Source organism: Anoplopoma fimbria, chromosome 8, assembly GCF_027596085.1.
Source record: "Anoplopoma fimbria isolate UVic2021 breed Golden Eagle Sablefish chromosome 8, Afim_UVic_2022, whole genome shotgun sequence".
NCBI classification, from domain to species: Eukaryota; Metazoa; Chordata; class Actinopteri; order Perciformes; family Anoplopomatidae; genus Anoplopoma; species Anoplopoma fimbria.
The window spans coordinates 10,024,439-10,134,436 of NC_072456.1; the positions used below are offsets into that span (position 1 = coordinate 10,024,439).

General features: G+C 39.9%; 3 protein-coding genes and 1 non-coding gene across 4 annotated transcripts; 2 read left to right on the forward strand and 2 right to left on the reverse strand.

Annotated features, from left to right (window-relative positions):
• The first annotated feature begins 37,160 nt into the window (after nt 1-37,160).
• Nucleotides 37,161-45,072, forward strand: ccdc17 (coiled-coil domain containing 17). Its single transcript, XM_054602943.1, has 15 exons — nt 37,161-37,358; nt 37,826-37,930; nt 38,209-38,277; nt 40,572-40,695; nt 40,943-41,081; nt 41,563-41,679; nt 41,831-41,964; nt 42,227-42,349; nt 42,722-42,882; nt 43,021-43,106; nt 43,299-43,514; nt 43,889-44,024; nt 44,424-44,510; nt 44,659-44,774; nt 44,928-45,072. Exons 1-15 carry the CDS (start codon nt 37,161-37,163, stop codon nt 45,070-45,072), a joined length of 1,956 nt encoding a protein of 651 aa, XP_054458918.1.
• A 704-nt stretch (nt 45,073-45,776) lies between these two features.
• On the reverse strand, nt 45,777-52,690 carry nasp (nuclear autoantigenic sperm protein (histone-binding)). Its single transcript, XM_054602499.1, is given in 16 exon segments — nt 45,777-45,951; nt 46,634-46,762; nt 47,335-47,409; nt 47,523-47,603; nt 47,744-47,895; nt 48,160-48,348; nt 48,693-48,766; nt 48,953-49,023; nt 49,110-49,177; nt 49,437-49,513; nt 49,515-49,845; nt 50,553-50,659; nt 51,153-51,233; nt 51,782-51,895; nt 51,990-52,058; nt 52,483-52,690. Coding segments are annotated over 16 exon segments (1,698 nt in total). The 5' UTR covers nt 52,524-52,690; the 3' UTR covers nt 45,777-45,912.
• Nucleotides 52,691-53,598: 908 nt separating this feature from the next.
• Nucleotides 53,599-53,671, reverse strand: trnam-cau (transfer RNA methionine (anticodon CAU)). Its single transcript has one exon. It is a non-coding gene; the product is annotated as a tRNA-Met (tRNA).
• Nucleotides 53,672-57,441: 3,770 nt separating this feature from the next.
• Nucleotides 57,442-102,037, forward strand: LOC129095093 (glypican-5-like). The gene is made up of 11 exons (XM_054603469.1): nt 57,442-57,493; nt 61,072-61,233; nt 65,609-66,156; nt 67,706-67,888; nt 69,688-69,866; nt 70,061-70,120; nt 70,797-70,919; nt 80,443-80,563; nt 86,106-86,247; nt 101,748-101,845; nt 101,942-102,037. Exons 1-11 carry the CDS (start codon nt 57,442-57,444, stop codon nt 102,035-102,037), a joined length of 1,764 nt encoding a protein of 587 aa, XP_054459444.1.
• The last annotated feature ends 7,961 nt before the right edge of the window (nt 102,038-109,998 follow it).

Genomic DNA, 109,998 nt, shown 5'->3' on the forward strand with positions numbered 1-109,998 from the left:
AAGGTGCCATGAAATAACCATGTTACTCACTGACAAGCACCAGGTCATTCACGACCATATGACTGTTCCCTCATTAAAGACTGCTTCAACCAGAGTTTAAAGTGATTCTAGTCATGATCCTTTTTAAATTCTTAAATTTAAATCTCGAGATGTGGAATCATCCAGTACGGACACAAATCCCAGAGATACTGAGCTGAGATTAGAGAAGCAGGCTTGTGGCAACAGCAGTAGGCTTATAATGGGGGCAGTCCATCAACATCGTGTTACCTCCATCAGTGATGTGTCTAAACAGACATTCATTGTAATGAAAATCTTTAGGATTGCCACTTTAGAGGAGCACGATAAGAGAGAGCCTTTCAATTGCCTCTCAGCGGCTCTCAACATGGTGATGGTGAGCCGGTGCTAACGGTGCAAACAACGGCACAAATAATGACAGAGCTTACAGTGTTTACCTGAGGAGGAACCGGACGGTGCGTGCTACGCTTCCACGTCGGTCGGCAGAGCAGCTGTAACCGCCGTGTGAGCGCAGTGCAGAGCGGCGGTGGTGAGTTAACCAATGATGCACGCTCACATGCACGATCATCCACTAAAAGCATGCGCAGCCAGCCCGACTATGTCAACAAAGCAAGAAGAGGCAAGGACAACAACACACACTGAGGGAAAGCGACTTCATTCTCTGCTCAGGAAGACATTACTCAACTATATCTCCACATAGCTCTTTGTTGTTTTGCTGCTATATTAATGCTCGGGGTCATAAATACAGCCCCTTTAAAATTGACTTCAGACACTTGACAACTAAACACACTAAACATGACTGAGGACCTTCAGCTCTACATCATTCCACTGCACTCAACTCTACTCAAACAAATGACATAGTATCCTTATGCCATCTGTGCCAGTTGGCAGAGCCATGATGAAGCTCCAGTTAAACCCAGATGGCAGCGCCGGGACTATCCAAGATTGACTGAGTTTAACAACAGTCTGGGAGAAAACAGGAAGCTGGCCAGCCACTCACTCACTCTCCCAGTCAACAAGTCGTCTCCCCCTCTCTCTCTCTCCCTCACTGTTACCTGGGTCACCTTGAGGATCGTCCAAATCCGTAGGAGTTGGTAAGACATCAACTTTAACATTAGAGTTTTTACTTCCAGGGATGCAACTTCCTGAAAATGAATTTGAAAAAAGTCCTGCAGATAAAGTTAAATCCTGTTCAATAGCTGGGACTGTGTTTGTTGCCTGGCAACAGTTTAAAGGGGCCTTGGGGCTTTTTAGTCAGAAGTGTTTAGAAGAAGTTTGACTTTGAAACAATTAAACATTTTGTTTTCATACAATAAAGGGATCTCTTTTAGAAAACGGATGACAGCACAAACAGAAAAAAGTATACAATTTTAGTATTGGTTGAAAGGATGGTAAGTGGCATATTTTAAAGGTTTGTGTCCAAATGGATACACTTGTGTTTATCTTGGAAAGATGTTAGTCTCATCTGTTATTGAATGCTTTTTTTACCTTTTATTGTGTAAAATAGGATCCTTGAACAATTTTTTTTTTTTTTTTTTTTTTATTCCTCTTGGTTTTTCGACATGCAGCTGTGGACTCTGGCACTCGCCCTTTGTTTTATTACAGTGATGGTTTCACAGTTTTAATAAAAGCATTGAGCCACAAGAGGCCAAACATTGATTTAAAATCAATATGAGGAGCATTATGTTGTCCCTCTTTCTAAATTACTGTTTTGCTCAAAGTCCAACCTACAATGTTATATTAAAAAGCTAAATTTGCTCCTATAACTTTATAGGAATACAAATATTTTTCAGCATTTTTTATTTATCGACCAATCTTTAATCACTGTCAAAACATATGGTGCCAAAGACCAACATTCAAGAATTACACACTGTGGAAACTTGCTGGCATTATTAGTTGCATATTCCTAAATTTTTAGATGGTGAAGAAAAAGTTAAATACTGTACAATAAATGTACAAAATCATATTCCTATTGTTCTTTAAGAAGCAGAAACTCATGCAAATCAGGGGGAAATTCAGAATTTGTTTTGGCACACAAGGACAACTTAAAAAAAGAAGCAAGCCACAACAAAAGCATTTGCACTGTAACATTTACAAACATTTTCAGATTTTACTCAAAATGTAAATACTGCAAGATTAAAAAAGGCTCATAAGAGCCCTGTTGTCAAGTTACTCAGGTGAGGAGTTATCAAATTTAAACACAATGCATGGAAAACAGCACATTTTACACTCTGTGTAACACTTTGGGTGGCCAAACTCATTTTATGAGAGCCAGGTTTTGCCTACAGGTCCTATTTCCAGCAGCTCAGATTCAGCTGATTTTGCCCACAGATCCTATTTTGGGCAGCTCTGGTTTAGAGAGCCAAGCACGGCTCTGCTATAAAACACAGGTTGCACTGCTGTACATTTAAGGAGCTTGCCTATTTTTGGTACCAAATCGCTGCTCCTTCCCAACACCTCATATCTATTCTGTAAGTGTTAGATGGAAATACAACAATGATGCTCATGATCTCACAGTGGCAGGATTTCCCAGCTATGCAGATATCATACAGTGAGAGCAAGTAAAAACTGCAAACCTAGTACAGTTCGTACAATTCTCACTATACTCCAAAGGGCTGTTGATGTGTTAGACGTGGTTTTAGTGTCATGTTTGACTTAAATCAGGGTTGGGGTTAAGGTATGTAGTTGTGATACTTAAGCTAAGGGTGAGAGGCAGTGAATGTTCTGAAAAGCATATAGATACAAACATGCCTGTCTCAGGGGCCGAAAGCTGCTGGGAGAATTTTGTATTCGCAAGCAGCTTGAGAGACTAGTGTCTTCAACACACACGCGCACACGCGCACACACACACACACACACACACACACACACACACACACACACACACACACACACACACACACACACACACACACGCACACACGCACACACGCACACACACACACGAGACTATATGAGTATGGGATGGTGCCCTGCAGGTAGCAGGATGTCATGCAGCGAAATGACAGCTTGGTGCAGAGCCAACAAAAAGAGTTCAGTCGTTAAATCACTGAAGCCTCAATAGTTGCTTCCTGTTAAGATGCTCACTAAGTTAATGTTGCCAAGCAAGAAATACAATTCTAGCAGTAAGAGGACTTTTAGCCAAAATCATATGGCAACACAAATTTGCAGGAAGACGTAAAAAATAAAAATTCAAAAAGGTATAGGCCTGCCAAAGAATCAATAGCTTTGCAATGTCACATTATGAGGTTTGGATTTCAGAGAAGTTGCAGCTGTAATCAAAGCCACCTGGGTCAAGTTCCAGTCAGTTTAATAAGCTTTCTGTGCATAGGTCTATGTCTTCTAAAACATGAATATAACAATGACAGACTATGTATAGGGTGAAGTAAAGCATGTAGAACCAGGAAGAAAATTACAAAGTACTGAATGCACATTATTCTGCCACCAGCAGTTTTTTAGTTGAACATTCTGTTGCTAGTAGCAACCGCCGTTTAACTGACAGTGTTACATCCAACATTCTGTCAGATGTGAGACCAAACAAATATTTACAATCATGTTTCTCTGCTCCCCACATGCCCTTGTTGGATCATTATTTGATATGGTGCTGATTTATTAGAGCTGTTTTGCAGATTTTGTTATCTGTATTAATTAAGCTCTCCTGCAATCATTTAGAGGCTAACGTCTTGCTAGAAAAACATTTTGATTAATGAAAATGTATTTTACTTTTTTTCTAATATTTTTGTGGACTGTGTGTTAGTTCGCCACATCTTCGAGAAAAGCCCTGTGGTTGCCAATCAAATACATGCAAATGTGCATTCTGTATTTCTACTTTTTTACCTCGCCTTTATTGTGGTAAAATTATTTGTATTGTTTGGCATCTGAAAACCCTTCAAACTTTAGGATCTGCTCTTTAAACAGATTATTTCATTTTCTTCCCCCCCAATACCTGAAGCAACACGTCCCTACCTAAGGTATAATTGGCCCTACCCCTTACATTTATTTCAAAAGGGGGCTGTTTTTCGGTCGAACGCCCAAGTGTGTCCAAATTTTAGAGCAACATAGTTCAATAAGAAGATCGCGGGTAAATAATCCGTTGTATCTCTCAAAAGTCAACAGTTATCAACACAAACTCCTACCTATTTCTTTGGGGTTTTGGTTTAGTTACACTGACTCATCAACAGTACACATTGGTTCCAGGATCTTTACTTTTATAGATTTCACTTCTGGAGGGGAGAAAGCACAGCAAAACTAATGTGAAAGTGGTAGTGATGGATCCAGTCCATACAGAACCATATTGTATGATCCCAAACCCCATAATACTGCAGTGTTCAGAACCCGAAACATAAAGTCCACACAAACGCACACATGAAACTGCAAGATGTTGCATATAGGTGAACGATTCATTGAGGTTTCTATAATTCATAGGTCTATGAATAAGTGATATGAGATCATGATGTGAATCATGGGGACACTTACTCAACTCCAATCACCAACTCCAATCACACACACACATATAGAGCATAGGCTTTCCCAGAACTATTTCTGAGCACCTAAAGAAAAGGAGAATTGTATCTTTTTCCTTGCATGAGGTACCTAAATAATAAATCAATGACAGCCTCTCCCTTATATTTGTGTTATTGAATTTCTTCAGTCTCCACTTCAACTCCACTCACTTTACTTAAAGCTGTGAAGGAGAATGCCACTTACATGACAACACCAGTAATAAGTGTTTATGTCATAAATTTAACACAATGGCGTTGTAAATTGGGTTTAGTAAGGTACCACAACAAACTTGTATAACAGCATTAAGGCTGTAGCTTAAAATAAAATTTCTGTTGAAGTTATTTTTGCGGTGTGCAGATGTGCAAGGAGGAAATAAACAAGTCTGAAGCCATGATGATCTACTGTACGTATGAAATTACAGTTGATTAAAACAGAAGAGAGAAGACAAGGGCAGAGCAGCACGATAGGCTGTCTTGTCCTAAAGTCTTCTTCCTGCCAATATAAAATATCCACGGTTGCCATGGAAACACAGTTTCATGAATCACTGTGTTTTATTTTATTTTACTGGGGCCAAAATCTGCAGTTAATGCAGCTTTCTTGTGCACGGCCCTTATTACTGTCTGCATCGTAAGCCTTAAGCTCTGTGATGTATTGGGTGGGTGGGAGAGACCAAGTTTTAGTCTGCTCCCACTGAGATGACTTAATGTCTTGCTCGTTGGTTGGCCGGCTGACCTGCAGGCTGAACGACTGACTGACAATGGAGAGATGTGCTGAGGAAAGACTTGAGGTACAGGGGATCACATGGCCGGTAGGAGCTGCTATTTTGATGACGTGGTAAGCTGCAATAGTACAGAGATACTGTACACAGGGTGGATGCAAAAGCAGCTCCATCTTATGTTGGACTCTAATTGACTGTGTATTTTTGTAAGGATGCAGGTCGACTTGACTGTTGTCAAGAAACACAATAATGGTGGTATTGAGATATCTTGACTTTTTTACGGTCATGAGACATAAAAGCTACAACCTGCTCAGCTACCAGGGCCCTCTAATGTTTCTTTAGAGGCCTCTACCACACAGAGCAGATATTCACTGGGTTGTGATTTATTCTGAAAAAACTAAGTCTCTTTAATGTCCTCTCAGTCTGCCTTTCACTGAATCTGAGAGTACATTCAGCCTCTATACTGCATTATGCCTTATATGGCATTTTGTGAATGGGTGTTGCTAGGTAACTGGAGTGCAGTAAACCATAGCGACTTGGTTCTGGTATTTAGGATGATTAAGGATTAAGACAACAGCTTTAAGCACTGGAGCTGCTGAACGAACTACAGGAATTGCGTGCAAAGAGAAGCTGTGGGATTTTTAAAGTTACTGCTTTTATTTTGGCATTAAACAGACACTTTAGATTTGATTTCCTCAATGGCGAAGCATTTCTAGAATGTGAAACAGTGTTTGGTAACGCATCAGAGAAGGTTTTTTCAATTAATGTTTGTCCTTCCAACATTTTAGTCCTCAGCAAGATAACTCAACAACTACTACTTACTGGCAAGATTTACTGAATCCCAGCTCTGGGGCTTTATCCTCCAAAGTAGCACCTAAAGATCAGGATTAACCCTTACCCTTATGTAGTGTTCAATCTCCAGTGAGACAAAAACTAATGGGAGTTAAACAACAAATACTGTCCAGTTTAAAGTCCTTTATTCCGATATAGTATAATCTTCAAAACAACGTCCATCTCAATCCACCCATCCTGCTCATTGGGAAGTGCTGCAGCTACAAACACATACAATGAAGAGTATATTACAAAAACCAACAGGGGCACTGAGAAACTGTATTAAGAATGCATTACATTCTCCTTGTATTATTAGTCAATCTCTAAATAATTAAGACTTAATCAAAATATGGTACGTACATTAAATTACAAACGTCAAGTAATAATATATGCGGGGTGCCTCCGCCCTTCTGTGACTTCATCTGTTCCTTACTTGTCATGGAAGACTTTGAAACATTTACTATGAAGTGGGATTGAGCTCTGCACTTGTGCATGTCAGCCTAATTACTTCTCTATGGAAAGTTAGTTGATCCAGTTGTTGTCCTTGGCTCTTATTCGAATGACCATGAAAGAGCCATGCATTTTGCACTGCAGCGTCAAGCATGAACACAAAGAATGGTGCACACCACTTCTCGAATCTGATTGGTCCATTCTGTAGCAGACGTTTTCTCTCGTTGATCCCATGTGTCACAACTATAGTATCCATTCATCTGTATCCTCTGCACTGACTTTTTTAGAAATAAATAGTTTTATTTGTTATCTGCTGTACATCCCATTTTTTCTTGTCATTCATTTTCTCTCCATCTGCCCTGACCTGAGTCCTTAGACTCCATCAGAACAGAAGTTTAAAAGTTCAAGACCTACTTGGAGAGTCTATAATAGTAAAAACAGTTTCTCAGTGCCTCTTTTGGTTTGTGCAGAGAGAGAGAGGGGTTCCTATAAACACGTTTGGAAGTTTAATAGAAGCAAACTCTCTGAAACTAATGGAACAAGCCTTCTCAAGTGAATGTCTTCACCGGTTGTATGACTTACAGTTCTGTGCAACTTTTGTTCATATGGAATATATAGATAGAAGCCCCTTGCATGTATGTACTGAAAATAAAAATAAATCCCTCCATGTTTACGGCTTAGGCTAAGACATTTAAGTGTGCCCAATGTGCCAAATGACTTGATATGGTATGATCACAAAAAGGATTGGAGTTAGACCAATCAGAACAAATGTTGTGTTATTTTTACTTATCATACTAAATATAGTCCAAACACACATGTATAAACTAGTCAAGCCTGTATACACACCCATTAACACACCACACAGAACATTTCCTGTGAGCATCTCCATGTCATGTTTACTATATACCCAGCATGTAATCATCTTGTTATTACTGTACAACGGCCCTTTACAGATATGAAAAGACAATGGATGTCACACCTTGTTAGCTGTGAGATTCTGCTAGCTGTCCCAAGTATGAACAGGCTCCAGATGAATTATGGGTAATGACTGATGTGGCCATAGGTCAATAATCTATCCTGTCATCCTTTTTATCCATCTTCCATGGTTTCTGTCTCATATCCTCCTCTCTTCCTCATCTCTAGTTTCCATCATGTCTCCATTTCTCTGCTGTTTGCCTGATTTTCTGTCTCATCAGATTTCTGTACACTTTCCTTTGTTTCATTCCTCCCTTTAAGTTGTCAGCATAAAAGCAAACAGAGATAGACCTTCAGAGAGCTGGGTACACTGTGATGTAAGCTTTCAAGCTGAAATGCATTTGTGGACAGTTCGGGTCTGTATTAATGTTATTTTGGTCCGCATTTGAGGATTTATTTGCCCGTTGATCCAAAATAAATCTTATAGAAATGAAACTCAGAGGAGAGAAGAAAGGGGATTGATTTTTCCCTGACCTCTTTTCTGAACGTCTACATTCCCCCATTCACTATTCATCTGTGTGCTGTATGTTTAATGTCTACATCAAACATCACTATTAGCACTCTGGCTGGATGGATGGATTCTTTCTCCTCCTCACACTTTCTGCCTCTCACTTCCATGCCTCCTCTCCCTCTCACTTGCGTCAGCACTTCTGCCTGCTGATGAATATATGAATGAGATTAAATCAGAGACTCACACACACGCACACACATACAGTACATATACGCACTACTGTTCTTTCTCCAGCACAAAGCCTTAAACACACAAACATTTATCATTTCCATTTCAGTGGTGAGAATGTCCACTGACTTTAAAATGAAACCTTAATCGCTGTTACTTATTTAAAAATATAGTTTTCCGTTGTTTTTTTGCATATAATAAAGCTTTAAATCAACCCACAACATCCCAGTCAATAAATAATGCAGCTAACAAGCACTATTTACCTCAAGCAAGAATCACATCCTCCCCTGTTTACAATGGAGGAGGAGTCTTGTTGCTTATACACACTCACACACACATACACACAGGGGGGGAAATGTAGTTGTGTGTATCATAAACAATGTTTCTCAGACCAAGAAGGTATAATTGGCCCTTAAACTCCTGGACACAGGGGGATAGATGAAGGATTAGGGATAAAAGGTGGAGGGATAGATGGAAGGAATAGATAAAAGCTCCAGGAGAAGCTCTTGGAAACCAATCTATGTGAAGACAAAAAGAGAAGAAAACACAAATGTAGAGAGAAAGACAGACGCTGCGGGGCAAAGATGGATGAAGTGCAGATTTAAACTTAAAGTTCCCCCCTTCTCCTTCTCTCCTTTCTTTTACAATCTCTCTCTTTTCCCTCTCACTCACTCTTTTCTTTCACTTCACTGTAGGCTCTCTGTTGCTATGGTGACTGTTCCTGCCATCGCTGAGGAAGAAAGGACACCTGGGGAGAGGAAGAGGAGACAGCAGAGGATCAAACTGAAAGATGAAGATGGATAGAGATGACGTGGATGAACACACTTCTGTGTAGACTCTAGATTATGTTAGTATGTGCACAATTATTCAACTGTTGGAGAGGACTGTTTCCCAATATGTTGTCAAATAATTTAAAATTTTGGGGGGGGAATATGCTCTTTCACGTTCAGGCAGAGGACTGAAGTTGCTCTGGTGAATATGAACAAGCATAACTAGTATAAAATGTGAGAGAGGACTTATGGAGAGAAGGAAGGAAGTGAATGAGTCAAACAAAGACAGGATTTACAACCAGGATACCACTGTTTAAGTTAAGCTTGTGACATAAGCGAGTGCTCTTTAACTCATATTTCCTCCCACATACAGTACCTGCCAGAGCTGTTCAGGTGGCCCCTAATGGTCGCACAAGGTCAGCAGCAAAGACAAAATGTGCACACCTAACCAACAGACTGTTTCAAAAGTTTAAATTTTCTTATTATCTAACTGTTTGCTATATACCTCAGACAGACTCGTGGAAAGCAGTATTGAAACTGAGAGGATTATCCTGGTAGAATACAGTTCGGGGCAAGTATCTACGGTTTAAAATTTGGTTGAGAGACTCTACTTCATCGCTGCTGCTCATTAAACCTTTAAAAATAATTTGAGCAAACTCCAAAATCCATGCGGGCCAATAGTTTTTTTTTTATTTTATCGGGGAACTTTCCTGGCACAAGTTGCCTGTAATCTGGCAAAACAGGGAATTCCCTTAATGATCGCAGTTAAGCCAATAATAGCAGGCAGCTCTGTGTCCCAGCCCTTTACTATCACACCCTCTGTATCACAGTAAAGGACTTCTCTGCACCTCTTTTCTATTTATTTCCATGCTGGAGCTCTGCTATACGCTTCTGCAGTCCAAATAGGCTTTCAGGTTTTTCTTTATCCTGTCCCAGCGAGTGTCTTCTCATGCAACTGTCAGTGAGCAACAACAGTAAATTACTTGATTATGCTTTTACTTCAACTAAGTACATAATCACATTACCCCATTATCACAGTATGATAACAATAGCTACGCCTTACCCACGTTGTTGCTTTAATCAAATTACGACTATAATGTGTGAGCCACATCAAACCACATTTACACCTTACATAGGAACATGATTTGCATTGATCGTACAGCCCTGAGTTCTTGGCAGTGTTTCTGTCGGTGGCTTGATGTTACAATATGCAATAGGATTGCATCACTATCAATAAACAATGATGCTTATTTTACCTGTGGAAATTCACAGTGTCATAGAAAAGTTCTGCTTATCTTTGTTTTGTTGCAGGTGTAAATGGACTAAGACTTGGCATTTATGTGTATAATCTACATCCCTGCAGTTTCCACTGGAAGTCAGACTGAAGTCAACGTCCAGGAATAATGCTGTCATAAGGGACTATTCACACAGCTCAGTAAACATTCCAGTTTTTGAAAAATGTTTTTGTTGCATTTTGAAGATGTTTGCAATTATAAGGCAAGTCATGACTTTGAAGATTCTGACAACGCTGTTAAAGGTGCTCAAATTGGGGTAGTCAATCAGGGGGTCGTCAATCTTCATGCTATCAGATGAAATGATCTGTCGCCTCTGCAGCAGGTTTAGGGTGATTTACAGATTAGTGACAACAGACATTGCATTCAGCAACACCCTCTCTGTCTTGGAAAGAAAACTCTAAATTGCCTTCTTAAGTGGGATTAAGATAGGATTTTCTCATTCAGATGTTACTGTAATGTGGCCCCAGGAAGGACTCAAACAGGAGTTGTTCACAAAAGCCATTAACTCTGTTCAGCTCAGCTGAGACTGAAGATACAGTCCCATGGGATTCATTTGCAATTGCTTCAATTACTACGGAACCAACTGTTCTCTGTTCTACTGTCCTCCTCCATGGAGAAGAAACTGCAATGACAAAAGAGTCATTATAGCAAATGCCACTCACAAAAAAGTTAATTTATAATCAGCACTCTGATTATATTGCAATTGTACTGCTGCACACAACATATGCTGCCTTCCCCATCGACTCTTTGAGAAAAACATAGTTCCTACTAGATGAAGTAGTTGTATACTTGTTTACATTTTTGTGGCAAGATAAACACAAGATAAGTGCTTGCAATTAGGTGAATAAGTGTTTTCCACAATGTTGAAGTATTCCTTTCATGTGATGTTATTTCACATCACATTGTCTGGACACTTAATGGGAATGAATTCATAAGTGTAAACCAGCGGGATATAAATTATGGAGGTAGAAAAGGAGAATGATATATGATGCAAAAGAAAGCGCGGGCTGTTAAAATATGTATGATGACTCATTTTTGACCTTATGTGCAGTGTGAGGACTCTGCTGATGAGGCCCTTTTTTTTTTTAACCAGAAAATAGCAGTTTTTCCTGGAAGTTTAAGTGTATATTTCATCTTCCATCTAGAGATCGTTAGAAAAGAAATGTCCATGCATAACCTTCATTAAAGTATATAACCATATAGGAGCTACAAGGCCAAATGAGAGTGATGACAGTGAAATGCTGCTTGGAGGTCTTTCCCCCAAAAAACAAAAAGCCAACTACCATTTCATATCTCCAAACCACTACGTTCAGCTAGATGCTGGTTGGTAGATGGGTCTGAGATGCCACCTAGTGATTCTGATAGCACCAACCCAGTCAAACTATACCCTCCTTTTCCTGACTCAGCGAACAGCGATGAGTAGGACTTGGTTTCCATGGCAACAGTAGACAGAGTGAGAGAGAGAGAGAGAAACACAATGAAGCTGCTACTCTCAATTTGGCCATGAACATGTACTCCCACAAAAAACATCCACAAAAAAATTTAAACATACACACAAAGGTTGTGTTTCAGCAGTACATATTGAAGATCACAGTTACATAATTATTCTGTTTCTTGTGGGGAGCCCAAAAACTCATAGCATACTAATTCAGAAAAGGTCACAGAGGAAGAATCCATAGTTCTAAAGTACACAAAAGGAGATTCTTGCCCTCCGTTTATCTTAGCTTAAAGCAAATTGCTCTTAACCATGTGGATAGAGAAAGATGGGAAATAATCTATCATCTGTCAGAGATCTAACTGGAGACAGACTCATCTCTATAAATGTTGAGGGCAATGAATTTAATCCCGCAACGGACATTTGATATTTAATGAGAAGAAAAGTAAAATAACCTAGCTCCGGTGTCTGGTTTAGTATCATTTGTCATTTCAAAGATCGTCCACTGAAAATGTGACTAAATCTTGAGCAATATTTACATATTACAATAAAATAAGCCCACCATGGTTAGTTTGATGGCTAATTTTGATAATTATGACCAGTGTTTGGTCTAATATTTACTTTACTTGGATCTTGAGGAGCTGCAGTGTTCATTCATGATCTGAAACCTTCATTTACTACCACTAGACAGCGCCACTGTTCATTTCTCCTGCTCCAAGTGCAGAAACCTGTCTGATATGAAAAAAAAAAAAACAGTGGCACCAAAAATTTCAATATTTCAGAGTTCTCCTAAATTGTTAAAATGAAGCTTTCTGGGGAAGTCATGTCTCTTTCCTTGTAGCTCCAAGGTATTTAAAACCCCAAACCCTTTTACATTTTGAGAACTACATGTGCTTTATTGCCAAGCACATTAATGCTTCCAATTATAAACCATGTAAGCATTTTCCTCAAGTGCCTCCATAGAAGATTTGTCCTTGTTTAACAGATTTGAATCTGAAATCGTTCCAAACAACAGATAATACACATAACTCATTGCTTTTACGGCTTGTCTCATTTTAACCGTTATCATCATCCTGGTTTGTGTTTAAAATGTTATCCTGGCTCATGTGGTAAAACAAAACTTATCTGCCAGCTGCTTCTGCTGCCACAGCTGCAGTTTTACTGTCACCAGAGTACCTGCATGCTTGTGCTGCTCTTCATCACATGGTGTGACGTCGGTCACAGGAATCAGGGGGAACAATAGCAGATTAGTGATTCATCCAAATTACATAGGAACATGAATTGCATTGATCGTACAGCCCTGAGTTCTTTGCAGTGTTTCTGTCGGTGGCTTGAAACCCTGTTTTGCAATGTTTTGATTTCTCAGAAAATCTAAACTGCTAAGGCGATTAATAGATGTTTTCGGATGTCAATGTCATAATTCTGTTCATACCGTCACACAAAAATAATATGATGATGATTGATCAACGTCCAATGTCCGATAAAACAAACAGAAGCACAAGGGCCAATATGATGACTGGCCTCTGATTGGCTCACCCTGATTTTCTTACCCTTACCATAACCAATCTCACTCCTCATTCCTAAACCTAACTAACCCAACCAATGAAGGCAAAGTGAACTAGCAAACATCTCTTTCTGCTATTTGATAGTTAACATGATATTTAAAAAAGTTATAGACAGATTTTAACATGGGCCAATGATAACGCGTAGAGAACAAAGGGCCTAATTTGGATGGAAAATAATCATGGAAGCTGAGGGAACCAGCAATGGAGCCTCAGTATGCTTTAAATGAAGCCTTAACCTTCTCCCCCCACACCTTTCCAACACCCAAATTGGAAGGTCTGTGTCTGACAGTTTTTGTAACTTTCAAAAACCGAAAAATCACACCTCGCACATCAAAGATAATTGTGCAGGTGCAGAGGAGAGAAAGTATGCAGGGTTATAACTTCTCTCTAAAGCTTGATTCACACTTCACACAATTACTTTCAATCCCTTTTTGTGTGTTCAACCGAGTGCAACACCATGAATACTTTCAAGGACGCTGTCTGAAAGTGTGTGCCATTATCCACAGTTTTATCAATGCCTTTAGACGAGAAAAGACAGAATTTGTGGATTTAGATCAGGGAGGCAGTGGAATGCAGCAATGGTTAGGCAAAATGTAGAAACACTTTTGCTTCTAGATTTGATCGACACCTCCTCTCACCCTTCTTTCCTCAATAACTCTTATATTAATGTCCCATTTACCTTGCTTACACCTCTTTAGCCACTTCACCCTATTCTCTACCTCCCAGGCCTCATCTTCCTCACCCTTCAGCCCCTCCTTTTCATCACCCCTCCTCCAGCTCCATAGTCAGGGTGATGATTAGGAAAGCTGCTGATGCAGAAAAACATAACTTTGAGCTCTCCCGCTCCTCCCCCCTCGTTTCCTACCTGTACTGTGGGCCAATGAAGGTTGAGATGCCGGCGTATGAGGCCTTGGTCCGGTTGTCAGTCAACCTGAAGATCACTGGTGGGTGGAGCTTATATCCCCAGGTGACGGCCTGTGGTTGGTCAGGTTCATCTCTGCCTCCTTGTAACCCCACCCACTGGGCCCCTGCAAGGCCTTATGGGTACCAAGCACTGCTGAACATGTTTGTGTCTGTTTGTCGTTCTGTTAAGCAGTCAGTAGCAGTCTTCTCGATGAATCTTCTTGTGTCGTCTTCATGTAGGTTTCCTGTGCAACCAGACAATAAAGGGAAAAAAATCACGTTTCTGTTAATCAGTTAACCCTTTGCTTAGCCCCATCTCCCTTAATGACAGCTGTTACAAACTTTGCGATCTACATAACCACATGAAAATCATAGTCTTGAAAGTTTCTTCCCTAAACCATAAAATAGCTGAAAAGCGAAGCTAATGTTGCTTAAAGCCTAATACAATCTGTAATCCCATTAAAAAAAAACGTATACATGGCATCTAATATGTTAACTTTTTACTTGCTCTCTGGCTTCGAAAGTAACGAAGCATTGGTAATGTAAGCGGTAAGCTGCTTATCTGGACATGCTAACATTTGCAGCTTATGTTAGAGCAGATAAACACATTACAACAATGCCTTTATAACCAATATAGACATACCGAAAATAACCACTTTCCAGTTATGCAACTTGATGCTTTCTTTATTGGCTGCCTCCATTTATAATTTACTTAACCCCTTATTTTGGCATTTTTGCTGGGAGGCAGGATTTTCTTGTTGTACATATAACAACCTGATGACTGATGAACATTTTCAGCCAGGCGACAACCTCCGGTTCTTAAAAGTGAAGCTAATGCGGAAAGGTGCTTTAAAATTGCATTCTCTCCACTGGCCATCAGGGGGAGACTCATCTGGTTGTAAAAAGAAAGTCAGATTGTATAGTCTGAGAAACCTTCTACTTCTGACTTGATTTAAACATGAATTTATGGTCTCAATCACTAGTTTAAAAGTATTCTTCAATACAGCATGATGTTCATTTAGTAAATTATGGTCGCATTTAGAGTAAAATAGACCATAAAGCAGGGTATGCTTTAGGGCGTTGCTATCTTGTGATTTACAGTTCACTATTACAGCTTTGTCTGGGAGTTGATATTGTTTTTTTTGTCTCACAACCTTAACCCTTTCCCAGTGTGTTCTCAGTTTGTCAAAGTTGTTGTAACATTTTGGTTGTCTAAAAATGTAGCTTTCAGAGTCTGGTCACCTCTGGTTGCAGAAAACCAAGATGGCGATGGCAAAAAAACGAAATGGAGACGGTTAATATGGCGAACTTTATGCTTCAAAACCGTAGTCCACAAAACAATGGTGGATGTCACAGTGACTACGTCCACTTCTTCAAGTACAGTTTTTGTTTTTAACAAGAATATAAAAACTGTGTAGACTATTGATCACAGCAAAAACAAAGACGATGGAACTGTCAAAATATTAGCAGTATCAATCTGGATATATTAAAATGTAATAATCCCCAAACTATAATGAAAGCTTTTTTGCTTTGTGCTGACTCCAACCCCCTTTCCTTTGTCACTTAAAAAAGAAAATACTTGTCTCTCATCTCCTTTTACACAATCAGTTAGGATAACACATGCATAAAATCTCAGTGTGACAATGTTCGGTTGATGCTTTGTCACATCTGGCACTGATGAAATACAATAGCAGTCTTCAGTCAAGAGTAAAATGAGGGGTTACATTAATGATGTTCTACTCCTGCATCTAGTGATTTCTTTTATCAGCCTTCTGCCTGCATGCTCCTTAGACTATGATAAGAGTTTTCCAACACTGATTACTCCAAATAACAGCTTTGCCTGGTTTTTTTTTACACTGAAAGTAAATTAGACTCAGTAATAATACCAATATATCACTGTCCAAGTCATTGATTTCACGATTTTTCACGAGAAATTAATTATTTAACAAAGAAATTAAATACAAAACCGTTTTTTTAAATTAGGCGTAACATCCTATTCCGAGCTTCCTGCTCCCTGTACTTCATATTGGATCCATTGCAGTTCTATAATATATAGGTTGCATGCAAAGTATAATAATTTACACTTTGAGTTCAACATAGCTTAATAGATCTAAAGCTAGATAGTGTCTTAAATATATTTACAACGGTGTTACTTGCATTATTTGCTTTTTTGTGGGGGTTTAACTGAATATAGCTTAATTGTTCATGAGCCCTAACAACTAGCGTCTCTGGTTATACCACATGATGGAGTTATTTGACAGATTGAAAATAATATTGAAACTGGACTCTTTACATTACATTAACGTGGACTACAACACAAACTACACACCACTTGTTTCCTTTCAAACGCGTGAGGAGCTCCATGACAACTTGTGCTTTCCGCACAGAACTCCCACAGCATTCTTCGTTGTTTACAGTCAATCCATTAACACCAAACTGAATCTCTACAGACCACAAATTAAATTGAATTATTGCCCAGTAATGTAAATTTTTCAGTTGTGGCTAGATAAACAGAAAGTTGCACCAATAATGAGATAACAACCACAGCTGCCAGCATGTGTGTCAGTTTGTCTGTCCAAGAAAATCCAAATGACAGCCAATAATGTGGGGATGCTCGTCACCATGGCGATGCAGCATGAGTCATAGTGAGGTTCTTTATGGAGACAAAGGCCTGTGTTGAATGTATGATTATGACTAGAGAGAGAGGATAAGCCTGGATACCAGTACACACACTATATTGTATATTAATAATCTGTATCAAATTGAGGCAGCCTATTCTCAGCTTCTCATTTCCAACATACAATTCTACCATGCAAATTATTCTAGCTCTTTCAAAACAAAAGCCCCTTTGCAGCCTAAAAACTCGTAGCCTGAGGTCAAATTTTTTAAGTCATGCTGGTGACTCTTCTCATTTTAAGCATTATTTTTACAGCCCTTGGAATATCTCACATGCATGCAACGTCTCGCTATCATTTATTGAAGATGACTGTATTTAAACACAGCTTTTTATGTTAGTCAGTGTGTCTGACTGGAGCAACATAGAGGGATCTGGTTCTTCTAGGAGCAACATTTGTGAAAAATAAAAATGTGAAGATGGGCTCAGGCCCATAATGCTTCAGTGGTGGGAAGTGACTGTAAAATTTGATCGATCAGCCTATAAATCACATGTTGAGCCGAATGAGACACACTTGTTATCAATGTTGTTACCGTATGATGGTATAACTTTGCTACCTGCATTAGGACCAGTCAGTCCAGTTTCAGTGCTGGTTCTAATCCCCATGTTTTCAGTTTTAATACTGAGAGTAACTTTTCCTAGACATCTGTGTACAGATTGTAAAGCCCTCTGAGGCAAATTTGTAATTTGTGATTTTGGGCTATACAAAATAAATGGAATTGAATTGAATTGAATCTGGATTATGCTTTAAAGATATATTATGCTGCTTTTATGCTACAACAGACAGCTTGTTGAGATAAAATACAAACAAATTCAAGAAGAGCTTAAAAACTGATGGCAATAATGATCTATTATGTTCTAAATCCCATGGTGAAATCTTCACAGTATGTTGAAAGCTGAAAAAAGAAGCGCTGAAAGAGCACTAAAAATTATGATTTAAATATAAATATAAATATGATATGAGATTTCAAATTGTGCAGATTTCCTTAAATGTATGAACACTTAATAACATATTACCCCATACCAATACATAATGCATTTGTTAATTTGTGATTCAGTTATTTGTACCGGCCGAACAATGGATGTACGGGGCCTCGATTTTTGTGCTACGCTACTGTTCCTTGGAAACAAATTACACAGACTTTGGGTCCAAGCCTTTAATGGCATAAGTTAAAAATGCACAAGGTAAAAATAATTATGGAGGTCCCCACGGTCTTTGCAGCAGTAAAGCAAGCATCATTCCTGAACGTATCCCCAAAATGTCCTCTATGCCCCTGAGATTTTACACCAAATAAATGGAGGAACAGATAAATGAATGGAAGAAAATTGCTCTTTGGTCCTCCCAACAGTTTTAAAAAGCTCCCACAGACCAGGTATTTTTCACTCTGAATACTCTGAATGCTGACTCCCCTGCCCACCCACAGTCTGTTGGCTGCTCCACCCTGTTCTTATATGTGGAAAAAAAAGAAATTAAGCCAGTGCCTCATGTTGAGGCATAATAAAAGCTTCAGTCTCTCAAGGATGTGAGGAGTGATTGGTAATGAAAATGGGTAGCTTTAAAAATAACCACAATATTCAGTGTCTTTAAAAGCCTTATGTCTAAGTTTGACCTATTATACTGTCATTTCTGAATGCAAGAGCATCTGAAACAACAAAACAGATTTTACTATCTATCTCGACTCTCCTTTGAACTCATTCACTTGTCCTTTTTCTCCCCTTCCATCCCGTCCATCCTGGCCAACAGAGGGGGAGCGAAGGGTGAATTAATAAAGGAGGGAAAGTGGAGCACAACTCCCTTAGGTCCGCCTTTTCTGGGACGCTGACACAGAGAAACACACAGGCGCAGACACACACACACACACACACACACACACACACACACACACACACACACACACACACACACACACACAAAGTGACAACACAATCTACATAAATACCCTGACACATACACACACACACAGACACATACACAAATGTAAGGCAAAGAGCCACATGCATTTTTCTCGTGCATTACTTGGGTGATGAGATGGGAAGAGGAGACACGGAGAGAAAACAATCCATACATCACATCATCTGCATGCATGAAGAGTGGAAGAGATTGACGAATGAGGAGGAGGAGGAGGAGGAAGAGGAGATGGGAGGGCAAAAGCCACGTGAGGAGGGATGCATGTAGAGTGTCGCCTGAGGCAGTGAAACTTACAATGGTCCCATACTCCCTGTGATTCCTCCTCTCATCTCATCTTTCCTTTTTTTTCCCTCTCCAGTCTTGTTTCCTTTCATCTCCCCTTTCCTTTCTACTCTTCTCTATCTTTTGCGTTTAATTTCTTTTTAATTCAACAATGGCCGCATACTCCCTTGTTCCTTCCTCTACTCCTTTTCTCCTCCCCTCTTCTCCTTTACTTTAATTTCTCCTCTCTTCTCCTTTCATCTCTCCTCGTCTGTCTTTCCACCTCTCCTCGGGGTGAATAGATTCACACTGTATTGCATGTTGAATACAAAAAAAACAACCTTGTAATGATAAATTGGAGCATGTTACTTTTTGGTCCTCACTCATTTACGCAGCAAAAGAGAAGTCATGCGTTGATGCTTCAGTTACACTACAGTTACAGTCAAGTCTGACAAAGCCATCAGCAAAAAACTGACAGCCTGAAGTGTTAAAAAAAAGAAAACCATAAAACAAGGGATATGAAAGTGGTGTAGAAAATTTGAACCTGTTCTCTGCTTTAAGGACACCTTAAATGCAACAAAAAAAAGATGTGTATTGTCAATCAGGAAAGGAGGTATTGTTTATTAATGGCTTACAATAATAAAACCTGTTACTAATTGAGCCTCCTTTAGCCAGGAATGAAAAGCCTCCCTCAGGAGTTTCATTGTGATTCAGAGTGTTGTAGTGGGCATGGTCAGGCACCGGGGATAAAGCCAGCAACTCACTAGATTTCCTAACTGATTTGCCAACCAGTGGGCTCTTCCCTCTACTCCATCCATCTTTCTTTTCTCTCTGTCCATCTCTTTGTTTTCATCTATAATTTACTACTGACCGAAACAAAGACGGAAGTGAGGAAGAAAGGATTTATGAAATTAACTGAATGAACCTGTGAGTGAAACGAAACCAATGTGTGAATGAATAAATGAGTAGACGTTCATGACAGGGTTACAAAAGCTTCAATTAGTTAATTAAATGTTGTATTGTCAAAAGGAAGTGAAAGATGGATTTTTGTCTTTAGTAAACTGCTGTGAACTGTTAATACGTGTGGACACATGCTAATGATGGCGGGGGAATAAGGATTTTAGTAAGTAATAACAGACGCCACTAATTAGATATAGCAGCCCTGGGGTTTCATTTGTTCTGGTCGAATGATTATTTGACTTTACAGGAAACCAAATTAATGAAAAATTAAAAGGGCCATCTACCTTTGGGATATTTTGGAACATTTTTTTGATCATGGCATTAACTCATCCAGCAGTTGTTGACACTGACACTGATGTGTAAATGCCACCCTTAAACGCCAGGTAAGACTCGAACTGACTCACTATTCCGCTAATCAGAAACAAATTGACACTTAAGATGTCAATTGGCTAATGGACACATACTGACATACTGCCACCTTGACATCCCTTAGCCCTTCAACTGTCTTTGCATCTACTTACAGGTGTGAATGGCTCATTTGCCTCCAAAAATAGATTTGCAATTTGCATTGTCCTCCACTTCTTTATCTCCCGAGCTACATAAACACATTAGCTCGTCAGCATTGTGAGCATTTATGGATCCCCCTCCACAAACCAGGAGGTTTGTTAAATGTGATCTTTTGAGCTTCTAAATTGTACTGTGGGTGTAATATAGCAAATATTTATACTAGGTTAGAGTCAGATATGGTTGGCTCTAAATGAGTCTTTGGTGACCAACTATATACTTTATAGTGACGGACTCCCAATCATACAGTGCAAGTATGTACGAATGTTACAGATTTCACACAAGCACACATACCCCCAGTGGTGGAAGAAGTACTCAGATCATTTACTTAAGTAAAATTGTCAATACCACGGTGTAAAAACTACTTTTTAAAAGTAAAAGTCCTGAATTCATTTTAGTAAACAAACAAAGTATTAGCATCAAAATAAAAGTACAAAAAGGTAAAAAGTACTAATTTTTCATAATGAGTTTGTATTAATAAATGGAATCTGTAAAATAACTAGGCTAACTAGTCAGCAAAAGAAAATATAGGGGAGTAAAAGTGCAAATATTTCCACAAGAAAAAAGGTTCCAAAATGTAGTTGAGTACAAGTATAAAGTAGCATTAAAAGGAAATACTCAATTACCTCAAAGTTGCACTTAAGTATAGTACTTGAGTAAATGTACATACACCATTGGTGCCCTCTGAAATGTTAAACACGAAGTAACAAGCTCCTTTTCCAGTGAGAAAGGATAATAACAAGTTGATTTGTAATGATGAAATCATGTGATCATTAAAATTCAAGAATACATGATAAAAGATCAAGGCATGTCTTTGAGTATTTAATCCCAGAGAAGAGAAATAATGTCTGACTTGACTCCTCATAGTGGCGGAAACTGGAACAAGAATTTAACAATACAGCCACATGAATGTGATACAGCAGGGAAAGTAAGATATCTCACCAAGCTAAAGATAACAAAGGCTAAACAGAGATAAACATTTACAATAGACTTAGAAATAAAACTTCTGAGTCTTTGCGTCTGTTTAAAAAAAAGAAAAACCTGACTCCAACATCTTCATGTGGTTTCTGTGAGGGATTACCTCTTTTTCTCACTTTCTGTCCCATGCACATGAATTAAAGCAGCGATTAACTCTTAAAAAAAAAAAAAGAAATGCCAAAAACAGAGAGGGAGAGAGCATACAGCGATTAAATCAGGGAGGAGAAAGAATGCCAAAGAGAGGAATAGAGAAAGAAAGGAAAACACACAATAAAAGTAAAAGAAAGAGTCTAGTATCAGCAAGAGGGAGAAAGAAAGAGAGCCTCTTACAGAAGCCCAGGGGGTATCCTGCTATCCCAGAATGCTTTGCTCTAACCTACTTTGGTATTTCTGTTTCTGTCTTTGTCTCTGCAGTGCTCCGAGTGGGCTAGCTACCACATACACATCATATTTGAGTTTTGTGCATGTGTGTGCTCCTTGGATTTCTATCCTTCCGAGAACCAACTTGATGGGAATATACATGTATTGCTGCCTGTATATATCTGCGTTGGGGACCACATGGCTGCAAGAATCTCACCACTGACCTAACTATTCCTAAAGTGCCGGGGTTAAAGGAGGCCTTTGGTCTCTGATTCGGGGAAATATATAGAAAGAAACACACAAAACTTAACACCCATGAACAAGCACAAACACACACAATAAGAGTGCTAATGATTGCCTTCTCATGGTATAAAAGTCTAAAAACAACAAAGAACTTATATGAGTTCAGCGTGTGTTTGTGTATGTATATATGTGTGTATTCGTCCCTACGTAACTGTGTCATCGTTGTGCGTTGTGTGGCTTGTCCTTGAGTCAATACAACTGTAACACACACTTGTAGGTTTCTTTGTGTGAGTGTATATATGGGTGAATGAGTGTGTGTGTGTGTGTGTGTGTGTGTGTGTGTGTGTGTGTGTGTGTGTGTGTGTGTGTGTGTGTGTGTGTGTGTGTGTGTGTGTGTGTGTGTGTGTGTGTGTGTGTGTGTGTGTGTGTGTTGAGAGCTGTGCGGGCTGAGTGGGCAGCCTGACGACCAGCTCAGCAACACTCTGTTACCATGGAAACTAATGAGCAGAGCATTGAAAAAAAAGAGGAGTGTGATGAAGACAGGAATGAAAGTTTTATTTACCTATGTCATAAAGCAAATCCCATAACCTGGTGTATTTATTTAATACATCGTCTGATTTCACAAATAAGATATGCTCAAATTATCAAAAACCACACTTTCAGTACATGTTATCATAATGTCAAAATGCCACAGAGACAGTGATCAAGTTAGCAGATTGTTCATAACATCATACTAGCAATTAATCGGAAATGTGTGGAAACAGGTTACATATGTCACTTTTATCTATTATTTAAATGTTGGTTAAAACCCTGCTTTTACTCTAACGACTATAATTAATGTGATATTGAGCTCTGGAACCAGGGCTCCACCTGCTGCACGCATGGAAACACACACACAATTTAAAGCCTTCAATCTGTCATAATAATCAAACCTTTTTCCTAATGACTCATTAACACACAACAGCGTTAAATTTGAATAAACTTCTCATAACCATAACATTTAGATGACTCACAACCGCTCACGCAAATCACTCATGGTTCCTTTCAGCTGCATGTTAAAAAAGCTTATTTGGTAACCTGCTGTAACCTGTGAACATTAACGCCTAACTCCTGCCTCACACGCTCCATACATGCACATAACTTTAAAACACGTCAGCAAGAAGGAGGCAGCTGTGTTTTTTATTGTAGCTGCTGAATTTGATTATGAATATATTATCTCTACCTACCCACAACTGTTGCGTTGTTTGTGCTGAACAACTGAGCAAAACTCCATAAACATTCTTAACAAGGACAGCCCACGACACCTCTCAACGCTTTTTATATTTGCTGTTAAAACAACAGCATAAACCTTTGCTGCAGGCCCTTAACTGAATCTATCCAGGATTTGTCACTGCGTTTAATAACCAGGCTCAAAAATGACAGTGACCATGAAAAAGAAATACGTGTCAAAAAAAAGAATTAAATGATGTAATATAGAAAGGTATATTTATAGTGTTTCTCACTTAATGTGATGTTTCCTTAAGGTCTAACCTGCCTCATAAAAGTAAAGCCGAATTTTAGAAGATTTGATACCTGCATTGTACATGTGCATCCTCATACACAGGCTAGAACAAGGCATGAATCAAAACAGTGATCTGATCAACACATCACTTCATTGAGCCACCAGTGGTCATAAAAAAGGTTAGAGACACCTTTGATGAAGGTCGTGTTCCTTAAATAGACTTGGAATTAAATGAACTTGAACATTTTTGTCGACTGGTAACATTATGGAGATTTTCAATGAATGGGTTTCTGCTTTGTTTGTAACGTGAATGAGCAACTACGGAAATGCCTTCAATCATTTTATTAGGCCTCAATGATACGCACTTTATAATCTGTGGTACCAGCATTGACCAAATTTTCATAATTCAACATTTAACCAAGGATCATCAGCAGTGAAGCATCCGGCTGATCGCTAGGCCACATAGATTATTTAACACAGTGAATACTGAATGGAGCAGACAGCAGATGGTATTGTGAAAGATCACTGGGAGTACCATTGGAAGGACTGCCAGAGCAGGCTGCTTTTACCTCATGTCTTTCCTCCAATTCTTTGTCCTCCCCCTGTTTTCATCTCGTTTCCCTCACTTCAATTAATGTTTAACAGAACTCCATTCACTGACTTGAGTATCTCCCTCTGAAGCTACATCAGGCTTTTCACAACTGACGCGGTAATACCCGTTAACGGATTTTGATGTGAAAAAAGGGGGAGTTCCCCCTTAAAAATAAAGGCTGGTGTATGTTGCAGACGTTGTAAAGCCCTCTGGCGCACGACATGTGTCATGTTGGGCTGTGGCAATTCACCTGACTATCACTCATGCACATAAAAGCATGTTGTCCACGTAAAACTGGCCTTAACACAATAACCGCAGGCTGTTGTTCAATTGCAACCCCAAACCGCCTCATCTAATTGGCTAATGGTTGGCTTTAAGCTGTCTCTCTCTCCCGCTCAAGTACACACAAACACCAACCTTAAAAACAGTGACGCACACAAATTTGCAATGAATGCTGTGTCCGTAATTAACAGACGCAGTTATCAACACTTCACTTTTCAGAAAGCACTAGATAGAAACAACAATCAGACACAGAAAGCAGAAGATGTCACACACATTAGTGGCTTCTTCTAGCTATCAACTGTCAACAACTTTGGAGAGTTTTGAGGGGCCCAGTCAGAGCCCTCTCTCTCCTGTGGATCTGTGTGTGTGCGTGTGGCTGTCGGTGTGTTTGTGTTTGTGTGTGTGTGTGTGTGTGTGTGTGTGTGTGTGTGTGTGTGTGTGTGTGTGTGTGTGTGTGTGTGTGTGTGTGTGTGTGTGCACTTATGTCCATGGGCATCCTGTGTGTGTGGGCGGAGAGTGAGGCTGAGTTGTCATGTTGGTCAGAACATATCTGCATATTCATAAACAAGCATCTATGCATAAAAGCCGGCACACACACATTTACTCAGGTGAACACAGATTAAAAACAATTCCTCGTGAGATGTGAACAATATAAAGAAAAAGAAACAATAATGCTGTCGTGCTGAGGAGAACAGCAGGAGACAGGACGGACAGCGAGAGAGAGGTGAGGTAGATGGAGAGAGGGAGAGAGAGCAAGAGGAAAGACACAATGGCAGACTAGAACGAGAGAGAGGAAGAGAATGAGTGGTAGGCAGGAGACTCTGTGTGGGTTGACTTTTTCTCTCTTGGGTGCTATGGTAACCTACAGAGCTGCAGCTCATCATAGGAGGAGAGAGGAGGAAAAAGAGGAGAGGAGGAGAGGAGGGGATAGCAAGGAGGGGATAAAAGGAGAGGAGAGTGGATCAGCAGAGAGGAGTGAGGAGGCCAGGAGGCCAGGAAATGAGAAGTAAGGAAAGGAAAGGGAAAGGAAAGAAAAGGAAAGGAAAGGAGAGGGGAGGAGCAGAGAGGAGGGGAAACAGGGAAAGAAAAGAGGAGAGGGAAAGGAAGGAGAGCAAAGAGGAGAAGAACAGAAAGGAAATGAGATGAGAGGGGAGGAAGGAAGGAAGGAAGGAAGGAAGGAAGGAAGGAAGGAAGGAAGGAAGGAAGGAAGGAAGGAAGGAAGGAAGGAAGGAAAGAAATTTGAGGAAAAGAAAGGAAAAGAAAAGGAAGGAAAGAGAAGATGGCACGAAAGGGAACAGAAAAATGAAGAGAGGGTAGGAGAGGAGGGTTTTTTTTTTTTATGAAACTTAAATAAAGATGATGGATAGATAAGACCTCCTTGGATTTAAAAGCCTTTAACTTGAAGACATTAATTTTATGACTTGTATAAAGCTCTGAAGACCAATACTTCCTGATTTATTTCCAAGACTGCTTCAAGTAAAACAGAAACGGCAACCGACTATCACTGAAGGAGAAACTACGCTATGTTATGCTATGTTGTGCTATGCTATGCTATGTAGTGCTACGCTAGCAGCGTGGTTATACAGATGGTAAAGCCAGTCAGTTGGTCCAGACTGAAATATCTCAGCAACCATTACATGGACTGTCACAAATTTTGGTGCAGAGTGTCTGTCTCTCTAAACGAGTCGTTATTTGTCAGGTGGGTTTTTGTTGGCAGATAAGAGATGCAGAGGCGCACACACTCATCAGGTGGATTTCCACCTCTGCAGCTTTATTTTTAGATCTTCAGTGAAGTGTTTTGATGGCTTGTCCTGATTTAAAATATATTGATTCTTAACAGAGTTTGACTGTCTCCACTGTCAACAGGAGGAACAAGCTTTTAACGGGTCATCAATCACAGTAAAGGAATTTATATTTAACCAGGCTTCATGTGTGTCCTTGTTTTTTTTTTTTTTACTGTATATCAAATCAAATACAAAAAAAATGTTTGTGGGAGGACTTGTGTTTAATTAGTTTTTGTAACAGTCGATGATGAAAACAAAGACACTGCAAGGCTGTAAAATGAAAGCCCTTTGTTTCATAGCCTTTTGTATCATGTACTTCCTGGAGCACAATTAGTGCAATATTAATCACCACATGATTCAGCCTCATGAAATAATGAGGTGAACTCTGTCAGCCCTGATGGAGAATCGTCATGAGCTCACCTTCATATGGCAGAAACAGGAGCAGATATAATAAGTGGTGGAAAGTAACTTAGTACATTCACTGAAGTACTGTACTTAAGTACAGTTTCAGGTACTTCACTTGATAATTGAGCTGTTTGATACTTTTACTACACTACATTCAGAGAGAAATATTGTACTTTTAACTCCACTACATTTATGTAACTGACAAAATGAGTTACTGGAAATATATTCATCTCACATTGTTGGAGATTCAGTGGTTTCAGTGACACCTTAACATTTTAATAACAGTTGGAGGCAAAAAGAGGTAAAAGTATCGACAAAAAAACATTGATTCGAGCAGAACTTTGTATTTTATCTTTAGTACCGAATGAATCACCTCACGACTGCCTCAGATTTATCTTGTAATCCTCCTTAAGCTACAGCTACAAATGTATGTATTAACAATTTAATTATGTCATATATTACAAAAATGTATCAGTCGCACGGGACATTTTTCCATAAATGCAGCTGATTAATGTTTTTGCACTTTTACTTGAGATTTTGAATGCATACGACTTGTACGTGTAATGGAGTATTTTTTACAATTGAATATTAATTTTTATAATGGCGACAACAGTGTTGCTAATGTGGTCCTGTTGTGGAATTTTGCGTGAAATAATACAATTTGTGAGTCAGGGATGACTGAAGGCCAAAACATTTTTCACATATGTGAGATTAATGTGTTTGAGTCTTGTGTCTCTGAAATGTCAGAGCCAAACACATTATAAAATGAAAAATACATGGATTCACAGTCCATTGGATGTACTGATTCCTTATTGTGGACAGCAGTATCTGACAGAGTCTGGTTATCTGAAGCTGCAGGACAATCACAAACATCGATTATGGATGGCATATTAAAATGCCTTCATGTTGTTTGATAATGGAAAAAAGGACAAAACTTGTCCTCTGTGTGAGTCACTCTCTGCAGACTCTCTTTACTGTAGTTGTGTCATCATTTCTTCATACTGTTTTCTTGATTTAGGTTTAAATATCTGTCAGTGTTTCCATCAACATGTCACAAAATCAGTGGAAACATGGCGAGCTTTGTTTTTCTCATCCGTCTCTCTCCTCTTATCTCTCTCTCCCCTCTCTGTTCATTCCTCACCGTTTCAAAATCCTACTGAGAATGATGCAACCATACAGTAACTATACAGAGAGGAAAACACACACGCAGACACACACACACACACACACACACACACACACACACACACACACACACACACACACACACACACACACACACACACACACACACACACACACACACACACACACACACACACACGCAGACACACACACACACTGTTTCTGAGACCAGACTACGTAGGAAATATTTCATCTACACTTAGTCTGAGTTCATTCACAAATAAAAATCTTTCAAACTGTTTTCTCTCCGTCTGTTTGTGTCGTACGTTTTTTAACACTTGTAAGTGGACCTACTTTAATTTGATGGGTTTACAGATGTTTCCTGTTATTCTGCCTAATTTGACCTCTCTTCAGTGTATACCTATACTGGCAGTTCATTGTTTCATACCAGTCTCCAACAACCATAAACAGGCTCATTCGACATGAAAAATATGCCTCGCATGGAAAGAGGCCGAAATCAGGCGGCTGCAGCAGGGAGCATTGAAAAATAAAAGGGGTCAAGTCGAACAGTTTTCACCAGCTATATATATATATTTATATATATATATATATATATATATATATATATATATATATATATTTATATGTGTGTAAAATATGTATCTTCATTGCATTCTATCCTTTATTCTTGAGCCTTGTTTGTTAAAATATTAACCTTCATTGCACGACATGAGACTAATGGCCAACAATATAGAGTTAAATATATCAAATACACAGAAAATTTGAATTTTTCTACAAAACGGCTTGCTGTTAAAACTAAGAGTCAATCATCTCTGTGATCAGTCTACAAACAGGCGTTTCCCATCATGCCCTGGGTCTTGCTGTCGATGGTGAACAACCTGTGCCTCAATGCCGCGAGGTTATCCTTGCCCAAGTGTGGATGACATCAGAGCAAGTACGGATCAAGTCGGACACAAATCTAACCGGCATGCACTGTGCGGCAGTCCCTCAAAATCGTAAGTGGAGAAGGTTGTCTATCAACCCTGAAAGAAAGTATGTCAAGAATCAAAATAATCTAACCTGATTCTCAAGTTGCAACTCCGTCTCACTATCCCCAAAAAAGATGGGTAGCTGCAAGTGACATCTCCTTCCCCAAACAGGCCTTTTCCACCGCAAACATTTTTGACTTGTCATAGCAGGAAAAGCACAGGTGTTACTGACAACAGCAGCGATGTACGCTGCCTATTAAGCCATGACAGAGTGAAAGTGACGCAGAACCCAAAGCAGCTACAGTCACAATATCTATTTTATGCCCAGATTTACATTAATCTATATCAATGTTACTGTCCATCACTTTATATTTGCATATGTCATGATACATTATTTTTACGTTTTACTGGGGCTAGTTTGATCTGTAAACAGACACGCGGCCCTGAGAGCAGGTCTAATGAGCCACAAGTGAAAACACCTGTGTACCATGGGTGTCTAGACACTTTAATCAAGTTTTCCTCAGCACCAGAGTCATATCACTCCACCTCAGGAGGAGTTAGTCCCTGACCTCTTCTGTTAGAGTAAAATCCTCTGGTTATAATCATTACATTACATTACATTACATTACAGTCATTTAGCAGACGCTTTTATCCAAAGCGACTTACAGGAAGTGTATTCAACATAGGTATTCAAGAGAACTACTAGTCACCAGAAGTCATAAGTGCATCTCCTTTCTTAAACAAGCATCTCAAAGCATAAGCCAGAGCAAAAGTATAGTGCAGAGGCAGATTACTACGAAAACAGTAATTGCAACAGACTAATCCGAATATAGTAAGTGCTACAAACTACTACGAATAGGATAAGTGCAGTAAACAAATACAAATTCAATAAGTGCAGCGAACTGATACGAATACAGTAAGTGCAGCAACTAATACGAGTGCAATAAGTGCTACGAGGAAGGCTCCGGGTAGTACTTCTTGAAGAGGTGAGTTTTCAGCCTGCGCCTAAAGATGGGCAGCGACTCTGCTGTCCTGACGTCAGTGGGGAGTTCATTCCACCACTGAGGGGCCAGGACAGAAAAAAGCTGTGACCGGGTGGATCGGCCGCAGGGACCTCTGAGCGACGGGGCAACCAATCGCCCGAGGCAGCAGAGCGAAGTGGTCGGGCGGGGGTGTAGGGCTTGACCAAGGCCTGGAGATAGGAAGGAGCTGTTCCTTTCACTGCCCTGTAGGCTAGCACCAGAGTCTTAAACTGGATGCGAGCTCTTACAGGGAGCCAGTGTAGAGAACGGAGAAGGGAAGTTGTGTGAGAGAACTTGGGGCGATTGAACACCAGACGTGCTGCAGCTTTCTGGACAAGCTCCAGAGGTCTGATGGCCGACGCCGGGGCTCCAGCAAGTAGTGAGTTGCAGTAGTCCAGGCGGGAGATGACCAGAGCCTGGATGAGCACCTGCGCCGTCTCCTCAGTGAGGAAGGGGCGAATCCTCCTGATGTTGTAGAGGAGGAATCTGCAGGAGCGTGTGACCGATGCAATGTTTGCTGAGAACGACAGTTGGTCGTCCAGGGTCACACCCAGATTCCTCACAGTCCGAGTTGGCGTCACCACGGCATCATCAATGGTGATGGACAGGTCTCGGTGCGGGCAACCCTTCCCCGGGAGGAAGAGTAGCTCGGTTTTGTCCAGGTTCAGCTTCAGGTGGTGTGTCGCCATCATAAACTATACATTTTCAAACTGACAGTTCTCCAAGAAAGAAGGGAAATTTACCCCTTGCATTTACTGTTGCACAATATGATAAATGATGTTACTCTGTAGCTGGAGTAATGATTGTTATTTGCAGATCTATGGGATGATATCAGCTGTCGGTTGTGTTCAGAAACATCATCGCACTTCTTCCTCGGGCAGATAGATTAAATCAAACTCTCCTCAACTAAGTAGTTTAAATACTACAAACTGCTTCAGACTCTATTGACACAGGCCAGTGTGACATGAGTATTTCCCATTAGCAATTAAACTGCTGGAGCTCAATAAGGACGTTCAATAAGCAAACGTTGCCAGGAAACAAATACAGTTGCAGCCTCCATGCTGACTCTTGGGTGATATTGCTTAGCAACTACATTTGTCTGTAGGATGTTAAAACTGAACCTCAAAATGCGCCTTTAGAAAGACTGTGTAACCTTGAAACAAGATGGGATATTCATGTGGAAATGCTACACATATATATACACAAAGAACAGGTACATACACATACTGGACATCAGTTGAAAACACTTTATTACAGAGACTATTTCTCTATCTGCTTTTAGAAGCTTTTTTTTTTTTTTTTTTATTGGCTTCACAAGGCCATCATTTCTAACTATTCTAGATGTCTTCTGCAAAATGTTCTACACCTACAAGCAACTCCCCATGATGCACCTCTCCTGAGCATGGACCAAATTCTGTATCAGCGTCATCAAACACCATGCAGTAACACTCAGTTCTGAAGTGTCATTGGTCTAAAGCCACATTATCACAAACCCAACTCCTTGACAGACAAACGTATTTTATTTTTAAATATATTTAAATATATTGGCTGCTGTTTTAATGTGATTGTTCATTTTTTTTAACTTTTCTATTTGTAAGTGTATTGTGTATTTTATTGATGCTCCTGGTTAAGATCAGATTTGACAGATTTTCACATAAATGTGCTTTTTTCCCCCAATGATTAAGATATAGCTATTAGAAAAAATGTATGTGTGGGTGTATTGATGTAAGTTCTATTTTATCATTATTGGACATTTCAGACATATTAAATTGTGCCTGTATGACTGCACTATTAATGCCATTTTGGTTGAACTTTAAGATTTTTTATCCTAGTTTAAAAACAAGTCATTTCAGCGTCATTTTGCAGTTGAATTTGACATTAATTACAGTTTAGCACATCTTGTTGACACATTGCAAATGACAAACTGTCAGTGATACACTGTCATCCCGTGATCTAACAGGCTGTGCTAAAACATGATTGTTTTTCAACGAATCCTTTACCAGTCGGCTGCAGTCAGGAGAGATTTGAGGCTTATCGGGACTCTGGGATTTAATCAATGCATTACAGTACAGTTGGCTAAAAGAGACTCTCATCTGTGGGGTATCCCAGCGAATCCGTGGGCTAAGGTGAATACCGTGTACTTGTGATGTTGTGGGCTCAAATCTGACTTCTGATCTGTCACCCCCCTTTTCTCTATTTGTCATCTTCCCTGCCACCAATCTGTATTCAATCCAATGAAGCAGAAACAAATCCCACAGCTTTATATCTGCAGTAGACAGAGCTGTGAAGATGAGATGTTTCCTCCTACGCAGGCAGGCAGACAGGCAGTAGCTCGAGAGACCCGAACACCTCCAACTGTAGCTACTGTAATGCTATGGAATATCTGATTAATTCTCACTGGTAGCAAGCCGGCAGCCTCCATCTGAGCTGTTAGCTAAGCTGATGGATTCAGATCTGCTGCGAGGATCTGAAATCATTGTGTGGACTGATATCAGACCCATAGTCACTGTACAGCTTCATACGAAAATCAACTGTTTACAGAGTCTCTTTAGTTTACCTATGACAGATTCTAAAACCTGTTAGGCTGCCGTGTCAGTCAGTCCTCCGCTAGTTAACAAGATGGAGCAGAGTTTAATGAGCAGAGTGATTCAGTTACATCAAGATTGTTGGAAGGAAAATGTCTCCATTCAGGCCGAGTGCGCAATCAAAGGGAGGGGAAGCACGACATCCTCTTTAAAAACACATTTCAAACTGGTCATTTCCCTCTGTGACTAGGTTTATATTTATTATTTAGATGCGTTATAAAATATGAGATGTTTGATGTTTTATCTTTTTAGGGCTGTACCCAAGATTTTCAAATTCCCCATAGATGTTTTGGACTAGCCACCAACCAAAATGGTAAAAAAAAAAAAATAAAAAAAAACTTGTTTCATAGTCTCTGTAAATTGTTCCTCCCTACATTATGGTGTATATATTGTTTCAATGCCGTCTTGACACTTTGGTCATTCTGGTGGATGTATACTTAATCCTTTATTTTGTCTATGGCTACTTTTTTGCAATAAAAACATAACAAATCAGAATGAGCATGAAAAAGCTACAACAAAATTCTGTTGTAGCCCGTTGACACATGACAAACAAAACAAAACAAAAACAGTAGTACATTCCTGTAGTGCATCTTTAGTATTTGCCTCATAAGGAATGTAAGTTTACAGCAGTAACTAAAAATATAAGAAGATAGAAGTAAATATTTAGCATTTTGACTAGAAAAGTGCCTTAAACGATGGTTTGATTATCAAAGTATGCCTTTTGATTTTCTGTTGATAAAATAATCTACATGTATGTGTTACATGTATCAATATACTGGTAATTAAAAGGTAGAAGAATAATCTAAAACCAATTATATTTTGGAATAAATGTCAATGCCTTCCCAATCTCTTATACTATTTAGGAGAGAGAAAATGATGCTATTTTGCTGCATTTATGCAGCAAAAGTAGCACAAAAACACATCTGTAAGTGTGCATCTGTAATTTTCTACGGGGTCTCAAACTTGTTCCTTACAGTGTACCTCAGCTGACGAAATCTATTCTTCACTGAATCTCATTTTCCAATATTGGGTCTTGGAAAAATAACAGGTCAGCTTTTCTCTTTGTAGTCCAACCCCAATCTCACAAAAACCCAACAGGAGAACATAAAAAAAATAGCATTGCCTGCAGATGAAACTTTTCACACCTGATATATAACAGCCTAAAAGTGTTTGATGGTCCTCAGGTGGTCGGAGAGAAAACTCTCTACAGGAGAGCAGCCGAGCAGAAAGCCAAGTCCCCTGATGGTGTACAGCTGAGTCCTGAAGGCAAGAAAGGAGCCTGCTGTCGCCTGACCCGGGGTGACTAATGGAGGTTTTAGGGAGTCCTGGTGGCACAGAGGGCTGGCACCAACGTCATTTCACTTACAGCCATTTGAACCCAACACGTGACCTGAGCCTCTCTGTCTCTTTTAATGCTCTTTCCAAATTGCAACACAGACATGGGGGGGGGATGTTTCACCTGCCCACTTGTTAACTCACACATCTGTCCACACCAATACAACACTGCAAATCTTCCAGACTACTCCACTAAAAAGCTTACAGGCTCAATGTATTTCAGGGTTTCTGGACTAGTGGGACAGCGTGATGCTGCACAGCCCTGATACAGGAGTAGAGATGGAGCGTTATGTAATTAATACTCCTCCTCCTATGCAGATACAGTAGGCAAGCCTAGAAATCCTGGCCTCAGCTGTAACTGTAGCCCCCAAAACCAGTGACACAGCTCATACGGACTGTATCATTTTAATGACTCTGGCTCCTATATCACTGTGCAGACAATCAGCTCTTGACTCAGCTAAAGTCTTTGCGTACTGTAAAACTGGCATCCAATGTAATATACAGTATCACCAAAACCTCCTCTACAGCCACGCAGCATGCAGAAAATCTTTCTCCCTCTGTCTCACCCACGCACAAATATATATAACATACAGCCCAAAGAAAACCCCCTGTTTACCTGCTATCCCATAATTCACAGTGCTGGCAAGGACAGGTGACCGGCGAAGCCAAAGACAGACAGAGAAAAAGTGACGAGGGGCTTCTCTTACCAACAAATCCCCCTTCTTCAGGAGTCCTCTTCGCTCTCCCTTCAGCTGGCTTCTCCCAGCGCTCCAGCTTTCATCTTTCCAGTAAAGAGAGCGCGGAGGACTTTAAACTATTAGCATTCCTCTTGCGCTTGTGTTTTTCTCTCTCTGTCTCTTCCTCTCTCCCAGATTTCTCCACAGTCTCCGGGGGGGAAGCAGGAGCATCAGTGATACACTGCTGCGCGCTCCGCTGCAGGAGGCTGAACGTCAATCACGCAGGTAACCTAGGGAACCGCTGGGCCCGCCTCCCCCCTCCCCTCCTGGCCAACACCAATTGGTCGGCTGACGGGGAACCAGAAGTCCTCGCAGATCCACAGATGGTAGCCTATACCGAGAGCTGTGGTGGGATCATGTAGAGCCAAACAAACAGTAGTGGATTGCGGTACTTGTGAACTCTCTTTTTCTCTCCTCTCGGTCTCTCTCTTTCTCTCTCTCTCTCTCTCTCTCTGACTTCAGAGCCTACAGCTTTATTTAACAGTTGCTTAGCAACGGACTTGCATGTGTGAGTGTGTGTTGCGGAGCAGGAGGAGAGATGTGGGAGAGAGAAAGGAGTTCAAGCCCTCAGCTCTCTCTGTCTCTCTCCCTCTCTATATCAGAGGTGTGGATGGATGTGGAATATTTAAGCTCTCAGTGGCAGCAGCAGCCTGTCTCAGTGTTATGGAGGCTGATGTTACTTCAGACCAGCCTGATGGCTAAACGCAGCACTGAGAGTTAGTTAACAGGGGAAGCCTTGGAATGAAGGATGTGGTTGAGAGAAAAGTAAGTATCAGTGTTATTTGAGATAAAAGGGAAATGACTCAATTTAGTGTTTAATTATGGTGCATAAAATGCTTCCATCCTAAATGGAGCAGTTGTGTTGCACAACTTTGATAGATTGAATACTCCTTTAAGTCCACATTTAAATTAATATTCCAACCAAAATCTTATCAAAATCAATATTGTTAGAGTATGAAACATAGTTTTCACAGCAGTTACAGATTTAAAATAGGATTGCAAAAGTTCTCAGCTGCAGAAAAACATTGATATCTCAATAAAAAACGCTCAAACCACTTCAACAAGAACCTACACTTCTCTGCTGCTCATACATAAGCTCAATCCAAAAGACAAAAACAAATACCCCTGAATGCACTACTTCCCTCTCAAACATCACCCACAATCCTCCAGCCAAGACAAACGGATTGGTTGGCACAGGTTAGAGTGCCTTCTGCAATGTCATTGGTCAGACCGCCCCTACCCAAACTCAAATAACTACATTAAAAGTTTTAAATATGAAGTACATGGATACAGTTTCAGTTCTATAGTTTCATCTGGAATGCATGTAAGAAGTTACCCTCAAGTATTAAATAAAGACAAATGGGGACAAATACTTGTTGTTACTGCGGTGAAGAAGTTGGCACTACCTTCTGTTTAACAGTAAAGTAGGGCTTGTAAACACTGCTGTCTGCAAGGGGCAGCTTTTTAACTGACGTGAGTAAGGGAGAGATTTTAAAATGTACAAGAAAGTTAAGTTTTGAAGGTACAAATAGATGTTTGTTTTTTCCTCAGTCAAATTCACCACAAGACTTTCTCAGATATAGTCAGGGAAACTGTAACGTGTGTGTGAAGTCCATTTATGTCTGAATGAAGGCCATACAACATTAAAAATTGAGCCGTATTTGCCGGGGGTGGAAACAGACCAATACTTTATCTGCTAAGTATTGTTAAATACCACTTCAGTTTCTTTTGAGTTCTAAGTGTCACATTAACATGTTGCAATGTCAATGAGCTAATTGAGTCATACTTCTGTGATGCGAGTAGCTTTAGGGAGACGTCCGTTTGCCCTCTAGATCGTGACACATTTAAAAAGAGTCTGCAGCTAGATGTGAGAAAATCCTCTCAAAGGAACTGACCCACTAGTCCTTCTAGAGTCCTGTACTAAAAAGCTGTACAGCCAGACTTTCCATTACACAGTCCTGTCATTGAACGCAGCATACGACATGGTATGGAATACATGGTGAGAGGTGAGATTTATCACGCAGGTTTTGTCCGATTATTGTGTGTGTGTGTGTGTGTGTGTGTGTGTGTGTGTGTGTGTGTGTGTGTGTGTGTGTGTGTGTGTGTGTGTGTGTGTGTGTGTGTGTGTGTGTGTTTCTTTTAACGGGTTGTGACCGTGAACATACTCACTGAGACTTCCTCTGCACAACTGCAGTCAGCCTCTCAGAGAGCTCACTGGAGGGTGAGAAAAACATCAGGCAGTCTGAGAATGTTATGAATTTTCAAATGGGTGGAAGAAAACGTATGGGCAGTGTTAATGTGTCTGAGTGCAAAGTGTAGACAAAGGAGAGTTTTTTTCTGTTCGTTTCAGACAGAAAATCCATATTTTAACTGATGAAACACATTCATTACCTCTGCCTATCCTGATATTATAGGATAGGCAGAGGTAATGGGTGGTATGTTTAGAGTAACCTTATCACACCCTGACAACAGGCATGGTGACAGTTACCATTACCAACAAACATACAAGCCAGTAACTCCGTAGTTAAATAACAAACCAAACACGTTTAACAACCTGTGAGAGTACTCTTCTATTAATGTAGAATAATATGATTTTTGGTTGTTTTGTTTATTTTTCCCACAGTATTTTCAGCTTATTAAATTTTCAACCGAAACTTTATTTCAGATCCTGCAAACTTTTTTTTAAATCTTGATAAACACCAGCTCTGATACCAGATGGAGCTGGAATTGATCTGCACAGACTGTAACATGGTGTTTCGCTCCACTGAGCTGCTTGGGAAACATAAAGCGCTGCTCTGCATTGGGAACGAGGTAGGACACCTTCGGGTGCAAAGACGCAGCTCTGAACTTCTCATGAGGGACAAACCTGAATTTCGGGACTCTAAACAGACGAGAATCCCTGATCTCAGTCAGGTAAGTAAGTCCTACTGATGTAGTGAGGGAGAGCAAGGTGTGAGCAGGTTGATAAAGTGAAAGAAGGAAACAAAAGAGGCAAATCATGTGATCAACGTGAGTTAATGTAGCTAAAAAAAATAGCTACATACATTTCTCATGATTTTAGTAGGAGAAGCACATGAAACTTAATAGGATATTGGTTAAAACATGGACTTGCAAACTTCCCACAAAATTGAGAATTGTTGTTGTAGGGAAGTCCCCTTTGCATGTCCATATAAAAAAAATACAGTAAAAATTTGGGGTACGAAATGAGGAGAAAACTGAAAATGAGTGCAAAGTCGATGAATTATAAAGACTAGGATTTATTATTTCAGACAGATTTTTGCACATTCCTGCAGGTGTAAATGATTTAAGGGCCATCTCTGTCATTGATAATTAAGTAACGTAAACAGTAGTAAAAATTGCATGTGTCTTTATGTGTGCAGCTGAGAGCTCACCGAAGGAAAATCCCCAAACCAAAGTTAGCGAGAGCAGAGGGCACGCAAACCAGTCAGACAGAGAATGCTGCTCTGCAAGATCTCAGACATGAGGTAAAACTGAACCCCAACACTACAGCACTATCAAAGGCACTATTGTTTTACCTGAGATAATGAGAACCAACCTGCACTTGCTTTTATGGTCTTTGATTAAAAATGTATGTTTGAATAACATTATGTCAGTCAAGAGACACTGGAAGAGCAACTTCAAAAAGGGATTAAGTAAAGTATTACATTATATAGACATAGAAATATACACTTGTGCATTAAAAAATGATATCAAGGGAAAACTTTAAGATTAAATGTTAAAAATCTGACTTTTGACTTTTCAGTTTCACAAATTGAGGATGTCCATTGAAGAAAATCTGCAAAAATGGTCACAAAGGACCACAGATACTGAGGTGGGGGTTTATGTTTCTATGTGTCTTTTATCAGACTTATCTAAGCCCTTCATACCTGCTGAGCACTTCAAACGATGTCAAGGTGTTTAAGTGTGCATGTTTCTTCTGACGTACTATATTGTAAAATCAGTTAATCTTGAGCCCCAGGGTCCACCTAAACCGGGGGTCAGTTGCGCACATGGCAACCCAAACCCGACAAGTAAACGCAGCATGTAACATATGTGCATATCCACATAATGGGGAGAAGCTCCGCTAAAAAGTCATGATAACCACTCTTACTTAAATGAACACAATTCCAACACAAAGCTACTTAATGAGCATGTATCCAAACCACGCTTGCATAGTGGTATTAGCGATGTTGCTACACTATGTCTTACCTTTGCTATCATGTGATCAAAGGTTGCGTTCACGGGCATGTTAACGCTGCTAATATCCCAATATCTCCGGATCATTTTGTGTTGGTTCCATCCGTTTGTATCATAGACTGTATATACAGATGGAGGACATGACAGCTCCCCAAAAGTGAAGCCCAATCATCAAACACATGTGGAAGTGTTTTTGTTTTTTTCTGATAGGTTTGGTTTTTATTAGCTGCTCTGAAGTAACTAGTTGTGGGAAACTGTAACTTTCCATAACTGTCACGAGTCTGTAAACTCGTTTATGTTTCAATTTGGCCATAAATATAGTGACATTATGGTCAGTTGTTGTGGTCTTTCCAGCCAAACAGTTAGTGTGGCGCTAATACTGCAGCGAGGTGGATCACGCAAATGAGCAGTGTTTGGCTCAGGTGTGTGGGCGTGACCCCGTACGCTACTGCGCAGACTCCGGCTCAAAATGACGTCAAAGTCTCAAGATGGCAGCTCCCTTCTCCGGGATATTTTGGCTTCACTATTTGACTGGAGCATAGGTGTATAAAGAGGGCCAAAGCCATATAAGTAGCTATCCTACTACTACTACTACTACTACAATCCGGCTCTGCCCCATTGACTCCCGCATGCTGCTTTTGCTTTTTAATGATTATAACAGTGAATAAAGACCTACACGCTTTTACAGGAATACTTCTCTTACTTAAATTGTCTTTTGTCTTGACACCAGACAATGTGGTGGTTCACTTTTACACTGTGAACTCTTTATTGTTTTAACCCTTTCATGCATAGAGGTCACTACAGTGGACAGCTATTCAAAGGTTGTTTTCTTGTATATGCATGGGGTTTGATGGCATAGTTGCACATCAGCCACTACAATAGTGCTCACTGTAGTGGCTGATGTGCAACTATGCCATCAAAACTCATGCATATATAAGAAAACAACATTTGAATAGCTGTCCACTGTAGTGACCTCTATGCATGAGAGGGTTTACTTGTTTTCACTGCTGAATTGTCCTTGAAATGCAAAGTGTTTATTTTGTTGACAGTTAGTGACAGTATGGGCTCCATGGTAGCACGGACAGCTTGAAGGAGTAGCAGCAAAGGCTGGGGCTTAGAGAAGTTTCGTTGCGCGTCCGACAGCCTATCCTCAGCATGTAACAAATATGGTCTATGTCTCCATCTGGTGGATGAATCATCTAGCGTGAGCGGTCCAAATAGACCAATGGGTTATGGGTTTATTTTAATGGAAACATGCATGAAGTCTGATTGATTATTTTTCAAAACAAAGCCAAAAGCAGTTTTATCTAGATGGATATAATGCCTATGTTAAATGTAAATTAAAAAAAATGGGTTTTACAGTTACCGGAGAAAATAGCACAGATGGTATCCAAATGGCCAATTTGAAGATTCTGCCTTAACCTGCATCTCCTGAAACCTCACAAATTGGCTCTGCGTCACTTAATTAGCAACAGTCTGCACACAGGTACTGCTCAGATGTTGTGACATGGTTTGCAGGTTTTGGGATGCAACTGCATCATTCCAAAGGGATATTCACTCTAAAAGTGTAGTTTTGTTAGGTGAAAATTTAATCTTGGATTTTGCCTGTGTTCCATCTTCATTTACTCTGACCCAGTAACATGCATACTGATGCTTATACCCCCTTCTGCAGAAATCTCACAAGTGTTACCTTTAATTTGATGCCAAATAAATGTTGTAGTTGCAGATATTAATAAATACAGTATACTCTATTTACACCATTACATACACTATTTATACACTATTTATTTTGGGCTTGCATTTTAGAGCAGGGCCCGTGCCAGAGGTCTGTGGTTCAAGAAAAAAATGTTTTCATTTTGTTCCAGGTTGTAACATCGTTAAGAACCAATTCTATGCATGAGTCTATTAATTTACTAACATCTTCTATAGACGAGTGGGCGTCAGTTTGGTCACAGTGAGAGACTGGAAGAGATGAGGGAAATGACGAAGCTCCACCAGCACCAACTGGCCCTGATACATACTCACAACCAGGAGCTGGAGCAGCAGAGGGACGGTGAGGGAAAAACACAATACATCTCTTGAGACCTTGTAGACCAACTATCCTCTTCAGCCTTTGTGTAAAATGTCATCCTCTCAGATTAACACGCAATGTTGATGTCAAAGATCTCTAAGGCATTGTGAATGTGTGTGTGTGTGTGTGTGTGTGTGTGTGTGTGTGTGTGTGTGTGTGTGTGTGTGTGTGTGTGTGTGTGTGTGTGTGTGTGTGTGTGTGTGTGTGTGTGTGTGTGTGTGTGTGTCAGAGCTGGCCCATCAGATGAGTGTCCTATCCGAGCAGAGCAACACCACTCATCTGGAGAGTGTGCTGATGGAGCTCAGAGAGCAGGAGGAGAGAAACGAGGAGATACTGCAACAAATCTCTGAACACCTCAGTGCATCACAGTAAGTGTGTTCTATCTGTGTAATGATGTGAGTGTTTTATATGTCAGGCTTTTAGAGGTTCTTATCCATACATGACTGTTGAGAGTTCAGCACTGACTGTTGAATTTTGTTAAAACTTGCAACATTTCAGTGTGTCACCACTAACTGTGCTGCCGGAGCAGGAATGGATTAAATGAAGAGTTTATTTAATGTGTTATTGTTGTGGTAAATTATGTCAGATGGAGCATTCAAAAATAAATTACTGCCTCTGTGGTGCTCTGCCTCTAGGATGAATATTTAGTGAAATATGTTGTTTTGTTTCTAGCTGCTGGATGACTCCAAGCATAAATTATGTATTTCGTTATGCCTGGTGGTTCCTCATTGCAACATTTGTGGTAGAATTATTTCCTATTGTAAGGTGGATTACGGATGGGAAACTTTTAATAGAGGCAAAAATATTATCAAATTTAGATTATCTACTGTGTTTATGTTTTCTTTTTAGCGTGCGAGAGGACTCGGTACATGCTAATCAGCCAGATCCATGCAAGAATAAAAAAATGGATCATGACAGCTACAAGCTCATTTCTTCTTCGGATGGCCCTCTCTCTACCCAGATAAAGTACGTACCTACGAAAAACAAGACAGACAGTTTATTTTTATTTTTATGGTTCACACTGAGAAAATCAGGTTATTTAAGCTACATGTGATTATGAATTAGTTCTACTGCGCTGCCTGGTTATATGAGGGTAAATCTGGTCTCTTTGTTGCAGAGCCCTGTGGCAAGCATACATGCAGTCCAGTGGGTCTGATCCAGCCATTGTGGCACAAATGATTGACCTCCAGGTGGAAGCCCGAAGTCTGGAGAATAAACAACCAGCGACATCAAGCGAGTCCGAAAAGAAGAGTGAGACTGAGAGTGATGACGAAAAGAAAAACATAGTACTGTGCTCAGTGGAGCCTTTCCCTACACAAAGTCCATGACTATAAGATGCTGGTCAAACATTTATTTTCGCATGATCCATTAAAGCATGCCAAATGCAAAGCACACACCCCGAATTGAAACAAGATGATTTTAATTCTTGGTACACACTCCAGGCATATGACTTAAAACTGACGGTAAATACAATTTTGGCCCTGAGCCCCATCTCTGTTGTCCTCTTATCCAGAGGTGAAGCCTCCTCGGTGGAGTCCGAGAAGGGAGCTGCTGGCTGTGGAGCAGGAGAACCAGAGACTTGAGGAGGAGATCCTGAGGATCCAGCTGGTCAGGGATCAACACCAAACATATGACGGTTAGAGAGCTCTCACAAATAAAACCTATTTTTTCTTACTGTGTAAAGCAAATGGCAGTTAGCTATGTGTAAGTACAAATTAAGTAGTACATTCAAAACAAATTCTATTCTATTCTATGCTATGTTACATTCAAGAAAAATATGATATTACATAATATAATAAAAAGTAAAACTTAGAAGTGAAACAGAATCCTCCTACAGCTTTATACAGCCTTTAATATAAAAATCCTTCCACCTTGTGTTGTGATACATGCAGCTCTAGGAATTGAATTCATTGTCTGGGAATTTTGTGATCATTATTAATGGTGTAATATGCTTATTTGTTGTGCTGTGTACCAAAAACACAATTAGGGTGGTGGTCTCCTGCCGCAGCGAGTACTGAGCTTGAGCTGATTCAGAGGGAGAACCTCCTGCAGATCGGCAGTTTACAGGCAGAGATGGAGAGAAGCAAAGAGGGTCCCAGGACCATGAAACAGCCTCCGATGCCTCCCCAACTCCGACCCCAGACCCACATTCATGCACCTCTCTCACTGGTAGATCATTTACAGCTGTAGTCACTCACATTTACATGATTTAATTGGCAACTCTTCTGTTTTTTTAGCTCCAGGTATTTTGACATTGTTTGTCTGTGACATAGATTCAGATACTGTACCTCTACGTGTGTCCCTCAGCTCCAGACGAGATCTCTCTCCTCTCCAACGGGAAGATGGATGTCGGGTTCCTTGGACTCTCTGGGTCCGGCCCCCTACGACCCTGCGTCAGTTACATTTTCCACAGCATATCTAATTTGAGTTAGCTGATGGGCTCACATCATGCAGTTATTTGTATAATCAAATCTCTCAAATAGCCCATTGTCAGATCTAAGTAATAATAAAGTGACTGTTTATCATGGTAAATCATCTACTGGTCCATCAATGTTTTAACCCACATTCCTTTCTTGGCGTTTCAGGGCCGGTTTTGTGGTTTTTTACGACCTGATGCTGGGAGTGGATGTCTCTCAGAGGGCGCTGTGCCTGGTGGCAGCTCTTTACTCAGAAGGTCAGGAGGTGGGACCGCCGACTCCCCTTCCACCTGTCCAGTGCCTGTCAGGAGGAACCCTGCCTTACACCCACAGCGCCACCCCTACAAACTACGCCCTCCTGTCGGTCAAACAGCCTGTGCCCAGGTAGAAACAATACCTAGAGAAGAATAGCCACGATTATCAATATATAGAGAGCAGGGCTTTTACTTAAAACATCTGAGGACAAGACTCCAGAACAGGGATTGGCAAATAATAGGATAAGTGTTTTAATTTACCCATGTAAGTAACTAAACATGAGAAAAGTACTATAACTGAGAAGGGGTGGCTATGTGGCCTGAGCTCTACCCCATAAAAACTATCCAGACAACCCTGGCTCATAGTAACACATTAAGTACACTATTATTCCAAAGGGTAGAAACATTCAATTAAGGTTTATTTTCTTGATTAGAATGAATCCGTCAACCCTGATTTTCACAAACAGAAATCTAAAAGTGTCCGTAAACCCTTTCCCCCTGCAGGATCCAGCCATCAGCCTCCCTCTCTCTGGTGGTGGAGGTGCAGACAGCAGGAGATGTGGATGCTCACAGTCAGGAGGTCTTCAAACTGGCATCCTGTGGCTGGACACGGATGGATCTCTTTGACAAATACAACCAGGTAGAAATGTGAACAGGTGATCCAGTAAAGGGAGATCACACAGAGGCACGCCTGTCCTCTCCGAATCTGAAGGAGGAGGAAGCTCAGATGATATCATGCTGTTGATGTTTAGCAATCAAAAACCAGTGGTGTATAAAGGCTCTGGGTCTGAATAGTAACCTCACTGAACTTTCACTCATTTCAAGAACTTTTTTTAAAACCACTCCTACCTGCAGAGGTAATTAATAAATGACTGGCACCAACTGTTACAGTTTATCATTAATCTGTCACAGATTATCATGCAAGCCTAAAATTGCCAGCTGTTATGTTCGCACAGTTTAAACCTCTGGTCCAATTGCACCATTACAGAGTTCTCTGGTTGATAGTAAACGTTATATTTTATCTTCTCTCCACAAACAGCTCCGTAGTGGCCACTGGAGGTTGCCAGTGCGCAATCTGCCTGTTAGATCCTCCTCAAGCCCTGCCCAGCTCAACTCAGTGCCCCAGGTATAAAGACACCAAGGGAATTTTGGTACATAAAAAAAAAAGTTAAACTTCATATGTTTTATTTCTTGCTGATGTACAGTTTTAGTACAGGATGAAGAAAGGAAGCTAATTAGATAACTGACTGTATGTTTGTTTCTGTAAACTTAAGGTGGGCAAAATGGAGCTGTGTGTACGTTTGGTCAACGGACGAGACGCAGATGTTCAGACTCTGGCTAAGCCTGACCCGACTAGCACCGGTCACTATAAATATCCAGCTGTGGTAGGGTGCTGAACCTTGAGGGGAAAAAAAACAATCAAATTACAGAAAAGAAATTGAGTGATCTTTCCAAGGCTTGAAGCATAATATTTCTTGATCTTTTATTTGAAATTAACAAGCTTGAATGTGGTGCCGTTTGTACACCTCGTGTCTCATTACAGGTGTCCTCACGTCCTGCGACTGTCCATGGAAATGCAGCTCTGGCGGTTTCAGCGCCTCAGCTCACAGGATTGGATTAACTCTCCTCCCTTTTTGTCCTACACTGATCACCAAAGGCCTCCACTCACCGAGAGCGGTCAGAGGTGAACAGGACAAGAATGCCATGCAGAGGATCTCTCTACAATCAGGATGTAACATATGAACTGTTGTGGAAGTTTGAATGAGGGCTCCTCACTACGCATTTACCTTTTTGCGGCATTCAAAATGTGCAGGGGTCTACAGTAAAAGCAAAGTTATTAAAGACAATGTGTAGAAGCACATTGTTGGAAAATAGTCCAACGACTTTGACAGTGTTGAGTGTTAAAAGTACATTTTTACAAGTGCTTTAAGTTTGTTAAAATGGCACATTTAGCTGCAACGTAGCAACATGAATTTGTCAATGAATTGCTTGGTCTATAAAAATGTGGGAATAGTGAGCTACAAAAAAACTTTTCAAACCTTCTAAGATACTGAGAGAACCAAATAAGGATTCCCCCCCCTATTCAATATGGAGCCACTAATCATTGCAGGTCTGTAGCACCTGTTCCTAGGTTAGAGTAATTATATGAATTTAATATTTTAAGTCATTTAACAATCTCAAGATTAAATATTTAAAGAAATACTTGTGGCAGCACCATGTCCTAACTCAAGATATTCAGAGGGTCATTTTTCAGTGTGGGAGTCCAACGATCGGTGAGCGAGTCATTTCTTCTAAAATCGGAATAAACCGACATGAAGTGAAGTCTAAAGAATTCAGTGATACAAACTTAAATCTGCAATTATTTTTATTAATTTTTTTTTTTTTTTTTTTTTACTACAAGTATACAAAACTGGACAGACAAAAATCTATGAAAATGATCTTATTTACAAAAACAAAAGTGTTGAAGGTGGCGGGGCTGGAGAGGCATGCTGTGCTGGTTTCGAAGATCAGGAAAGAGACGAGGACGGTCACGCTGACGACCCGACAGAGGCTGACTGGGTGGCAGACTACAGGAAACAAGCAAGAAAACAAAAACACTTAACAATCACAGAATAGAAGATTTAGTGCTACGACCATCATCTCACCATTGCAGTTTTTTTTTTTTTTTTTTTTTAAACAAGTAGAAATTGAAAACGCTTACATACTGCAAAAAGACAACATTTCACAGGAATGAGAATTCAACAGCAGTAAAACAATGCTGCATATCTAGTTACAAGTACTCTGAACAGTATTTGCTTCTATACAGATAAAAGCCACCACAAATTAATTTGAGGAAGTAATTTTGGAGAAAAAAGAAAAAAGCCTGGTCACTTTTAGGTCTTGTGAAAAGACCTGCAACGGGCCAAAGATGCATTTTATATCCAGTGTTTAGCACCAAGTTACACAGGACTCCTCCCAACTGCATTGTAGACATGCATGTTGTTTCGAGTAGGCTTTATGGAGGTACATTCCCTCCAGAAGTGCAGACTGCAACACGGTCAGCTTTTTCAGATGACTTGCATGTACTGAAAAACAACCAGAACCCAACTGGGTCTGGACCTCCAACAAAAGCCATATGCAAGTAGCAACTACTGCACATTGGGGGCATCTTTTCCATCCAAGCAGAGCAACATCGTCACAGCACAATCTCTTCTTGGGAGTGCCGTCCTAGAAACGCATCAGTTCATAAGACATGAGCCCATCACTCGCCTCCTGTGATTTTCCCTCCTGGACTCCATTGCCGTTGCTGGCACTAGAGTCAGCGCCATTAACTGTGGCTTCTTGTTTCACTTGTTTAGCCTCAGTGTCCTTTACTGGGCTCTCCTCCTCTGGTTTCCTCTGTGTAGAAACATAAAACCGGTCAAAAAAGGGAGAGGGAACAGAAGACTGAACGCTTCTGTGCAGGACTGTATCCAATGCAAACATTTAACAAAAAAAAAAAAAAAAAAAGTCACGGTCACAACATTCGAGTGCAGCATGCACACAATCTGATGATCTCAAAGCTGAATTAAAAGCATTAAGCTGATACGCCAACGCAACCACCTACACACATGCCACAACTACAATAAAAAAAATTTAATAAAAAAGTTAACCAACAGAAGTCACACTTCACACAAAAGCTAAAGATTTGCATTAGCAGAAAGACACAACATCCCTATCACCAAAGCAGGCAAGCACATGGACTTTCCAATTTAAATGACATTGCCAGTCTCAACATACAGATTATTAAACAGACAGTACTGAGTCAGCTCTCAGGGATTTTATTCCTAGATTATTAAATTGTTGTGTTTCAGTAGGTGGCATAGACGGCAAAATCATGACATGTTGGGCCTCTGAGCCATCAATAGTGCGAAATTGGCAGAAATCGAGATGAGAAAACAAACTGGGGAGAGGAGATTAGTGGGCCTCACCTTTTTCCTGACGAGGTGGGAGATGTTCGAGACTGCTTTGGAAGACGAGCCGCTGTCAGACGGTTTGACTGGGATCTGAAATAGAAACGTCATGTTTGCTTGGATATACCCTGTAAGGCATTCAGTCGTGGATAACTGTAAGCACGGTATAAAAAGAGTTTTAAGATGCACTCCTACAATGTCCTTACCTGGCTGGCTGTGGCAAATGCTGAAGATGAGGAAGGGCCGCCATTTTCACATTGGAATGCTGATGAGGTTGAGGCTCCGCCCTGCAAGAGGTTAGTCGGTTAAACGGGAGCTGATGTTTTGTTGGGTTTGGTTTTCAAAAATATTCCCTAGTGTTAAGAGAATGGTTCCAACTTGAATGATTTCCACCATTGAGTTACATGTTGTTGTCCTGTGTACTCACTAGTGTCTGCTGGATGGCCTGGGAGGCAGCGCTAGCGGTTCTCTGGCTTTCCTTGGCATCCTCCACCTTTTCCCTGATGTCTGGCAGAAGCTGCTTCAGCTCCTCCATCTCGTTCTTCTCTTCTGCAGCCCCAATCGCCTCCTGCAACATGGCTGTACAAAGACAATGACTGTTAAGTTCAACAAACGCATGAAAAAACAGGTTCAATGCAGACATTCTGCTGACACAATGGACGAAGTACTTAGTTTAAAAAAAAAAAAAAAAAAAAAAAAAAAAAAGATAAAAACTCCCAGCAATCTGTCAGTCACCTCATTTATGACAATTAAAAAAAAAAAAATGGAATGGCACTTAACACAAAAGGGTAAGTGCACAACAAAGCGGCAGCTATGACAACGTTAGAGAAAGAAAACTCTTACCCAGTCGGGTCTCGATGACTTTTATGGAGCTGTTGTAGTGCTGGATGGCTTGGCTGTACTGATCCATGTAGCACAGTGTCGTGGCGACATGGTAGTGGGTCTCAGCCAGCAGACGACTGTGGGGCGGCAGGTGCTTGAGCTGCAGAGCGAGACACTCCTGGAAGTCTTCTAGCGCCTGAGGATAGTTGCCTGTGGAGGGGACATGTCTGACTCAGAATTTGGACAATAACGTCATATTTATTTTTGCTCTGAAGTGGTACTAGGAGACACTCGGGGATAGATGTTCAATGATTAGCAACGATTTACAACACTAGTGTGTGGGAGTCATTCGTCTGTCGCAGTTTTAAACTGAATGTAATCGTTTAGCGAGAAACTCAATAATCTGCAAAACACAGACTGACTCAGGATTAAGCAGCAACTATTAGAGGGGTGAATAACAGAAAACTCTCGTGATGGGAGCTACCACACGAAGTTATGGTAGAATAATGTAGTTTAATTCAGAATATAGTCTTTGAGAGAACAAAAGAAAATACCTGACTCAGCACTGACTTCTCCAAGTTTCAGATATGCCTGGGCTGCCATCAGCTGGTCGTCTTTGCCTTCATTTCTTTGGGGGATCAATAAGAAATCTACTGTTAGACCATTTTACTGCACATCATCTCACGTTCTCAAGCAAGGTCCTCATTCACATTATAAAATAAACATGTCTCCCCACTGCTTGAACTCAGTAAGAGTCATCTATATGCAGATTGACTGGTTTCTTAATCCACCATTAGCTTCATCATGCCCTTACCTTTTGTAGATGACTTTAGCGACCTCCAGCATCTCCCACGCCAACTGCAAATTCCCAACTTCATCTTCCTCCTGAAAAGATGATTAAGGCATACATCAAAATAAAAAAAAAAACATTCCTAATCATGTCAAGGGGACTTTCACGTATGGGCCCTCACCTTATCCTGTCCATTTTTCTCTCCATCCTCATCATCATCGTCATCATCATCATCGTCGTCATCATCACCTGTTGACATACCAGAAGGATAATTACAGAGAGCCAAGTAATCATTTTTTCTATGATGTGACTAAAGTGGTAAATTAAGGCAAATGTGCAGAAGGAAAATTAAAGCTAAGAGATTTCCCTTGAAGTGCAGTGAAGGCGTGCGCCAGTAAGCTTCCCCTTTCGTAATACCCGTTAATGTGGCCCGTTTGATATCAAGAAACACCAAAATTGTGCACCACCGCTCCACACAAACAGTGCTCTGTATGCAAAGATCTACTGCCCTCTGGTTCCTCATTGTCCTGTTCAGCCTCTGGCTTGGAGTCCGTGTCTTTACCGCCGGTCTTCTGCCCCTTTTGAATCCTCTACCTTCTCTAGCGCATCTTCTTTTACAGGAGACGCAGTCGGACTTTCCTCCAGACCGTTCACCGGAGCAACTGGGCTCTTCTCAACTCCATTCACCTTAGCTTTTTGAACTGAACCGTTTTCTTTGTTGCTCACAGGGGTATTTGAGGGTTCCTCTGATCCATTCAGATCATGTTTGCCTGGGAACTTGACAACACCGTTTTCTTTTTTCACCTGAGTGTCGCCCTCTCCATCCTCAGACTCCAGCTTGGAGTCAACCGCCTCAGTTATCTCCTTCTCTGCCATTGCATCATACACCTGCATGCGTAGCTCATCTCTAGTTTTTTCTGCACCAGAGTGGCATTAGGAAAATGGGTTCGCATTAGATAGTTGAACTGACCATGGCATTAGTCTTCTTCTTAATGCTGCATTTGTAAATTGTTGTTTGGCGTCCTACCTGCAAACACTGGCATGTTTACTAATGTAACTGTATTTACAGGTCAGCTGATGCCATGCTGGGATTTAAGATAAAACACTTTAGACAAACTAGCAATAAACACAAAATGGCCATGAACTAGAACCATTAATTACACATGCCATATTACTGAAGTAGAGGGCTGTTTTTGTTTATACTTGTTTATCATAACTTAAAGCCTTTTTTCTGCAGCTGTCACATCTCTGCTCGGTTGTGAAATGGACTGGGTTGCAGAAATTGTTAAATGTGTGTGACATGTAGAAATTTGTTAGATTATCCATTACATTTGAGGTTTGATTTGAGTGAAAAAAAAAAAAAAAAATCGAAAATGTTTCTTTAAATACTTGATCACCTGTTTTGTACCATTTCAATGTAATACTGTAACAACTTAAAAACATATAGGCTCACATTGCCTGACTTCCAGAATGAACACTTAGACTCTTGTTGAACACCAACAAGAGTCTAAACATCTGAAGATAACCATTTAAAATGAATTCTGAACCCATCCTCTGAATCAGTCAACCTTTTTTTTTTTTTTTTTTTTTTTTTTCTCCATCCTGACACACACGATTTACTGACCATCAAGATTGTTGGCACTCTCAACATTTGAGCTGTTAGGCTGCTCCTCTTCCTCAGATTCTTCTGGGACTCCCTCCAGGGCATTACCAAGGACACTGTTCTCCATCCTGAACAAAACAGAGTGGAAAACAGGTTAAGCCCAAAAATAGTCACAATATCTGATTTTCATGACACAATTAGCGTGGCTAAAATAAATGATGATAATTTTTTTGTTTATTAGGCCATCAGTCAAATTAATCTTAAACGTTATTGTGCGTTTCGAATTTTTTGGCAGTCTGTAACCACAACTGTATGTACATTTCTATGTATACAAGTATAAAAATAATTAAAGGAGGTGGATTATCATGCTAAATATTTCCTTTTTAAATATCGTTATCATTAATGGCAGTTTATCGCAACACCCCTACTCTGAACCCTATTGTCTAGTCAGCACTATGCTTTTGTGCAGTCAATGCTAGAACAAGCAGGCAAAAAAACATTAAAACAGACTATTACAAAAGGGATAAAACACTGAATCAACTTTGTTTCAATTGTATAGTAAAACCATCTAATCAGAGTAGGATTACGTTTTTAAAAAGGTGAGCAATGATGTAAACCAACCTGGCCAGCTCCAGAAGGGACTTCCCACACAGGAAGAAGGCCTCACCACACTCTTCTGCAGTGTCCCCGTATTTTGCAGCCCTGGCAGAAAGACAACACACAAGAGTTGAGGAGCAAGTTTTGCACCAGGTGATGATCAAGGTACAGTTTACATCACATAATGAAAATCACACTACTGGAACACAGTGAAGAACTAATTCACAAATTTGAACAAAAGTTATTATGCATATCAGACTAAATACAAATTAAAGGATAAAGAAGTCATCAGAAAGCATACACAGTAAGTGAAAACCACAGATTAATAACACAATCCAGTGAACTAAATAATCAATATAAACAGGATCAATATCGTTCCCGTGTTGAGACAGTCACCCAGCCCTTTAACATACAGTACCAGTCAAAAGTGTGGACACACCTTCTCATTCAATGTTTTTTCTTTATTTTTAATCTACATTGTAGATTAATATTGAAGACATCCAAACTATGAAGGAACACATGTGGAATTATGTGGTAAACAAACAAATGCTCAACAAACCAGAATATGTTTTATATTTTAGATTCTTCAAAGTAGTTGAATGAGAAGGTGTGTCCAAACTTTTTACTGGTACTGTATATTGAGTTGTACTCACAGCATGCTGCAGGCGTCCTGGAAGACACTGACAGCAGAAACTACATCTCCCATCACTAGATGTCTGTTCCCTGTGCCGATCAGCTTCTTTGCCTCCTCTGCGACGTCAACTGAGCTGCAGGGGGGAATAAAATAGACACGTAAATAAAATATAAAAAGCCAATGTTGAATACAAAAGATGAAGCGCAGATTCTTAACTGGACACTCACCTGTCTCCAGCAGCAGCAGCAGCTGATGAAGAGGAGGAGGAAGAGGAGGAGCACGGCTTCTCCTCCACACTGCGAGAGTAAAGAGAGACTTTAGTTAAAAAAGCAAACCCGACCCTAGTCTGAAGAACAACGAGGCAACACACCTTACTGTCACTGTTGAACTATAGCATTGTGTTGGACACGTTTCTGTCGCTGCGCCTTGTTGTTGTTAGCATTGTATCCTAATGACTGTTAGCCAGCTAGCTAGCACCGACAGAGGAGGAGGGTAGCTGTGTTTGTTAGCAGCCGCCACCAAGTACTGGTCACCAGATCTTTAGCTTCACAAGCAAAGGCATTGATTTAGCTAACCTAAAACGTAACTGTCACGCACACTGTAATAACGTGCTAACCACGCCAGGTCGCCGACGTTGTCCGCGCTGTGTAGCTTAAGCTAGCTGGCCGTGCCGTGCCGCTCCGTGCCGCTCCGTGCAGAGGAAACACAAGCGTCTCTTACCTCCCGGAGCTCGACGCGGCGGCGGACGTTTCCTCCGGCATTTCTTCTTTCAGGACGCTGACAGAGACAATGGAGGGAGACAACACAAACGGCGTGGTGTCCAGTGAACAAAGTGCAGATGTACCTCCTCTGACAGGCTTTGTTGGCGCGCTTAAATAGAGAAAAGAAGGGCTCCCTATTTCCGCTTAACTTGGGACGCGGGAGATTGGAGTTAAAGGGGCCGCAGCAGGAGGCGTTCAGGGCCCGTAGGAAAAGAGGAAGAAGGCCTACGGAAACATTACGCTGTTACAGCTTAGACACACAAAAACACATTATACGCGTACTGATAGGCACACAAAAATGTGATTATTTCGATTTATGTTTGATTCATTTTTCAATAAATCAGTCCTTTAAGACGGTAAATGGTTATTTATAAAATCTGCTCCAGATACCAGTCAAAAGTTTGGACACCTTCTCATTCATTTTTCTTTATTTTTATTTTTCTCTACATTGTAGATTAATATTGAAGACATCCAAACTATGAAGGAACACATATGGAATTATGTGGTAAACAAACAAATGCTCAACAAACCAGAATATGTTTTATATTTTAGATTCTTCAAAGTAGTTGAAGGTGTGTCCAAACTTTTGACTGGTACTGTATATCTATTCTTAAAACAGATTTCACTTGTTGATGTTCATCAGAAATTAGTAAGTAAATTAAATCTAAAGCTCTGTCAAACCCCTGTTAAATGACTACCACCTTTACGCTCATGCAATCTGTTTTATTTAGGAATTTCATGTTTGCAAGGGGGTAAATATGCTTCATCAAGTGTGAGACACCTCTTGAGAGTTAAGGGTGATATTGCATTAGACTGAAGGACATTAACCTTGTTGTCCTATAACTCCACAACAATTATATGACGTTAAACTAGAATAATTAACACTCAGTAATTAAGTAATACAAATATTGTTCACAAATATATATATACATTTAAATTGGTGCAACTTTGAACTGGAAAATCAGTGTAACGTCCATCAGTAACGTAAGAACCCCCTTTCTTATGTCAACATTTTGACGAAAACAGGCTATGTTCTTCCTACTTTCCAAAACGGTATCGTGATAAAGAAAAGACATGCCCCGTGTGAGGCTCGAACTCACGACCTTCAGATTATGAGACTGACGCGCTGCCTACTGCGCCAACGAGGCCACGGAGTCAAGTAGAAGGCCTGGAAGTTTTTGTATACAAACTATGAAATATAAAAATATAAAATGAGCATACTAATTATAAGACGTGTTTAAAAGTCCATACCCTGGTTCGACATGACAAAGAATGAGTTACTCGCGGAGTAAAAGCTGTGGTTCACTGACTGTTCTGACGAATCGTAAAGTTTCACTCCTTTTTGTTTCTGTTTCCAAGAATTGACCAATCAGACGCCACACAAGTGAAAACCAATCACAGTTTCATGTCATGACCAATTATAATCGGTTGAACTACCAAGAATGGTGCCAGGAGAAATGAAATGAAAATAAAGTCCTTTGTGCGCCGTTGATCATCAGACTGCCATCTACTGCTTTATTTCTGTCTCGACGTTAAAATATTATAATATGAAGTTAAATTATGGAAAACATGTTATTCATTGTGGTCGAGAGCCAGGAAGCTAGCAGGCTTATTACTGAAAATGTCAAAAGCTTGTAACCCAACTTTAGTTAGCTGAAGCAAGCTGAAGTTGCAAACAATTCTACATTTATAACCAACTAGTTTTGCAAACCACACGCGATTTTTGATTAGAATCATCTGTTAACAAGAAGTTTGTAAAAAAAAATCAAGAAGTTTTGGGTGACACGGGATTCGAAACGATGATCGACAGTCACACTTTGCATGTTAGTCCCTCTCTATTTATAGCAATGATAGCCCGATGCCTCTCCGTCAGCACCTAAGTTACCTGTTAACATAGCTCCCAAACTAACCTGTCTGTTGATGACACTAGCGAGCTTAAGGGGTCACTCTGGATGAGGGGACCTCAACTGAAACAGTCTGCCACCTACTTTTACAGAGTTACTTTAATCTACTAACTTATTCATTCATTTGCAATAAAGTTATGCACGATGAACTAAAATAAAATTAAATCCTGGTAACTTCACTGTCATGTAACATTACTGGACACATGTTTGTAACCTAACATTCACTTAATGACTGAGCATTAACATTACTTATTTCAAAAAGCCTCTTTGCATCACTCCCTTGATAATTCTTAACTTTTGACTCATAGTGATTCTGGGATGGTACCTGCTGGGTTTCTTCGAAATCCAGTTTTTGTGTGCTTTATTGTGGTTGAAAATGCCCTGAGATATGCAGCAAAGACTCTCATAACCATGCTCACAACAAGATATGTCTCAACATTGAATGTTTCCGTATATTGAACTCTTTCATTCTGGTAGAATTGCCATTGCCATGAAGGCAGAGCAATATGCTGGGAAAACTCCCCAGCAGTCTACCACCATCCAGCACACTTCTACTTCCTTTCACCGCTCCCTCTTGTTTAGGAATGTGCCCAACTAGTAAAGCCTGACCAATGCTGTAAAAAGGCTGGTTTCCTCCCTCAAAGCCAAACCTTGTAAACAAACAGTTATTTGTATTACACAGTATTTTTTTATATTTAGTATTTATTGCTGTTCAACCCTTTGTCCTGCTTGTTGTTGTTTTTTTTTAACTTTGAATCAGGCTTGTGCAAGGCCATCACCCAGCCTCACCCATCTGACTGTTTCCATTGATGCAGCCACCCACCCACCCACGCCCAGCCCTATGGGTCCACTGAGCTGGATGACAGCACACTGCCGGCAGAGGCAGCTAGGTTGGAGGAGGAACATTTGGTAGTACGTACACAATATATTTATTGCTGTCAAATTTGCTGGTCTGTGTGAGTGGTACTGGTGATGTTCATTTCTGTTTTTGTTTCCTTTCCAGGGGCAATAAAGTAAAGCGAAGTAAAGATAATTTACATATCTTTATTTATTTGTTCGCATCTGAACTGGTTCATCCCAGGTAATTATTTGAATAATTTTTGTATCCCATACTTAGATTTATTTATACAATAATGAATAAATCATTATGAGATTGAATTCATTTTAAGAAAAGCCTCTGAAGACTTTTCTCTATATATTTTTTTCTATTTCTAAATTTACTTTACTGATACACTGGCAAGTGACATCTTCTCTCAGACTATTCTTTTGGGTGGACGGTGTAGGTTTGTCATAGAGCATGTGAACACACACACACACACACACACACACACACACACACACACACACACACACACACACACACACACACACACACACACACACACACTTTAATTGAAAACCTGCTCCTTGTGAAATGCCCTAAAGCCCTATGGAAAACTCTCCTCAATGCTCTTATCTCTCTCTCTCTCTCTCTCTCTCTCTCTCTCTCTCTCTCTCTCTCACACACACACACACACACACACACACACACACACACACACACACACACACACACACACAGCAGAACGAGAGAGAAATGGTTTAACATTATTACAGTTCAGCCGCAAGGTCAGTGAAGAGGCATCTGTCTTCCTCACTCCTCACCTCACTCTGTCTTTAGCTGCCACAGCATAAAACCAAAAATGTTCTTTCACCCATGAAGTTGACTTTGTAGAAGAAAGAAAGACTAACAGGCAGGTGACAAAAAGGTCACAACCGATAGTCTTTGCAGCACCCAGCCTCCAGTTCCCCCTCAGCTAAACACTGTTAGCATGTTCACCCTTGTTAGGACTGTTGGTGCTGTTAGCATTGTTAGCTACAACCCACTGGACAAATCAAAATAGTTCCCTAGACTTAACCAGTTAGGCTTGTTTCCTAAACCAAATCATTTAATGACAGAAAGCCCTGGAGGCACATCTTCAACAGGAAAGGTGCACATTCAGAATGTTTATGTTAATAAGGACTACAGTACCAGTCAAAAGTTTGGACACACCTTCTCATTCAATGGTTTTTCTTTATTTTTATTTTTATTTTTTTCTACATTGTAGATTAATATTGAAGACATCCAAACTATGAAGGAACACATATGGAATTATGTGGTAAACAAACAAATGCTCAACAAACCAGAATATGTTTTATATTTTACATTCTTCAAAGTAGTTGAACGAGAAGGTGTGTCCAAACTTTTGACTGGTACTGTACATGACAATTGTGGTTGTTTTTTTGAAAAAATGACTGTGCTATGACCCAAAGTGACCAGCGGGTGGCGCCCGTGTTCCACCACCAAACAGCATTTCCCGTCTTATTCCGCTTCACTCACAGCTATCAGTCAAGTTTAATGGACTTTATCCAGAGAGAGGCAGCTGCTGTAAACTATATGTGAGAGCTATAACGTGGGTAAAAAAACAACAACAACAACAACAACACAATCAATAAACACATGGCTCATGACCACATCATTTAGTGAACTGGGAGTAAATTGCCTTTATTCCTCATGATTTCTATGGCAAAGTATGCTCTTATTGTATTCTTTTTTTCTTCCCCCCCCCACACTGAAATAAGTTATTGTTAACATGACGATACTGGCTGTATAGCAGACACGTTTACAACCGACATAGTATTTATAGGTATGTTTGAGTGGCCATGTCAATTAAGTGATTGAGCTGGAGTGAGAGAGAGAGTGAGAGAGAGAGGAGGGCTCTGAGTGTGACAGTGGTTCTCCACACACACTTTAACTCTCTGCAGATGAAGTTTTCAGTCAAACTGCATCGCGGGACTTCTTTTTTTTTTGTACCATTTCATATTTAACCATCCAGACTCTTTATCTCCTGACCTGACATGTGGCGATGTTTCGTGCAGCCCTACACAACGTGGACTTGCTTTGGGTGATTTTGTTTTATTTTGTTTTTCTACCGAACACCGGCTGTAGATCAGCCGACGCGGACAGCAGCTGTCATGAGGTGAAGACAGCCTACATGATGCGCCAAATAGGCCCGGTGGAGCTGGTGCCAGACAGGCCGGGAACAGGTCAGTCAGTCCCTTTGGAGGTATCATGTTAGAAATACTCCAGGATCAACACGAAATACACAGAGGAGGGGGGTGTATATGAGTATTTACAGTATCATTTTGAGCTAGTCGAACTTTACTTGAGTGTTTCAATGTTGTGCTGTGCTTTATTTTTTTACTCCACAACATTTACAAGGCAATATTGTACATTTTACTCCATTACAGTTATTTGATAGCTATTTGCACATTACTCTGCAGAGCTAGATTTTGAACCATTTAAATTACAATGCAGTGTTTTGAATTGAACTGTACGGAGCAGTATATAAAGTAGTAAAAAAAAATTAGATCAACCTAGACCAGCTTCACAACATCAAAATGTTAATGATCAAACAATGTAATGTATCATAATATAAGAGACAGATTGGGCGATTTTGCGGCTTAATGACTGCTTTTACGTACATTTTGTTGATAATAGGCTTAATAGTGCGTTATTTTCATTGAAGGACTTGTAATGAAGTATTTTTTTTTTTACAATTACTGGACATATATAAGATCCATACTGCTGTCCACAGTACTATACAGTATTATAAAGATCTCTATGGATAAAATACATAAATGAGTGTGAACTTTCTGTTGACTCTCACACACTTGCATTTTCATTTAATATAGTCAGGCTAAACTTAGCAACTTTCCTGAGCTCAAAATAATTTAGAAACTGCTATGTTCTCCTTTTATATGACCAAAATTAAAAGTGAACAAACTATGAGATGTTTCATACTTGCTGTGTCCTGTAGCCCACGCAGGTTTTAAACCCTTTAGAAATAAGGTATCTTCACTGTACAGCATGCAGAGAGAGAAGCTATTTCTGTTGCAAACTTACATTAACTGTCCGCAGCACTGGTATAGAGCTCTTGAAAGCCTACTTGGCTATAAGTGGTGGTGTTAAAAATGTTGTTTTTTAAATGTTAATGCTCATGTGGGATGTCTCTTTGCATAATATTTCAGTCCTGCACTGAGGGAGCAGACAGTTATTGAATGATGGTGGATGATACAGAAATTGAGTTTACAATCTTTATTTTCTTGTTATGTTGACATGTCGTCACCTTCCTAAAATAATGGCCTAAGTAATTTTTTGACAAAAATGATTTTGTTGCCTAAATCATCTCCTCATGATGCTGGCCACCTCTGGTAAAATTGCCTACATCCTCAGTTAAACAGATCATGCGATTCTACCCCTGTAGTATAATGGCCTATGTCAAGAGTGTGAGCCGTTTTTCTTTGTGTTTTCTGAAAAACCTGAAAAGATTACTTGGGCCATTATTTTAGGAAGTTGACGATATGTGATTTGTCTCCTTGTCATAATTAGGTAGTTCATGAAAATGCACATTAATCATATGTTAACAGTCTTGTCATAATCAGCCGACATAAGGAAATCTGTGCCAAACGTCAGCTGCAAAAGAAAAAACAATCTCTGCTTAATCTGTAAAACACTCTTTTGGGGATCAGCAGTTTGCCTGTGGCTGATCACACACTTAGTTTTTATCTGCCAAATTAGATGTAAGACACTGTAGTTACTGTTCCTACAATATCACTGTTGCTGAGGAACCGATGTGGGCTTGTGATTGTTAACAGCGAATTAGTGATAGTGGTGACCTTTGCATTTTCAGGCAGAGATGTCTGCTCATTGTAGACGGTTACACCAGTAGAATCTTAACACAACATCGCTGTACAACACAGTCTTCTGATCATGTGTGGCCAATGAATGAATTACCTTGAGATAGATGTCATTGGGCTTTGTAACAGTTGAATAGCAGCACTTTCGTTGACTCACATATTCACAAGAACACATCCTTGTCTTCATTGCATGAATTCACTGGTCACTCTGTGGCCTTTTCATTGGTCTTTGCTTCTAATATTCAGGATGAAAAAAAAAGTTGGCATGGAAATGTTGTGAAACATTCTCCTAAACTACCTAAAGAAATTCATTTTATGAATGGTTGAGTTTTATGTTACGTTAACTTACTGACCTTTCATAAAAACAATTATTAACAAAAAGTCCCCTCGCCGGAAATATCTGAGACAGGGTTTACAATATGACCCCCATATGTACTCTACGTGCATCTATTCTATACATATATCATGTGATAACAATGGACCCATCTCTATGACAACTGAGCAAACTCCATTGGCGGATAAAAGCCATGTGAGCTAAAAGCTCTGGAAAATCTCCACTGAGTGGACCATGTGCTGAGATTTTTAGGGTTTTTTAATGAATCATTTTGAGAACAGACGAAGGGGCTCCACGTGATGGGACAAAATGTACATCCTCATAACGTAAATCATTAAAATTTAGGGGGAAGACTTGCTTTGAGGTAAGGGTAAATTTAGGTTTAGGTTAGGGTAAGAGTTAGGATTAAGCTAGTAGCAGTATTGGTTAGGGCAAGAGTCCAGGAAATAAATGCAAGTCAATGCAATGTCCCCAAAAGTCATGAAAACATTTGTGTGTGTGTGTACGTAAGGTCAGATATATACGAACAGTCCAAACCTCTCATCTCTCTTCCCCCTTTGATCTCAGTCAGCTACTTTACAGCTTGGCTTACAGCAGTCTACCAAAGTTAGACTGCCTCACGCCACTGACACGCCACACACACACACACACACACACACACACACACCCCAACACACACACACTCTTTGGTGTGAGTGGTGAAATGTCACTGACTGTGCCTGTCATCACGTCAGGTCCCAGCAGTCTCGTTGTAGAATTATTTTTGTGAAGTCATAAAGGTCTTGTGCACTGAATACGTTCAGATTTCTGGTCCCTAAATGGATTAACTAATTTAACAAGATGTATACTTGTTGGTTTCTGGTTATTTAGTGACAAAGGAGGGAATACTCCAACAGGGATTGGACCCAAATGCAGAGAGTTGGTGAGGCAGTAGGATTAGTGATTTACGATAGATTCAGTTTTCAGGTGGCATACATTCAAATAGTGAGAAGGTCCAGCTGGCAGGGGACAGGAAAACAGACACCCACATAATAACAATGACAAAGTGACAATGAACAGAACTGGGCTGGTAAATGTAAATGGGGAAGTGGGGACAGGTGAGCAGGAGGTCTGGCGCCTGCAGGACTAACAATGGACAGGTGAAACTAATCAGGTCAGGACAGACGATCAAGACTGGCTGGAAACAACACAAAGGCAGCTTGTGAAGTGATCTGAAATGAGAGGAGATTTGAGTTACAAAATAAAACAGGAAACACTCAACATAAATAAATGAATTTATGGATTAATGAAACAAGGAAAAACATGGAGGAGGACAGATTTTGTCACATTAGTGTATTGGTGGAGTTAATTCTGTGCTTTTAGTCTAGAAAGAAATATAAAACATTTATCAGATATGTCATTTTGTCATTAATCATGAGAAACTTGGTGAGAACATTAACTACAGACTGAAGGTTGATAAAGATGTATGAAGACTTCATTAAAAAATAATTCCTTCCACCTCCCGTGCTGGATGAGATTTTAATTCTCTATGAATAAAAATATCAATGGATCACCGGTGAATGTGACCATTCCTTCTGCCTCCATCTTTCAGATGAGTCTCTACGAGTGTGCGTCCACCCTGGGCCCAGCTGCTGTACCGGTAAGATGGAGGACAGCTACATGGCGGCGGTCCGCAGTGAGACGCAGCAGAAGATGAGATCCTACAGCTTTGAACTTAAGTACCTGATCGCTGGACACACCAAGGCGTACCGAGGTGAGGGGGAGAATAGGATATATATTCATTTAATAAATGCATTATTGAAGAGAAAAATTGGGGAATAAAAAAAACCGTCTGTTTTGGGATGAAGGTGTGACCAGAGAGAAATATGCATATACAATGTAAATTTATTTTTCCTCAATCAAATTTTTTTTTTTTCTGTGTTTGAACAATTTCTGAAAGTCAATTATGCAGAAATTATTTGTCGTTTCAGTTTCCCAAACAAAGCGATTTGCTGTTTTTAAAAAAATGTATATTGTAATCAAATATTTATTGTGTACTTTTGGACTGCTTGTTGAATTAAACTAGAATACTTGATACTACTATTAAAGTAGTATCAAGACCCCACATTGGACCTGGGAAATTGAAATGAGAATCTTTCACTATTTTTCAACATTTTTGGTGACTAGATGATCAGACTTAACCCTAATTGCAACAAGAAAAAATATATTCCAAGATTTACTGATAATGAAAATGATCATTAGTTGTATTTAAAAAATAAAGCCTTGTTTCTGTTTTACATATGCTAAATTCATAACTTCTCTTGTGGATTTATTATGATTAACAAGCGCTGATAATGTCTGTGGGTGATTCAAGAATGTAAATCAAAGTGACTTTAATAGCAGTGGTGATTTTGGTGTTTTAACAGTTCTGTCAAGTGCCTGTAGCCCCCCTGCCACTCTCACTTTGTGTGTTCATCATGAAATGGCCAGTTTGTGTCAGGCTGGTGGTGCGAGGCCAGTGTATTTTGTGAGGCGCCACAGTGGCTAGCCAAACAAACAACTGATGTTCGATTGAGTCTTTGAGAAAGCAAACTCTCAGAAGGAGTAGCGGAAAACTTTGTTACAACTCCCCGCTCTCTTTCTCTGTCTGTCTGTCTCTGCGATAATCAGGTTTTGTTCTTGACCAATGAAAAAGCGAGGGACCGAGAATGTTTACATTCAGTACGTATCCGCAGCAAAGTGTTGTTGCCGTGGGCAACAGCCGGTCCCTAACGGCCTGCTCTGAATAGGAGGAAGAATACTCTGCTTGTCCGCTTGTCTCTCAACGCTATTCACCAGTCTGTGAGCATGTGTGTGTGTGATTGAACGATCCTGTGTGTGTGTGTGCGTGTGTGTGTGTGCGTGTGTGTGTGTGTGTGTGTGTGTGCGTGTGTGTGTGTGTGTGTGTGTGTGTGTGTGTGTGTGTGTGTATGTGTGTGTGTGTTTGCGTGCACGAATATGTGTTTGTGTGCATGTCCAGCAGAGATTATGAGACGGGTATAGTTGATGAAACCCAGCAGACAGACATGGCAAACATGCACCTCTCGGTTTTCTTTTTTTCTGTCCCTCTATCTGTCCCTCTCTCCTCTCCCGCTACATCTGAATGCATTCAGGCTCCGTTTCAGCTGCTATTTATTCCCAGCGGATGGCTAAACCATCCATGGGTAAAATTAATGCAAAACACCCATACACAAAGAGGGGCTCAACAAGGCCAAAGCTGCAGCAAGTGAGAGGAGACAAGTTTAGCATTTGCTGCATTTACTTGAAATTTAAACAATAGGATTCAAACATTCATAGAGTCAGTTCCCCTAAATTACAAAAAAACCAAACATAATAAGCCCAAGATATATCTACCCATGCAGATCATTCTATTTGCTTGTGATTGATACCATTCTCTGAAAATACGGCAGCCCCCACAGTACAAAGGAGGCAAATGAAATATGTATTTTGTTGCTCCAAACATTGAAACAATTGCAATAAAGTAAACATTCTTCAGGTGGAGCAAGTTGATAAGTAATGTTTTAAAGCATTTATTCAGTCGGGTATAATGGTTTAGACATCACAGGATGACAGAATATACTTCAGGTGCTCATAGGTCTTTAGCCTGTCCTTTTCTATGTCGAAGATCACATTTATCATATAAACAGTGGGCGGGATTCTCAGGAGACCTCACTGCCAATACTTTACACAACAGTTATTATCTTGCAAGAAAGTAGTGCCTTATATCACAAAACCTGGACAAATAAAACTACCAACTGAGCTAAATAATTGTAGCAGCAAGTGAGATTTTTTTTTGTGTTTTGGGCAAACCAACCCTATAACAAAGGAAATTTATTTTACACAACAGCAGCGTTCTTCAACAGCTGTGCTGAATCTCAAAGGTTCCCGTCTCCTAAGCCCAGTGATTAAAACCCACTAGAGAAACTGAGACATGCCCAGAGCGGTTGTAGGCAGGCTCTATTTACACCCCGAGGATTACTTTACTGTGTGTGTGTGTGTGTGTGTGTGTGTGTGTGTGTGTGTGTGTGTGTGTGTGTGTGTGTGTGTGTGTGTGTGTGTGTGTGTGTGTGTGTGTGTGTGTGTGTGTGTGTGTGTGTGTCCGCATGCCTTTGTGTGTTTCTCCTGGCACTGTAAGACCCTCGTGCCCTCTTCACCACGTCGCAGCTGTCATCCAATCACAGAGGGTAAAGAGCTAATCACATGACCCCAGAATAGTCTTTGCTGTGTCACTCGATGCCGTCTGTATTTGTGTTGCTATTGCCAGGACATGGGTATGCAAACACATAAAAAGTGAGACATTCTCACTCAGTAGTGCTCTACCGACTCATCCCCCAACCACTCAGTGTCACGTCTTTTCATTTAATCTGTGTGGGTGAAAATTTGTTTGAATGTACAACATTCAAACAAATACCATGCTGCCCCTTGAGAGTGTTATTTCCTTTTTTGTAATTTTGTGATTTACAGTATTTGATGATCTCTTATATATTGCCGTCACTTGGAGGGCCAGGTGGCTGCAGCTGTGATGGTGAAATATGCAGTTGTAAAGAGACAAACACACACACAAACATGCACATGGCTGACTGAATGACTTAGTGAAAGTCACAGATACCTTACTCTCACTCTCTCTTACTGTTTGTGTGTGTGTGTGTGTGTGTGTGTGTGTGTGTGTGTGTGTGTGTGTGTGTGTGTGTGTGTGTGTGTGTGTGTGTGTGTGTGTGTGTGTGTGTGTGTGTGTGTGTGTGTGTGTGTCAGGATGCCATCAGATTGACATCACCCTTTTTACTTGGGGAGTTTCAAACATAGACACACACACACACACACACACACACACACACACACACACACACACTGTCACACACCACTGGCATGCAGCCTCTGTTAAAGGCACTGCCCTCTTTATTAGACCTTGCCGGACAGAGGAAACACAGTAGATCCTGAGATTGGGCCTCACATTATCACCTGACTATAGATAACAGGGTAGTGAAAACGAGCTCAGGGATGAATTAAGTTGTGTGCTATTTTGGCTCTGCAGCAGTATAAAGTCAGTCCAAGGTTAGTGAGACATATATATATATATATATATATATATATATATATATATATATATATATATATATAAAAAAAAAAAAGGGGGCAAGAGAGTAGGAGGGAGGAGAAGAAAAAATGAATGAATAGATAAATAAAATAAAATAAAAATGATATATATATATATAAAAGAGTGGGAGGTACTCCCACTCTTTTATCCCTGCAACCATCAGGTTACTAAATGATGACAAAAGTCAGGAGTAGGTGGAGAGCACACCAGTGTTGCTGGGTGTTTCCGGGGGCAGGGTGGTTGTTACTGACGGGTTGAAATGAATTGTGAGTTAAATGTGTGTGTTGGACTGCCTTTGATATATGTTTTTGTCTATCTCCTATTGCTATTTATTGTATTTATTTTATTAAGTAATTTATTATGTGAGACGGGAAACTGTGAAAAATTGCCCATTTTGGGATAAATAAAGTTTTTCTAATCTAATCTAATCTAATATATATATATATATATATATATATATAAAAAAAATAAACTAAATCTGGTATAGAAGCATAGTTTTGTATAAATGACATATTAAAAAGTGTTCGCTCAAAGATATATGTGATCAACTCTAAACAAGATATTATTGAACATTAGCTATTAAATGGAGACAGCTGTTGCTCATAATGTTTCGTTAGCCACACAAGTGGCCTATTTCTCAGGATGGCAATGACGGTCAGTTGGAGTTGGTTGGTGCAGCCACCGCTGTGATCCAGACTGAAATTTTGCAATCCAGCTTGTGGATGCATTGTCATTACATGTGAAAAAGAAATGAATTGATGAATCCCAAGGCATTTGGTCACTTTTTATCTAAGGTTTTTATCATATGGTCAAAATTTCAATTTGTCAACTTCCACTTCAGTTGTTTAATTTGCACATCACCCAAAAAGGGTCATTAGACTGACAATAAATTAGCTCACTTTGCTAACAGTTAATAATTGGGCTAATATTCCTTTCAGTTACATTCATGACATATGGTATAATAAAATTGATCTTTGTCTCACTCCATTTCTGTCTGTGTTCTCTCTTGTTCCAGAGACCTTTGAGTCGCTCGTGTCCTTCACATCTAACCTGACCAGCACTCTGTTTGACAGCGCCTACTCTGCTCTTGCGTCAGACTGTCGCCCCCTTGTGTTTCAGCTGTTCAGCGACATCAAACGCCACGTTTCTGGAAACTCTAATTTTACATTGGAAAACACTGTGCGTCAGTTCTACAATGATCTTTTCCCGTTGGTCTACCGGCGCCTGCTCAACCCTGGCATCGGCCACATGTCACCCAAGTCCTATTCCTCCCCCTCCAACAATCACGACGACTGTCTGCGGATGACACGGCAGGATGTCAGCCCCTTCGGACCCCATCCTCGCCTCCTGGTCAGCAGCTTGTCCCGTGCACTCGGGGCGGGCCGAGCACTGAGCCGACTGCTCAGACTGGCTGGAGAAGTTGTGAATGCGACCGAGAAGGCAACGTTATCCAGAGAGTGTGGGCGAGGCTTAGTGAGGATGCAGTACTGCTCCCACTGTAGAGGGATGACCCTGATACGGCCCTGTACCGGACTGTGTGTCAATGTTATGAGAGGATGTCTGGTAAGTGTTTGAATGTTTGTGCTTTTACGGTTTTTATGTATATGTCTAGGTGAGAAAGTTGACAGAAAGATCATGTCTGTGCATTTAGTATGGGGCTAGTGGCAAGAGGCAATTAGCTTAGCTTAGCATAAAGACTTGAGGTAGGAGGAAACCGTTACCCCGGCTTTGTCCAATGTTCAAAAATACACCTATACCAGCACTCCTCAATAGTGCAAATTACCACATATCTTGTTTATTTAATCCATAAACAAACAGAAAAAGGAAATTTTTGGTTTTGCTAGGAGTTATGTGCTGTAAGAAAGCAAATAAGACTTTTTCCCAAAATGTTGAACTATTCCTTTTAATTAACTTTCCTTTAAATGTCCTGCAACTTAAAAAACATAAAAACATTTTTCACATATAAGATTCGTAATGTTCTGCTTCTTTAGATTTGTTGTTATTCAAATGTGGCGACTGATGTTACTTAAAGCCACTGAGTGATTGCAGACATTTTATGTTAATATTTGTTTAGCTCGTGTGACTGTTGATCCGAATGATATAACCATGCAAAAAAACAATAGGCGCTTTTCATAGCAGCCATTTTGACATGTCATTGCGGGGTAAACAGAGGTTTTATTGACGAAATTAATTATGGTCCTGTTCAATTTAATGCATCAGTCTTTCTAGTGAGCCATCACGCACAATACCAGGCAGCACGCATTCCACCTTTAGAATAAAGAGCTTAGCAAAAGTTCATCAATGTGATTCTTTTCAGGTCATGTGTTTGTGTATTGTAGCTGATACTATTTTAGATGCACGGGAGGCCTCAGAGTATTTGTCTCCTTTTGCCTCTGGAGAGGCAAGTGAAAAAAAAATCTTAATAATCCTATCTTTCACATTCCTTAATTACTCATTCACAGCATTTTATCACCAATAAATCATTCCCACATTAAGTTTTAGACAAACAACAAGAGCACTGCCAAGAGAACTGGCAGTGTCTTCTGTGCATCTTATTGGGCTGCTTCGAAATGTGCTGGACAGCTTTAACATCGCCCACAATAGAGAGAGAAGATGGCACTGTGCATACCTCTTGAGAGTTTCTTGGAAAAGGAAAGTGTGGTGGTAAATCAACTCCCTTCATGTTCATCCTCTATGGTAAAGAAAAGAAAAATACACACAGCAAAGTCAAGGAAAAGGCAGAGAGACAAGTAGGAACAGCCCATCTGTGACAGAAGACAATTGGGTTTATGGAAAATGTCATGACTTTATTGTTGAGAAAGAAACTGAAAGTTGTCATCTCAGTCATTGGCTCATTTTTAATCTTCCTTTTTCTTCAAATTATATAGTGTCATAATCAGTCTCTCACTGATTTTGAAGCGTGATATAGGGAGCACACCTAAGCTAATTTGCCGTCTTTTAAGAAATATCTAAGATGTAACATTAAACATGTTCTGGCTCTCTTTCTCCATGTCTTCTTTCCACATTTGTCACATCTACACCCTTTCCCCCCCCATCCTCTCTTTACTGTTCCCATGTCTCCTCTTTACCTGTCCTATCCTCTCTCTTCCAGGTGAGTGTATCAGAGCTTGCCGCCCCCTGGGGGAGTTTGGTGGTGTTGCTCCAGCGGTTAGCTGCTACTTTAGCAACCAGCAGCAACCACAACAGCATGGAGTTAGCACTGTTAGCAGTCCGCAATCATGTGAATGATGCTATACTGCACGCTCAGCTGCACGGACCACGCATCACAGCCACAGTAAGCAGAGGGGACGATGGGATGGAGGGGGAATGATGTTCAAGTGTGCTTTGCTTTATACTCTTAAAATGTTACATAAAACACATTTTGGATTCTGGATATTGATGCCAGTCTATTGAAAAAGGTTTCAATAATTATGCCTTAAAAGGGATCATTTAAAAGGGATCATTAACAAACTGCTAAACCATCCCTGCTCATATGTCCCAATAATAAAGTCATTTGAATATTGGACACAGAGTGAGGAAGGCCGTGGCTTTTCTTTAAGCCTGGCAGTTGGATCTCCTCACAAAGGCCTTGTACCTAGATGGGCTAAAAACAGACTCATTCTTCAGAGAATCTGGGGTTCCCCTCAGTCTATGTGTGTGTGTGTGTGTGTGTGTGTGTGTGTGTGTGTGAGAGTGTGAATACAGATCCAGTGCCAGACAAAGGCTGTGGTTGGCGGGACAACCAATACCCAGAATGCAGCATGGTTCTGAGTGATGAGAAAGTTTCTGTGGCTAATCTCTGGACAAACAGACGACACACAAACACATGCGTGCATGCACACACTGTTGGAGGAGGAAATAGAGTAGCCATCCAACTTTGAGAGAACATTGTGGACTTAGTAGAGTAGATTCCTGAGAGGTAAACAAACATACACAAGCATAATCACACTGCTAATTGTGGCTAACACGAAAATACCACTTAATTGAATATTTGATCAAGCTTCTTATTCATTAGACACATCACCAAAGGCTAACCCCTAACCCTTTAACAGTGTGTATGTGCAGCATTCAAAGTTAAATGATGATTGTAACGTGAATTTTAAGACGGCAGTCATTTTGTTACTGATGTTTTAAATGCATCGTGTGTTTTGCTCCACCGTATTGGATTTAAAAGTTAATTTGTCAACTTAAAGCTGCTAGATTTACACCAAATTAATATTTCCCAATTTTTCATATATATATGTGTATCTATGTTTATAAAAAACAGTGAGTCTGTGTGTGTAGGTAAGTGTAGTAGTGTAAGGTGGAGAGCAAATCTAATAGAACCCAAAACCCAATCCAACGAAAGCCTGTTAGCTGGGAGGAGATGGAGAGTGCCAGAACTGACATATCCAGCCGGCTTATAAAGCAATCAGGTGGAGTTGATTCAGGTGAGGCTCATCCTCCCGACACAGCCCTGCCACTCCGAAACAGGAAAAACATCATGGAGCACAGCATAAAAAATTGGTGTTAGGCTGATCTTGTATATTTATAGCATATTTAATTATCGCAATAACCAATTAACTACCAGCAATGAAAGGCAGACTGTACAAATCCTGAGTTGTGTGTAAAACCCTATAACCATATTCTGTAACTGTTAGTGAAAACTACATAGCAAACAAGCAAGCAAGCAGAGAAGCCAAAGTTACTAATGGATAGATGGTTCAAGCGTCCAGTTTCTGCCTCTCCAAGTGATAGTGCAAAAGTTGACTGAACTTAGTAAAAAAAGAGGAAACTAAGCCTGAAGATCAACAATGCCACTATGTATTGTAATAAAAGTCTGTAACAATATCCACTTTTATATGATTATTAGTGTTAAATAAAGGGCATTTAAAGAACTTATTTATGACATGATGGATGGTGTCGATAGGGGATACTTGAGGTCATCTGAACTATTAGCTTCGCCCAATGACAGCTGAGATCGGCTCCAGCCCCCCCACGACCCTTAACAGGATAAGCGGTTACGGAAAATGAATGAATGAATGAATGAATGATCTATTAGCATTTCTCTGAAAAGCAGCCACAACACGACCCCCGTAACTGTCTCCTCCTCAGGTAGAGAAGGTGTGTGGACCACAGGCAGCTGGTCCCATGATGCAGAGCGCAAATCTTGCTACCACGCATACTACATCTCTGAGCCATTTCCCATCAGTAACCTCAGAGAGGTCAAATGTGACATCGCCTCCCTCAGTGGGTCCGACTGCTCATCAGCGTCTGCAGCCCCAATCCCGGAGGTGAGTTACATACATCTGATGAAATGTTTGAGTTCTGGTCAGAGGTTAGAATATCTGGGGCAAGTAGTAATTCAGCCACATTGGGTGAATTAAATGAGGAAAATGACAGAGTAGAGGTTATTTTAACTTTTGACCTCCAGTCTTGGCAGAATCAAATTAATTCAATGTCTGTGCTTGTTTGTGTATCCCACCAGGTCATTCCTTCTTAAAGGCTCCAGAGGAGACAAGAGTCGCAGCTTGAAAAAACTCTCTAGGTAAATTCAACTGCATCAGTTTTACTTTGAAATATTATCAAAGAAGTATTTGTCCATAATCACAAAGGAAAATTACAGACACCTTATCACCATGTCTCCATTTAATAGCCCTTAAAGAAGAGACCGTGTCAAAAGAAACCTTGTTAGGAAACCTCAGAGTTTTTACCCCTGGACTTAACATTTGCAATTTATATTTATTTATTAAGTATTTAAAACATCTGTTACTATGATTCAGTGCAAACATTATACCAATAAAGCACAATACAGCTGTTATCACAATACAGCTGTTGTCAGTTAACTTTTAATTCTCTGTATCTTAAGTGGCAACTACAGCTACATCTTCATTATTTTTTGTGTCATTCCTCCTTACGGATATAGCAACCCCCTAAAGGTTGGATTCTGAGCATAAATAAAACCTGAGATCAGCCAACTCATTAAATATAAATCCTCCATTTCAGAGTTTTTATTATGCAGTCATTATCAAATGTGCTGTGTCCTTGTTTCGATTCCCCATGCTTTCAGTAATTTACCAAGGTCTATTAGAAAGGATTTGGGAGAGAATTAATCATGACAAGTCTCAATTGGAACAAATACAAACATATGGTACATTGGTCTTACTCTTACTAACAACCAACAACCCAAGCTTTCTGCACAAATCCCTGTCTCTCTCTTTCAGGGAGTTTGAGGGCTCTATCCAGCGATACCGGTGGTTTTTCTCAGAACTGCCAGAGATGCTCTGTGAAAGTGAGATGGAGGTTGAGCAGCACACATGCTGGAGTGGCCAAGACGTCGTAGAGAGGTGTGTGTTGCATTTTATTCACAGAACAATCAAATAGAGCAGATGATCTGGCACACTATGTGGTCAGTGATGATTAATCAAGGAGAGTGTGATGTTTTGTTGTTGCATTTTCGATCCAGTATGCTTGAATACAAAGCTGAAGCAACAAAAGCAAAAGCAAAGAAAAAACATGCAGATAGAGAGATAGTTCTGTTGTTACAAATACTGGCTCTAGACTTTGGCCTGGTTCAGGCTGACGCTAAAATTCCAGGACTGTGCAGTACTCAAGAGACCATGTAAAACCCAAGTTGGTGCATAGTTAATTTGTCTTTCAATGTCTGGAGTGCTGCTTCAGTATTCAGCACTGCTCTCTGTACTGCCAGATGCCCAGAAGCTTCAGTATATTGCAGCAATATAGATGTACAGTAGGGGGTATATTTGCCCCAGTGTGCTGTAGCATACAGTCACAATCAAATGTTAAGTGACAACCCAGTGGGTGTGTGAGACAGATGTTAGGTGCCGCCTTGGATTCTACTCATCTGCACTTCACAGGTGTAAATAATGTCTTTGTTACTTTAGTTAAGCCTGATAACAAAGTGAGTTGTTGTTGAGAAGCTCACCTTATGTTGGTAAGTGTTTTGGTTTCTACATACATTTGTAAACAGAACTTTATGAGCATTACATACCAGTAATGGTTTCTTCACTCACATAGTCATCCATGACTGTCTTATTCTTAGTCAGAATGATTTTTAAATTTAAAAAAATGGGGCAAAAGTGGAGCATATGAGAGTGTGTTTGTGTGTGTTTGTGTGTGTGTGTCTCCTTATAGTTGCCAAGGTGGGCGGGCTGACAGGGTTGTGAAGGTTAGAGAGTTCGTTTTCCAGAGTCTTTCTCATGGTGATTACATTGGCAGCTCAAACTGGTAACAAGACAAATGTGCACAAATACACGCACCAAGACACACACACACACACACACACACACACACACACACACACACACACACACACACACACACACACACACACACACACACACACACACACACACACTTATTCACAGGCGTGCACACAAATGCACCCAAACACACACCTTCATACACACGTACCAACTAACACACATACCAACACGCACCCTGCAATACACACTGAATATGAGATCCTCTGACATCTCACTGCACACGGCCCTGCCCTAACACACTCACACACACACACACACACACACACACACACACACACACACACACACACACACACACACACACACACACACACACACACACACACACACACACACACGCCATCAGTTGCTGTGATGGAGAAGTTTTCAATTAATGGTACCAATTAATCACAAACTGAAACAGGTCATGTAGTCTTGCAAGGACATCCTACACACACACACACACACACACACACACACACACACACACACACACACACACACACACACACACACACACACACACACACACACACACACACACACATTTTGATATGTCACCAGTGCTTCAATGAAGGCCAGTAAACCTTGTATTTAATGACTCAGCCATTTCTTTGTCTCTGATGGTATTTTGAGAGAAATGGAACAGGACCACCTTTAATTGTACGTATTAGAAAAGGACCTTTTATGAAAACAATATTTCTCAGTACAATAATATAAAAAACACTTATGTACACTTATGTATATAATTTTACGTTTAAGAGATGCCGATGATTACACCCTCAATCTCATATCTTCGAGTTCAATAGATAAATGAATAAACATCTAATAGTGTGGCTGATGTGATGCCAAAAAATAACAGTAGTTGGAGACTGAAAGAACCATTTAATCATATTTAGGCAGAGCCCAGGTGCACAGAAGCAATACTATTGAGAATAATGAGCTGTGATTGTGGATTAAATTGTTTACGACCTTGTATTGGCAACTGAAAATATGTATTAAACAAGGGATTGTTTTTACGATAAAGAAAATATGTCGTTTATCTAACAAAATAAGTGGCCTGATGTCCTGGAGCAGTTTCATTAGAAAAGTTATTACAATGGATAAAATGTATTTTGTATAGTAGTGTAATATTGTGTTTGAAGGAGGCGGTTAGTTGTCTTGATAGTCTGTGATAATTGTGGTTTCTGAACTTTTGGAGTCTTTTTTCAGCAGTTAAGTCTTGGATGCAAGTTAATAAGTGAGAAGTTGTGAAACCTTCACACACATATTTCTGGTCTCTTTTAACAAAACGCCTATAATTAAAGTTGCAAAATGCACATTTGCAACAAAATACATGTACTTACCCTCTTTTTTCTAACTTTAAATCCACATCTATGCTCATATGTAAGAGGGAAGCTTTGGTTAAAGCATGCATGTTACGTATTACCAAAAAAAAGTAATTACGTTTTAATCATTTGTATTACATACAATCAACATAGGTCCTGTAATAACAATTTGAATGTCCTTCCCTATCCATATTCAGGCATTTTAGCCGGGCTAATCTAACCCAACCAGAAGTCTCTGCTTTCCTTGTAATTTTGTCTTTAGGTCAGTAAGGTGAGTTTTCTGAACTTGAGCAAGACCACAAGTAAAATATTCAGAGATCCTCAGACTGTTTATTTGTTTTGTTTTTGTTCCTACTGTTTTATTTAGATGAACAGAAGAGATGTTAGACTCCTCTGTGTTGGAGTTAAGCCAGCTTCCCTGACCTCTTTACATCTCCTTCTCTCTTGCATCAATCCATCCATCCGTTCATTCATTAATTCAGCCACCCATTCATCTCTCCTTCCTTTTTTACAGACCTCCATTCATCTCATCCGCCCTCTGACCCACTTCACTTACAAATGTCTGTGCTGGTGAGAGTGTATATATATGTGAGAAAAAAAGAGATAGGCAAAACACACAGAATAATGAGAAAGTCTGAGAGTGCTTGATGTGCTCTCTTATACCGATACGAGCTAGCATGATGATGATGATGATCATGGTTAGGCTCCTGCTGAGGGGAAGAAGGGTCCGGCGTTTCCTCCCTGACCCAAAAAGTCAAGTCACACCACAATAGAAATGTAGTTATTCCTACAAGTATCTTAAATACCATCTCGCATGGATGTTTATCATTAGAATGCACTCATACAAAAACAATCAAACAAACGCAAATACCTCTTACAATTAATTTACTACAATATATTTGCAATATTCAAAATATTTTAAAACTTTAAGTCAAAGTCTCAGGATACAACAACGAGTGAGTAAACTCGAAAAAACTTGGAGACCAATGAGTTAACACTGCTATCAGCTGCCAACCCAAACTGAAGGCCCTAGACCATTTATAATATAAACTGGAGGCGATGGCGGGACACAACTGGCAACAGATTGTTGTCCTTCGCTCATGGCCAGTACACCATATCCACCGACACAGATGGGACATTGAAGTACACACAGAGCAGAGCACAGAGCGAGATGACAGTGGTCCATTACAATATACACATTCAGTTAAAATTGGTATTAGAATAACCATTAAATTGACAAGCACAATGCTTTTATTTTGTCAACTTAACCGTCTATAGAAATAATATCATGGTGCAAAGGGTTATGATGAGGCCGTAAATGACACACAAATACAAATACTGTCACACTCATACAGTAAGCACATTATCCAAACATCGCCATCTTCACCATCGTGTTTGTTTTTCCATCACAACAGACACTATAGTTCTCAAAATAATTTATAAAAACTAAATTTATCTGTTCTACATAATATAAAAAGAAATTTAGATCATACAATGACATTTAAAGTGACAGCGGTAGTGAGCAGCTTCTTACCCTTCTTCCTTAATGTCACAGCCCCCAGCTGTATCCTATTTACAGCAGTCATTTGTTCCTCTATGATTGTTTTGTTACAAATGAAATCCAGAGTGTTTGACATGCAATTGATTATGTCTCTAAAATCTTGATTGACTGGTCTCTGAACAAGCTGGTTCAAGTATTACGCTAATGGGTTGCTATTGGGTAACTGTGCTAGTATATCCATATATCATATTCAACAGTTCCAGTCAAACATTAAAATGATATGCATTTTTCAGCTGTTTGAATTAACCAAGCTGTTCTCGTTATGTGGCCAGTTGCAGCTGTAATAGCTGATTATATCCAGAAGAGGGAAGCATCTTGTCATCATCTTAAACGACGAGAAATTAACTCTGCTTCCACCTCTGAAGAACTGCCACACCCGATGTTCTGATCTATTCTGTGAATTATTTTATGCGCTAAAATCTGTTTTTCATCAGCCGTTGATGCTTTATAGAAACAGGGAAATGCTGGTAAAGCAGAGAAAGATTTGTCCCGAGGGGGTAAAGAGGAAAGTGAAGGGTATAGAAAGTGAGACAGAGCAATTTTTCCAAACCTACCAAAACCACAGCATATTGCTTCCATCTCAGGTATAACACTCCTGTGTGTGTGTGTGTGTGTGTGTGTGTGTGTGTGTGTGTGTGTGTGTGTGTGTGTGTGTGTGTGTGTGTGTGTGTGTGTGTGTGTGTGTGTGTGTGTGTGTGTGTGTGTGTGAAATGACTCCATAGGAATGCAGCTAGATTTACAATTGAGGTTGTTACTCTTATAATTACATACCTCCTCAGATTAGATCACTCTCTCAGGTGATTTCATTTTCACTGTATTTGAATGTGTGTGTGTGTGTGTGTGTGTGTGTGTGTGTGTGTGTGTGTGTGTGTGTGTGTGTGTGTGTGTGTGTGTGTGTGTGTGTGTGTGTGTGTGTGTGTGTGTGTGTGTGTTTTTCCGTGCATGCCGCAGTCGCTTTAAACAGTTACCGTTAACAACCCTGCAGTAACCGAGGGCAACAGCAGAGCAGCTTTGTCATTATGGCGCCCTGGTGATTTATGTCTGTCGTTCTCCAGATCTTATTAAGTGTCACTCTCTGCGTTGTCTGCAGCACACTTTCTGCAATATTATCATCTCATCAAACAGACAGAGAATCCAGAGAGTCTGCAATCTGGCCAATAGCTCATTCACAGCACTGACAGTTTCCAATAGAATCAGCAGGACAGCATTTATTGGATGTGAAAAAATGCTTAAGATCAGTGTTTTGGATATCTTCTTCTCCATTTGAATATAAAGCACAATCCACAAGATGTGATTTATTACTTAAACAAACGAAGAAGATTTGCCAAATGGTAATTACAGATAATTGATCAGACATTGTTTTCTGTAGCTTCAACAACCCTCGCACAGAATACTGATTTTTATCAGCCACGCATCATTTCTTTGAAGTCAAAAAGTCTGACGTCTAAGTCCAATTAACGGCACTACACATTCATTATATTTCAGCAGGATTTATTTGCTCATTTTGATGGAACTTACTCACTTTAATTGAACTCAATAATTCTGAAATGCAGTCAGTTAAAACAAATGAAGCCACTTCTTCACCCTTTAGCCTTAATTTGATTTGCTGTTGATCATTACGTGAAGAATGATATCTGTTCAGCTTTCAACAGATGTTTAGTTGCTGCTGGCAGATAGTTTCAACAATCTCTCATCATGCAAATAGCAAATAATTGCAACCAGCCACCTCTAGATCTCTGTTCCTATTTTAGCTTTACACTGCACAGCGATATATTAAACAGCTGATGGGCGACATGAATCATTTCTTCTTCCTTCTTTTGCACCAATCGCTGCAGAGCATAGCCCATTAATAATTGATCTTTCCATTACATCTTGCATAGTCATAGTCATGGAAATTGGCTCATGTAGCCACCTCTGCATTTGCGGTAGATATTGCAGTGACCCTAATAAATATTGTTGTCCTGTCTGTCACTTATCCGGGAATTGCTAATCAATAACAGCTGAAGGCATTCCTCTTGGAGCACTCCACATCAATTCTAGCCTATCCCCTACATGGTATCGCGTCAGTCTGTATGTGTTTGTGTCATCATGACCCAATGGGGTCCTTAAGACACATACTTAGGGACGGAAATGTCCTGTTTGATCACTAAATACATCTTCATGCTGTCGATACATTATTATACTGTGGTTTGATGATTCGGTATAAGCAGGTTCTGTGCAGAGAAATTACGAATCCTCTTTAACTGCAAGAACCAAACAACCCATAGAGTCTCCAAATGCATTTTTACATTTATACTGTACTTATTATCTTGAGACATATCTCAAATAGGATTGGTTTTAATATTGATAAGGTCAAAAAATATATAAAGAACCTTGTTTTCTGTCACAATGAGAAATGTACATTTGAACATCATACACAAAATGTGTGTACACTTCAACAAAAGCCTGGCTTTCTGCACAAAAACTATTTCCCTGGTAGTAGATAAAGTATTGTTGAAATTGTTTTCCCCTCAGTTCCTTATTGTGGTGAAGTAATCGATAGACATGCTCTTGCCTCCACCTTTATGTCCTTAGACTCCATTTACCATTAAGCTCTAGGATTAATTACTGGAGATAATTACGCTTCCCGCCACTGCATTTTTCATGTTTAGGTCGGTTGGTTTTCCCTAAACTGAACGATACAGTAACCATCAGTGATTACTTATCTACAAACGCCTTGTTGGAAAATCACCATCTTGCTATGAAAGAAATTACTGCTTTATTGTTGGTGCAACCCAAACATTTGATACATCTGATACAACTTCCAAGCCATAAATGATAACGTTTGTCTCATACCTGTCTGCAATGCTTTAGATAATTATGTCAATGATTGTGTTCTCTTTGTTTCTGTTTATTTATATCAGTTAGTTAATTTGTCAGTGCCACTTTTAAAAGGTTGTTGTGGTGAACCTTTCATCATGAGTTAATGCATTTACATGAATCTCAATATTCTGTTGCAGCGGTGGAATGTAACTAAGTATATTTAGGTTACTCAAGTTCTGTGCTAATGTTCAATTTTGAGGTAGTATTTCCATTTCATGTACCTTTTATACCTTTACTCCAGTACATCTAAGAGGGAAATATTGTACTTTTAACTTCACTAAATGTATTTAACAATATTAGGCCTAGTTATGAATTAGGCTATTTTGAAGATTCAGATTACTAATACAAAATATAAATTAACTGATAAGCTATGATGTATTATTATATAGGATATAGCCGGGTGAGCTGTGCTGTGGTGTAAAGCTGTCACTGCCAGAGCCTCAAGCCAGTTTCTGTGGTGGGACAAAATAGACCTTGGCGGGCAACCACAGTCTAGGTAATTAAAAGGAAACACTGTAGCAATATCCATGAGGTATGTACTGTCTCATAAGATTAATAGGTTAGTCAGCTAATTTAAGCTTAACCCAAACTTTCTGGCTTCATTTTATTAGTTTGTGCAGTGTGGATCCAGTGGGGCACGTTTAGATAATATGATTTGATTTGGCCCACCCACTAACAAATCAATCAGTCCCGTTGACACATACTATTTGTTTCAGGACCAGTGATGCACAAATGATAGATAGAAAGGTGATGATGGTCAGATATCAGATTCTTTCACAGTATTCCTATCAGTGGTTGTTCTAGTGTGGCCTATTGCACACTTGTCGAGGCCTTCAGAATATGAGGCAATTAGAAAATCTCAAGTGTATTTTCTTTGCCCATATGGGGGATCTTCCCACGATGGGTTGCATCACAAATTAAATGAAAGCATGGTAATACAGTTTTTGTAGAATTAATAATTAAAGCACACACAGATCTGCCTAGAGTTGCATATCTGATGCTTAACTCTAATTCAAAACCTGTGCAGAAATCTACAGCGGGACGTCCGTATTAACCAGGAATCCATCTTTATTAATGTGAACACAATTTGCACACTGAATAGTAGTTGCCTCTAATTTATAAACACTGTCACATTCACACAGACCTTCGTCAATTGCTCTTTTCCTGTTGCTATTATGTTTAATCATTTACAATGCTTTTTTCCTCTAGTAATCTTCTCTGCGTTGCAGCAGAAGCACCAAATATAATAATGCATCTCATCATGAAACATAAGAGCAAAGCTGTTAGTAATTATTTTTTCCCTCACCCGCTGTGGGCTACTGAATATGTTGAATGCAGTATCATGTTTAATTTATTTTATTTTGTTACGTCTCTGTTGATTTTATTCATTATAGCTCTTTCTCGATCCATCATATTATTTTTGCCTTTCTAATGACCTGATTTTCCCATGAGGATCTGTAGTCTCACCCTCTCTTGAATTAAACATGCAGCTCTTGATCTGTTGATGTTGTATGTGATTGGCTGCATATTTAATGTCAACTTGCTCAAAGCTGGATTGGAAAACGATTCTCACAGAGGCAGTTATGTGAGACCAGTTATAAAGGATTACCAATGTCAGGCTCATTGAAGCCGAAATACAAAGACAACACTGAACTTGCTTTGTGAGTCAGGCCTCAGGACATGAACGCTTTGGCTTCAGTAAGACTTTAACCAGAATATGACCCTTTTATCAGGAAAAATCTGTGTGAGAATAAACCACCATTTGAGAAAGTTAATGAGAGATTTTGTGCATCAGACTTAAGTTTCTGGTGGGATCTGATTCCAGACCAGCAGGGGTTAGCATGGCTCCAAAGGCTGGGGTCTTCACCACCACATCATCTCTTGGCATTAGTCAAGTAGTTTTTTTTTTTTATATCCGGTTGACATCCACCATGTGTCTCCTCCCTGGTTCCCACGACCCTTTTCCCTTGTTGTCAAAGCCAGAGTGTGTTTGTGTTGTCGAGGGTGTGGACTCGGCGGTTACTGAGTTGGTGGCTGATTGTGTTTTCTAGCAAAGCTTGTTTGTAACTTGGGGACTTGGAAAAATATGACTCATGATCTGTTGTTTCTTCTTCTTCTCCTTTTTTCTCACTTCATCTTCCATTTGATCCACCCACTGCAACCCCCCACCCAGACAACACTACAGAAATAAATATTATATCGGATCAAGGATCAAACTCAGTGATGGTGTTAATTTGCCACATTCAGGCCACTCTACTCTAAGTTCTTACATGCATATACAGTATCTGCCCAAAAAATGGCTGTCTAGTGACAAAGAAACCAGAAGACATCCCTTACCCATTTACAGCTGGTAACAGGCCAAATTACATTTTGTTTAAAAAGCCCTTATTTTATAGAATAAAAGATCTCACATAAAAATACCACATAACTTCAGAAAAATACTGCCTCTGACCTTGTCCTTAATTAAAGTCAAGAAGTATGGGCGGTCCAATGTAGTTAATATTTAAAATGACAGACACATTTTATTCATGGAGTTGAATGAATCATTTACAACCTGTTCTTAATAAAAGTCGATTAAGATTAAGATAAGTCTGCCAGAAGACAAACTCGTGTCACCATAGCTGAACGTCTCAAGTGACTCCTCTGTTTGAATAAAAGTCTGTGTTTCTTCGTTTCATTTTGTGTGTGTGTGCGTGCATGCGTGTGTGCGCCCCTGCACATGAAGTGAATCACTACACCCTGACTGAACACACTAGTATAGTGACTGTGGGAAAACTGGGGCAGAAGAGCAACACACACAGAACTAGGACGGAAAGTACTTTATGTCTCTCTCTCCTGTTCTGTCTTTCTGTAGTTATGCAGGTCGAGTGGTTGGCAGCAGTTTTAAAGCACAAAAGGAGAACCCAGAGATGACCGTCCGTAATATAGATCCTGTCCTGAAGGGGGCGAAACAGAAGCTGGAGCAGCTAACTCAGGTACACACACTTCAAATAAGAAATATGGGTGAGGTGAATGTTTTCAACAAACTTTGGTATTATTTAATTTCAATTCCACTTTAGCCAGTTTATGTTTACAGTTAATATTTAGCATAAAGCAATGCTAATAGCAAGGCCTACAGATAGCAATATTGATTGGCCAGTCCATTTTTCATTAACACTTTGATCCAGAGCAAGCAATTTTGTTATAACATTGATATATAGATTTTTGGTCCCTAGATGATGTTATTTTATTTTATTTTTGGGTACCTCATGATCTTCCAATACATATTCGTATCTACGTATTTAAATCCTGTCTATGAATAGTTTCCCAGAGGATGACACCCATTGTATGAGGGGACCCTCTGACCTTTCCTCTATTAACATCAGGAAAAAATTTCCTCTTATGCACACAAAATCTAATGGTGAGAAGGTGATGAAATTTACCCCCAGAGACATTTTCCATTTCAGATACATGAGCTTTCCTTCTTTCTCTCCGGCACTGTCATCATCAGGCCAAAATGTCAACTTTGCATCAGCATGAACCTTGTAGAATTCCTCATAATCTTATAAGAATTCCAGCATGTCAATATCTGACATGGACATTGATATATTGAGTTTTCTAGCCAGGGCCCAAACGATGAAGTCAGTTTCTCCTTCTCTTTGTTTTTAACCATTCCACAATAACGTAAGCCGTGATTTATCTTTGCATTGGGCCAAATCATTTGTATATCACACTGTGCAGACTCTGCAGTAGCCTCTCTTGTAAAAAATGGTATTTTGGAGAACACCTAATTGTGTTTATGTAGAAGCAGATAAAGTCAGAATAAGCAAGAGGATCTGTGGGTAGTTTCATAACTCTTCCATAGAGCATTAATATCTTCTGTAGTCACCTTGACACCATGACGTATGACGGCGGTTAGCATTCTGCACAAATGTATCTACCTGCCCTTAATGAACTGATTTATTCACATCCATACTTAAATAATGATGCTATAGTCCGTTTGATCCTTGACTGTTATTATTATTATTATTATTATTATTATTATAGGGAAATATTAAGTTCAGCTTCTTGGTGTTTCTCTAAAGTGTGACGTAGGTGTGATACACAGTTGCTGAATAAATCTGCAGGGGTCAGGGTTGTGTGTGTGTGTGTGTGTGTGTGTGTGTGTGTGTGTGTGTGTGTGTGTGTGTGTGTGTGTGTGTGTGTGTGTGTGTGTGTGTGTGTGTGTGTGTGATGTGTGTGTGTGTGTGTGTGTGTGAGTGATGTGTCCTCCTGATCTGCCTCTCAATCATTCGTTATCACCTCATCAGTGAACCATTGCTTAATATAATACACTTGAATGTCAGCACTCTGAACAGATGTAGATAATAACATGCAATAATAAATGAATTAATTCAACAATTAAACTGGATTAATGCAGCACTTTCAAAGCTCTGAACAGCATGGTAATATGGTGATATGATTTGCATGAATGATTCATAAAATCATGTGAATATCATTCCATGAAATGATTCATCAAGGTTATCCATGGTGATGATTCATTATTTGCTCAAAGGACCATGTGGCTGTTTTTGGGGTCCTATTGAGACAGTTGGACTGACACACAAACAGAAGAGCAGACGAATAAACAGGGAAAGAACAGACAAAAAAGTGAATAAGTCAACAGCAATACATATCGTATGTCAGCCATTAAAGGATAAGGCTGTTAATATTCTGCACTTGCGTTATTGTCAACAAACTCCATTTTAAGACCAAAATATCTCGAGTCTAGCCAACAATCCCAGCCAGTCTGTAGCACTTGCGGGTCATGAATACATGCTCAGCAAGAATTTATGGTGCCAGGTTTTATTCGTTTTTGGATAACATTGGAGCACAATGGTGCAGAGTACATAGCTATGCCAATCTTTGGAGACACTGACTGTAGGATCAATTTATTCTTGGTTTTATTCTTTTCATGGGATTTGTTAACTAACTGAACTACAAAATATCACCAGATTTGTTCTTCAAAGTAATTTTCTCTTTAGCCATACCCATGAAATTGATGATGACATAAATTTCAGGCTGTGTGCGTATAGATTCAAGAAATCAATTTAAACTGAATGAGTGATATCATTGACATGTTTCTCTGTCAATGCTGACTGAGTGGTCTACCGTAAGTTCAAGAGTGGAAATCTGATCATTTCTGTTGAAGTAAGTGCTGTTTGGTTTTTGAACATTCATGGAAAAATCATGTAAATGAGACCTATTTCATAAAGTTTATGTATAGGACATGCTATGGTTTAATTTTGTATTGCTTTTTGCTTTTGAAGCTCTATCTGCGGTCAGTCTAATTTTGTTGGTGAGTCCATTAATCTGCATTTACATGGAGCAAATGTCTAGTCAGCAATCCCCCCCTCCCGCTACATCCACAAACACACACCACACATACACCATGCAATCACGTATGTATGAGATTTGCTTTCACTGGCCCATTAATTCTGTGTAGGCCGTACATGTCCTGTTCTTCTTTGCTTTAAAGACCATCGAAGCATCTATGAATCTTCTAACATGCACACAAACACACTCAAACACTACGAGGATAGGAACAGTAAGATCAATGTTTTTTGGACTTGTACTGCATGCCTTCTGAATTGATGATGGTAATGCTAACGGGCTATTGCATGAACCAAAGAGAAAAGTCAGCGTTAACAACACAGCTCATCTGCATTGAAACCTATTTTTAGTTCCAAAGGGTGTGCAAGCTTTCCGTCCTTTTGACATACCAAGTGTGTAAGTACTATACACACCATAGTTTAAATCACCTTTGGAAATCCAGGACCTAGGCTGTGCTTCTTTCATCTGGCTGCCCCAGTGCTTTTTCTGTGGGGGAGGCCATTTATCTGAGGCACACACATTAATACACACCATTTAATAATAACTGTTCATGTCTGTCATGTGCGCCATTTACACACTCACACATCTAGGATTAGAGGAGGATCACAACATGAAATAATACAAAAATCATTACTATTTTATCTGGCGTATTTTGGAGATCTGTCCCTCTGTCTGTCGATCCCTCCGTGTCCTAATGAGTTACTGTGTTGTTAATTAAACCAGTGCAGCAGTGGGTTTTCCCTCTAATGGGATTCTATTAGTGGCCAGTTTCCTATCGTGGTAATTAAGATGTGTATGTTCATGCTCAGCCAACCAGGCTGAGCCTTATCAGCCCTGTGAGGGCTGCCCCTGCGTAGGAAAATGGCATTGGTCTTACCACTTAAGTTACAGCAAAAAACAGTGAGTAGGAGGTTTGGGGCTCCTTAACTTCATTCAGGGACACCAGTCATGGTGGAAACATTGCTGTAATGTGTTTTTGTCCTCCCTTAGCCCTCATTTGAGGTCCAATGACATGATACTGAATCACTGCAGAGAGTCTGTCTCTATGTCCCTTCGGACATGCTGTCATATAATAACCTTTGTTCACCTTGTTTCCACGGGCTGCTCCACACTTGCTGTAGAGGGGAGGCCAGATGTCCCTCCTTATGTATCCAACTTGGAAACTTATTCTAAAAACATAGTTAGACTAAATCAACAATTGCTGTTTAATAACTGATACAAATTAGCAAAATATCTTGCACTTTTTGTTTATTTATTCAAAATATGAACACATGAAGTCTTGGCTTTTTGCATGACATATGTTAGTCCATTTAACATTATTTCCTCTTGTTCCATTTAAATACATACATAAAAAAGTACAGTATAATTATGTGTAGGTCTACGGCTGCACATTTTAAGAAAAAGATATACTATTTGCATACTCATTCGCTGTGTGTGCATCACATTTTAAATATATAGTGGGCCACGGCTAGAATATATAGCAACAGTTTATACCATAGTTACTGTGTTAAGGGATTATATTTGCTATGCAGAGTTAAGCCATGTTTAGATATTGCAATGTATAATGGATTTGGTTATCTAACAACAAACAACTTAGTTGTGGAAGCCTTGCTGTAATTACTCTTACCCTGCATGGCAACGGAGTTCTAAAAAACAAATTGTAATTATAAAACTCAAAACAGTTGTATTATTAATTATTCATATTTAATTTGACATATTTCAGTGTGAGTTAATTTAAGTCATTACGAAAGATGTTACAATCTTGGAGGCATCACGCAGCTTTGCTCTAAAGAAATGATATCTGAAATAAAATAGAATGAAATGTCTATATCTTTTTATTTTTTTCCTTTATAAAGCTGGTGTCTGTTTGCCATATCTCTACTTTCAGCTGGATTGTATATATTACCCACCTTGACTATCTGCAATACACATTTATCATACTGTGAACCAATTATATATACTCCTGTATACAGTATGTGTGAAAACTTAATAACTCCAATTTCGGTCTGTCTTTTCCTTTATGAGTAAAAAAAATAATTTGAAACAAAAATATTTGATTTAATAAATGAGTGGATGTTGTTTTTAAATCCTTCAATAGTTGCACTTAAGGAGAGTTTTCCATTCTGCATAATAATTATGTAACATGCCACAGCATCCAATCTGTTACTTAACTGAGCAGTAGAGAAAAATGGATCCCCGCTGAAACAGCATGACCTCAATTACCCTTAAGTCTGCTCTCTGACTTGTGTGTGTGTGTGTTTGTATATTTTTTGTTACTTGGTGTTAGTACAAAAGTGTTTATGTGGTCATTTAGTGTTTTTAGTGGGAAAAATATAACAGAAAAACATCCTTTTTTTTGTTTTATCGTTTATCATTGCTTTAGTATCATGCCCTTTGAATTGTCAGAGCATGCTATATTGCTGACTTTTGACCTCATTACTATCAGCTGTTGTAATGTTTATTATTTAAGAGCTGAATCTTATTCCCTTTTGCACTAACTGTAACTGATTCGCAGGTCAGCTAAATGCCTACAATTTTTATAAATGAACTGACTCAGAGTCTACAGCCATGCTAGCAGCTCTGGGATGCTCTACACTTGATGCAAATCAGTTAAGACTTTTAACATGCTAACATTTGCTAATTAGCACATAACACAAAGTCTGTCCGTGGTACATGTAGTTTTGTAGTATTAAGTCATTATAATGTTAAACAAATTGCAATTTTCACCTGATGACTAAGCTCAATTAGAAGTCAGACAAACATTGCCATCCATAGAGCAACTTGTATGTGTAATGTTTAAGGACATTTGGTTATGTTTGTGTGTGTGTGGGCACATGTTTTACAACCCTTGCGAGGACATCAATCTGTTTACATAGTCACACTGTGGGGACTCGTCTTCCTTATGGGAACAAAATGTATGTCCCTATAACGTAAATCACTCAATTTTAGGGTAAAGACTTTGTTTAAGGTAGGGGTAAGGTTAGGTTTAGATTTAAGCTTCGGTTTAGGCTTAGCTTCAGGTTTAGGCTTAGGTTTAGAAGTTAGGGTAAGGGTTAGGTTTAGGCTGGTAGTGGTTAGGGTTAGTCTCCAGGAAATGAATGTAAGGCAATGTAATGCCCCCAAAAGACAAGAAAACATGACTGTGTGTATGTGTTTTTTATTTAGGAGCTGTTAGTGGACCTCGGCTGGGAGACCAAAACCAAGGTAAAGGTTGAGGAAGACGAGGGAGGGAGTGCACAGACAGAGAGAGGCAGCGGAGACGACTGCGATGATGAAGATGGCTGTGAAGCATCTGGTGTGGAGAACGGTGAGTCATACACACACACACACACACACACCACACACACACACACACACACACACACACACACACACACACACAAATACAAACACATGCAAAAAAAGAACAGCAAATATTAGCAAATATACACCCACACATATAAACACATGAATTGATGCACACTTACAAGCTTGTCTTCTGCTTGTGCAAATATAGGTATTCTGATTCATACATCAGCATATACCATACACACACACACACACACACACACACACACACACACACACACACACACACACACACACACACACACACACACACACACACACACACAGTTCATTGGTACGGTGGAGGTTTCAAAATGCTGCAGCCTCCACACATCTTGTGCCAGCAGGGAAATGCCCAGAGGGAAGGAGAGCACTGAAAGATGGATTCAACTGCCCTCTCTCTTTCTCTCTTTTTCCATCTCTCTTTCTGCTGGCCTCAGCAGTTTATTTCCGACTGGGCCGGGAAAAAGGATGAACAAACAAGCAGGTCATCGCTAAAAACAGAAATGGGAAAAAAAAGAACTGTAATTATCTATTGACTTATTCACCGGACTCATGCTTATACATAATACATGGGTGTCACAGGGAGATCAAGGGACCCCTACAGGCCTTTGCATCCTACAGAGTGAATATAGTTCAGATTTGCTGTAATTTAAATTGTTGATGAGAAAATGTTGCTCTATGTTGAGGTTTATTGACCAAATATAATAGCCTCAAACTGTAGCACCCTTTTCAATGTGAGAAGTCTGTTTTGGAGCACTGTAGTAGTGGCAATAGTAACAATAAAAATAAAAATACAGGCATTATAGAGCCTTGTAAAATACAAAAGGGCTTTAAATTGTAACCTGCACTCAAGCACTTTGCTTTGGTGTTTCTGTTATTTTTTCAATACATTTTCACATTTGTTTGTGATGTGAACATGTTAGTTGAACTATCATCCCACAGTCATTGTAATTGTACTGTTGCAGTGTGGTCATGTATGATCCCATCACTTTTAGTTAAAAGCTAATTCACAGAGTAGGTTTAAAGTATCACACTCAGCAGATGGTTAACACCAAGTATTTTACATACTAAAGCAACCATCCTTCCAACTAGTCTGTTCCCACATAAGAGCAAACAGATCCAGCATTTTGTCAAATATCCATTTGACCCAAAAGCAAACTTAGATGCAGAGTAATTTTATTGAGGGAATTGATTACAACTAAGGGGAAGTAGGGGGAAGGAGGTTGGGTTCGGGGAATGGCAGAGAGCGAAGCAGAAGGGAAATGTTAGAGCGGTCGATGGCGTGGCTGGTCGAATGGCTGGGGAAGTCGGCATGCCAGTCAGGCAGAGAACCATTTTCTGGAACACAGGGATTTACTGAGGAGCAACAATAGGAGGAAAAAACATTGGAGAAACTACACAGAGTTATCAAAGTTTTGCCGAGAGCGCACACACCACTGTAGCAGACTGAACGATCTGGTGATCTGAGTGAGTGGAGAACCAGGATAGATATACAGAGCCTGAAGAGCGATGAGATGCAGGTGTGCTCAATCAGCCAGCAACCAGGAGCAGGAAGGAGGGGGAAGCTGCAACACACACACACACACACACACACACACACACACACACACACACACACACAAACACAAACATAGGGACATAGACAAAAAGTGGAACAGACCGGGATAAGGAAAGACGCAGGGAAAACACGGAGAAATAAACCCAGAGGTCTGAAGGACAATCAGTCTCCAAAGGCTGCTCACCCGACACCCTTCTCTTTACTCTATGGAAAGCTTTACTGTCCATGTCTATCTATAGCTGGAAAAACACATATGTTGATTAACTGGCCAACATACGAGAAGACCCCCGTAACCTTTATAGTGACGGAACTTTCCATGACACCCAAGTGGTTTGTGACTGGACTTTCTGTGGTCATATTGGTGATGACCCAGGCCAATTATTTTCAGGACAAACCAATAATGTCATACCAGTGTAAGCCAGGGCTTATTCTTCTGCAGCATCACCGTGATACCCATGATCAGAGGGTTTGTGACCCACGTGAACACAACACTCTGGTGATGTCATTGGGTGGTGGGGTCACTCTCTCCCCGAGGGTAGGATGTAATAGGTTCAAAGGTCATTGTCACACTAATTATCCTTGCACTGTCCTCATCATAACTGGAGTCATGAGTGTGCATGAGTGTGTTTCCGTACAGCGACACAAAGCACGAATGGAGCTTGTTATGATACTGAACTGTAGGGCAGTGGTTTCCAAACCCTGGGCCGTGGACTGGTACCAAGCCAAGAAGAAACAACTAGACATTAGAAAGTAAAAGTAAAATAATGAATACATATCGTTCTCTTTGATTTAGCAAGTTCAGTTAGTCATGTTTGTTTTTAGTTGTATCTCCTACAAAACAAATCTTTATCCCAATGAGTTTACCTGATTTAAAAAAAAAAAAAAAAGATTATATTGTTACAGTGTTGTAAGGTTGATCTGGTGGCTGGTCAAAAGTGGCAGAGACAGAGAGAGACTGCAGGATAAGAGCCTGGCAAAGCAGCAAGCGAGCAGGAGTGATCGTGCAGTGGCCGATCACTACAAAATAAATATCCAAAGTTATGGCATTTACTTGTATGCAAGAAATAACTTTCAGAATACGATTTTGTGTGTGCATTTTACAAATAAAAAAACTGTATTTAAGATCTGGCGCTGAGAAGCTTTGGTGAGAGTAAATCAGAGAATTATAACATTTTAACGCAAATTACAGGAGATAATAATTGATAGTTTTGTTTATGTAAGTAATTCATACTCAAGATTTCCATCAATTGTACATCAGGATTATTTTTGAAACATTGTTGAATAGTAGCTGTGGATTGAAGGAATGATAAAACAGGTATGCGACCTTAAATGTTTGTTTTCTTATACTGCATCCCCCCCTTATCTAACTGCTCTAAAAGTAATGTATTTGTTGGGACATTTGTCATACCTTTACTAACCTTAATGTGTCAGATCGGTGGATCTCCCGCTGGGCCTGAAACTGGTACGTTGGCTATTTACAGCGAAAATTGCTGGTTATGATTAACAGAGCTGGTGGCGGCGAGCGGGGATCGTGTATCTCAAGCCACAATGAATGCCTGGAGAAAGAATCCCAATAAAGAGTGACAAAAGGGGATTTTATGCATGTATACCCGCTCGACGGCATCTCTATGCATATATATAAGCCTCACACGCACTGAACCTGCAAGAGTGATGCGGCATCAACCAGACCACACAAATCACAGGGATTCATTTATTTTTTTGAGTTATATGTACTTCTTATGCCTCTACTGTATTAAATCAGTAGTTCTGAGTTAATGTATAAATAAAACATGAATAAATGCAGGCCGCTCTGACTTTATTTTGGATAGATCTGCCACCAAATCAGCCTGTCCACTCTTTTTCTATCTCTTTAAAATTTCTCCCTACAAAACATGTCTCTGGGTTTGAATCACTGAAATGTGGAGCTTATTATTTCCCAGCAGAGGAAAAGCATAGAAATAAAATTCTGCTTGCGTGAGAAAGAGAGCGTTTGCGAGTGTGCGGATGTGCATCCACAAATAAATGTTTATTGCCTTTTATTTGTGCGTGCTTGCTCGCCTTGTGCTTCACGTGCAAGATTTAAGGGTGTTTGTTTGTATGCAGGCGGTACATCTGTTACTGCAATGTCTCTGTGTGTAATCCACCAGGTTTTATGGATGGCCCAGTTCTCTGACTGACTGACTAAAGAAATCCAGTCGTGTGCTGCTTCTTGACTTGTAATGTCTTTCTCAATATCGACCCGTTGTTTTCTTTCACACACTCGGTTAATCTTAAGTTCTCTCTCTATCCCTGGGCTGCAGATATGATTATGAAGGAAATATCCTCCCTGTCTTCTAATTAATTCTCATAACATTTGGGCTTTGTTGAATACTGAAGAGAGAACAAGAAAAGTGGAGGTGGGGTGCCAGGTGATATCAGCCAAGAGATGAAATCAAACCTTAGAACTCAACACTTCATTGCCAAGCCTGTATTTCATTAATGTGATATTAAACAGTGAGAAGTTATTTTAGTCATCCTGAGACAGTACACAGCCTAATATTGTTGAAATTAAGTCCATTTACAAGTTGATCTCGGCCCAGAGAGGGAGAATCACTTGGTAAACCTTGTTCACAGATCAAAAGCAAAGAAAAAAGCAGACGCCTGAACATATGAGCAGTTAAAAGCAGAGAGCTTAAGTTAGCGCTATTTGTGCCATTTTACAAAGAGGCAGTGAAGCCCAGCCAGAAAAGTTGGTTATTTAATTTTCCCTCTTACATTGTAGTCATTTGTTGTATGGAAGTCAATGTTATACTGATGATCATGTGCATACAAACAAGTATTTTTTTATGTGGTATGTCAATAGAAGATGAAACATGCCTGTAGACACATGGGTCAAAGGTTGCTTTAAAAAGTGGTCACGACAAAACAGAGAGACACATAAACATCTGGCAAAGTACTCAAAACTACTTCCGTGGTAGTTGCGACTACAGTAGGCGTCTCCAGGAACACATTTTATCATGATGACACACACACAGACTCACAAGGTGAAAACAATACCAGCCACACTGTTGTGGACGGTAAATCTGTTACAGAGGGTTTTTGCTCTTCTCTTTTTTACTGCTCCTCTTTCATCGTTTAGTCATTTGTCATCCTCCCCTCCCCTTGAATTCAGAGAGATTAAACCGATTGATTTTTTTTTTTTTTTAAACCAGCTCAATCCCTTCTTCAACTGCCCCTACTCTCCGTCTCTCCAGACATACTCAGGTCCTATAATGTCAATAATGTAAATGTAATCACAGCTCCTCTTCTCTTCTCTTCTCTTCTCTTCTCTTCTCTTCTCTTCTCTTCTCTTCTCTACAAAATATTAAATGCTGTCTCATTAAAATTGCAATGCTTTAAATTGGGATGTGGTGTGGATGTACTAAAACCTCCAGTTGTCCATGAGTCACATTACAACCACTAATGTCAAGCAAACCCTACTAAGATTTTATATCTCACAGATTCATGCTATAAAGCATATATATATATATATATATATATATATATATATATATATATATATATATATATATATATATATTCAAGAGCTCTTTGTATCTTTACCAAGTGCAGGATGTTTTTGTATGTGTGTATGTATGTAAGAGAATGTGTGAATGTGTACTTGCAAGGGGCACTCAATCCCTGTAACCATGGTTACCAGGTGGTCAGTCCTCCCATGGGTCCTTATTTGATGACAATGAAGAAAGAGAGAGAGAGAATGAAAGAGATATGGAGAGATAGAGAAAGAGAGGAGGTATGGCAGATTGTGTGCCATCTCCCTTGGCCAAGTAACATAAGCTCTTGTATTTTTGCATTGTGCTTTCTGTAACCTCGTTACCTCCTTTGTGTTACAGGGCCTTGAGATCTGCTTAAGCATAGTTTAATTTGCAGTTAAAGCGCTGTCAGTATTGGGTTCCTATAATAATCCTGCCCTAAATAATGGATTTACTACTGGATACTCTACATTGCTAAGCCATTTTCTATTTATTGTCTTGCCTCCTCCAAGTATCTTCCCTCCTTGTCTACGCCTTGCTCCTATGGCCTCTCCCCCACTTCCCTGAGGCCACATTCACTAAGTCTTTAGAAGCCATTTCATCTTAAAGGAAAGGGCAGTTTTTTCCATGTTGCCCCTCTGCCTGAGGACGGTTTGATCTGCATTCGTAAGCATCTGTCTAAAGGGAGCCAGAAAGAACAATAAAAGGCCTGGCGAGGCTCCAAATCTGCACCCGTGACTATAAAGTTCCCAGAGCGAGCCTTTGGATCGGTTTGATCAGTGCAATAAAATGAAACTGCGTTCTTTGTACAAGCATGCACCGGAGAACATGAGGGTGGAAAATATGCTACGAATCCAATCAGTATCCCACTGATACAGCAGCTTTACCCTGGAAATCCAGACTGAAGCATTTACTTCCTATGATGCTTTATTTTCACATTTAGTCAATAGAGCAACCATGGTTCTTACTTATATACAAATGAGGATGATATGTATTAGTAAAAAAATAGTAGTAGTAGGGAATGTAATGCTGTATTGATTTTTGTTTACAATCTTTACAGTACATTGAACAAATATGTCAGCTGTTAGCAACATAAACCACAGCTAAATGTTCACCATTAACTTGTAAATATTTCTCTAAAATATTTGCTCTTTGAAAATAAAGCATATCAGGGTCTTACTTACACACCGAAAAGGTCAGGGCTGCTTCGAAGCACGAGATGAGACGCTTTTTCAATACAGAAACATAGAATTATATAGAAGTATAGAAGTGTGGAGATATTCTGCCCATTGTCAACAAATCCCATTGAGAACAACATTGAATTGATCCTATTTATTCCTCTGGGCCTTCGACCTCCATTGTTGTCCAAGAACTATTGAAAACACATCAATGAGCCACACTGTTATGACATGTTCCTTTTATGGAGATGGACATGGGCACTGTAATTCACTAGCACACTTACTAGCAATCTAAGGCTGAAAATTGTCCCAGTACACTTCTTACCCCTGATGAGTAATGTTTGCTACACTGTCGAGCTGCTTTCGGGATTTATTTAGCCTTTTATTTTATTTTTTGTATAGCATAGACTGTATAAAATGTAGTCGCTGTAACATCACCCATAGTTTTCTGAAGAGGTGTTCTGAAGCTCAAAGTGGCTCAGTGACGACACATGGACATAAAAATGGACAAAGAGGTGGATCGCGGTCCAGCCATGCTCTAGTGGCCATTTGAGGAACTACATTTTTGGCAGTTCTGCTTAGTTTTGATTTCTCAGCACTGGAGGTCAATGCTTGGTGTGGAGTTTGCATGTTCTCTTCTCTATCAGCTTGGGTTTTGTGTGGCTTCTCCTGCTTCCATACACGGACATGCAGATTAATTGTTGACTCGTAGATGTGAATGTGAGCGTGAATGGTTGTCTGTCACTATGTTTCAGCCTTTGGGATTGACTGTTGGTGTGTCCAGGTTGTAGCCCGCTTCTCAGCCAATGCCCACTGGGATCGGCTCCAAACCCCCACGGCCCTGTAAATGGATTGATGGATTGATGGATTGATGGATTGATGGATTGATGGATATCTTTTTACAATACACATCTTCAGTGACAAATGGGCTTGGATGCTGACAGATTATGGAAGTCAGAATGTCAGAGAGGGACTAACACATTGTTTGTTATGGTCTTTTTTAGGGATTTGTTAACAATAACAAAAAAAAACACAAATACATTCTCCAACCTGCTCCGTCTGACTTTTGGTTGGTATGGATGTGAGGTTTACTGGATTGGAAAAAAAACATTGCCAATGAAGTAATCAAGGTAGCAACTGCGATTACACCAAAAAGCATCTGGCAAATCAATTGCATACAAATGAAATGTCTACCATCAAATATTTGGTTTTATTTTGCTTTTGTTGCCCAAGTTTCACAGCCATGGATATATTGACTACAGCTGGTACACACACATCACATACACCCACATAAAGACACACCCACACAAAGAGAAATCAAGGGTGGGAGAAGAAGGAGATAGGGAGGAGCAGATACGGTGCGATAGGGGGTAACAGTGGGTGCCATGAGAAAAGGAACTCACAATGAACGAGCTCACATACTCTACGTATGTGTGTGTGCGTGAGAGTGTTCTGCATGCGGCGATGGTTAATAAGCAGTAGAGTTAAAATGATAGATCCTCGGGGCAGGAGATGCGGCTCATTAAAGAATTACAAATTCACTTTGCTCTCACTGTCTCTCTCATTCAAAGCGACTTATGGCTCTCTTTTGTTCAACTCACCCCGAGAGAGATAAAGAATGTTTGACTTTATTTGAAATTCTGCACATCAGAATTAAACTGAATAGCTACGTGCACAGTTGACTTCTTGCACTCAAGCTTTCAAAATACCCATAACCTCTATAAATCATATCACTATATTCTTATATATTCATGTCCTGTTCTCTCTCTGAATGCCTGTCTATCAACCTGTTTACTGTTTCCTGCCTGCCTGTGTTTCTGTCAGACTCCCTGCTTGTCTCTACACTTGACTGAGTTTGTTCATGCTAATATGATTAAACATCATCTGTTTATTAGTCCTCCTCTCTGCAGTGATGCTGTTATTCCCACACTTGACCTTTTGAAAGAAGCCCTTGCTTTGTCTCGCCTTCTCTGGCTGCACCTCCAGCTTCACTCCTCATGTATTTAAATGAGCATTCACATGCCACACACAATAGCACACGACAGCCCCATTGGCTTGTGTTGCTGTACAACCTTCAGCCAATCACTCTGCCGTCTTCATCCTTTCATCTACCTCCAATCAGAGTCCCTCGCTGCATTCAATCTTTCCTCCAAAGGTTTTATGATTCCACTGGAGGCTCTGTTTAACCTCAGTGAGTATGACCTTGGGAAGATGCTTCTCTGCAGGTCAAACCGTTAACTGTTTTTTGAAAACAAGCAATAGCCATTAACATGGATATTACATTTTAGACTATGTCACCGCACAGCTCATTTGGAAAGAATGGAGCAGATGACAAAGATCCAATCTCAATTACCTGACCGGCCTCAATTAGTAAATAAATGGAAGTTTTTGGGAGATTAGCAAATTGCTGAGCATTAATGTGCAGCATAGTAAGCAGTATACAAAGTGAAAAGACGTATCTTTAATATTCATATAATTTTCTCTAGGTTAAATTATATTTTCATACATCAGTGATGGGTGTTAAAACAGTGCTTTCATATTTCAGGTGAACAACTGTGTATTGATTGATGACTCGTCTTAATTAATGCATCAACACATGCCTGTTTTTCTATCAACCCAAAGTAATTAATTATGATATTTTTTTTATGCATGCCAGCAGCATGCTTCGAGGGATAGCAAAGGGCAAAGGGCGGTCAGTTGGTCGGTCCAGACTGAAATATCTAAACAATTGTCAGATGGATTGCCATGAAAATTCAAGGTTCCCTGAAGATGTACCCTAATGACTTTGCTGATCCCCGACTTTTCCTCTAGTGCCACCATGAGGTTCAAAGCCTATAACCAAATGTTAGCATAGCTGCAGCATTTTGTTTAAATGAAGATTTAGAGCATAGTGAAAACACAACGCTATCTCGGACAACCAGTTGGAAGTAAAAATCAATAAGCCTTTTAAAGTAAAACCCAACATTATTTTATGTAAATTTAAGAACTGATTGAACATCTCAGAGTAATCCCTTCAGAATAAGTTATTGTGTGCCCAGCCTTGGAGCTGCTAAAAGTTCTCTTTCCTTCCCTCTAAGATAAGAAGCATCACTATCACTCAGTATAATAAAGTATAAGCTGACTAAAATGCTTAAAACATTGTGGCAAATTACCCACCAGGGACACATTTGATGATTCTATTATCTGCAGATTCTCATCTAAATGATTAAGTTAAGACTAGCAGGCCAATATCATAATACTCTTTCTTTAAATCCATAAATAACAAGACGACAGCAGTGGAGGATATTAGGAGTTACAGTACAGTGTGTTCAGCAGTAGCCACTGTCATTGGTATTTGGATATATTTCCACTGTGTATTTTCTATGATGTTCACAGAACACAGTCTACTGTTATTTGTCTTTCCTTTTGTTGTCTTTCTTTCCCACTCAGCTTTTTTATTTACTTTATTATTTGATTCTGATAAGTACTTCCTGAGGGTATAATCCACAGTTACCTTTTAGCTTGCTCCTCTTGCTGTGTGTGTGTGTGTGTGTGTGTGTGTGTGTGTGTGTGTGTGTGTGTGTGTGTGTGTGTGTGTGTGTGTGTGCGTGTGCGTGTTTGTGTGTGTGTGTGTGTGTGTTTCCTCCCTGGGGATCTGTGGCTGAAGTAATGAAATGCTCATTACTGATTCAGCTGGAAATGCTGGGGATACATTTACACACCTACACACACCAGCTATCCAGACGCTTTTCAAGGTCACCTCACATTGTGTCTGTGTGTGTGTGTGTGTGTGTGTGTGTGTGTGTGTGTGTGTGTGTGTGTGTGTGTGTGTGTGTGTGTGTGTGTGTGTGTGTGTGTGTGTGTGTGTGTGTGTGTGTGTGTGTGTGTAAGAGAGAGAGGGAATGAATGTCTGTTGTACACATACAAATTGAGGAGCAACAAAATCGGGCATAATTGGGGCCTTAATTGACAGTTCTGTACAAAACGCCACAGGCATCTGATATGAAACACGCTCATTAACGCACACGCACACACACACATATTCACCTTTGCTGTCAGTTCACTTTTCAGCTCATTCTGCGTCCCTGACAACCTTTCATTTCTCTAACACATCGCCACTCATACACAAATAGCACACAAATACCTGAACTACTTGAGGTTACATTCTGAGGCAAGACAAGACAGTAAAAATGCACCTCTCTTTTGTTTAACACAATATAATGCATTGATTCATTTCTGCTTTACACACAGATCATGCTGATCAAAGCATAACTAACATGTCTCTGTGGCAATGTTTATGGACACACACAGTATTGTCTACTGTTATTAGGAAGAAGCTGTGTTGTCAGCCGGGTTTTGTTTTAGACGGCTGACTGCAGGAATGCATGAAAGAGAATTAAACACAGTAATGCTGACGTTTCTTCTCTGGAATGGATGTTTGGGGACATTTGTTAAAGGTTAGGCAGGAATGCTGAGCATTATAATGGATTAAAGCACCACAGGATGGTGATTTTGGCTGGATAATCATTTGGATCTATTATGCAGAAACATAGTCACAAACAACAAAAATACTAATGATCATTAACAGGATATATCATATACACCAGCATTAGATTGCTATAATGTGTCTGTTGTACCAAAGACATGATGTGCGTTTATTTTTTCAAATCAAAGTTTCAATAAAATAGTGAAGCCTTAACAATTAAATCATTGTGAAAAACATACTGGATATCTTTTAATGAGTTTGTAAGCAGGTACACATGTAATCCTTGTGAACAATATATTATCATCATGAGAGATTTTAACTTTAGCATGAGAGGCTGAGAAAGAACCATTGCAGCAGAAACAAGCTTGTTATCTGAATATGTAAAAAGAAAGAAGGATTATAGAAATTCTTGCTAAAATAGTTCTAATAAAAGAGTGAATTCAGTGCTTTACATTCAGTTTTAATGCATGTATTTTTGTTATTCACAGGTGGTATTTCCCACATCACATTAAAGTCATAGAAATTTCAGTTTTTTTTTTATTAACAATATTGTTTTTGTAACTATAAGACATTTTCTATTCTCTTATACAAAAAATATTCACCAGATCCTTAGAAACCTGTGTATTTGCATGTGTCTGTAAGAGAGAGAGAAAAGATGCACTGAGTGCTCGGCAGCCAGTCTATTTCCACTGGGTCACCACAGCTCTGATTTATGGCTCTGCTCCACCTGTTTTCAACCCTCACTGTCATCCCTGGGCGAATGCCTCGCTTGAATCCAATTCCATTTTTATGTTATTATTTCGGAAAAGTATCTAAATTACAAGTTGGTGGTGGACAGGACACATTTATTTGCTTGGACAGGAGTGGATGATGTATCACTGTCGCTCTCTTCTTCAGACATTGCAACACATGGTTACCCTTTCTTGTAAACTGTCAGTTCAGCTCCTCTGAGGATGAAAACTGTGCATGAATCGAGGTGTTAGCTGCTCACATGCTGGATGTCAATGGAAAAGGCTGAAACTTTTGGTTGATCTGCATTTCAATGACCTGGGGTCTGCAATCTACCGCTGCAACTTTCTGATGCTCCAAATGTCACTCCTGCATTCTTATTATCACACACACACACACACACACACACACACACACACACACACACACACACACACACACACACACACACACACACACACACACACACACACACACACACACACACACATTACTCATTCTAGTAAAGGTTAAACTATCCCATGAGTATATCACCAGTGACATTGTTCATCACTCATCACTGGCTGTGTCTGTGTGTGTGTGTGTGTGTGTGTGTGTGTCTGTGTGTGTGTGTGTGTGTGTGTGTGTGTGTGTGTGTGTGTGTGTGTGTGTGTGTGTGTGTGTGTGTGTGTGTGTGTGTGTGGACGTATTTGTTGCCAATCTCCCACATGTGTCATGTTCTGATTGTTGCTAAGAGACAAACATGCTGAAGGGCATGACGGAGGAGACTGTGCTCTGCCACCTGCTTTCAGAACACACACACACACACACACACACACACACACACACACACACACACACACACACACACACACACACACACACACACACACACATACACACATACACAGTCTCATAGTGAACCTTATCATTTCTTGTGCTTTGATAATCAATACATTTTAATCAAGAAAAAAATGTTAGTATTTGCTGCATATGGAAGTTTGAACTATATTGACTAAATAATTAATTTCTTAGTTGAAAAATAATTAGCAGGTTTTTCAATAATGATATAAACATTAATTGCTGCCCTACTACCATTTGTGATGGGGGCAGATGTTCTACAGTGATCAACTCATCTTTTAATCTTCAGTTGTGTTAATTAGTTCAGGGTGGAGGAAGTATTTAAATGGTCCACTTAAGCAATACCACAGTTTCAAATACTTCAAGCAGCAAAGTTCCTGCATTCAAAATTGTACTTAAAATGTAGTATCATCAGCAAAATACATGTTAAGCAAAAGCACCCTTTTTGGTTTGTTTGTTCTGTATGTAAAATCTAAATGTACAGATAAATGTAGCGGTGTGAAATGCTTTTTCCTTTTGAAGTAGAAGCATATTGGAAAGTGTAATTCAATAGTCAATATTCTCCCCATGTGTTTACTGTTGTCTGCTGTCATGTAACCAGACCTGGATCTTCCTTCTTCAACAGCCATTTGCTTAAATGTGTGTTATACCTCAAGCAAGTTTTAGTATTATTTTGGCTTTAATCCTCTAAAACTATAGTTTGTCAGCCTAATTTAAATCAAATATGAGAGTAACTCACTCACATGGCTAATGCTCTTCATTGTGAACTATTAATAAAATGTTAATCATTGTCTGATGTTCTTTTTGGCCTAATTAAGGGACAAATTAATTCTTTTTTTTCCATCTAAACCAGCTCCCTTTAAGAGCAAAACATTTCTTGCTTTTAACATAATTCCAATGTTATGAGAGCTATGAAGACTAGAGTAGCAGATATTGTGCAAAAATTAAAAAAAGGAATAAACATGCTATGCAGTTCTGTTCCCATAACAAGTTCAAACCAGATGTGACATCAAGGTTTTCAGTACTGGTGGGAGCAGATCCACACAAAACAGTTCACACACACACACACACACACACACACACACACACACACACACACACACACACACACACACACACACACACACACACACACACACACACACACACACACACACACACACACACACACACATATTTGCAGGGCCAAGAGCCCAGGGTCCCATATTGCTCCATGCATCTATTCATCAAGATAACACACACGAAAGGACAGATTCCTTATTTGGTAAACATTCTGCTGTGAGTAAATCTTCTGAATCATCAACACAGACAGTCAAAAACAAAAACAACATGCGTCTCTGAAACATTTTTTTTTTTTTCAGAAGAATGTCTATGTCTGTGTTTTTAATTTCAAACTTTGTGTGTGTGCGTCTGCTGATATTTGTGTGTGTTTATAAGGGTGTTTTCCATTATTTGTCCTGTCTGTATCATTATGAGATATAATACTTGTGTGAGTGTGTGAACACTAGCAACTCACCTCATTCCTCAGCGACTGAAAGAAGTTCTTTGTCTATTGTACTGCAGGACAAGGTGTATTGTAAGAGACAGAATCAGATATCTGCCAAAGAAGGGGTGTGTGTGTGTGTGTGTGTGTGTGTGTGTGTGTGTGTGTGTGTGTGTGTGTGTGTGTGTGTGTGTGTGTGTGTGTGTGTGTGTGTGTGTGTGTGTGTGTGTGTGTGTGTGTGTGTGCCAGGACAGAGCATGTTGTGACTGAGTGTTTTTTGTGATGGAGCAGGTGAGAATGATTATGTCTCTGGCTGTGTGTGTGTGTGTGTGTGTGTGTGTGTGTGTGTGTGTGTGTGTGTGTGTGTGTGTGTGTGTGTGTGTGTGTGTGTGTGTGTGTGTGTGTGTGTGTGTGTGTGTGTGTGTGTGTGTGTGTGTGTGTGCATTTAGCTGTCAGAACAGTCTGACCCCCTCCTGTCCTAATCTGCTCATTTACCTGAGTTCCTCCCATGGTATGCTGGAGTACAGCCAACACAAACACACACACACACACACACACACACACACACACGTACATACATGCATATGAAAGCGACAAAGCAGCTGGTGAAGTCCCGCCGTATGCCCATTAAATGATGCAACATTTTACACATACGTGTGGTTGTGTGTGTTCATGTGTGTAAGGTAACAGTATTTTTGTGAAGCTGTGTGTGGGTGGGTTGTAATTCATAAATCTTTCAGGTCTAAACAAAAACAAAAACAGCCATAAATAATGCAAGATTTTGTGCAATCATGAGACTAAAAACAGAACCAGGAATTACTTCCCCAAATCTTGACTCAGGCGGTTGATTTATGGACTTATTTATTCATAGGGTAACTAGATAAACCAGATTTTTCTAAATGATTGCAAAGGCCTGAACTTAATTTAATTGATCTTTTCAATCAAATGTGGAGTCATTGCTTAATTAAGTACTGCATTTTCTATGTTCAAGATTAGTTTCACGTAGTATAAAATATACTTTGGATTATATATTTGGAGAGCACTCAGAGCTTTGAAATTAAAGACAAACAATAATAAAAGTAAATGGAAATAAAAGATAAATCATTCTTGACCAAATTCAAAATGAAATTTAAAAAAATCAGTTACATTAAATAAAAGAAAGAAATAGAAGTTAAAACGGGATATAAGTATTTATACTATATTACCCTATACTTCTGGCTATGGTAAGCTAACTACATAGGACACACTTCTAATCGAACAGTCAGTGGAAACAAACTCACATCACTGGCTGTTATTAAGTTTGTGTGAAATTTAGTTAGTTAGTGAGCAGAAAAGTCTAAATCCATAGCTGAAAATAATGAATAATGCTCTAAAAAGTCCAGCTGCGGAATCAGTGTGAATGCAACTTTGATCAAACTTACAGTGAATTAAAAGAGAGAGAGAAAGAGAGCGTAATAGGGAAATTCCAGGATCACTATGTCTTGTGTAAACATTAAAATAACACAATCCACTTCTTTATTATTAATAGTGTCAAATTACATCCAGTTTATCATCAGTATAAATGCACACATGTGGAGCGGGGCTGGCGGTGTGGATAAAGGGAACTTAAGCTCATCTGATAGGACTGTTGGGTACAGAGACACTGCTGTACTTGTGTTCTCATACTGTTATGTACTTTGTCTTTCACTGCATCTGTTCAGGTGATGAGACAGGTGATACATCCAGCGGTCATAGTCCAGTAACAAAGGACATGGCTCCTCCTCCTCCTCCTCGTCGCCCCGTCCCTCCTCATCACCTCTCACCTCCACAGGTAGGCCATGGCTGTTCCTCCTTTCACACCCATTCTCTCCTTCCCCTACCCCTCTGTTCTTTTCGACGTATAACATTATTGCATGTTCTCTGCCAGGTGCCTGTTCGAGGCTCAGCCCACATGTTGTCTATTGAACCTTTGACCCTGGCGACCCTGCTGCTTCTACTGCTGTCGCCATGGGAACACCGCTGATCACTGAGAGACGGTCTGACAGAGACAAATAGACTGAGAGACAACCACAAACGTTTTGTGGTGAAATTGAGTATTTGGAGTTGCTGTATGTACAGGTCAACCACTCCGATTTTTTGGGTTTTGGGTGGGACGAGCTCTCGATTCATCACAGTTGCAGGTGCACTGTATGCATTTCTATGTTACCTGTACTGACCTCCACATGTGTTTGTTTATGTGTATTTAACTCTGATAGGATAGACTGCACAGCACTACTGACTTTTTTTGAAGAGAGATGTAAATACAAATATATATATATTATATATTTATATAAAGAATTCCTATAGATAACAATGGCTTGATGTGTAAATAGAGAATAATATAGAACAGAGCAGATTGACTTAGACGATAAGGCGTGTTTAGTCTAGTTTGACCTTCACATTGTGCATCCTCCACAGAGACTAAGATCCATGACAGCTATAGTTCAAGCTGTAGTTCAGCAGTGTACTTACAGTGAGAACCTGTTCATTTTGAAGAGAACTCAGCACTCGATGGTCAAAACAACCCATTATGTGATACTTCAGACTATTTGCAGATGGCCATGTAGCATAATGAAGAATTTCACAGTTTGGCCTGTAAGTCTGTGCAGATTGAAGCCCATCCGGCACTCTTTTTCACACAAACATGCCGTGTTGTTCACGCAAGCTGGTGATATTTTTTATTCATTTCTGCAGCAAGTATGCTGAGAGTTTTAACTGTGTAGCACTTGTTCAACATTTTAATTCCTTCAAAAATGACTCTTTAGCAGCGGATATCTCTTCTAAGAAATGGTGTCCTCTGGTAGTTTGACCTTTTATATTAGGTGTGGGAAAACTGAGTTAAGACTATTTTGTTCTCAAGCTGTAGAGTGTGAATCTGTAAAAGCACCAGAGGGAGGGATGTAACAGCTTTCTTTTGAATTTAAATTTCACTGCCCCACCCATCCTCGGCAGAAAGCCCTGTTATAAATAAACAATATATCATAAACAATTAAAAGCACCTTATACATGAGAAAACTAAATATGGCCCAGATGTAAGAGCAACAAGACACAATCGTCTGCCTGAACAATGACTAATTTGACATCTCGTTGTCATGTGCAATCACTGAAAAGTCACATTGATTTCCCAAGCTGACTGTTCTCCACATGTGAGTAGGAGTATCAGGAGAGTGATCAGAGTATAGCTGAGCCCGGATCCAAACGTGAATTAACTGTAATTCAAGTTAATTATGGCTATCAAGTCCTCCTGCCTCTCTGTTGAATCTCAAACCCCCCAAACTGCACACAACAGCAGGACAGACAACTGGAATACTGATTAATACATTCAAAATGGAGCAAATAAACCAGCTAAAGGAAACTGTGTGCATTTCCGGCAGCTTGTTACTGACTTTCTCCTCATAATTTTGTCCCATAGTAATTAGAAAATCTCAGAATTCTCATATAAATCAATTATTTTCCTGTAGAAATGTGACTGACAGTTGAAAAGACATAAAAGAATACCTTTAAGAGCCTACATGTGTGAGTTATCTGGGCAGGGAGCCCAAATACCATGTTGGCTAGAATGATGCTTTTACAAGATAATCTGTCAAATAAGTGGGCTATTATTTGATTCATATTTAAGTCATACCAAAAAGAGATGAGATTTTGGATTTTAGCCAACCCCTTCATCTTTCACAGCTCTTGCTAGGCGACCTACATAAACAAAACACCAACTCATACCTATGCACATACTGTACAGATAATTCAATATGTAAAATGGTTGCTCAACCTGGGGTAAGACCAGAACGGGCTTCTGACAGCAATATTTGAGTTTGGAAAATGTAAAAATGTATTTTAACGCCTATAATTAGCATTTACAGCTCTCTTGGATAATCATTTAAATAAAATCATCTGGAAAATGAAGGTCAAATTGATAAAAAAAGATGTTACAATTTTTCCTGTGGATGCTCGGCTTTAACGGATGTACTTTATTAAGGTTTAACAGCTCTTTGTGTGTAGGAATTCTAATGTTGTAGCAGTATGCAGGTACACCAGTATGAAACGCACAGCCAGTTTGATACAGTAGTATGGTTTCTCTGCCCCGTTCTGAAAACCATTGTGGTCATTTAATTTGACTTAACCAGTGACTCTCATGTGAAACATTAATTAACCTACTGTAATACATTGTGTCCTGCTACTCTGTTGTGTCACTAATCTTCAGCTTAATATCATCAGTAATAAACTATTTTCAAATACATACTGGACTTTGTCTTTTATATATTGTGTAACAGTCTCAGTGTCAAATGAGCCACAAACAGTACTGAAACAAGGTGTAAAATGTGATTGGAAACATGATTTGTAAATAATTATAATGACAGTATGAAGCTTTTTTTAATTGAAAAAAATGTTTATGATAGAAAATAAAATATGACATGGAGTAGTGGTCATCAAATTATAATGTGTTACTCTAATTGTAGCTTTCATACTTCAAGTAAAAGATATGGTTGTGTAATTTCTGCCATCTGTCTTCAGATAAAATAAAGACTTAATTTAAAAAGCTTATTTGGGTTGTTTTTCTCTCAGTGTATTTTACGATCAGAGCATCCACCATATCCGAGTTGCTAAAATGGTTTAAAGCATTGAGCGGTTTGGTGCCATCAGAGCCTTATGTGTACATATATATGGGAACGCAGCTGCAGCTCTTTGGCCTCTGGCCGTTGAGAGATTACTGTGATTGGATTGGCATGGTCAGGGAGTTGGCACATATCCCTTGGCTGGCACAGGAAACTGCCAGGGGATGATGCAAAATAAAGACATCATTGAATGCAAATTGCTACGGAGAGGAAGACAGAGAGAGAGAAAGTGAGCATGAAGGAGAAAGACTGAGAAGGATGAGGGCTCCAATAACTCATCCTGATGTTGGCTCAATCACCCATACATTCCGTTTCAGTGTAAAAATTCAGTATAATGCAATATTTTAATCTTTTTATTCATTGTTGTTGGTTTATTAATTTTTTTCTACTTTGATTATCTACTTGGAAGCAAAGTTCTGATGCACGGTAGACAAAGACGGCAAAGGGCCAGTACACTCTGCACATCCCTGAACAAACAGTAAGAACATGGAGACTGAAAGGTGGGCAACAGGCAGGAGGAGAGGTGAAGAGGGATGAATCAGAGTTCATGGCAGAGAGAAGGAGCCAGACAGAGGATTTGCAGGATGTTGTTTCATCAAGCTGTTCAGGTTTGAACTGCTGAATAATATCCTTCCCTGTGCCAGCACTAATGAAATCAGAGCTCTGATTATTTTAACCCTGTCCAAGGGGTTATAATTGAGGTGTGTGCTAGTTAAATCATATTTATGTTCCCATCCTTGCCAGCGTTTGCCGCCTCCCAGACACACATTATATCAGATTACTCACTGTGTACATGTTGCAACTTACTGTGTACATGTTGCAGCTCAACATGGTTTTATAGCTGTAAAAAAGCTATAAAAACATGACCAGAGGCTTTCTTAGTTATAGACCTGTGTGGTGATTGCCAGGGAAGACACAAAACAACACAACTGGATTTATAGTTGATTTATAAGGACATGACAAAACTCTAAATGTCAAATTAGGAAAGGCATGCCCTGCACTAGACAGAATTTATTTTTTAAATCTGAGTCCATCTATCTGGAAAGGGGTCCATTTTTTTTACTACCTCAAGTTATGTGTCGGTACTTCTTTGTACTGAAAACTGCAACCTAAGATTGAAGAACAAGCTCTTTCACCTCTCAGTAAGTAAGCAGAATAAGCTGTGCTAGCCAACATCGGATCTCTTATCCCTCAGGTGTTCAAATCTTTCAATTACTCTATTGTGAATGTGAAAAGCCAATTGTTGTCTGGGTTAATAAAAGAGCCATGATTATCAATGACTGCTCGTGGAATCTGTACAGCAGTGATTACGTTTTAAGTACTGATTTAACCCTGAAATATGATCAACTTCGAGGTGGTTAGGCCTCTTTATCCTCTAGCTATGATGCCAACATAGAGCAGCTCTGCTGAGGCAATCAGGGATCAAGTGTCTTGCTGACACATCAGTTAGTTTCTGTGTGAAAGGAGAGCACTGAATCATCTAACTACCCTTTAACACACCCATAGTATCCCAGTCATCCCTTTTATGCTCTAAACCACTAATTGTTTACAGGAAAACCGGCAACTACGGATTTTTTTTGCCATGTACGGGTAGCTGAAACAAGCTACAAGCACTGGGTTGCAAAGTTGCCTCTCTACACATCCAGCGTCAGCCCTGTCTCTTAAAATGTTGTTTCCCCCAGAACAATATTGCATTGTGATTTAGTTTTTGAGAGAAACTTATTTTGTCCTATATTTCTTTTGCTTTTGAAATATAAGAAAGAAGTTTCAAATGAGTCCATGGAAGTCTGCAAAGGTAAGATTTTGGGGTGATGGATAGAGACCCAGCAGACTGTTGTTTGTGTCCCGTGTGTACAAAGTACTTTTGTTGCCTAACATATCTAAGTACACTGGTCTGTTGCTGCTTAAAGCTACTGCGTTCAGTTCAGTATGAAACTAGCCTACAGCATTGCTAAAAAGGTTAACAGCTCAGCAGCAGACTATTTACAACAGAGTCAACACATTATGATAAACTCTGGGGCATTCACTGTTTTTTAGTAGAAATCAGAAAACAAGACAACCCGGAAAAAAAACAACCTGTGAGTCAACAAGCCATTCAGAATTGGCTCCTTTTCCTATGTAACATGCATATTCATAAGACTATAGAGCTCCCCAAATGAGTATCTCCTCCTTCAGCTTGACAAACAAAAGTGCACCATATTTTTCTCATGGGCCAATCAAAGCAATCTGGGCTTTTCAGGAGGGGGGCTGAAAGAGACAGGTGCTAAATCAGAGCGTTTCAGGAGGGTGAGTACAGGTTTATTAAGACAGACAGTATGAAAAATGTGTGTGTTTTCTGAACATTAAAGCATGTAAACGTGTTTTAGAAGAAACACAATATACAAGTATGAACCTGAAAATGTGTATGATTCACGCTGCCCTGTTCCAGTGTAGTTGGTTCAGTTGACAGTTTATTTGTTAAAGATTTGTTCCATTGTCCATTACCTTACGTTTACACTAATGTTAACTGACTTTGCCCTTCAGCATGTTTTCAGGTTGAAGCAGGTTCACAATGATCTGGATGTCAGCCAGTCAATCTCTCCCATGTCATTTTGCCAGCACTTATTGGCTACGGCTCAGAGATCTTATCTTAAATGACAGATAGTTGGGAATCAATTGTGGCAGGTAAGCTATTGAAAATTCATCAGATGATGTATGATTTATTGTTTGTAGGTGTGCGTAAAATATGCAACAGGTGAGCTGTGTGACAGACACATGGACAGTGTATGCTGTGTCTTCGAAGGATCCCCCGCTGTTTGTTATCTCTTGGTTCGGTCCTGCTACAGCACAAGCTATCAAGAAAGACTGACATGCGAATCAAGAGTGCCAATGGTTTAAAATCTGCTGAGAAGGAAATATCTGTCTTTAAGACTTGAAGGGCGACTGAGTGGAAGAGAGAAATACTACAGAATGGCACATTACAGGTCATAGCAGGCTGAGCTGTCTTGTCTCTGTCTTGTATGCTCTGATGCCTCTCAAGCATGGACCTGGAAACGCATGAGCGCTTAGATGTATCTGCATGATACTAAAAGGCTAAGTGTGTGTGGAGAGCAAGGTGCAAATATGGCAAACAGGGAATAGACAAAAAAACCAAAACAGCATTAGTTCTTCTCGTGTGTGGGTTTAAGGTTAAGCGCAGATGACAGAGTGCACGTAGTTCAGATGAGCTAAAAGTAGAATCAAATAAGACTGATGCTGAGTTCAAAAGAGTTCAGAAACTGGGCTAAGCTGATGAACTCAGTCAGGTGGTTAATGCAAGTGAATGTCTATGACCTGACTTGACTTGCCTCATGATGTCTTAAGCAAAGATCTTAAAGGTTCAGAAGATGAAAAAGTCTCAGTTTGGAGGAAAGGTTCTTGCTAGGTTTAAGTACAACAGGATTATAGTTTGTCAAGACCGGTTTCCTACTCTAACAACATTTAGGCATCTTTGGCTCAGTCGCCCACAGTGAAGTCCTGTGATGCCAAAAGGAAAGATGAGCTGACACTTGTACTCGTCAACAGACAGCATCCACATTGTTACAAGAATTAATAAACTAAATATTTGTCTCATATCAGTTCAAACCAGTTTCCAGTAGTAACACCTTTGACTTGACACACTGACTCACAAGGTAAACATAATACCAATGTCACTGTCTAGTAAACAGATTCTCATCCAAAATCTGGCTGCATCAATACATTTCCACAACAGGAAGGTGCCATTTTCCCATGGTATCTGAAGACAGGTGCGGTCTGAGAGAGAAGCTGTTATTTGACATGTTAGTCATCATTTTCTCTCACTGAGAACTGATAGAAAAAGTTTTCTCCCCGAGGGCTAAAGCGGCTTCTCTTTTCACGCATTAATCCTAACGGCACTTAGCCTGCCAAGGCAATAAATCATTGGCTGGATTAACACCTGCCCTCACACTCTATAGGCGTGCATGGAGCTGAGCATGTGTGGGATTATGTGGAAGTGGGGCTCTAATGCTCTTTGAATGAGCGGGCCCATTGAAAAGGTGACCTAAAGGTTTGGCTGAACCTGTTGTTTTTAAATGAGATGATCCAGCCAAAAAAGGATTGGCGTATTTGACATGCAAACCAACAAAGGGGTCGTTGACCCTGATTACTTCCATGATACCTGATTTTATAGGAAAAGTTGTGACATTTCACTTGGTAGGTCATGAATTAAAAGGCCTGTACTTCAACATGTTCATGCTGGTAATGACAGAAGATTTTATAATTAGCTTTATTTTTACACCTTGCACTGAGGTTGATCTTCTGTGTAATTATGTGATTAATGACCAGCTGAACCAATTACCAGGTAAACACAGAGGAGTCATGTGATCCTTCCTGACTTAACGAGTTGACGGGGACTTGCTGAGGGCACCATAGGCCTTTTCACACATGTCACAGTGGGAAAAGTACAGGTGTAAATGATAAAAGGATTGCTATTCCAATTTTAGCTTCCTCTGTGTCCTGGTATTTTGCATGCTGGCCCACTGACACCAGGTCAGGGCCTAGTGGGACACCTAAATCCTACAGAGCCATTGCTAGTGTTATCAATAACACCGCTGCTTTCCACACTATGACAGGTTCAAATGTTTGCTGTAGAAACAGGACTTATTGACCAGTATGCTGCAAAGGAAGTCTTCTTTAGTTGTGTCTTGACTACAACAAGGGTTTTTCAGTTCTTGGCTTATCTATTGGGTTCAGTTTACACTATCTGCTCTCTGCAGGCCAGTCAAGTTTTTCAACACCAAACTGGTCAGAAGTTTGGTTCAGTAGTTTTTTTCCTGCCTTGAGCGTTACATGGTTCCTCTCACACTATTAAAAGATCAAACTGTGTTCAGAGTTTCCGAAAAGAAAATTCTGAGATAGAAGTAGAGGCTGAGGTACAGTACACCGAGTTTCCTAATGTTCGGCATTTAATATTATTAATTAACATGCCTTAACCTTGAGCCTGATGCATTAGCAGGGCTCACTGTTACCTTCACTCTCTTCTGACACATCCAATTTAAAATTAATTAGTGCATATTTAAACCCTTTGTGCATTTAATTTCACCTGCAATTTGATTTAATTTCAGCTGCATATCTGAGGTGTGAGTCAGGTTACAGGGCTGCGAGTGACCTTTCCCCACCAGCCTTTGGACCCAGCACTGCTGATGGGGAGGATGAAGTAAGATTGTGGAGCGTCTGACAGCTCATCGGTCGTGTCCACCTTCCCTGCCGAGGAAGGCACTAAATCCTCACCAGACGCTGGTTTCCCTGCAGGGATGGCGTGTCTACAGCTTTGTGTGTGTTTGTGTGAGTCAGGTTT

Bases quoted from the DNA above. Each gene is read 5' to 3' on its own strand.
- ccdc17 (XM_054602943.1), top strand. From the start codon at position 37,161: ATGGAGCTGGAATTGATCTGCACAGACTGTAACATGGTGTTTCGCTCC. The intron at 42,350-42,721 runs GTTAGAGAGCTC...CTCCTGCCGCAG, and splicing joins TCAACACCAAACATATGACG to CGAGTACTGAGCTTGAGCTG. The intron at 42,883-43,020 runs GTAGATCATTTA...TGTGTCCCTCAG, and splicing joins TTCATGCACCTCTCTCACTG to CTCCAGACGAGATCTCTCTC.
- LOC129095093 (XM_054603469.1), top strand. From the start codon at position 57,442: ATGATGCGCCAAATAGGCCCGGTGGAGCTGGTGCCAGACAGGCCGGGA. The intron at 69,867-70,060 runs GTGAGTTACATA...GTATCCCACCAG, and splicing joins CTGCAGCCCCAATCCCGGAG to GTCATTCCTTCTTAAAGGCT. The intron at 70,920-80,442 runs GTGTGTGTTGCA...GTCTTTCTGTAG, and splicing joins GGCCAAGACGTCGTAGAGAG to TTATGCAGGTCGAGTGGTTG.